At 40.1% G+C, this 131,020-nt stretch overlaps 1 protein-coding gene and 1 long non-coding RNA gene across 3 annotated transcripts; one reads left to right on the top strand and one right to left on the bottom strand.

Annotated features, from left to right (window-relative positions):
• The first annotated feature begins 68,078 nt into the window (after positions 1 to 68,078).
• Positions 68,079 to 116,029, top strand: RMDN2 (regulator of microtubule dynamics 2). 2 transcript variants are annotated; one of them, XM_061365869.1, is made up of 11 exons: positions 68,079 to 68,186; positions 68,714 to 69,180; positions 75,718 to 75,910; positions 76,816 to 76,918; positions 78,987 to 79,047; positions 92,200 to 92,275; positions 93,964 to 94,041; positions 103,052 to 103,150; positions 104,818 to 104,871; positions 104,965 to 105,045; positions 115,329 to 116,029. In XM_061365869.1, exons 2-11 carry the CDS (start codon positions 68,726 to 68,728, stop codon positions 115,380 to 115,382), a joined length of 1,254 nt encoding a protein of 417 aa, XP_061221853.1. In that variant the 5' UTR covers positions 68,079 to 68,186; positions 68,714 to 68,725; the 3' UTR covers positions 115,383 to 116,029. The 2 variants fall into 2 exon arrangements, with proteins under 2 accessions (XP_061221853.1, XP_061221852.1); XM_061365868.1 differs by lacking the exons at positions 68,079 to 68,186; positions 104,818 to 104,871 and having other exon boundaries at positions 68,218 to 69,180.
• LOC133218944 (uncharacterized) lies at positions 110,721 to 112,748 on the bottom strand. Its single transcript, XR_009727308.1, has 2 exons — positions 112,289 to 112,748; positions 110,721 to 111,180 (listed from the first exon to the last, which is right to left on the bottom strand). It is a non-coding gene; the product is annotated as an uncharacterized LOC133218944 (long non-coding RNA).
• Positions 116,030 to 131,020: the final 14,991 nt, after the last annotated feature.

Here is a 131,020-nt window from a genome sequence, read left to right as displayed (position 1 = left end):
CACAAACTGCAAAGTTCCAGTAATTCTTAATTGCTATTGCCGAAGCCAAAGTAAATTTGAGAGCAGCCTAGAGGCTGCTCCCAGTTTATGCAAAAGAACAGAGCAAACAGTTATTATAAAGTTTGTGTAAGCAAAAGAAAAAAAGAATTCTGTAATAAATCCTGGCTTCTTTGGATACATTTCCAGCTTTGCAATTATTCAATTATTTATCCGTCGTGAAAGCACTCCATGCTACCTTTAATCTACCAAGTCTACTTTTGAGACTACTTTCTCATTTAGGGACCTAATTTAAGTGGTTTAAAACCTTTTAAAAGGGACACTCGAGGGATGATGTTGCTCATACTTCTTTTTAGTTCAGAAAAGACATGTGTGTGGGCATGCATGTGTGACTCCATGTGCTGAAGCTGAAGAAAGTCCACACAACTGTTTCTGAGGACAAACCAGAGAGGCACACAGATTCATTTGCTAAAGGAACAGGCTGGAAGCGTTTTACAGCAGCACACTCAAAAGCTTGCCCCAGTCATGTCACATCTCTGCCTCTTCTGAGTACTTTCCCTTGTTCTTTCTCAGAGCTAGGGTTCAAGCCTCTGTGTGCCACCATACTGGGCCACAGTTGGGTTAACTCTCTCGCTTTAAGTTTCTCTCTTATACTCTTTCACATTGTGACCTCCTGTGCCTCTGACCTACAGCACCTGTTTCAGCTTTTCCTCTTCAGTTTTCCCTTGTCTTTGACCCTTCTGAGATTCATGCTTGTTTTCACTGTGGTGAGATGACATGTGTCTCTTTAGCCCTAAAAAGCTATCTGGCTCACAGCCACACAATTTCTCCTGTCCTTTTCTAATTGCTCTTACCTTCTCCAGTCCCATGTTAGTCACCCCAAGGTTATCAAAAGCAGGCCACATTCCCCAGTACAAGGAGCACGTTCTTTAGACTGCACTGCACTCAACTGTAGCATCATAGGCCATAATGATACTGGTTTGTTCTCTTACAAAGAAGCAAAGGGCATATTACTAGGAAAGTGTTGTTTGTATGCATAAATACAGTTAGTGTTTTGAGGCAGTAACAGTTTAGAGTGAGGTTTCAGTTTCTCTGCAGAAAAATGCTGGTCCCTCCCCCAGCTTATCATGCTATGGGAAACCCTGGAAGACAGAAGTGTAAGGGCCAGAGGCAGAGCTGAGTTACCTAGGAGAACCTCAATTCTTAATTTCTTCAGCTTCTTAGAAGCTAAAGTATTAGCATTATTAATAACATGCAGGTTTTGAACTGATCATCAGGAAGGACTGATGGGATCCTCTGCTGTTAGGTCTCTTTCCACCACAGGTTTATTCTGGTCTCTCTGGTCACTTCAAGCCTCTTTCATTAGAAACTAAACCTGGACTTTAAACCGTGGTCTTAAGATTCCTAAATGGCAGACATGCTTGAATACTTATGTCCCTGTGATATCTAGAGAATGTAAGTATCTGTTTAAGTGCTTTGCTGAATCAGGGCAACTTCTATGCGTCATAATAGTGGCTTTATTTATGTATGCACAGCTCAAGCCTGCGGTGCTTTTGCATTTCTTTCAGCTGGAGCTAGATCATGAGTTTAGTGAGGATTGTTAAGCAGTTTGTTATGCTTTGAAAGTGTCTCTTTAAAAGCTGTACTTTTACAAAGGTTTTATGATCCTTTAAGCACATGTGATTAACATAAGCTCTGGAAGCTAAAAAGTTAAACTATTTAATGTAAACACTCTTCATATTACCACCATAACCAAGAAAATGTTACTAAAGCCTATTTCGCAAACTGTCTAATACAGTTTTCCAGTGTTCCTGCAGACTACGTTCTGAAATACTATCACTAAATAATGTTTAGCAAAACTACACAGGAATAGTCTAAATATTATCTTCTTTTTAATAATTCCCGTAGATTACCAATGCACACATATCCAAACATCCAGTGTTTCTGATATGTTACTTTATAGAGTAACAACAGTATAGAGTCAGAAGGGACTTTGGGGCCATCTCCTCCATGTTGTACCCTGATGCAGGATCGAGCATTTCATTTTTAAAGCCTTCCAGGGTCTCTAGAACTTGCCATGTTCTTGCCTAGGGGAATAGCAGCCCCTTAGAGTTCCCTGAACTGTGCTGCTATGCAATGCATACAAAGTCATCTCCTCAGCCACCTTTCACAGTCCATACCAGATCCCTGTGGCTCTGTGGGCAAGTTGGGCTACCACACACGCAGGCCATTCCTACACGTGTTCATTTATTCTCTGTTCTTAAAATCATCCACTGATGAAAATTCCACAACCTCCTGAGGTAGCTCCATAGTCTCATCTTTTCACTATCCATATTTTTTCTGTTTTTCCAACAGGCACACAACTTAACTTACATCTCTCTTTGCTGCAAGTTAGTCTGCTTTCTTCTCTCACTGAGCCAAGGAACCATCTTTTTCACAACAGTCCTATTTGGAGTCTCTTACTTTCCCCAGCCTAGCTGTTTGCTCTTACCAACTCAATGGGTACTTAATAAAGCTTCTTTTAACTGAAATTACTATGCAGCATAGGAAAGAAAGGGTATGATCTGACCGAGGGGAAAAAATCTTCTGCATCTTGGTTGCCACAGATTATTTCTGTAACTGTTACTTTGGGAATTTCTATAAATAAAATCACTATCACTCTTCTGAGAAGTGAGCATTTACTACCATTTTTTAAACAATGAAAAAATAAGATCTGTTTTTCATCTAAATTCTTTATATATTTGAAAGCACTCAGAGAAGAAAGTCCAAAGAAATGTGGTTAGGTTTGATGAAAAGAAGCCTCCCAGTGGGATATTTAACAGAATACCTGGAACACAGTGTTGAAAGACTTATAATATTTGGAATCCACTTTTTTGACTCTTGTTCCATGACCTCGGAGCTCCAGAAGACCTTACTTGGCTTTAACTCATTATCCTCCATGGTGATAACACTTTGGACCCAGGGGAGAAAAGGACTAATTGACCCACAGTTCAAACATGTCTTTTGCTTGACCTTATACATATTAATTATGTATGTTTGACTTGCAACTTTTTTAGTATTCAAACACTGGAAAAGATTTGGCTTTCCTAGTCTGCCTTTCCTCACCTCTTTATGAAACGCCAAGTGGAAGCACACATGTGTGCGGGGGGGCACCAACCTTCCCTTCCCCTTCCCCTTCCCCTTCCGCTTCCCCTTCCCCTTCCTCCCCATGCTGCCCAGTAGTGCATGGGGAAGCACATGGGTGAAGTGGTGATTCAGCTGGTGAAAGAAGATGGTAGTTCACACATTGCCCCCAAAAGCTGCTTCTTCTTTCTGTTGTCATTTGCTCTCTGCATGTGCTAAGCTCAGAGCACTTTTCTCTGCAGAGCTCCCCGGGGAGAAGAGGACAAAAGTTCCACAGTGTCTGGTGGGAGGGGATGCAGAGAAGTCTCTAGTGTCAGGTGAATACCATTATCTATGAGCACCCACAGCTTCAAATACATCACTAATTAGTTTTCAATGACAGGACATTATTGGCTGCTTTAAGCTGAGAAGGGAAATAGCAAACTAAAAGTTACTTGAAAGGATATTGCAGTAACTCATATAAATGTAATAAATGTATATTAGCATAGAATAAATACTACTTTTATCAATAATTGCTCACTTTACAAAGACAAAGGAGAGTGAAAGAACAATGAGAGCTCTGCAAAATTTTGGCTTGCTTAATATGAAAAATTGTGCATCACTATCAGCAGTTGGGGACTAATTCTGAAACCACTGAGTACTCTTGCCTTCTACTAACTACTGTGGCAGCTGATTGCACCTGGCATCTTGAGAAATCAGGCTCTTTGGCGGTTTTAATTTAGGCTGACAATAATGCTGAATAAAAATATTCTTGGGGATAGCCCGCAATTATACAGCATGAGCTCATTTCTTCATTACAAAATATGAACTGAAACCATTCATAACTGCTAGCCAATATTACAACAGGCAATTCCAGTTTTTCATTGCATGGGAAAAGCACTAGCAAGCTTTAATGAGTTTCAAAAATAGCTGCCACATCAGAAAATTGTAATTGTGCTTGTTTTTCTAATGTGAATACCTGTTCAGCAGACATATCTTAAACAATGGCATCCAAATAGACCAGGGCATGTAAAATAGCTGCTTTTATTTGTCAGCTGCACACCCATTGTTTTCAGTTGGAGCCTGCAGAGCAGCTTCAGCTGTACATTCCTGGGAAGTGAATAATATCAGTTGAGATTACACTACAGTACCACATCTATTACAAGCACATTATAAAGATTGAATATAACCTAATTAGGAAATGCTGAAGTCGGCTGGGTGTGGATGTGGGCTGGTAGAGTTGTTTTACACGACTTTCACTTACTGAAAATGGGAGTTCACAGACGATAAGGCAAAGGTAGCAGAGTAGATTTCAATCCCAAACCCTGACATCACATACACATCTCGCATTCTGCATTCCCTTGCTGCCAAACTAAAGAATTGCTCCCTTAGCTTCACTTCCATGAAATGCTTTTGTAAACACTTTGTGAATCCAGCAGGACAAGCCAAATTTGGTCACATTCTTATTTTTGACACAGATGAGAATTGGAGTGCTGTTCTGACTTCCAGTGCTGCAAGGAAGGGGTCGCAGAAGGACACAGGCAGAGTTTCTCCCAGGAAGCAGTTCTTCTGCATGCCCTTACAGAAAGCTGTGTTTCCCCAACACTGCCTACTACAAAACCCCTTCCTTGCACCACAGGAGAAAAGAAAGTCAGCCAAGCCAGCTGCCTCCTTTGGGTCCTTGCATACTCCCTCAGCTGAGAATTAATAAAAGAGCAAAAGAGCACAGTGTCTTACCTGGATGATGGAACAATTCCAGCTACATGTAGCTTCAGTTTTTCTTCATGTTTGGATTTGGAGGGATATATTTATAGGATCAGAAGATCATCTAGTTTGGGGTTTTTTTCACAGATCTGTGAGGGTTCATCTTCATTGGACAAGTGAAAAGGCACGCTCTTCAGCAGCTTCATGGGACCTTCCTCTTCTTGTGGATCTGGCTCTTCTGACAGCCTTTCTGGGCTGCAAAACATGGTTGTTTCATTGCTGTCTGCTTACAGCCTTACCACAGCATCACTGATCAGCATTATGGGATGTCACAGCTACAAAAATCTGTATCAGCTGCCTCTGTGTTTGCATGTTGTTAGCCAGGCATACTGCTGGCTAACAAGAAGTCACTGACAAAATGCCTTCAAATGTGTCTCATGTCTTGCATTTACCTCCTGGTTCCAAAACGAAAGTTGCATTAATGCCAACAGCTGGAAGAGATCAGTGCTCCAAGTTGGATTCATGCCTTACCACTGACTGGAATGAAGGATGCAGGGAGAAAACTTCAGCATGCCAAGCTGAAAGTAGTCTACTGTGCTTATGGGACAAAGTCTCATCTGTACAGGTACTCACAAAGGATAGACCACTTTTCCCACAGCCCACTGCAGAATGGTGCAATTGAGCATGCAGTTAAAACCAGTAAATATGACCTCAGACATCATGGTATGGCCCATAAATTAATACAGTACCAGAATAGATACATTTGAGCATAGTTCTGCTGTTCATGTGCTTAAACCCCAGCTAAAAGTCAACAGTCGCCCATTTTCGTTGCCATGAATATATTTTTTAAGAACCTATTCCCACCAGAAAAAAAAGGAGTGATTCATCTTTTCTTGTGTTGGCCTTCACACATGGTTTAAATACTATGACATTGATTCTCAGCTTGACCTTTCTGTAGTCAAGAATAACTATTAAGATCAATGGCATGATGCTGGTGTGGAATTACATGGCAAGCATCGCATAAAGAAATGCACTTCATAGAGGTGTAACTTTACCCTGTATTTACTACAGCGTGCACTTCTACATCTCCTGATGTTACCATAGTTGTGTGTCCTGGGTTCACCACCTCCTGTCCTGAGATCATGTCTTCCTCTACATCGGCTCTATGAACACCGGAGACTTATTTCTCCTGAGTAATGTGATTAGCTATGTGTATCCTCTGCATCCATATCAACAAAATCTGTATTTAAAATCCAAAATGAAATTGCCTGTTCCACAGGCCAACAAATATTCCCTAGTTCACAACATAGATAAGTCACAAACCAAACTTCAAACTACCGAAACCTCCAAGACTGTAAAGGTCTGACTTCTTTTCTGTTGCTCTGTCTCTCCATAGCAGTTAAGAGGAGTGAGCTGCTATCTTACTTTGAAGCACCAGTTTTGAACCTACTGTCTGTGGGCCTCTTGTGCTCACCTCTGAAGATCTACAGAAAGGTAAACAAGAAATGAATGCTCATTGTCAGTAGGTTTGGATCTGCATAGGGACATTTTTAGGAGACTGCAATTTGAGGAAGATGGAGGTAGCTAATCCAGGACATGAAGGTTCAAATCTTTTGCTTATACACTGTAAAGATTTACTGGTTTGTTTTAGATTGAAAACTATTAGTGGGAACAAAGTATAGGGAAAGCTTAAAAATGGATAGCATGATAAAATCTGAAATAATTTTTGTAAAGATGCCTCCATTTTGTAAGATACCTAGAGCATTTTCAGAAAAATGTCTGGAAACCTAATATATAACTAATATAACTGTCATTTATGTTTGAATTTCCATAATATTCACATCAATTATGCTAATGTTTTTACCAGTGCTCCTGCTATATAATTAGTTGACCTGACATCTGGCTAAACAAACAACATTCTGTATATGATTAAAACACTGGTCAAATTGCATAGGATAATAATATGACAGTGCCTGAAAAATTCATTTGCTTGTGATAAATAGTGTTGTGGGGTTTTTTTTCCCTAGACAAAAATACTCTCATCTGAAGAATATAACTGTCATTAACCCTTTCTCTCCCTTCTTCACCATGTATAAACATGTTGTCATCCTAGAAGATTATTTGGGAAGCAGCAGGACTATCTTTTCAAATGTGGTAGCAGCCTACAGACTGGCGATTAAATACAGGCAAAAAGTGCCCTGCTAGTGTTGTTAAAGCCTAGAATAAGAAAACTCCCACTTAATTCAGTAGGAATTTGGCCTGCATTAGCTGAGTCCAGAACCAGGTGTTTGGGGAGAATTTTGACATATTTTAAATCCTATTCTGTTTGAGCTAAATTATTCTTTTTGAATAACCTCTTAAGCAAACTGGAATGACTGGAATACATATTTTAGAGAAGACAGATGTGTACCGAGCCTTAATCAACAGGCTTTCTGCTGAATGACATAATTTGTTTTTCTTAAGTAACCACAATACTTAACAAGTTTTTATTTGGGTTCTGGTATGTTTAATGTTGGCTTTCTTCTTTTTCTTTTTTTTTGTAATCTTGTTTACTATAGGTGTATTACAGTTACAATTATGCCTATAAAAACTACTGGACTGGAACAAATAGAGTCAGTTACTAACATCTGCCATTTTACTAGAAAGACACAAACTGTTCTTATTACAAGATTTCCATTACTTGCAGCAGCCAGAGCTCTGAAACCTGTAAGAGCAGCTCCTTCTACTTGGTCTAAATTTTCAGGTTTCTACACAGAGACACATGGTAACCCAAACCAGGTCATACATTTGCATTGATATCATCTGATTATGGAATTAAAAAAAACCCAAACAAAACGGGCCAAAAGTTTGTCACAAGCCCTTCTGTAAGTGCAGACAGTATAAAATCTAACAGGCCTTGCCGGCTCTGAGCTAGCACTGCATACAGAGCAGAAAACCACACCACTTTCCAACCATTTGTTTATTCAGCCTGTTTGAATACTTACAAAATCCATTGCATTATTTTTATATTTGACTTATGTTTTCTGTTCAAGGCTGTTAAAAGTAAGCCTGGAAGACACAGAAAAATGTGAAATTGTTTTCAGGTATCTATTGTGCTTCAATTTTGATCTGATTTGTAAGAAGTGGGTGTGGTTTTTTTCCCATTAACTTTCAGTTCCTTGCAAGTATTTCAGGTGGGTTCAGAAATCTTCAGTTTAATATTGGAGCCACATCAGCTTAAAGCTAGTACTCAGCTTTGGATTTCCAGCTATGTGTGGCCGTCTTGAATTTCTGTTCTTGAAGATACAACTTTTCTACTCAGTTAATTACATTTTTAACTGGACCCCTAAGTGATGTGCCAATCTCAGTTGTGTATTTTATGCAGTGCAGGCACATCTTTTGGAGGAAAGACTTTGGCATCATCAAATAATGTCATGTAATGACTCGCTCATGATATGTCCAACTACAAAAAGAACTACTTTAATAATGCATCATTGAAAAATAATGCCAGAACAGATTACAATAAATTCCCCAATGGATTCCATCATGAAAGGAAGGAGCTTTAGTCAGTGTTTACTCATAGCCAACCAGCTCCTGAAGTCCTGAACAAAGATTTACTCAGGCTCTGATTTGGTAGAATGTGCATGTGGAGATGCAGAGGCAATCCTTCCTGAAGGGATGCCACAGCTCTCAGCATTTCCAGTGGTGTAGAGAAGGGAGAAAGGTATCAGCTGGCAGAATATAGAGGAAGGGATCCTATTTCTGCATCTCAGCGTTTTCATATTTACCTTAGTTTGGCCTTCTTGCCATTGTGTAGTGTTTGTTTCAAAAGTGACTCAGAATTAATAGAGCCTTTCAGGAGTATGTCCAGCAGCTTGTGATTCATGACATCCTGCAGAAATTGCATGCTGGTTAATAGTACCCTCTCTGAGCTGTGAAACATATGAAGTGCTGACAAATCCTTCTAACCTAATTCCATCAGACATATTTTGTCATGTGCAGCCTTTCAGACTAGATGTCTACCCCCACAAAAGGCTTCCAGAGTGTTTGGTGGCAGCTCAGAGGCCCCACAGAACCCATCCTTACACAGACACTGATCTGCAAGAAATAAGAGGGTCGTATTTAAGGAGCTTACACACTTCGATGCTATGATATCTGAAAGACTGTTGGATTTTTAAAACACAAACTTCCAAATTAAAGGTTTAGCCTGTAAGGCCAGTCACCATTCCCAGCACTTCCTGCTGTGGGGCAGTCCCAGGAATTTTGCCTGGGAGTGTTATCTTATGGCCCACTTGAGTTCAAAGGAAAGTTTGTTGACTTCAGGTAGCTTTCTGCCTGGCAATGTGCCTAGTAAGATTTACAAGTTTGGAGCATGTTGACAAGCATGTTATTTATACCTAATTTTAAATTACACTGTTACTTAGAGTAAATAAAATGCCACACTATTAACATTATTAACACCTAGGGAAATTGATTTTGAAATATGCAGCCTCTTAGAAGTGAAAAGGAAATTAAAATGCAGGAAGGAAAATGCCATTAAAAGCAAGCTACTGTAGTGGTGCAGCATGTGAACAGGTGGGCTTTATAGTTCATTACGAGTTCCCACGGAATTTGCTGAAACTTTGCTGCTGAGATTTGACAAAATGTGCCCTTAACAGAAAGTCCTGCCTGGACATGAAACTGATTTATAAGAACATAATACCAGTGACATTATTATACATGCCTTACAGTCTGGGGGATTTCTCTTCTGCAAGGTAAGAGTTTTAGTCTCCTGGACAGGAATTACCTGAAAGGAATATATTGACCAGACAGATAAATACTGATCTGAACCGTATTACCTCACAGCTCAGTAATAATTTCTGTGGGCGGGGACATGACATCCGACACTAGAGAAGGATAAAAAAGCATTGAACTTCTACATTCCAGCACTTCCCATGTCAGAATAGTGTTACAGCCATTTGCTGTAAATAGCTGTGGCTTCAGCTGAGCAGTACAGGATATTGTAAACTGAAACACTTCCTAACGAACACAATGCCTGCACAGGTGCAGTGAGCCAGCAGGATGACATAAAGAGTTATTCTGTGACGCTCATCCTCACAAATATATGTGTCTCTTGATCCCTGTGGCCATAAGAAACCTTTTAGTCACCTTTTCTCTTAGCACTGAAAACTCCAACATGTGAAGAATGTTTTTAAACAGGATGACAAGGCTACATCCTGCTCGGATTTGAAAGGAATTGATTGCAAAGAGCAGGCAATAGCCCATAATATCCTTCCTGCTCAGTTGGCCCTCCTATCGCTGCTGATCTCAATATGGGGAAGTCCCAAATAAATAGGAGCTTTAAACTTCCTCTGTTGTGCCGCATTCCTATTTGGCATCTAAACCCCTATTATTTACTATCCAATGGGGAGACAAATGGATCATCGATTAGCTCATGGTAGGTTTGAATCGAGGAATGTGAGTACGTGAAATTGTAGCACCATTAGATCACCCTGGGCTGATAGCTGCTACAAACAAACCTCATCCATTGTTTTTCAAGGATCTTTCCCACTCCCTGTGGAACACAGGTATCCCCAGTCCCTGGTAGATGCAACTGGCACATCCAGGCTAGGCTGTGTCTGAGGGCAGAGACCTGTTGTGGTACCCACTCAGGATCCTGGCCTCCTCATGGCATCTCAAGGTCTTGCGCTGAGCACTTGGCAGCTCTCTGCTCAATTTCCATGTTGCCTCCAGCAGAAACCCAGGGCAGGGAGGAGAAAGCATGTGTCTGAGTTTACCTCCAGCAGGCAGCTGGGAAGTGTCTGGGCTGTCCTCGCCCAGAGGATCGGAAGTGCTTCTGGATCCACCAGTTTAGACAGGCCTCAGGCTGGTTCTACCGTGATAGTTTGGTTTGACCGTGAGAGTCATCCCTCACTAGGTTCAAAACACGAGCCACTCCTCACTCTTGTTTGCATCTCACATCCAAGGTCTTTTCCCGGCATCCATATGATGCTTCTTGACCTTCCAGCAGTAATGACCACATGGTAATCAGCCTTTCTCTCTCTTCAATCATCACCTGTAATTAGGGAGATATTGGTGAGTGGAGAGTGGGTGACAGTGGGAAGGCAGGAATGGGGCATTGCCTAATTGCTGCTTGCAATCAGTGCAAGCAGTCTTTGCACTGATGGTGTGCAGCCTTGGGGTGTTTCACACAGGAACTCCCCCTCAGGTGCTGGCATCCTTCTGGCCATGGGGTAAGGATCTGCCAGGAACAAAGTGAGAGATTTGCTGAGGACATGGGGGGAGGGTCTGGTCAGCCACTGTGAGGCTCTTGCTGTGGGCATCTCAAAGGGAAAGCAGGGGATGGATTAAATCTGTGGCTTACTACACAGATTTATGTGTTTTCTCTTAACTGTTTCTGCAGTTACCCAGTAATTGTGTTAACTTATACAGGTGGTTTGTTCTTCCTCACAGTTCATCCATGTCCTATGTTTCCACAGTGTGTCTTTTTATCCAAGTTTCAAACAGTGAGAAGAGAATTTCATGGTATTTTGTGGGACAACAGACTCCAGTAGTAACTGTGTCTTTTGCTAATATGCTTTTTTGCCAGCAACCAAATGTAACTATTAGTATTCATTTCCATAACGTAGGTCTCATAAAGAAAATGGCATAATCAAATATAATGCAGCATTTTGTATTGCTTAATTAATGGAAGGGAAAGGCTGAGATAATTTACCACTTCATCATCCTCTAAATTAAAAGTCTGGTGCTTGAGGCCTCTACCCAAAGCTTCTATTTGTTACTATTAGAATAAGAAAAAAGGATATGTTGACAGGACAAATTTTTTTAGGGACTGATTCTGCTTTCATTAAGGGAAGTGTAAATTAGAAGGAAACTCCACAGGTACCAGGGGAGCTGTAATGTGAAAACATCAGTGATAATATCTGGATCTTAGATATTTATAAGAGAAGACATAATGTTCATGTCTGTCCTATGTTTGTTGATAGTTCAATTTGAAGAAGAAGGTGCAATCCAAAAGTTTAGCCTGACAATGATTACTTAAGTCCCATTTTCTTTTCCAAATCATTTATGTCTAGATTTTCTGCTATCTTGTATATGGATAATTCCATAAATTCATGAATTAAAGGGGAAATAAAAGAGTCTGCACTAAACACATAACATAGTTCTTTTTCTGTAAAAGCAAGTCCTTAATATAGCAGACTAAGCTAAGGTATGACACGAAAATCAACTTTTAAGTGAAGATGCTTTTATAGCATTCTCTGTAAAACGTCCTGGATCACCAAATGTATCAAAGGAAGTAGTTAATTATTTTTTATCAATTGCCATGTGGTTCTAGATAAAAGGCTTAAAACTGGACTTTGAAGGTATTCTTGTTGTTGTTAATTGGAGGGATGACCTGGATCAGAGCTGATGAGTCACTGCAGGAGCCTGCTGGAATGTTGCTCCAGCTGCGTATCGGGATCCGCAGGTGCACATTTCTTGGCCTGAATATTCAATATTAATAGGGAGGCACTCACCGTTTCGCACATTCTCACTGGATAGAGAATGTTTTCTCTGAATGAGAAGGGTATGGTAGCCTAACTCCTCATGGCAGCATATAGTACAAATTACCGTATGGAAACACAGTGATTTCTGACCTGCTTTGGCTCTCTGCCTTCCCGCCAAACACAATAACGCACCAGTGAGCAGGTCCCAGTACCAGGAGATGTCTGGAATGTTTTCCCACTTCTTTTTTTTCTTTTTTCCCATTTTTGCCTCTAGAGTACACTGAGAGGAGAGTGAACATCATCCTGAGACTGGCAGCCAGCCAAAAGCAGGGGGACTTCTCACCTGCAAGTTTCTTGTGGAGCAAGGGGAAGCATGTGTAAAAGATGTGAAGTATTGTCACCAGTTTATAAGCAGAGGGTCTGCAGCCAGATCTACTGTGCTCTACAAAGGACTGCCTACAAAATCCAGCTTACACTACCGGCAACACATTACATTTCCAGTCAAAAGCGTTGAAAATTCGGTTTCCTTTTAAACACCATGCATTTTTAAAATGTTTTGTGGTTTTTATCACGTATCTTGTAAGGTGTTTGGTTTTCATTATGAGCAAATACTGGGGGAATTTCTCAGCATGTCTTATCCCATTCCTCCTAAGAATTCCTTCCTTTAATCCTAAACAAGAGAAATTGTAGTTGTTTGTCTTTAATAACACTTTTCTGACCTAAGACACAGAAAAATGTGACTGTAATTATGGAAAACTTTGAAGTGAATCTGAACTGAATATGATTCAGCTCTAGTAATTAATACATGATATAATCAGACTTTTGATTACATGATTTGATTAGTCAGTAGGAAGACATGCTCATGCAGAAGAACTTGAAAAGTTCTTATTTTCCTACTTTCTAACAGCAGTAGCATGCATTAACAGCTGTGAATGATACAGCAAAAATGACATTCCTGGCATGACCCCTGGTTTTGTGTTTTCTTTCTGTTTCCCAGCATGTGCCCTCTTCCTGCCTGCAAATCTTGCCTGGGCAAATTTGGATCACTTTCTATATTTGTCTGGGATTTTCAGACTTCCTAGAGACTAGTTATGGGTGAAAGGTCAGATGCTGTTTTGCATATGGCTTGTACTGACACATGAGCTGACAGTTTTGGACCTAGATGGTATACAGAGGTTGAAGAAAACCATAATGTGTGGACACACAGTAAGGATATATATCTCATTCATACAATGCCTGGCGGTTTGGCAATCCTGGAATACACCCCAAATGCATTATGAAGCTGTGCAATTAGTTTGATACTTATAGGAAGAATCAGCTTCAGTTACTGGGCTGGTGCTGCAGAAGTAGTCTGTGGAGGGGCAGTGGGTCTAGGAAATCCCAGAGGCAGATATAGTAGTGTCACACGGAGATAAAGCATCTGTGGTGGAGTTCAGCTGGTGCTATCCTCAATTGCATGAGAACAGCTATTTAATTAAATGTAAGTCTGTACGTTCAGTTAATCAGCTGTGGCTTCCTTGAGTGTTTTCTCAAAGACAAGCTCTCAGTGGAGATTGTCTCGTTCCTCAATTGACTTGGCTCTAGGATTTTTTTCAGGACTACCAGAGATTTTGGGCACTGCCACCTTTTGTGACTTAGTATATTTGTGAATACACTTTAGACATTTAATTCCATTTGGGATTTCAAAGAACTCCCGATGATCCTGTGTGACAAGATCATTCATTCTGTGACCCGCTGAGCATATGAATATATGGCCTTCCGTAGTGTAGCTGAAACACTGAGGTATAGTTTCTTTTTCAAGTCACTCAACTAGAATTTAGAATAATCAAATATTCTATGTTTTAGATTTATGCAATTATATAAGCACCACTAAGACTACGAATAAAGCCTCAGATCATTGTGAAACAGCAATAACAGTCCAAGAAAAACTCCAAGTTACCAGAAGAATGTTCACTTATGGAAGGAAAGATAAATATTTCAAAAACTCACATCATAATTTTAGCCATATCTGAAAGAATATTCTTTTTTTCTCAGCTTATCTTTTACCTTTAGTAATTAGAAGTTATGGTTCTTGCCCTGAGGAACTCCAGTTTCCATTTAGCTTTAATTTCAGTGCATGAATGGAATGCAGCCCTCTATGCAAAACACACATGCCGCCCCATGGCTTTCTCATCACTGAAGATGTGCTTGTCTGACGTTTAAAAAAAAAGCCCTGCATTTAAGATTGTGCAATGTCCTTCGCTTATGGATGTATGGGATAGATTTGTGCATAGATAGGGCTGCTGGTATAATCTCCATGTAGGTAGGCTTGCCAAATACAGGATTACCTTTTAATCATGATTGTGTTTATACTCATTACATGGTTTTGCTTCATTAAGTTTCATTCTGAATTTTCAGTTAAGAAAGGGCTCCCTATCCATTCTTTTCCAGAAATAATATAATATAGGAACAAAGATAGATAAACATTAAAAATGGAGAATCATATTTTGCCAAGATTATAAATCCTAAGGAATTTATTAATTTTGTTTGACTAAAATGTTTTATTTAAAATAATAGCTGCTTTTATAGCACACCAGCTCCCTTCTCACTAAGCTACTTCAGGATCTGTAAAAGCAGTTATCCTAACAGATAGATAGATCATAACAATTAAATTTTTATCATGCAGTTTATTTCATGCAATTGCAGAACTCAGGCATCCAAAAGTTGCAAGATAGTTTTCCCCCAAACCACAAGATTTTAAGTAATAAAAATGTTGATGCTGTTTTTATTCCTTGGTGTTAGATATGCTTCCTTTGACCTTCTACCTATTGTGTGTCAAACCTTGCCCTAAAATCAGCACATAATACTGTGTTTCATTCTCCTTAAAAGCCCACGATATTCCTGGGCATTCAGCAGATCTCTCTGACATATCATCAGTTTCTGTGCAGTTTTACTCAAATCAAAAGTATTTCTAAACAAGAATCATTCCATATGTGCATTAAATTAGTCAGCACATTTTTTCTCATGAATATATTGTCTGCATACACACACACATATTAGCAATCACTACTATGAAGATTTAATGTTGTTTAAATATAAGCTATGTACTGCATTTCTCCATTTAGCCTTGCCAGTCCCAGCATTTTGCAAAAGAGGCATCAAGCCTTGAGGTCAACCTGCAAATCGCAGTATTAAAAAAATCCATAAATATTGTATTCTATCTTTTTTTGGTTTTTTTGCCTTTATTTTGCATTCTTAGAATGTATTTGACAGCAGCATGTGTTCATGCTTTTTGCAGTACAGAATTACAGGAACTTTTTATAATGAAACATGGTAAATATCATAGCACTTGGAGTGAAAGGCTGGGTTGGCAGCTGTGCTGCTATTGTAACCTCATTTAAAGCTTTTCTGCTTTCCTCCCCTGCCAACTATATATAAAGACACTTAAAATGATGTAGGGGGAAACATGTAGCAGGCTGGCTACAAAGGGCTTGAGAAGCTGTCACAAAATGAGTGTCTAGTTTGAAAAAGAAGTTTGTCATTTTAGCTATAGATACCACATTTTGGTATGTACTCAAAAACAGAGTGAGGAAATCTAGATGGAGAATAAATACTGGACTGAAAAAAAGATTAAAAAAAGGAAAACAACATATCTAAAATTTTTGGCTTGTTTTGTCTAAAAACGACATATACACTGCACTTAGCATGGAAAGAGGCAAAGGAGTAAGCTAGAATTTCTAATGCTGCTTGTAGTCCAGACATACAAATGTTTGTAGAGCATTTATGTTATATACAAACATTGGTGAACCACTCCATTTGGAAAAATACAGTAACAGGCCAGGGCAAGATTGCTTCCTCCAGCAATAGCTAATACCAATTTCTGCTGGCTGAAGTTTGCCTGGGACATCGGTGTGTTGCATAAGACATATTCAATAAAACATAAAAGTAAAGAACAGTCACTGAGAAGTTTTACAAGGAGCCATGGAGATTGACTGGTATTAAGTAGGAGAGGACTCTGTGCACGCTCTGGTATGTACACATCACCCCACCATGCCACAGCCATTCATTCGGATCTAAAACTGCAAGGCCACAAAAATAGCTAAAGTACCCCTAAAACTCCATTCCTCAGCTGAATGTCCTGACTGGACTAGATGACCTTTGAAGGTCCCTTCCAACCCAAACTATTCTGTTTCTATGAAGCCTGCTGAATGCCATCGAATCCACACAGAAAAAGAGGCATTGCCCCAAGTGTGGGGGATTCCTCGGCATTTTAGCTTAACTTAACTCTCACGTGGTGTGGGGGGAATCAGATTTTAAAATTGTAACAGAAAATGTGTTTTTTACTTGCTGACGTTTGGTGCCAAAATCAGCCCCGTTCTTGTGGTTAGGCAAACCTGTGCCCGCTAGAGGGCTCTTTCAATTGGGTCCAGTAAAGTCAGATTGAAAATTTGACTAAAATATTAAAAGTACAGTTACATGGACTGCTAGAAATGGAGTCATATCCTAGAGGTTACCTGGAGACAAGCACTGATGATAATGCTTAGCCTTTTCTTTATTCAAAGCACACTTGATTATCAACTAATTACATGCTGATTATCAATAACTAATTTATCCTCTCTGACATAACAGTGGCTTCCATTTTGTGCATGGAGTAATTTGAGTAGATCAGATTTACCTGACACTGGATCCTGATTCAATGATGCAGTAAAGATCAGGCTTTAAATATCTGCGCACATTGTCTTCCCACTGGCAAACTATAATTTGATAATTTTATATAACGGAATAAATGCAAACAAATCTTTTCAGTAGCCAACTTGCACTGTAAAGAATAATTTTTAATTAATCTATTCTGGATTGAATTTTACCTGTCTGACCCTGAAATCCACAGCCTGGATTTTCTCAGAGTTTAAATGGTTTCTTCCACCAAGGGAAGGTGGAGAAAAATTGCTCTCAAGTCAAGAGTGCAGCATTTTACATTCATTGTGCTCTTCCACACAAGAGGAAGTGATTCCACAAGTGATGTGCATCTCTGGACATGAATCCTGATGCTTTAATCTCAAGCTGCAATGTCATGCGCCTTACATGGTAAGACAGATGGAGTACACTGCATTGCTCCAAATGTAAACAAAGCATGGTTGAAGCTGAAGCCAGGACACAAGGTACACATCATCTCTGCAGCACAGAATTACCTCTGCCTTTCGGAAATGTTGGCACTGCATGCCAGAAATGCAATAGCTTTACAAATGACATGGGGACACTTTGGGAACCAATGCCATGGCAGAGCCCTGGAGGCCAAGCCCTTACCTCTTTGTTCACAGAAATCTCCAGTTCAGGTCAATTACACTGAGTAGGAGACACTTATTCACACAAACCATCTCAAAGTCGGTAAATGTTACTTTTCTCCCTTTTTCCTGCTCTCAACATTACCTCCGGATTTCTGCATCCTTTTGATCCTCATTAAACCTTGGAGTCCCTTCTGCAGGATACATCCAGCTTGCTGGTAATTTCTATGGTGGTAGGAGAGCTTGTATACCTCTGCAGGCACAATCTACAGAATTAAGTGTTGCCAAAAGCCTTGTTTCAAGTACATGTATATTTCCCCTCTTGCTGCAGTCACAGCTCTGGGGAACTGTGCTCCAGTTTGCTCACCATTCTCTACAACCCAGTGGCTGCAGCTGGACTGAATGCAGAGAAATACTTCAGTTTAAACCACTAGAACGCAACCCCAGTAAAAGCAATTATTTCAGCACTTCTACTATTTACTTTCCAGGTTTTGGACACCTCTGAGATTAAGTGAGACCAAAGCATTTCTCTGAGGAACTCCAGGCTGGGCCAGAGAAGGTGTTCCCAATTCACAGCCCATTTCGGTGGCTGTCGTAAGCAGGGGAGGATGAGGGAACAGGTTCAGATACAAATTGTGTGTGTGGAGCTGCCCTCCCCTCTCAGCTATGACTGCTCAGTGTTTTTTCACTACATTTGGCTCTTTCAAAGCAGGAACTTCTGACCTAATCATTCAGCAGCTTTATTTGACCACGCTCAGCCTCTCTCTTTAGGAAACATGATTACTAGGTCCTAAATGCTTCCTACAGCCTTTCATCTTTCCTCTATCTAATTAATGCTAATTTCCTTGATGGTACTCCTAAAGTACAGTTGGAGCCTGGATGTAGATTACAGAGCACTCTACAACATCAGCAGTAAATCGAACAGAGATTGTGAAGCACATATAATATGCATTTCCTGAGACTTGTGAAGGGTGGGATTTTATCTTGCAGTGCATTAGTGCCCCTAAGATTGTGTAACACTATAAGTCACTCAGTTATCATGACACTTGGTTGCCTGGAAATCCTCTTCCTCTACGCCGTATGCCTATTTCATTTTTGTAGACAAATCGGTTTGACACATGCTAACCTGGGACTATAACTTCTGTCTTTCAGACAGTTTTCAATGAGTGATTTTCCCCAAAGATCAAAATGTATGGTAAGTATGCTGAGAGAAATGAAGAGGGACTAAAATCATCTTCAGGAGGATTACACTCATATTTTGAATCCAGAAGTGTACCTAAGACCCAACAGAAGAATGCATATTAAAACTACAAAGGTACACTCAACTTGCACTGTAACAGGTATGATACCACTGAATCCATGAAAAGAAAATTATCCTCCATTTTAGAGATACTTGCCTCCAGTAAGAAAAGTATATGGTTTATTTTTCAATGTGATGTTAGACCACTTGGCTATATGACTTAAATCAGATCATGCAGCCAGCATCATTCTATGTATTATTGAGAAGTCTGTCATATGACTGCTTGCACAAGCACATTTCAAGGTATATTTGTTGATGTACATGCAGAAATGCTGGTAGAATTTGGAGGTCAGGTTCTAAAGGCATGTCCTAAATGCTCTAAAAGTCAAACCTATCTATCTGGTTCCAATAGCCACAGCACTTCGTCATCTGGTCACTTACAGTGATCGAAAGCTGATATGAAACAAGATTCTTTTGGCTTGGTAGTGCTTTGTCATCACTTCCTACTGATTACCCAGGGATCTGATCAACCCAGGGAATTCCTACAGATTTCATCTGTGCTATTCTGAACTGTATTTCTTTGCTGGCAATCCATACCCGCCAGTACAGTTTAGAACTTCACTCAGATTACTGTTACAATTCTCAGTTACAGTAGGGGCGCAGTTTCTCTGTATCTCTTGTTACTGCCAAAGATCAGAGAGATCTTAGTCAATCTTCCTAGCTAAAGTACAGTATCTTCTGAAATCCATTCAGGGAAGGAAAACTTAAACAAATATACCTTTACTCCTTAATAATACCAAGCTTGTCCATGTTACTATATAAATGATAAATGAGAACATGATCAGAGCACATGTATATAAATTTATATAAATTAAAAAAATAATTTATATTGAGCTTTCTCCAGAGGCATTTTTCTGAGCCACCATATCTGAAAATCCATTCACTTTTTTCAGTAACAGCTTAGCTTCACCGACTACAGTGACCCAAACACAAATTATTTTCATTGTAAGTTATGTTACCCACATAGTACAAAACCTACGTGTTATTTAGTTTAAAATCCTCCTCCCTTTAAATGCAATACAGTAGCTGGCACTTCTACTGAAAAATCATTACATATTTCCATATTGGCTTCCAGCTTGTCTGGTGTTTTTGCCTGGCAGAATACAGTGCATCTTTGTGTGTTATTAATGGGCTGAGCTCCTGGACAAGGCCGTGCTTTTTGCCACTGCAGAATTTTCTTACAAACTATGCGCTATAAAATGGACAGAAACAGAAACTTTCATACATCCACAGGACTATTTTTGACAGAATGAGTTAAGTCACTTTCGTTAGACAAAAGTTGAAATAGAGATTTCTTCCCTTCAAAGCATAAATGACATATTTTTTAAAAATCCTAGGCATTTTAGCAGTTGTAAAATGGGGAGAAATGTGGGAGGCTGCTAGTCTGCAGATCTGGACTTTGGCCTGTACAAGTCCTCCCTTTCCTTTGACTCTAAGATGAAGGATAACGGTATGAACGCTGCATATGCAGAGCTACACAGAAGGGTTGCCAGACGTGGGTGGTGCAGACAAATCACTGTCAAGCGTTAGAGACACCTTTCCAGGAGGGCTGCAGGCTCTGGGCTGGGAAATGTGCCATTTGCAACAGCACTAGGAGCCTTGTGCAATGCTGATACATCACTCAGACACTCCGGAGATATCCCATGACCTTAAGGTTGAGTGCTGAAATACAGCATTTCAATATTAGGTACCCTCACTGCCCTGACACTCAGGAATCCTCTAGCAGAGCAGTGCAGATGTCTCTGAGGCTCAACTAAGACCTTTCTGTACTTCATAGAAGGCTCAGCACAAGTGGTAGAGGAGAGCAGCTGTGCACAGCCCTGTGCCCAGTGGGCTGGAGCTGGTTGAGCTGGTTCCTCTCATATGGAGGAGTTAAACAAGAGGCTTCCTCGGCTGTGCATCTGTCCTCTTAATCCTTACTCCTACAGCTGAACATGTCTTCTGAAATGAAGGCAGTACAGAAAACTGTCTAGGAAATGTCAGCTCTTTGAGATCTTTATAATACAAAGACAGTTTTGGGGAATCTGCCAGATATTGTCACTCCTGGAGCAGAAATAAACATGTGCCTTGCTCTCAGCTGCGATACGTCATAAACCTGGGTAATGTGTAAAACCACTGGTGAAGAGGGAGGTGTGCTATTGAGCCAGCATGTAAGTTGTTAGGGAGGTAATGACACAATTTCCTTTGTGCTGTCTCCCTGGTAGGGGGCAGCTCTGGCAGACAGACATAGAGGAATTCTCTGAAATTAACTGATCTAAATTTGCCAAATGAGACCATGCCCTAAATGACAACTGGAAGGTCTCAGGGAACTGAATATTTTATTGGCAGCATCTCTGGCTTCCTTCATTTCAGAATGGTTGGGATTGGGATAAAACCAGACACAGACAGACAAACTGGTCCCCTGAATCTCATATTTATGAAGTTTAATACAGTAAAAGACCAGGCAAGAGTCACTCATTTAAACTGCCTCAATCACATTCACTGAATTTGTGTATTTAACCACCAACAATCTGAATTGTTTCAAGTGTGCTCCTTTTCTAACTTCCCATTCACCTCCCTCCAAAACCTATTCTTCTGACTCAAGACTTCTAGGTTTTGAGTGAAGAAGAGTGAAGGTCTCCTTCAACTCAGTACAGGATGAAAAATTACAGTGTCCCTAACCTTGACCAATTCACAGAGCAAAAGTCATATAAAGATGGGAGACTATGTCTTAGGAGTTTTAGTGTTAATTTAGTGGGAAGGGATGGGGACCTGACCAATACGGACTTGTATTTCCTGACCGCTTGGCAAAAGTGAATCTTTCAAAATGATTTTGTGCTCAGTGGCTGCCTCATGCTTAGCAGTCTTATATCCTGGAAGGAGACATAAAGAAATGAAAAAGGAAGCAGCAGTGGTTAAGAACGACAGGATATGAGAATGGGGGTTGGAGGGTTTAATAAAGAATAGTATAGAGAAAGTTCTAACATCAGATCTGCAGTGAAGGGAATAGCATGTCTTTGATACCAAAGTTGTTTTCCCCTTTTGCTGAAAGTTCTTTTCTCAGAATTGCAAGAAAATAGCATGCTTTTTAATCTATGCTAACAAGTTGAAAATCCAGATTGCTGTTTTCTTCAGCTGTGTGTGCTCCAACACCAGAAGCCACATTCTTGGGGCAGCAACCAAAGCTCAGGCCCACGCTGCATGTTCTTCAGCACCATCTACTGGCACTTTCCCTATCTACAACTTGGGCGTTGCATCATCTACAGCCCTTGAGACACCTTCAAGAACAAAGAAAATTAAATCTTCCAAAAGACTGTCCATACATAGTGAACTTAAATACTAGCATGCCTGAATTCGTGCTTAAATAAATTTTATTTTTATTAGAACCATAGTACAAATCCGTCAACTTAGAAGTTGTGCAACTGAGCTAATGGTGGTACATGTCCCCTAACAAAAGAATAATGGAGGCCAGGGACAAAAAGACAACTCATAGCAAAACAAAACCCATGAGGTGATGAAAAAACAAGATGAGCTTACCTGGGCAGAGAAATAATCCACAGGAAATGTAAGAAGATATTAACATGTGAAGGAGCTTTTGGAAACAGGGACTGGGGACAGTATGTATTTCCTGAGATCTGTGCCTTAAGAATGGTATTCCTGAGCAGGCTTGGACTGTTATTCTCAAAGTTTGCAATACTCTTCTTTAAATATAAAGCTGATTAAGAGGGAGGGATGACTGCTTTTAAGAATACTTTAGATAAACAAGCTCTGACACCTCTGACTAGAGCAGCTCTACATATTCCTTCAGTGGGACAGATCTGGCAATGGGTTTATTGGCAGCCTGTACTGTCTTCAGAAGCTGTGACATGAAAACAAAAAGGAAAACAAAATTTAGAGCCCATCTTACGGAGCACAATCAGTGCAACTCACCAACATCAAAAGCACTTACTGATTTGCTGAAGTGGAGGAACCTTTCCGTCTGTTTGATGCCTTTTCTGCCAATGGATTAAACCTAAATTGAAGCAGCCACTGGGTGATCCCTGAAATATGTTCAATAAGTTGACTAGTGTTCAGTGCTATTTTCAGTATTTATTTCACTGACACAAGATGGCATGCCGAAGGTATTCCAGATAGCCATGAGTGAGTTGTTCCTAATGTTCCTGAACATGAAAAAACAACAGAGAAAAATGGCATAACAGAATGTGCTACTGACACATTGGGATACTCATTAAGCCTATCTAAGGGGCTGGGGTTTTTTATCTACAGCTCTATCTTCACAGGTTTATAACAGTTCAGTGAAGCAGCACAGAGAGAAGAGTATATTCTCCTCGGCATGGAAGTTAACCTTAAGGTCATCCAGTCCAACTAAAAAATAAAATAAAATTGCTAAAAGGCTTCTATACACAACCTTCTATTCACAATCTTTTCTTTTAAAAACTTCCTAATTAACATTATATGTAATTGCAATGTGAACAAAATATTGACAAAATTAACATTTCACAGCATCAGTTTGCAGTATCTGTTTTGACAGCAACACCTTCTGAATCATGTTTCAAAGTTGTCAGTTTGGCCTCTTGAGGACAAAATTTAGGCAAGCTCTCATTTAGCGTGCTTGCTTATGCTATTGTTTCAAACATAAATGCCTCCAGTTGCTGAAGACAGGATAACTCAGTATCCTTTTGGGGATATAAAACATCCAACAGGCTCCTCCATTGCAGTACCATTTAATGAAGTTTCCAAATTTAGTCACTGCAGCATCTCTGAGCTCAGAAAGTTGCTACTGTACTCAACTGAAGATCTGAAGTTGGCAACACACTGTTCCAGATGGCTTTTAGACATATCCAGGATGCCCAGCTAGAGTGAAGAGAGTTTGGTGAACATATGCGTGAGTTGCTTGTTGATTTTGCAAGATGTTGATAGCATCACACTTCTGGCAAAACACGAACTACTTGTTCCCATTTAGAAGAAATGAAAGCCTTGAGAAGTGTTTGTTTTGGATGACAGAGGGTAGAATGTGCACCAAAGAATTTCCTAATAGCATCTATAGCTGAGGTAGAACAAATCCTACTACTCTGGGATAGAAACAGAAAACAATGAAACCCCACAGGCAAAGTGCTGGAGCTGGAATTTGGCTGGGGTTTAGGGGTGTAATGATCCTCGTACCTCCTTCTAACGGCTGCAGCTCTGTATCAGGCAGTGTTACAATTTGGTCTTCAAGTGCAATCCAAAGTGCTAATCCAGAGCTACCATGTCTTCCGTCCTCCAGAGACAAGTCAAAATTTGACGTTAAAGGAAGGTGCTATTCCTTGGTGTGAGGGTAATCAAAGATAGCTTCAGAGGACTGTAAGAGTTCATACCTGAGCAGATGACCTGTGGTAATAACAGATTTTAGCTCATGTTTCCTTCCCATTCAGTGTTTTACACATGGCACGCATGTATCTTTTGCTGGTACTGACACAATAGGCTCTGCATGCAAATGTAGGGTAGCAAAGCCCAGAATAAAACTAAGGAAGAGTAAAATGCGCGTTCCACGTGCACACGTGAGGGACAGGTTTTTTCTGTGTGTATCAACGAGCTTATCCAAGAACGACAATGAAAGGAATGTAACTTCCTGTTACTAAGGCCAAAAACTCATGGCAGGGAGACTTTATAAATAATCCAGTGCCAAGACTCCTACATTCAGTTTGTGTGGAGATATCTGTGCACCCAGAGGGTGCATACACGGATGTAAAAGAACTTCTAGCTGGACCTCACTCCATGCTGGGGGCCCAGCCAGCCAGGGTCCCCTCAGCTGCCCTGTAGTAAGACCTGCATAGAGGTGTTTGCCCTCCTGTCCCAGGTGAAACCCCCAAGCAGTTTGCTGCGTTTCACAACAGCTGGGGTGCAGGTCAGACTCCAGTCCAGAGCAAGCTTCATGTGTTCTTTCATAGGAACTCCTGTGCTGTCAGCAGTGAACATACACCAGTTCTAATGAAAGCTACATCCACCTCTGAAGTATTCACTGAAAAGATGGAGGGGGAACTCTAAGAGAAGACTCAGGTGATTGGTAGGGTCCTAAAAGCTCAGTAAACAAATGCATCATTATAGCAGTGAAGTAACCATGGTAGTAGCTGTATCCTGTATCAGTTCAGCTCTGTTTTAAATGTGAAACAGTGGATGACTCTCCAGAGGAAATAAGAAGAACCATGCATCCAGGCACCTGCTTGAAGAAGCACAGCAAAGTCCAAATTTCTGGGTAGTTTAACTATGCTGTCTTGCTGCTGGGTACCTGAACACCATTTGAAGATGCAGGATCATTACAGCTGCGTCCTAGTGCCAGATGCATTTTGTTATTGATAGATAGGATATAGGAGAAACTGGAACAGTTTTCTAGGAAGCAGCATTAATAAGAGAGTGGTTGAGGAGATTCTATTGGGATAGCATGAAAAACACTGCCTTTGGGAAGAAAATGAAGTTGGAAATTTGTATTTTGAGTGATGGGTAAAGGGCTAAGTCTGGACTACTTGCAGAATATTCTATAGTCTTTACTAACTGGAATTCAATAAACTAGTATTCACTGTGTTTTAACTAGCAATTTATCCTTCTGTTCATCTGCAGTCTGCAGAGCTGCCTCTCAGTTTTCAACAGGCCCATATGCCCTCTTGCTCCAAGGCAAAGGAGCCCAAAGGAATGCCATCTGGGGCTCTGCAGGGAAAGAAGAGGAGTCAATAAAAAGTATATGCAATGCCCACTTCAATCAACAGTGTTATCAAGTGTGATTTTATGAAGGTAAAGAATATACAATACCATTTCATATTTATGTTTTAATGAGCAGATCATCTTACCCCAGAGGACTGTTCAGAGTCACAAAGAAAACTGAATTTCTTACAGTCATTGCAACTGTGCTGTAATACATACTTTAGTCACAGTGTACAATGGTGGCAAATCACTCTCCTGCATATGTCATATACAATAGATTTATAAGTTACCTAATGGAAGTTTTGTCTCACCTGCAGTTGTTTCATCTATTTAGGATTATATTTGGGGAACAGAGAAGAACTCATTCAAAAAGAATAATCCATTTGTGGAAATGAAGAGTACTGATTTTTGCATTAAAAGTTACCCGCAGTAATAGCAATAGAGTGGAAAACACCAGTGCTCAGTGCAGTTCTGCTTGTAACTCCTAGAACAGGCATCTGAGCCTGTTTCAGGCTGATGATGCCTGAGAGTTATAGAAGACTTACAGAAATGAGCCTGTAGGCTTAGCTAAAGCATTAAACCTATGCTTAAAAGCCACTAACTCAGCTGAAACTTTTGCTTAGGCATTCAAGCACACCATCCAATATACAGCTAAGGCACACCACCACTAGTGTATCATAGCAACTGGACAAGGTAATTTCAAAGAACTCCAAATTTAGAGAATGTTTTGTTTTGCTTTTATTTCCTAGCTACCTGTAGAGATTGGCTTTTTGCCTTGCTTTTGACTATGCTTCATTAGCTCTGAATAGGAGCTTTATTGCCTGTGCTTCATTAACTATGAATTGGAGCTCTGAGTCTCAAAGGGACAACAATCTAGCATTTATTAAGCACTAAAATAAAATATTATCCTAAAAAAAAGCCAATCAAACTACTATTGCATTGTGTGACAACATTACTGCAAAGTCCAAAAGCACTTATTCAGAAAAGTAGTCTCTATCTCACTTGTCAGAAACAAAATATTTTCTTGTTAATTACATGGTTCTACTGAGCATTTTCAACAGTACAATTTTTCATTTTATTGTATTTCTAGAGAACTGGAAAAATGTTTATAATAGTTGGAGCTGCCCTGCTAGGATGGGTAAGAAAACAAGTTTTGGCAAACTAAGTTGTTTTTTCCTCTTAGAGTAAGGTAATCACAATTCTCGTATAGGGTGAAGAATGGAAGACTTTCAGAGGTATTCAGTAGATTTTAATATCAAAGTAAGAGATGAGAATAAGTTTAAATGATGTTGGATAGATTCAACTTCAAAGAGTGATCATACTGAGGTAATTTAATCAAGAAGTTACAGAATACATGGCTAGGATAGGCTCTTGACTGGTTATTAGCCAAGGCAACACATAGATAGCCAGTCTGCAAACCAGTGACATGAGTCTTCTTGAAGCAAACCAGTAACAAAAATGCTAGTGTTAAAAACTTCAGCCAGAAGGGAGCTGCTTTTTATTGGAAAGAAGATCGTCAGCCAACCCTTGGCTACTTCAGTGCATATCATAGTTTTAGCTGAGAAAGTAACTTCTGATATGGTCCATGTACCCCAAATGCAGATTGGAAAGCTAAAAGCCAGTTTAAAGGCTGCCTTCTCTGAGACAGGAAAACAGACCCAAGCAGTTGCAGTTTGACTAGGAATATAACTGTTGAGGTACTCTGATAGAGATTGGGAGGATTGGACATACACTGCTAACCAGAAGGGTACAGGCAAATTTTCCAGCTGTGATAGATGTATCTCTCACCCTATTAACTGGGCGAAGGAGAGAGACCAGTGTATTTTTTGAAACAAGGTGTCCTCTCTCTATTTTAACTAAAGGTACTCTCCTAACTGCAGCAGTCATACTGCATTCTAAGCAGAGGCTCTGACTTTCTTGATTTTCTCCCAAAAGTTTTGCTTTTAAAAGATGCTTTTGAGCAGAGGCTTTTATGGGCCAAATCACAATGGTGTCTCCAGAGGGCTGTTTTCTGTTGCTTCCCGAGCAGTACAGTGGAGTCGACATCCTGTGAAGCATGCAGTGAGAGCAGGAACAGGCTGAAGGCAATTGGGAAGAGGGGCATGGCACAACTCTGTAAAGACAGGGATTACACAGTGCTGCACACAGCAGTAGCTAGAGAAAATGGATTTCTATGAAGGAAAAGGCCAGGAGAATGAGATCAGTGCTTAGGGCAAGAGAAGTTGTGCAAGAGGAAATGTAGGGGTAGCCCAGAAGGTTGTCCTGTGCAATGTAGCAACTGGTGGTTTCAAGTATACATGTGAGGTAGAAAACTGGAGTGTAATATCACTGCTTAAAACTGAATGCACTCCTGCTGAACAGGCCTGTGCAAATTTTGTGTACCCCACCTCTCACTTGCATGGCAGTTGGGCAAAGAGCACAGTGCTTGGCTGATCCTGAGCCAATGCATCTGGAAGAGTTAAAAGTTGAGTTCCATCAGATAGTGTCTTGGTGTCACACAAGGTCTTGGACGAGGTATAAACCAGGGAACAATAAACCCGAAATACATCTGTGAAATATTCATCAGCAAACATACTGAACCAGATTGTGATTATCCAGAGAAGGGCTGGTACATCAAACAGCAGCTTAGCTTTCTGAGGAGGACAGCTTGTTGAGTGTGGGGTCTTTGGCAGCCTTTCTTGTGGGAGACAACAAAAATCACCCAGAAGAAAATACAGAAGTGCTATTTTCAAACAGCTCAGTGGCTCCACAGAAGCCATTTGTGGCTATGATTTCTCTCATATTATTTTACTGCATTTTTTTGTTTCAACAAAAAGTATATTGTGTGTTTGCATGTGGTGAACTGCAGATGTGCTGGAGAAGAGGAAATTTCATTTCAAACTCGAATGTTGAAAAACTTCACGCAGTGTGAACTTATTTTCTCTTTAAACTAAACATATATTTGTGTACATTTTAAAAGTGCTGATTTTAACTGTTTTTTTTCCTGACTGGGGAACCCAAAGGGCAGTCATCTGAATAAATTTTTGCTCTCTTTGAGCTATTATTACACCTTAAAGACCTGAACGGTTCCAGTGTGTGAATTTGAAGGTAATTTGACAAGACACGTGGAATCTAAGGTAGCAGAAGTGTAGATAGAGGCTCATTTGAAAAAGGTTCAGAGTATAACCTGACCTGAAATGCCAACTCAGCAACAAAGTGCCACAAAAATTTCTTTCCAAACATTGTGGCATCTGTTAATGCCAGAAAACCTCACACAAGTTAAATAATGTGATTGAGATATTCAAAGTAAGATCCTGAATTCTGCTTCAAGCTCTGGTGGTGCCAGTTTCTGGTATGTCTAACCAAGAGAAGCATCATCATTATACAGGTAGGTCTGTTTACCTTGCCAGCAAAACCCAGCGGCATGGGTGATAATAATTAATGAAGACTCAAAAGTCTGACATATTGGCTCATGACAGCAACTACACTAAAAACTCTCCAAGAATTCTGGCCATGTATTTTGCTTTCTAGCATGTCCCAAAGGCTAAGCCATGAACTCTCCTTGACTGTCTTCTTCCCCTGCCTGCTGATGCTAGCCCATGTCTGCCAGCACAGCCTGCAGTCATGCTCCCACATTTTGCTGTGATGCTACTATCACAGAGAACATTTAGATACATAAATTTAGATATTTAAAAGAGGGAAATGCATTTGCATTTCATTTTTATGGTTATCTGAACTGACTATCATACTCTGGTGAATTAATCACAGTGCTTGTTTTGGTCACAGGCAGCTGCACACTCCCACACTCTTTCCCTGTATCTCTCCCTGTCTTAGAATACACTGTCTGTAATCACTGGGTGGCCAGTGATGTTGGTAAATGAAAGGGGTATTTCATACTGAGTACACAGAGATGGGGAGGTGTAATGCAAATGGGTAAATTAGAAATAAAAACTAGGTAGATGTTCCACAGCAATAGTTATGATTTGTCCTCTGTAAAATCCTCTCACCACATTTAAACCAAGGAGTGTTTTGGAACACCTGCACATTGCTGTTGGAAGCTCATTTGAGCTGGAAAATTCTTCCTTCGGAGGCAATTTATTACCCATGTAACGGATGCTATTCTGTTAAATGTGTAGCATACTGAGGTTTGGCTATGAGTTTGACTCTTTCAACACAAAGGGAAAATATGGAACTTGTGGGTTTAGAAGAATTTCTTATTGATATGGAAAACTGAGAATTTAACTTGGAAATTCTTTGATTAACTCCTGATTTTGTTTATGCAGGGGAAAGACTGTTAATGTTGGAAATCAAATGCATTCGATAACAAACTCCCTCCTTCAAAGGCAGCTCAAAATGTCTGTCTTTCAATAGGCTGTTATCATGAGTTTATATGTTTTAAAATTACACAAAGTTACATATTTTACAAATAGGAAATGTGAAAGCCTGAAAGGTTAAAAGGGAACATTTTCTCTGTCCTACTGCTGCGGTTTTAGATTGTTGAGAACAACTAAGAACCCAGCAGCTCTGAAAGAAACCATGCTGAACTGTGCCCTGAATTACATTAAATCACTCGATTTTTCTACAAATGACTTGCAGTATATTTCCACCCTTTTTGAACACTTCTTTTGCATGCGTGCTGACCATTCTGACTGATGTACAAGATTAGAAAAACTCCAAAACTAGAAATCTATTCACTTTTTCCTTCCTCCCTAAATCTTTTTTATCTGGAAAGGTATTGTAGTTTGATTTTGCATTTTAATTTCAGTAAGCACAGGAAGACAGGAATGACTGCTCATTTTGTGTATAGGATTGTTAAGGAATTACCATACTGGACTGCTCACATCCATCTGGTACCTGATATTTCAAAAATTTATACAATAAATTGTGAAATACACTGCTGTGAAACAGTTGTGGAGCTGTCACCTGTCTTTGAATTTCAGATGTTTCAAAGTGTTTAGGATTTGTATTCCTTGTTCTAGTTTGCCTCAAACCCCATTTAATTGTAGCAGTTTTGATGTTGTTCTTAGTTTTGAGCAGGACTAGAGTATGCTTGTGAATCTTTTTCTTTTCTAGTGAAATGTAAAGTTTGTTTTGTTTTAGCTGTGAATTAATAGAAGTTAGTAAACAAAACCATTGCTAAAGGTAAATCACTTTGGTATTTTCCTGGTGTTGATAGCTGTAGCCCAGATAAGTTTTTGTCTGGGGCCAATCCCATATCAATCCTAAAGGAAGGACTAGATGTGTTCAAATGTTCTAGGGAAGCGTCAAATCTGCAAAGACAAAGAACAGGTATTACTATTTCTGCTGTAAAGCTTAAGCTTATATAATGGAGAATCATAGAATCATAGAAGAGTTAGGGTTGGAAAGGACCTTAAGATCATCTAGTTCCAACCCCCCTGCCATGGGCAGGGACACCTCACACTAAACCATGTCACGTAAGGCTTCGTCCCACCTCGCCTTGAACATCACCAGGGATGGAGCATTCACAACTTCCTTGAGCAACCCATTCCAGTGCCTCACCACCCTTACAGTAAAGAACTTCTTCCTTATATCCAATCTAAACTTCCCTGTTTTAGTTTGAATCCATTACCCCTTGTCCTATCACTACAGTCTCTAATGAAGAGTCCCTCCCCAGCATCCTTATAGGCCCCCTTCAGATACTGGAAGGCTGCTATGAGGTCTCCCTGGGATGACAGGCAGTTCGTGCAAGTGCAAAGCGGAAGTGTCTCAGAAGCCTGCACCAGGTCTTGCAACAGATAAACTTAGCCATAAAAGGGTTGCAGAACAATTTACGGGCTCTGGGGGTTAAGGGTTGAACTGGGCATTGACGCATTCATAGTTTGCTGCTACTGGGAGAAAAGGAATAACAATAATACACAGTACTGATCAAATCTATTTCTTGAAGGTGGTCAATAGTGAAAAACTATTAGCCCAAGGGGCAGGAGTGTGGTGACATGGAAGTTGTTTATCAGAATTGTATCATTCTATAAACAAAGTTGTGTAACTCTGGTTTCACAATGACTGCTTCAGATATGGCCTTTCCACTGAAGTTCAAACCTGGTTAGAATGGAAGAGACAAGTTGCACTTCAAGAACTGTTTATCAAACAAATACAAAATGTCAAAGCTATAGCTTTGTTTAGCTTTCTGTCTTTCTTTTCTGACTTCTTTCCCCCTTTTTTTGATGCTGTATTTACAAAGTGGATTTCACGTTGACTGGATGGATACTTTAGCATTCATATTTGGATTATTTGAGGTCCTTTTCCAAGGCTTATTATCAAAGCAACTGATTTTCTCACAGGTAAGGTGACTGCCCCATTCCTGTCACTGAGGGTCTCTAATCACTGCCTTCCAAAAACCTTGGTCAGCAGAAAACAAAAAGAGAATGAGACCGTGATATGAACAGCAGGGTTCCCTCTTCCATACAAGCCTCCATCTGTTTCCTGATTTAGATAGGAGTGGGGAGAGTAGGGTCTGTCTGGATTTTGTTCACCCATCCTCCAGTTCTTATTTTAGTTTCTTTCGTCAGCTGTGCAATTGAAAACACTCTACTTCCAGTCTCTCAGCATGAACAGCAGGAGGTATGAGAATCCTAACACATGATAATGCCAATTAAACCTCTATCCTGTATCGTTACCTTATCCATCTTTAAGTTGCTTCTTCCGTCTTGGCTGTAGGTTCAAAAGACATTGTCTTGTTGCATGGAGCTGGTGGCACAAAGCATCTCCAAGGCCAGTCTGGGACTGGGACCACAGACCTGATCTGGGTGCAGTGACTGGAGTCACCTCCTTATGCCTGATCTGGACAGTGAATGACTTCATTTTTCTCCACTTAGCATTGTTTTCTGTACTCCCATTCAACTGCTCTCCTGCTCCGCGGATTAGGGCTGCTCTTGCAGTCCTAATCCATTTGCACACTGTTTTGGGTTGGAGGTGGCCACTAGCCTTGACATGTACAGAGCACTCATCCAGACACCAGTAATTCTGCCAGGTTTGGACACACAGTAATTACTGTATGTTTGTGATTAGTATACTAAATGACCATGTGATTTATCCCAAGTAACCAAAGATGCTGATGGTAGACCCCCAATTCCAACATCCCAGGTTGCTTCCATAATCTACTTGGTGATTTCTCCCTCTTCTGTGTTCACATTACTGCTGGGAAGGAAGCGGTGCTGGGGCTGCTCTTCTGCCTTACTCATGTGATGGGAGCTCCTTCCCTACAACTCCACTATTGCCTCATGTACACCCCCATACAGGGCAGAGCTTTACCTCAAATAAACTTCTTGACATTTAGTAAGTAAATCTCTGATCATCTTACAGCACTCTTGTGCAATGACATAAAAGTTGTACACATTTTTTCTCTTATGAGCTTACCTCCAGGAAGATGAGAAACCACAAGGAATCTGAGTGCTTTGAACATAGGCTTTGCGTGGAATTCCTACCCTCTCACCCGATAAATCCTTGGAAACAAAGTTATTTTCATATATCCCCAAAGAATCTTTTCATCAAATTGCTAAGATCATGAATAGCGTTATTGATGAGAAATGTTGTCAATTGCCTGATCAGCAGTGAGGAAAAATGATAGCACTATTTTTTGGCCAGATCTTTTAGACATTATTTTCCTCACCATGAAACCTTCAGGGCTTGTCTCTGGCACACGTGAATGAATTAACTGTGCATCCCTTTGCCACTGCCAAGATCCTTCTTATCGTGCTTTGTAGATGAAAGGATGAGGAATCCTTGGATCTGCTTTGCATCTCTCACTGCAGGCAAATGTCCCCTTTATCACCAAGAAACACAGAAAGACTCGGTTAAGATTTAAGGCACATTCTTGCTGTGCTCAAACCCAGGTCAGAGCTCAGCAGGCAGTTGGCAGCTGGAGCTAAACCTCATGACCACTTGAGTCAGGCAGGCAGTATTTAGTCATACTGAACATACTAAGTTACTGTGACACTGGCATGTTTGTCTCTTTTTGGTGTCAGTGCTTCCCAGATAGTAAATACAATCGCAAGTCTAAGTCTTGAGCTGGATTCTAAATTCCACAGCTAAACAAAAGCTGTGTCTTTGGTATTGAAGAAGTCTCCTTATCTTGGCTGGAAGGTTAGTGTTTTCAAGAGGCTCTGTAAATCAGGTCGTTCAGAGACATCTGTACTTACTATGTACCTTTCAAAATTTGGGCCACAGTCCTATTTTGAGAAAGTAATGTTTGATGCACTGTAAAGTTAGTGGCACGCATAACATCTAATACAGACAAGGGGCTCGGCTGAAGACTTCTTAATATTTCAACTACTTAATTTATACTCAGCAGAGACAAAGTGAGGCCTCATCTCTACCCCTGCTCCTATGTCTGTTGGCTATTTACTTCCAATAGGATTGCTTTGGTCTATTCTAATTCCATGAAGATTTGTCTCTATTCAAAATACATATGGATAATAGTACCTAATCCACTAATAACAATGTATTAACAATGCTTCAGACTTAAGAATATGAACTATTTCAAAAGTAAGTAAGTCAGTTGTGATTACTACCCATGTAGCGCCAGTATTTTTGATCTTTTACGTTACGTATCAGGGCCCACCATGGTGGGCTTCCTGAAGCTCGTATCTAATGTGCCTTATGATGAGAAAAGTGCTTTTAAAAAATTTTGGAATCTTTTCTACACTTTTCTACGTATTCTCTTTAAAATTACTATTCTATTGCAACCTCACTGCTGACACCAGCTTTCCTCTTTCCTTTCCTCTTAATGCAAAGGGTAAGTCAGAAGGAAAGATGCTAGCTGCTTTTAAAATACACAGCATTTGAAACTAGAAATAAACAACATACATGGCAGCTTTGGCATTCCCACACCTCACAAAGAGGTGACCCAAAGTAGCATTCAGTTTTGAAAGCAGCTGAATTTTGGAGGGAAGAGCTGAATCCTTATTTAAGTGGCTGTTTCCGGGTGACAGGCATTGTGCTGTTTCCTGTCTGTCAGCTTCCCCTTGATTCTTTACCTATCTCACATATTTAGAAGATTATCTACAGGCAAAATTTGATGCAAAAAGTGGCATGGACTTTTATTTTTGTTTTATTTTATGTTAAAGCAGCTTCTGAGTGGTCTTACTGAAACTGGAATAAACCTGGCTGACATTTAAGTAAGTGTCCAGACGGTTTAGTTTCGCTATAATAGTTTTAAAAGAAATCTGTAAACTAACTTGATTGTAAGTGCAGGCATTTGGCTGTTCTGCTGTAAGGATTGTTCTTTGCTACGTAATCTCTGCTAAATGCAGCAGAGATGGTTCTTCAATTACTGAACTGGTGGGTTTCAAGAGCCCCAAACTTGCTTATGTTGAGAAGAAATGTTTCAGCAGAAGTGATTTTTACGTACTGTTTTAAAAACATGTCTCAGAGCAGCAGGAAAAGAGGTGTGTTGCTCTGCAAGTCACAAAACATTATTTAATTCATATTTTTCTGTACTACTTTTAACCTCTGACTTTATGTGCAGCTTCAGTGGGTACAGACTCCAGCCTTAATAGCCAGGATCCACTTCCTTACTGCTGAAGAATATGGCCCTACCAGCACTCCATTACATTGAGCAGGAATGAAAATATCCTAAAAGGTGCCCCAGCATAAGGGAATGGGAGCGTAAGTGTAAATAAAGCAGAGGCCGGGCAGACCAACAAGAAATGTTTAACATTCCACGCTCTCCACAAAGGGCAGGTCAAGGAAAGGGAATGAGTGGTTGGGATGAAGCACATGCCACAGATATTTTTCAAGTACTGCTTAGCAGAGTATATCTGGTCACGTAAACATCCACAACAAACAGAAGTGTCTTGTTCTTGAACATGGCAAACCTCCCGAGATTCTTCTATGTATGCAGGAGATGGCTCTTACTATCCAGAGAAGCTGCAGCTGCCGAATTCACAGCTGTATGTTTGAATTCGTAGCACAAATAATATTGAAATCAGTAACCAAAGTGCAAGATGTTCTCAGATGTGACCAGCTGAACTCTTTCTTGCTCATGTCCTAGTCAAACCAACATATTGTCAAGCTACATGTGCACCGAATGACTCTGGGCAGGTAGGAGGTAGAATTGAACTTGTCAAGTCATAACTCAGGGTTTGCAGGAAAGCTAAACCAAACATTTATGATGAATGAAAGGGCCAGACTTCTTATTCTTTCTTATTCTCAGATGCAATCCAAATTAATTGCATGAAAATCAGAGTTATTAACCTTGTCTTTTAATCTATATAGACTTAAAGCAACAGTTTTAATTCCATTTACAGTTTAAGTCATTCAGGGCTTTGAATCTGTGAGGCTGTAATGATGTAAAAGTGGTATGAGTCCAAAACAATGTTTATTTTTTATTTATATGAAACTTCACCCATACAGTGTCTAATAGCAGTTGAGTATGTAGATATGGGTCTTCAGAAAGCTGCAAAACATTCAACAGAAATAAAATGCTTCTACAAACCAACCTTCCTCCCTCATGAATCAGTGACTACTCCATCCTGAGAGCTACCATGCATAGATATAGAAGCAAAAGCATGTCACTAAAATAGCTACACTCAATAGGGAAAACATGAGCTGGATTCTGCAAACAGTGGTGTAGAAAAGAGTACTGTTAATGACAAGGATGCCATGAGGAAGACATATGCCCAGTTCCTTATCTGGAGACTGTTCTGTTAACTTTATTTGCGCTGCAGGATAGGACCACCAACAGCTCTTGAAGGGGCAGAAGCCCCCCCCAAGTGTACTATGAGTTCACACCATGCCCCAGCTACTGCAGATATTCAGCAGTGGCCAGCAAGGCTACCTTGGTTGACAAAACCTTTTATTCATGGGGACAAAGGGAGAGGTAACTGCACCAGGATTACAAATCTTAACTCTTACGATTGCAAAGGAACAGAAGAAATGGAAGATCTTTCTTAATCCCACTTCACAAGTCTTAGACGTGTCCCAGTTTAGCATTAATAGTTCTCTATAACACTGTAAGATTTCTGGATGCCATGCTTATAACGAGTGCGTTAGTGCAGGGGAATGATGTAGCTCTACTACCTAGGACAGTCACAGCACCTATTTTCCTTTTTTTCCTCTTCTTTTTCTATTGGTTAAGAGTTCATATTAGTAGCTATTTTGCCTCATATGCAGCTTCAGAACCCTTACTGGGTAGCTTGTATGGTGATCCAGAGAGAGGTAAGATTCCTGGAGCTTGAGTGTTTTGCAGAGATGTGATTGTGATTTTTTTGTTGGTGGTTTTTGCTATTTTTTAAGATGGCAGGGTTCAGAAATGTCTCTGGAGTTCATGAACCTGTTCTTCCTGTAACTGAAACCCGTGTTTTTGTCAGGGTTGATTCAATTTTTAAAATAAACATTTTCCTATTTACAGTGAAAGCCAGTGCCATGTATAAGGAGTAAAATAGCACCCTTCAAAATCCATGTGTCCTGGGTGGGTGGCCTATACACAGGATATGCATGCACACAAAATGTAGCTTAGAGTAAGAGATTTTTTCCTCTCTCCCCATCTGTTCTCCCCCGCCTACTCCCCTGCCGTCATTTCTGTCATCTTTTCTCTCAGCTATCTGCATATCTTCAATTGCAGTATTCTTTACAAATACGTTTGTGGCCATTATTTTCAGTTTCTTTAAATGGAAATTGAGCTCAGTACCGTTAGATTTCACCAATACAGTTTTTGTCCAGTTTGGGCATAAGTAGAGTTTACTTTTCCTTAATGAATTTGGGTGTCTGAACTGGGATTAGTGGCACAAACAGGGTGAGAAGAGGTTCTTACTGCTTAGGTATGTCATCTATCCAGCCTGAGTTACCACCAGCATCCACAGACTTGAAGCACCTGGACTACCAGGTTTCTCTGCAGAGACCCAAATGTGGAGAGCAGGGACATGCCACGCTAATGTCTGCAATTTAACTCTTACAGGAAGCAAAAGAGAGAAGCCTTTGTGTTACAAGTGCTCTCCAATCTTTGTGCCTGAGCCCTGCAGTTCTTTTGTGCAGTGGAGTATCACTGTGTCCCATCACTGTCCGAGAAAAGCTCCTCAAGGACAGCAGGATTTTTTTATTTCCTGGACTGTGGTCATTCACACTGTATGAAACTCCCATTCACACTGGGGAAAATTCCATGACAGGATTAAGGGCAGCACAATCTTAGGTATGCAGTCATCTGCCAAGAACAGACACATTGATTTCTTTCATAAAACCATGGAATTACCCTTTGCAAAAGGGAGATAAATCATTAAAAGCATGTTAGGACATCAGACAGGAAAATGTAAATTACCATACATAACAGCATCTGTTCCTGATCAGGTTTCATTCTTTGATCTTTAGAAAGATGGCTATTAATTAACAAGGTCAACACTAGGTTTTTTCTTGGTAACAATGCTCCTCTGACCCACCCACATAATAGATGGCTGCTTGTAGTTTGGCTATGCTAAGCTTTTCTGGGAAGGATTCTTCAGATAAATGGGATAACGAAATTACATTAATATAAACAGTTTTGAAGTTAGGTCATGTCTGTAGTAGGTAAAGGATCCATTTAATTGACAACCGTGAGGCTGAAATACTAAATAAAGTGAGTTCCAACCATACTGAGATCGCTGGTATTGCAATTGAGGTCACAATCACTGCTTGCAACATGGTTATCTATCTGCTGTGCCATGTTCCATGAAAAAAAACAACATAAAAGCCACCACATTGCAGGCTCCAAGTCATGCTGAAATACCCCTGTTAAGATGTATTTCTGTCTTGCACTATTGGCTGGATTGAAAATCATTCACTGAATGCACTGGATAAACTATAGAATCCTACTGATTCTTGTGTGCCTGGACCCCATGATGGATATCAGTATCACATCGCAAGGCTGGTCTCAAATCCGCAACAGGCAAATCCTAAAGCTTAGTGCCAAGCGATACGTCAAGAGTAAAACCTTGGATACATAGTATATGCTAGAGCAAGGTCTCAGTAGTCTCCAGTGTGCCATTCCTATTTCCACTTTTTTGGAATTCAGCAGCAAACTGGAACAAGTTACACCTGTAGTTTAATTGTGGGTCATAAAATGTACAGGCAGCATCTTTCTTGCTGACATAGTCATATAGTCATGCACTGCTTTCTTTCAGTGAAAGTCCTAGCAACCTCTATGGAGGGAGTCTACTGAAGGAATGGAAAATTACCTTGATTTCTCCTAGGTTTCACACAGCAATAGAAGTCTGGGGTCTGTGATTATGTCTCTGCCTACCACAAGACATGCAGAAGACTAGTCTATGTGAATTTGCATCTATGTTTGACACAGACCTAGTATAGCCCAAAGTAATTAGGATTATAACTGCTGTTTCACACTTTTCAGGGCTGAATGTTCAGAAAATTAGGGACATGCCACCTTATCTAACTGCTGATGTGACTTGACAACAGAATAGCTCATCCTCTCAAGAAGGGTGTATAGTCAAACACAGGGACATTTCCTCCTAGCTCAATCCAACAGATGATTGTTATAATATAAGCCAATGTTAATCTGTTCATGAAAATGTGAGTAACAAATTGGGCTATTTGTTACTGCCTCTGTGGCTGCTTTGACAGAAATAGAGTGGGAAAAACTTGGCATCACATACAAAGCTTGCAGCCAACAACAAAATGGCTGACTAAATGGTGGGAGAGGAGTCAAAGCAATATACGCACGAGCTGCAAACATTGGGAAAATATGGACATCTGTGGTCTAGGCTTATCGTACAGCAACTGCAAAGAATCGGGTCACTGTGTGCATGTGTCATCACTTGCACAACTGTAGTACTGTATGTAAGAGTGAAGTAAAGAGTATGTAAAGCAAAATCATTGTTTGTTCAATCCTTATGCATAATGCTGCAATGAAACTATGGCTATGTCTGACTGGAAGAGTAGGAAAAATGTAAACCCAGCTGTCACTGGTGCATTGCTAAGGTCATAGTGTAACATGGTTGAAAACTGTTACATTGGATGTCGCCAAGGGAAAGATGAGGTAGGTACTTTTAAGAATGATTCTCCCTGTTCCTTAGGACATATTGCAGAATCATAAAACGTGTCCCATTTTAAGTATGCAAACTATGGCTTTCAGCTGGCTTTTCACCAATCCATACATCTCGTTTATTCTCCAGGACCTGTCAGCATCAAGGCTGAGATGCTAATGTCTCTGTGGCCACCTGCAGCAGCAAGGTACCCTGGCAAAGTGCAGTGCCTGGCTCCATGCTCCCCACTCCACTACTGCATCATCCCCCCCACATCCACACTTACACACACATTACTTCTGGGTATGATTCGCTGCCCACCTCTTTCAGGAAGGATGTCCTATTGAACTGGGATGCACGGGAGTGTGCAAAGTTTGCATATCCATAGTGAAACACTTGCCTAATGTGCTTGACTTGGCAAAAGAAGTATGCTAATGCCTCAGCAACCTGAGCTGTACTTGTTCAAAGAACCTAGCTGGAAATTAGTGAACAGTGGTGGGAGCTGTTTAATCTGATTTTTGCAATTCATAACTAGAGCGAACAGGCTTGAGCTTTAGGTGATAGTAAGATGCAATGTCAAAGCTGTATCTTACTTTTGAGTCCTTTGTGGATTACATCAAATTATTGGCCTTGAAAAGGGTTGAGATGTGTAAAAAGGGCTGAGGTGTGTCCTTTTCCGAAGATGTTACTTTTCTCCTTATCTTTCTCCATGTCTTTTCTGCTGTCCCATAAACTACTCTTAAAAGAGTTCAGAAATTAAGTAGCAAGGCTCGGAGTGCTCCTGGTGCCCTGCCTGCAGGGATGCTCAGGTGCATTGTAAGTGGTAATGGAGAGGAAACTTCTAAGAAATAAGCCCAAATTTTTCCAGGAATTGTGTTCCCTCTGTGCTGGGGTGAAGGTGATAGATTCCTTTCTTCTTCTGTGGACCTAAGCCCTGAGTTTATAATAACAACCGTGCAGGGATACAACATACATACAAATATCGTGTCTTCTTATACTTTCTCTGTTCTCCCCCACATCCACAGCATATAGACAGAGCGCTTCTTGGCCATCTACTGGGACTCTTAATTCTCTGCCTCTAAAAGGCTTAATCTTTTCCTAGGGAAAAGGAGGCAAATAGGTAAAAAAATGCGGGTTTGTGTTCGGAAGGGTGATCCCTGTAGGTCTTTCTGCTGGCTACAATTCTGCGTGCTACTACAGACTAGTCCATAGCAACAACTAACAACAGGGACTTCTCTGTATCCCCTTCTGTCTGAACACTAAGTACTAAAAACAGATGCTAATTGTATGGTTCCAGAGAAAAAGAAAAAGAGCATGCTGGGGTGACTCAGGACATATTCCCGCTGTTGTGCAAGGAAAAATGGTATTTAGATATGTGGAGATTTGTCTGTGGTTAACTGTGGCTTGTTGGGGGCAGGAAAAGGTTATGCATGTATACGCAAAAACTCACAAGCACCACCCTGAGCTATTTTAAGTCTTGGAGATGAAACTGGTGATTATCTACTAAGTTGTTAGCAAATGATTATTCAATGCCATGGTAGGACAAGCTGAACTCAGTGACAAATGAAGAATGGGACAATAAAAAGAATTTTATGTGTTTCTTTTGAAGCATAAAACTTGCTGCAAATTACATATCGTTAAGGAAAGGCATAAAAACTTATTGGAAAACAGAGGGTGGCAATGCTTAGACAAAAATGTAAATGTGACTCTGGTGCCTATATTTTTACCTGAGGGAAATCAATGCCTGTGAAAACACTCAAGACAAGAATGCCTATGAAAATGAAAACACTCAAGGCAAGAATTTATTACCCTATAATTATATTTTTTATTGTATTCTTGAACATCCAGTCAAGTGATAGGAATGCTGTGCTCTGGATCAGAGTCACGCTTCTTTCAGTGCTTGACTATAAGTACTGACAAGGAACTTAGGACAGCAATTTACAACTTAGACACTTCCGTTTATAATTAGGCACCTAAATAGTCAGCATCATTATCTTAGCTAATAAGCACAGGAATGGGAAACTTCTTTAGAAGAGTTAGCTGAAGTTGCTTATTTAGGTGACTTGCAAGTACCAAAGCTTGACAATGCTGTCTATAACCTTCTCGTGCCTTCAGTTACTTCAATCGGTGGGACTGTAAAACTTCACTTGTTACAGGACATTTCACACTACAGCTGTTTTTTGTCACTGTAAAGCTCCACATGCTGGAGTCAGGTTAACTGGCAGGTTTTTGTCACTCTGCTGTGACTTATGTCGATAATAGACCTGCAGCAAACATTGGCTCCAAGCAGTTAGTTTCTCCAAACTCTTTTTTATTTTCTTGAATGCTTGAATAGCAAAAGTCACCATGGAAGGGTAAGCCTCTTTTCCTTGGTATGGTCCTTCCTTGTCTCACCTGACATAAAAATTCAGTCTTTAGGGCATCTTCACCTTTTGGACAGGCAAAATTCTTTTTCAGTAATGCCCTAAGCTGCTAATGAGATTGTTTATACGGACTGTAAGTGGTTAGCAAGAAGATGACCTATTTTTACAACCACCAAAAAATGAAAATTATAGCTCATGACACCACTTTGCAACCTAAGCCTTCTGGTTGTGAGGTCTCATTTGATGCAATGAACTGTCAGGTTCAATGCTGAATGCTACCTTATTCTTCAGTTCCAACCTCCAGGCTGCAAAATCCTAAAGTAATCCCCCAGAGCAGACAGAGCTCTGCTGTCAGGATGAAGTCTGGAGTGAAGTAGGAGCAGCAGTGGTACACTGGAGACAGCTCTCCAGGACTCTACAGCAGTGGGAAGCACCATATGGAGCCCAGGACCAGAAGAGCAGTAGCAAGCACGTACTTGCAAGTGGTCATCACAGAGCTCCTGATGACAGAAGGCCACAGTTTGCTGGTCTGTGGCTCTGCACCCCACAGTGTAACTGTCTGTGGTTGGAAGGAATAACCATGTTGGGTGTGAAGAGATGCATTTGTTTTCCTGTAATGCACTGTCCTGTTGGGGCTCAGTATGAAGGTGTAACCTGTACATTTACATTAATTCTTAAGGCACCTTTACCCTGAATATTTGTATGCAATGTCTCTGTCAGGCTTGAAGAAGATCTCCAGTTTCTTTGCCTGTGCACATTTTGGGGACACTGGTGTGTCTGGCAAATGGAGAACCTGATGTATGAAGAAACCAGGATAAATTGCTTCCAAACTTCAGCTAATTCATGGCAATTTCAGGCACAGAGTCAACAGTGGCATCCCACTGAGCTAAAGGCAGACAGGACCCTACCCATAATAGCTGGTAGAGTCCTCTGGTATTTGGGTGGTACCTGTATTGTCCTGCCTTTTTAAAGCTCCAGGTGCTGTTCTCAAGATGATATTTGTAAATGTGAGCTTTTGTTAAAAAGAAAGATAGTAACTGAAACGCAATAGTCTTCAATATGACAACGAGAAGCTTGAAAATGTAAACTCTAAATGTCCTCAAACCATGAGGAAGCAGAGGCAATTTTTTTTGGTATTTAGAATTTTTAATCCAGCTTTTGGTGGATGCCCCACAACTGGCTCAGGTTCCCTCAGTTGTTTGGCTTTTCCTGAACATGTCCTGTCACTGGAGAGCAGTTTCCAACTTTGTTTCTCTTACCAGTGATGCTGGAGTGGGAGGATTTGCCACCGTGAAACTTACGTTTACACTGGCTGTACCCTGGCTTCTTTCTGTGGTTCTTTCCCTCCTTCTTGCCAAATACTTCAGTTTCTACTGCCAGGAATAAGAAGAAGGGGTGAATGAAAGGTTTTGGTGTGAGTGAAAAGCAAAGGTATGCCATGACAAAGGGAGCAGAGCTGGGAAGTGTGTGGGGGAAATGGAGAGGAGGAGGAAGCTGAGACATCAGGAAGTAGTGTAAGTCTCAAATACTTTGTGTCATTGAACCTCCAGAACTACCAAGACAGAGGTCTCTCTAATTTCTAAACAACGTTATTTTTGCCTGGTTACTATAAACCAATAAACAGGAAATGTGTTATAGTAATAAACAAAGGACAGGAAAAAGGAAACACCACTGATCAAACAGGAACACAGCCTGGGAACACAAAAAGGAACAAACAAGAGTTACGTTTTGCTCCATTCTTGCTCAGGGCTGCAAACGATAATGAGTATGACCAAGCACAGGACAAAAAAAGAGACAGTTGTGGTAGAACAGAAATGAAGATCAACATTGTCAGGGACATTCTGAGGCCTTGTTTATTGCTAGGAGAGAGGATGGGAGCTCTTGACCCTACGCAAATTCTAGTTGCTGTTCTGTCCCTCACACAGGGGAGTTTTACAAGCTTGTCTGTATATGAAGCTCTAACTACCCAACCTTAGATCAGCCTCTTGTCTTTTGCACACATACTTGCATCAATAAAATGAAGCTGTATTAGCATGAAAACATGTACAATACTCAGCAGTTTCCAAAGTTAGACTATGCTTGTGTTGGATGGAAAGTAAAAATATCACTTCTTTCGTTTATATATACATACATTATATAGGTATGTATGTATGTATGTATTTCTTTGTGCAGGAACATCCTATTTGCAGCATTTCTAGGCTTCACTTCAAGGCTAGGGAGTATCCTTTAATGCATCCTTTGCTCTTTTTTAGTATGTTCTGTGTTTCAGCCACAAAACCCTCTTTAGAAAACAGAATGTTTCTGTAGAGAAACTTTAGTCAAAAATAAACCATAGTGTTCTTCTAAATATTGTTCCATGTGGCTCATCCTGAAAACAAAACTACTTTATTGGAAATAGTCTGCTACAAGTTTTATTGGATTATGATTCACTTAAAAATCCCATGGCTTTATGTTACACCTAAAATATAAAAGTGAATAATGGAGAATCATTTGGATTTACATTTTACAAACAGGATATTTGTAAACAAAATGCTTAAATGAGAAAATGAGCTTCCAATAGATAAAAACTCTCAGCATTTGAAATACCTGATTGCTCTTCATTAATGATCTAGATAATGAGGCAGACTACCATCAGCAAGTTTGCAGATGGTACGATACCAGGAGGAGTGGTTGGTACACCAAATGGTTTTGGTACCGCCCTGGGGAACCTGGACAGGATGGAGAAATGAGCCAGCAGGAAACTCTGAAGTTCAAAAAAAGGAAATGCAAGGCCCTCTCCATGGGAACAAATAACCCCATGCACCAGTACCTGCTGGGCACTGACAAGCTGGAAAGCAGGCCCTAGGGATCATGGTGGACTTAAGCCAGGAATGTGGTGGTACCCACTGAAAGGACAGCAGGCACACACTGAAATGCAAGAAATCCCATCTAAATATAAGAAAAAAAAAATACTATAAGGGTGATCAAACACTCTCACAGGTTTCCCAGAGAGCTGTGGTGTCTCCACACTTGGTGATATCCAAAAGCTGGTACTGAACAATGTCCTGATACGCCTACTTTAACTGACCCTTCTCTGAGCAAGGGAGGGTTGGACTTGATTATAAGAGGCCCGTTCAAAAGTCAGCTATTTTGTGATTGTGTAAAATTCATAGTTAAGGAGGAGGGGAATATGCTGCAGCACACCTCTGATTATCTCATTTCTGAAGGTACCCAAAAAACCAGGAGATGTTGCTGAGCACTGTTCTGGAGGTGACTGGAGAGCTGACGCTAACAGAGTCCAAACAGTTGAAGAAGTTTCCTTCACCAAACACCCCAGATGGTTGAACCAGGAGGAAGCTGGTGAGGAAAATTATGGATTCTCAAATCAGAGCAAAGAAGGGCAGGTGGAGTCTCAGCAGGCTGTTTGGAGAGGGGTTACATGCTGGCATAGTAGCTGGTAGGGACGTGGCTGGCTCCCACTGTGTGCCTGATTCCTCTTAGTGCTCCTGAATGAGTACACAGTTGTGTCTAGCCCAGATGGATGCTCAGCTTCATGTTGAAAACAGGCATGGGTCTGGCAGGACTGGTTTCTCATTCAGCTCTGGCTGAATTGGCTTTAGTCGATCCTCTTATTCCTACCAACCATGACAAAATGACTTAGATACTTCTCCAGCAGTACAGCAAGGATAGCTTTGGAAAGTACTACTCAGCATAAGGATGGCAGAAGGATGGGCTGAAGCAAACCCACCCCCCTTGTCTGTTTGGGTCCTTGTGCCAGAAAATAGTGCCACAGAGATCTGGAGGAAAGAGACAGGGTTAAGACTCCCCACCTGCATGACCTTCCTGCATGGTAGCATAAAGAAAGGAGCAAGACACTGCTCCACCAGTGACCAGGGTATCTACGGTTTCTGGCCTAATTAGTAGTGGACCGTCTGTAGCTACGACCTATATTCCTCCATCAGGGAAGCACATGTGTGCTTACTTTGCCATGCTCAGGATAGAGGAATTGCTTTGCTTCTCTGCCAGGAGCCTAACTCTGATGGGCTGCGAGCACACTTTCTAGATCTGCATCTTCCCTGCAAATGCCCCAGCTTCAGTCAACAGACATGCCTGTAGCTGGCGTTAGAAGTCTACTCCAGGTGTTGACCAGCTTCAGCACAATTAAGATTTTTCCCCTCACCGCTGCATGTTCTGTTTGCCATACTGTTTTGTGTGTCCTATACAAATAAAAGCTATTGGAAGAGCGGCAGGTGTGAAGAAATAAGAGGTGCAGAGCAGACAGCCCTTCCTACATGACAGATCATTTCCTCAGACAAAGGGCCCAGTCAAACTGAGCAAATACAGTGTAATTAAGATGATCTAGCTTAATTTGTGTTTTAAAGAAAAGGACCTATAATTGTATAATGGCCCATCCTTGCTAAAATGGCAGCAACAGGCCAAATCTCAAGTTTTGCCTGTATGAAAGCATGCTGAGGTCATGAGCAGAAATGCAAAGTGTGGTGGGCAGGACAGATCTCTGATGCCAGTCACACAAAGTACCACACACGGTCCATCATAAGGGTATCAGCACATATCGCCAAATCTGGCTGTGGTTTAAAATGCTGGTAATTCTGATTCTAAGACAAATGAGCTAGTTCTACAGTTTTAAGGAAGGGGCACATTTTCCTTCAGGCCACAGTTTGAATCCCTGCCTTATCTGCTAAACCTTCTGGTACTTTAGTATTTTGCACACACCAAGTGCTGAACACAAGTCTGAAGAATTTTGGTAATAACTGTTGAGCATTCACACTGGCCAAGCACACAGCAAGCAAATCCTTTATGCAGCCCATTTTCCCTCGGTGTCATTAGTAAAACTATTTAAAGTTTAATCAGCCTTTTCAGTTCTTGGCTAGGCTCTCATTCTGATGTCTCTAATGAAAAATTCCCTAAAGAAGTTTTGTGCCACTAAGCTGATACAGGTGCAATGCACCAGGTCGCTAAAGCAAATTATTCTGTCTTTGAAAACCTGAGATATTTATTCTTAAGTCCAAAAATTAAAACCTTTACAAACCAAATGTTAGGAGTAGAAACCTGGGAGTAAAGCAAACCAAAGCCTGCATCAGTTAGTCTTGGCAAAATTAGTAGAGAACAGAACAAACCAAAATACTACCAAGGGAAGGGGAAAGGCACAAACATAAAGGCACTCACAGTGTAATTTTTTCAGAGTGGATTTTCACCAAAATCTCTACATAAACTGAAAACTTCGTTAGAACAGAAAGCTTGAGAGGCTTTAGTGGACACAGCTCTTGTTTATTATGTGAGACTGTGATGTCAGTCCAGGTGGACGCTGTAATGGAAATACATTATTTCAGTCCGGTTTCTTTGAAGGTTCTTTGAAGATTAACCCAACGTCACAAACTATTCATGTCATATAAAACCCATTGGCAACGCCAGGGTTGCTTCCATCTAGAAAGCCCTAAGGCTGTATGGAAAGTACATAAACTGGCCTACAAACTATTTGTGGGATAGTGGCTCAGTAAAGGTAGGTTAAAATCTTTTGATGCTTATTGTCAACAGTTTGGAAAAGATAAAAGGCCAAGTTTTCCAGAAACATGAATGTGTCTGTCTTGAGCATGAAAAATAGTCTCCAGGCGTGAATGGGATCAGTATTTGCACAAACAAATACCTGAGGGCACAGGACCTGCACGTTAGTCGTGAGCTTGGTGCACATGTCATAGATGATGCAGACCATTTAAAAAGCAAAGCAAACAGCACCTTTTTAGGAAATATACCATAACCCCAAAGTGGAGAAAAGGAAAGAGGGGAATTCATCTGAGATCGGAAACTCTCCCACATACCTCTCAGCTTGACTAGATTTTTATGAGAAGCTAAAGAGAAGCTACTCTCAGGAGGTCCCACAACAGGTGTAAACCAGCCTCCAGGATCCAAAGGTCTCAAGAACTTGTTCACATAAGCCTGTTACCGAAGAAGATAAAGGAGAAGGAAAGTCTTGATGTTGACTTGAAAAAAGGAGCATTTTGTTTCACGACAGAAGAGTTGTGATATGGTAACTCTGTCTATTGCTGCCTGGGAAAACCAGCGTAAGGAAATTCTCTATTAACGCTGGCTGTTGTAACTTCACCTGGGTTGAAGGAATTGCAATGGACCTTTATTGAGGCTCAATCACTATGCACTTAGAGAACTCTCTCACACATGTACACACAAGAGGCTGTATTTACTCATGATGTATGCACTACAGCCACAACATACTTGCAGTAAGTGCAACCTTTTGCTAAGGAGGTCTTTATTGCAACAGTGCAGGAAGGAAAGTTTTCTCTTGCAAAGCATGCTTTGCACATTTCTGACTCAGGCTGGGAGGAGTTCTCTGTGCTCCCCCAGCTCTCCCTGCCCATGTTTCCTCTCGTGTCCTGTACTAACAGCTAACAGCATGGAGTGGATCCACTGCTCCCAACTGGTACATGAGTACCTTGTCAGACACTTTGTAAGGAGTCCTGGCAGCCTCCTGGAAGTTGAAAAGCTGATTTTGAAACTAGTGGAAGCTGCTGAGGGCCAGAGCAAGGTTCTGGGGCAGGTGGGGACCTAACTCCATGTTGGATGGACTCATTTACATCTCAATATTCATCACCATGTGCCTTTTCCTCAGCACAGGTACCAAAAGCAAGCCAGCTCCTTTTCATGAGAACAGGGTACTGTCTTTCTTTTTCCCCTTATGAGAAGAGTGCTGGTTATTCTATATATCTGAAGGTCCCTTTTTTTTGTCTGGGTGGGGGGTGGTAGGGGAAGACTCTCTTCCAGAGGTTGCACTGGTTAGGTGAATCAGGAAGAAGCCCCTTTGCCGAAAACACTGTGTGTCAGACCCTATGACAGCAGGGACAGAAAATGCTTGGAGAAGCAGACCTGCAGGTTATGTAGATCTGCTAATAGCTTGTTTAAGAAGGGCTTAGACATGTAACGGTGTGGACATATCCACACCTCAGTAGTTACAACACACTGAGAGGCAGTTACTTAGGCAGGCAGACAACTCTAATGCCTCCCCAGGCAGGTGCACTGGAAAAGCCGCTTGGGGATTTGAGGGCTGAATTCAGGTAGCTGAAGTGGCAGGTGGAGGCCTCAGCCCCTTGGCACTGATCCTCTCATGGTTGCTAAAAGTGTGGTAAGGAACTGAAATTTTTCTGCATGAGTGAAAAAGAAAAGGTGCTGTCAGTGGAAAAAAAGCCGTTACAAGTCCATGGCTTCTGCAAGGCAGGCATTGTCACAAGCCCAGGCAGCAGTACCCAGCACAGCATTTAGGGGCAGCTTTATTCAGCTCTGCCACTGCACTCTGGTGTGCATGAGCTCTCTGAGGACTTATGCGGCAGCGTGGAGTACATTCAGACTTTAGCTAGCCCTCAGAATACCCAACTCTACAGGTAGTTTCCTGATCCAGTGTTTCTCATCACTGAGGGAGTCTTTGGTTCTGGTTCGTAAAAGCTAGCACCAGAAGAAACCATGCATTAGCTTTTTTGTTCTGAATTCGTTGGATTTCTTTCTTTCTGCCGACAGCAGCCCCTTGCAGAGTGTCAGGTTTGTTAAATGCTTGTCTAAACCTGCTTCCACCTAAGAAAGTTACCTGAATTTTGCTGACTGAGCATTTTTCCTTATCTATGAGGAGCCCAGATTTGCCAGGTGGCTTGAACTGACCAAGACAGCCTGGGTTTCCAAGTGAGTGCTGTCTGCCTGGGCCATGGGCCACTCCAGAGTAGTAAGTAAGTCATTCTTAGGCTGAAGTAGACAGGAGATGACACAACAATGTCACAAAGCAATGCTTTGTTTTGGGTTCAAACAGATTTATGAAGTCCAGGGACACATGGTACAAGTGCTACTAAAAGCACAAATCCTGAGGTCTTTGATAATTCAACAGTAAGTCTAATGACTGTTGATAGGCTGTAGACATACCTCAAACTCTATTTATAATTAGAAATATTCAGAGTTATAGAAGACATAGGTTGGTTAGGAGCTTCAAAGACCACATGTGAAAGGATTCACATTTGAAAGCCAAATGCCATAAGCCATATGCTCACTGTGCATATCACTCTCACTGTGCATATCACTCTAAAATCATCTACTCTGGAGATAAGTAGCAAACATACCTGCAGTTCAAAGCCAAAGGTGAAATTGCTGTATTTTTCAATTAATTTTTTGATGATTTATTAACAAGGAATAGTGGCAGAATGTCCCTTGTGTCATGGCCAGCATAGGGTGTGAGTTGAGGGGAGAGAATCCTAGGCACATCATATCTCTACTCAGAAGCTCTTTGAGTCTCAAGAGAGCCTGAGAGCTCTCCTTCCCCAAAAATGTTAATTCATTTGTTGCTACTGACATAAATTGATTTTTCTCAGCATCTCATAGTAGCAGGTATGCATTTGCTATTACATCTTTGTTAGACATTTAATAGCTGATGTCCTTATTTTTTTCTCAAGATACTTCTTTTACAGAAAGCAAATAGAGTTTTTAAAATGTTGTCTATGTTTCTAACCTCATTTTTGTGTTTCCTTTCTTTGAACTAATTGCTCATTCAGTCCTGATGAGTTCTGTTTCCCAGTATCCCATCTGAACATCATTACACTGTGGATGTATTTAATCACCTTCTGATCACCTCAGAAGGAGGGGCCAGTAACATACTACTTTCCTTAGCTTACACTTACTCAAAGAAAAATAATATATTACCTCAGGGACCAATTTATTTTATGCTGGTTATTGATGCTATCATCTGATATCCATCAACGAAGCTTTTTATTCTGTTTATCTCCATGCATAATACAATTGTCTGGAGAATCTATGTGAACTTTTAAAAAGAATTAAAACAATATACAACCTCCTTTATATGTGATAGCAAGTGAAAGCCTTGTATGATGAAAGCATCAGTATTGGTTTGGTTTAGTTCCCAGATGTGCATATTCCACTTCTCCTGTAACTCTCTAAAGTCCTCAGGTTGGCTCAGTATATCAAGTCTATTAAAAGCTCCCCAGTGACATCCATGTTACAGCAGAACTGCTTGGATGCCAGAAGCATTCTGGAGTTTGAATGCTTTCCTGTTTGCGTACTAAAAAATGCTGGATGCTAGGCTGTGACATCACCTTGTTCCAAATCCTATCTTTATGGTTTCAACTGCTCTACTTTCCCATGCTTTTAAGGAGCAGTTTAAGCTCCTCTAGCAGCTTGTTGGTTCAGTGGAGAGATTTTTGACTCTTTCATCCGAAGTCTAACAAGCAAACACTGGTGATGTAGCAGGAGTGGAGGGCTTTATTTGCTGAAGCCTGCCTCTCAGGGGAAGTTTATTGGCATATTTGAAGAGCTGAGGATGTTTTTGTAGTGTAGAAGCCAAGCTGACTGTGATAAGATCCTGTGGGGTGCAACACCAGGGTATTTTCTGTGTTTAGTTAAACTCTTATATCTGGGAGTAATTTAAAACGATGATTAGATTTTATTGAAGGCTTGTGATTCCATTTTCTCAAGAGGCCTATAAACATGAGGGTCTTCTTAGTCTATGAACAACCCGTACTCCAATGCCAGTCTTCAAAACAAACAAACAAAAATCCGCAAGACCTCTCCTAAGATCATTGTTGAGATTCCAAGGCCTTATAAATTAATTAGCTGTCCAAAAGAAAGAGAGGGTGAAGTCTAGGAGAGTCACTGACCTCCCATAATAGTGCACTGAGCAAGCCAGAGTCTGATCCAAGGCTTGCTAAACACAGTGAAAGGACTTCTTGCACTCCAACAGGAGTCCAAGGACTCTGCTACATCAAATGGCACCATGAACTATTGGGAATTGTGACTCAAAATTTATGACATACTTGGAAGGAATATCAGCTTTATGGACAAGAACAACAGAGAGCTGGAATTTTATATATGTAAAACTATCTTGCTATAAAGTTGTGGAATACTAGAAGTTAGCAGTGGCAATCATCAGTTGAATAGTAATAGGATTCTTGCTTTGTTTGTCCAGTCAAGACAAATGGAAAGAGCCCACAAATATACAGGGAAACATTACTTCCAAATTCCTGTCTTTCCTTGCTGAGCTAGTGTTTATACAGAATGTACAATAGGCACAGCAGCATGTTGTGCAGACCAACCGCAGTGCTGTCACTGCCACCCTGTTAAAACTTGTTGTTCAATATATAGCTATCATCCATCTAAGAAATACTCACCCTGAACATTATTTCTGTTGGAAACCACCTTCAAAGTCTGTGTCACTTGCATGACTAACCCAGACTGTTTTCTTGTGACAGAGCAGTCAGAGAAAACTCTCTACTTTCTGTAGTAGTGATTGTAATCTTCTACATATGTTAACTATGAAAACACAAATCAGATAACCTCCATAGTACTTCACTAGCTGTATGTTGGATTGTTTCCTGTGCTAAGTTCCTCTGTTTCCATAAGACCACAGTTTTACACTAGTTGTGTGTAATCTTCTTTAAACAGCCACATAAATGGAGACACACTGGGGAGAAGAAGGAGGTCTCTATTTTGAAACTGCTGCAATTGATGGGATTTTTATTTATGGTATCAGTGTAAAAAACCTTTTCTAATTAAGACTGTTTCAAAAGGCAACCTACTCAACGTCTTGATTTTGCAATACCTTAAAACAAAAGTTGAAAACCTAAATGCCTAAAGATGGGCTTCTGATTTTCACATATTTGCAGTTCTTGAATATTAACTGAACAGGAAAATAAAATTGTTTCTCAGGTTTGCTTTGCTATAGTATTCCGGGGTATTTTTGCCACATATGGTACCCAGAGGATTGTGAGAAATGGAACTTCAAGCACTAGGTTTGGTATTTTTTTTCTATTCTAGAGCTGAGGGATCAAGCAGCAAGCCAAGAAACACCACAGAGGAATGTGTTGAAGGAATAGCAGTTCAGGTAGATGTATTAGCATGTTTCCTTCTATTGCACCATTAAATTCTGGAGCCCGGCCTTGCCAGGACTCAGTGAAGCCTTCAGCATAAGTTACAACCCAGTGGGGCTCCCAGGTTCACTAGATTCACACACCAGAAACCTGCCAGCAATACTGCAGAAAATGTAACTCTTTCTTTGAAAACCAGATGCAGCCGACAGTGGTAGAGATGCTAGCGTTCATACATTCACAGTGGGTCCACGAAATCCCACCCCGTCAGCTTCTTGCTGTCAGCAGTTTTGGAAACCTTTCTGGAGTCTCCTATATATTATTATTTTTCTAGAAAAATATGCTTTCCATGGAGTTGCATAGATTTTGGCACAAAAACACAGACCTTTGGAAGTTTTAATTTTCCTTTAAAATGCCATAATGCTTTAAAATCCTTTAATTTTCCTTTAATTTTTCCTTAAAATGAAGTGGTTTTTTGGGGTTGGTTTTTTTTTTTTGCAGGCTTTTGATCACTTTCTGGATTTATTCCTGTTGAATCTTGTGAAATGCTTTCATAAAGGAAATAATTCATTAATGGTTGTAGCTCTTAGTACAGGCCTAAATGAGGAAGGGAAGTCTGAGTTCCCTGTTGCTGGTGATGGCGGTACATAGGAAATCCTTGCCCAATCCTCCCACCTAGTACTTGGCACGGGACATAGCTGGAGAGCAAAAGGTTGGAGGCTGGGGAAGTGTTATATCTAAGGTGATTACAATTTATTAGGGCTATATACAAACAAACCCTCTGCACTAATTAGGGAGACTGGCAGAGAAGGGAGTAAATTGCAGCAGAAAAGGAAGACAGGAAGGTGAGCTGATAACAAGAGTCACCCTGACAGAAGCGTGAGGCACTGCTGTCAGCGCTGCCCATTTTCAGTCCCTTGGTGAAATGCAGTCCAAGTTAAAAACTGTGTTGCCCATTGGGAGCCATGGTCTCAACAGGACTCTGATTTCAGCTGTCATCTCTGGAGACTTTATTCAAGAGGAAGGAACTCGAGCAAGGGAGGTTCCTTAGAACTGTTAAAAAGGTTGTCCAGGGAAGTAAATACAGACTGTGTGGCTTTGAAGTACTTGTTGGTTGTCTCTGTCATGCACTGCTACAAGGAAGAACCAAGACTTTCAAGAGCGCAAAACGGATCCTTCCTCAGACTCTTTCTTTTCCATTTAAGTATTACTTTTTCTTATGTCTGGAGTGACAGAATGAGGGTTTTCCTACTTCTGCTGAGCCTCAACACTCTTAGCGATGGAAAATTGTCTTGGTCAATCTTTTCACAGTGGCTTAGTTGGTCTTTGGTTTTCCTGGTTCAATCCTGATTCTATAGTGTCTGTCTACACCCAGTGTAGAGTGTCTTAAATTTTGTCTGCTGTTCCTGTTATTAGGAGCATGATTGCAGTGATGAATGTTTATGAAACAGCTTGAGGAATTTCATCCTCCCCTGGTAAACTGTGTAGGAGATTGCCTTAATGGACAAAGAAAAACTTCTGCTGGACTGTAGCCAGAAGCTTGGACTTGCTTACAAAGACACAAACACACGTTCAACCTTCTGGTATTGTGTACAGAAGTCACATTAAAAAAAAATAAAATAAAAAAAATTCATCTCTCTTCCCACAGCCTAAAATGGAACCCGTGAAAGATTAATGGTTTTCACCATTTTACAGCAAATTATTTAGTTGTGACAAGTTTAATTCTGCCTCTTGACCAGATGTCTTACAAAGCTGTCCTGCTCTACTTTCTTCTACATATATCTCTAGCTGGGAAAATAAATCACAGGTGACTGTAAAAAAGTGAAGAGAACTAAACGATATGAAAAGAGAAAGTCATAAAAAAAGCTTTATTTACATGTGTAAGGATTCTGTCTTGAAACAACAGGTTAAAAGCTGCAGCCCAGTTTTAACTTCCCCGAATAGTTTGCTTGAGCAAGACTTGGGACTTTGGTTCAGCAAGCCATGATGTTAGATTTATGCTTGTGCAGTTTGTTTAACCAGGGCCTGGATAAAGACTTCAGGGTTTGAGCTGTTCTGAAGTCTACATGGCACAGGGCACTCTGGTCTTAAGTTAAATTTGCTGTTGACTGGTTTCTAACCTACACTGAAGAGAAGCAGAATCACCATGTGTTGTCTAGATAACCTATAATGTTGCATTTGTTGTAAAGGAAATAGACAGAGCTATACCAAAGAATGGCTACTGACAGGTAAAGAGCCTAAAAACATTCATGCCAGTTGTTGAACGTTTCACTGCTTCCTTAAAAAATAGATGCTTAGCAGTTAGAGAGTATCAAACAGAACCTCAGCATTACTGAGCTAGCAGCCAGGGTGCACTAGTGTCTTTCTCATACTAAGAACAGTAATTGGGAACTATGAATGGCCTTCTGTGTTTCCTCCCCTCACTGGTCTAGGTTAAATGTCCATTAACTGTATCCCCATGGAAAATGTCATGTGCCAGGAATGGAAAAGCAGCAACAGTCCCATGTAGCTGATGAAGCGATTAAAAGTTGACAGGTCCCTTCTGCCACTATATCTCAACAAGGAAAGATGGGATGCCTCTTTTTCCTTAGAGCACCTTATCCCTGCTGCTGTGTAGGGGCTGGAGAAGGATGGATGCTCTTTCTGCTGTTGGCATTACTTGAGGTGCTCTGGAATAGGAAACTGACTACTCTTCCCTTCACTGGAGCCCTGAAGAACCAGAATTTTTGTTCCACACTTCTGAAAAAGACTATCTATCCAAAGTGGGATTACACTGGAAATATGGCCTTGATCCTGGCTCCACCTCTCAGGTCCACAGGCTCCCGGATGCACGATAGCTTCCCTAGTGAGCTGTCAAGAAGCCCAAAAAGCATGCAAACTGCTGACAGAGAAAGCCAAGTAAGCCTGCAGGGGAAGCAGGCAGCCTGGGATCCTGCCTGGCTTCTATCACAGCCAACATGCTGCTCAGCAGCCTGTCAATTACAGTTTGGGTTTGGGGCTTTTTTTTCCCAATGAAGAATTTTGTCAGAAATTTCCAGCCAGCTCTGTTCTGTGTTGCTACTGATGCTTCAAATGAGAAAGCCAAAAATTGCCCAAGTAGCCTCACACTGCCCAGGAAAGGTGCAGGGCCTTGGGATACCTGGCATTACGGCAGGTCTGCAGTTCTGGCTGCCACAACCCAACCGTGAACACACTTCAGAAATGTCAGATATCCCCTCCAGAATTATGTATGCATATTCACTCTAGTGTGACTTCCAAACAGTGCACATGCCTTTCCAGGGACTTTAAAGGGGTTTATGCAACACTGTAGTCCTCTGATCAAAAGTTCTGCTGCTTATAATGAGTCCTCATCCTGGTCAATATTCTTTGAATTTAAGAAGAGGGAAAGTGACTTCTCCTGCTATTTTTTTTCCCCACAAAGAAATATAGGCTTTTTTATTAAAAACCTACCTGTTTAATAACATGCACTTGTCACCTTAGCTGACTGAAATGCATTTATAGCCAAGCTGGACAATAGCACCTATCTGAAGTAAACAGAACAACCAAAATTACTGGGTCCAAAACTACTGCCACTGAAGCTGGACTTTTAAAATGAATTGGGACATTGCTCCTGATGAGTAATACTGTTGAAGTGTTACTGTGACTTTACTGGCTCAGCTTAAGCAACAAATCTATAGTTGTTATTTCTTTACATTGCAACTCTTCATATACTGCTCTTTCCCATATAAGAAAGTGAAACATAACGAAAATATGAAGCTTGTGCTTAGTGCGGTTTCTTTACCTTCCCATGATATTTAGAAGTTCATATAACAATGAAAATGGACTAGAATCTAAGCAGTAACTTGACTTTTTAAACTGAAGTGCCTATAATGATGCTGTTTGAGATAATTTTTATTATGCTTTACTGTTTGAGATAATTTTTATTATGCTTTACTGTTAAAAACTGATTATGGTCTTGGAGCCAGCACAAAAAATGAGCCATTGCCTCAAACGAATGAGTACAAAAAAAAACCAAAAAGAAGATGCAGATAAGAAAAAATGCACTGAGAAGCCCATGTTTGTTTAGAAATACAGGTCAAGCTTCTTTGCTGCACTAGGCTGCTGTTCAGTACAACTATTCAGGAGAAGGCAGCCAAGATAAGCAGGGCAGCTCTTACAGCTTCGTGATTTTCTGCTCATCCTCCAGTTTCAGTTCAAAATAGATTGCAGGGCATCTTGCCAAAGGCCAAAACTAAAGTCACCCTTTTTAAGACAAAAGAGATAATGATGATCACATGGGCTGGCCTCCCATATAATACAATTCAGTATCTGTCACCCATAATTTCCATGTCAAACATGTCTTGCAACAGGCAGAGGTCGGTATACTAACATACGCATGTAAGAGCAAAGCTCAGCATTCTACAGCCTTCAGCAGATGGATTACTACTGTTATGCAACCTATAGAATCATAGAATAGCTAGGGGTGGAAGGAACCTTAAGATCATCTAGTTTCAACATCCTGCCATGGGCAGGGACACCTCACACTAAACCATGTCACCCAAGGTTCTGCCCAACCTGGCCTTGAACACTGCCAGGGATGGAGCAGTCACAACGTCCTTGGGCAATCCATTCCAGTGCCTCACCACCCTCACAGTAAAGAATTTCTTCCTTATATCCAATCTAAACCTCCCCTGTTTAAGTTTGAACCCATTACCCCTTGTCCTATCACTACAGTCTCTAATGAAGAGTCCCTCCCCAGCATCCCTATAGGCCCCCTTCAGATACTGCAAGGCTGCTATGAGGTCTCCACACAGCCTTCTCTTCTCCAGGCTGAAAAGCCCCAACTTTCTCAGCTGATCTTCATATGGGAGGTGCTCCAGCCCCCTGATCATCCTCGTGGCCTCCTCTGGGCTTGTTCCAACAGATCCATGTCCTTTTTATGTTGAAGACACCAGAACTGCACACAATACTCCAGGTGAGGTCTAACAAGAGCAGAGTAAAAGGGCAGGATCACCTCCTTCGACCTGCTGGTCATGCTCCTTTTGATGCAGCCCAGGATACGGTTGGCTTTCTGGGCTGCGAGTGCACACTGAAACTGGCTCATGTTCATTTTCTCATCGACCAGCACCCCCAAGTCCTTCTCCACAGGGCTGCTCTGAATCTCTTCTCTGCCCAACCTGTAGCTGTGTCTAGGATTGCTCTGATCCAGGTGTAGGACCTTGCACTTGGCATGGTTAAACTTCATGCGGTTGGCATCAGCCCACCTCACAAGCGTGTCGAGGTCCCTCTGGATGGCATTCCTTCCCTCCAGCCTATCAACCGAACCACACAGCTTGGTGTCATCGGCAAACTTGCTGAGGGCGCACTCAATCCCACTGTCCATGTCAGTGACGAAGATGTTGAACAAGACCTGTCCCAACACCAGTCCCTGAGGGACACCACTCGTTACTGGTCTCCAGGTGGACACTGAGCCATTGACCACAACTCTTTGTGTGCGGCCATCCAGCCAGTTCTTTATCCACCGAGTGGTCCATCTATCAAACTGATGTGTCTCCAATTTAGAGACAAGGATGTCGTGTGGGAGATCTGTTCCCCTTTGAAGGAGCCTTTCTGTCCACAGAAGTGACAGGAAGCCTACACCTATGTACCCTGGCTGCACTGTTAAATTCAGGGGGAAGGAATCCAGATCACGGTCACCTTTGTTGCAGAAACAATCTCTTCTTGGCATTTAAATTTTTATAGACTTTCTCCACCTTCCTTTATTTCTTCTTTGCTTTTACCTCCAGTTTTTACTTGTGATTATTCCGCCTTTCTTCTGAGCATCATTTCTACTGCTTCCATTTCTCTTTGATTTTTTTTCCTAAGATTCAAAGAACACAACCCTGAGAGCTGAATCTTTTTCATTAAGGGTTAGCTTACACAGAGCCACACCAGGAGAATTACTTTCATTCTGCTCTAATCTAAAAACAGGAACAAACACCACAAAGATCTCTGCTACTCTCTTAACTAGTCCTGAGAGATTTGTTATTCTCCCTCAGACAGAGGTACAGCCCATAAGCAGTTACATGTGTTCTTTTCTTTCTTCATTTGTATCGCCTACCCTTTCTACTACAACAGTCCCAGTTAGTGGTGAGCCCTCAAGGTACACTTCCATGAGATGAGTCAAATCCATCACCTTTTTAATTCAGCTCTTGGCCATATGCTCCTGCCTTTTTTTCCTCACACTGGGTTTTACCTGGAGCAGATTCAATCCACTGATGTGGCAGAAAACTCACTCAACAAATAAGTGTTTTTCAGCCGTGTGAGTGAGTTGAGTAACTTAGCGAGCACTGGATTTGGTGCAAGGGAGGGTGTAAAAGCACACACTCCGGATGGCAGCAGGCTGTTTTCTGAGCAGCTTCATTTCCTAATGATGCTCTTTCCTTGTTGCCTCCTTTTTTTCCAGACTTCGGACTGTCTATTTTCTTTCTCTTACCTCTGCTTAGACAAAACTAGTGAAAACCAGAGACTAACATGTTTGTTCATATCTCAGTCTCTTAAGGCCAACTCATTTTTTTAAGCCAGGCTCCTAGATTCACCCAAGGTACTCCCAAAGTGATCAGTGGCTCCTGACCCCATCCCTCCCTGCTCTTCACAGCTGGACCTTCAGCGGGACACAAGACAGCGACAGCTGGGTATCCCAGCCCAGTCCCGTCGGGTGTAATTAGGGGTCTCACACGAGGATACTCTGGGGTGAGAACTTGTGATCACCCCTGAAGTGCAGGAACTCCAGGCACGTTGCGCTGCTGTTCGTCCCCGAAACGCACCGCAAAGCTCCCGCTCAAGAGAGGACCACCAGCGAAGGGGGGGACGGGGGTGGACTTTTCCTCCAGTACAAACAGGCTCGTTCCCAGGGTCATCACGGGCCGCCCTCGCCCTCAGCAGAACGGACACCCCCGCGCCCCGCCGCAGCCATGAAGACGGCGGTGCACAGCGGGGCTGCTCTCACCGGCCTCAGCCGGCTCCGTCGGGCGCCGCCGGCAAAGCGCCCAGGCCGCAGAGCTGCCCCTGGTCTGCGGGCTCCCCCTGCCGGCCCGCGGCCTCGCTGAGGGAGAGCGCCCGCTCCCGCCGCTCCGCCCCTCCCCCGGCCAGACCGCAGCTGCGCGGCGGCACTCGCGCGCCACCAAGTGGGGCCTCTGAGGCGCGCCGGCGTCCTTAGGGCCCGCGAAGGGAGGCGGGAGGGGATTTACCTCAGGTGACAATTGACCGCGTCGGTTCCAGGCGGCCTGGGCAGTGCGTGGGGGGCTTGCTCGGGCACTGAGCGTTTCCGAGAGCCTCTGGTGTGTGTGGCGCAGGCGACTCAGGCACCTGGGGAAGGATGGAGGGCTCCGTACTCCTCCTGCGCTGGAAGCACAACAGTATGTATGGTACAATCATAGAATCGGCTAGGTTGGAAAAGACCTTTAAGACAAGTCCAACCATTACCCCAGGACTGCCAGGTCCACCACTAAATCGTGTCACTGAGGGCATCTACACGGTTTTTGAATACTTGGAAATTCCATTCACACCCTTATTTGTGAGAACACTGCAGTAAATTAGAAAATAAGCTATTTTTTTAGCATTATTTCTGTATTTTTGGAACATGATCTAATGCAAAATAGTGAAATCGCTGTCTGATCTACGTCACTGCTGCCTCACACACTGTTGTCACTTTAACTCTGATGTGTATCAGACTTGTTCAGTGTAGTGCTAGATTTAATTCTTACTCCAGAATTCTCACTCAGTAGGGATTTCTGTTGTATGAGGAATGCAGATCTGCAGACTCCTTTAAAGCATTCTAATTTTATTTTTTAATTTTTTTTTAATGGAAGTATCAAAAAGGATTGGTTTGCATGTGGAAGACAGACCATTTTTTGCTATTATCATACTTCTGTAAATTGTTTTCTTGCCTTTGAAATAAATGTGAGACCAAACCAACCTTTACACCTCCATTTGATTTTAGAAGTGACAGACACAATCCCACTGAAATGAAAACAGTTTAATAAAATTGCTTTGACATTGTTTTCATTTTGCTGGTTCTGGGGCAAGCTTTTCCATTTCTGGTTTTGACTTTCACAGCTGTTTCACTTGCTTAAATCCCACTTTCCCAATCAAAGGCTATTAGGTAAAACACAAAGTACTTCCTTTATGAACATGGATGATCTTGGAAAACTGTTTAGTAACTTCTGAAAGTGGATTATCTCCATATGCAGTGGTAATTTACATGCTTGTTGACACAGAAACCTGTATTTCCATGTTCATTTGAGAACTGGAAAACAAAACAAGAAAACAGAAAATGATGTTTCAGTTCTTAGTACAATTTCCTCTTAAGGCTGGAATTTTAACTGTGTTCTCAGAAACAACTGGTATTTCAGTCTGAATATAAAAGCACATGCCAATGAAAATGTTCCTAAAATAACTACTTTGACCAGAAGTCTGTTTAAGAGAACATTGTAATGTTGCCTGAGCTGCTTTTCTAGCTGTTCATCAGATTTGGATTTTTGAAACTAAGTATTGGGTCAACAGTAAGTGGCAATAGAAGAAACATATTCACTGCTTTCACAACCACTACCGCTTATACTCTAGAATGTACTGGGAGGGATTTTGTTACTTCTGCTAAAATACAAAGTTCTAGGCAGTCAGAAAGCCCAAGTCTCAATCTGGACCACACTGAATAGTGATTCCCCATATAACCTACTGGTTTAATCTCACTAACACAGGCTGGGTGAAATATTTCTAAATCAGAAAACCAGTAAGTCAACACAACAAAAACATGCAAACATTTAAAAGGCCATCATTACTATTCTTGACAACTGATGTTAATACCCTCTTTTACAAGAGGGCTAACTTTGTATTGAAATTGCTGCAGCCTTCTTTTCCCACAAGGTAGCAGCATTAGAATTATGAATGAGCAAGAGGCTTGTGAGCCCACCTCACCAAAATTGATAAAGGCTGCCTGGTGTATTTACTTTTTAGTCTTCAGGATCTCTGAAGTCTGCATCTCAAAATTGGAGGAAAAGCTTCTAAAACACTAGGAGTGGGTGAGAACAGCAATTAATAACATCTACATTTACATTTTACTTTAACAGACCTGTCACCTGCTGAAAAAGCACATCAGGGGACGTGAAACAATCTGCAAAGCTAAAATGCTATGTGTATAAATATACTTGTGGGGGTGTGTATGAGTGTGTGCCCCCCGAATACCCCTGTAGCAATATTTTGCTGTATAAAATAACAAGGCAATAGAAATCATTCCTTTTATACAGCAAAAATCCTGTAACTGATCAGAAGTTTCTTTTTGCTTCCCCTTGACTCTCCTATTTTCACCACCTTTCCTCATGCTTTTTGCTGCATTTATCAATTATCATTGTCCAAAAATAACCCTACAGTGAAGGAGGAATCCCTTTGCCAATGCACAGTAACTGCCAGGTGGAGGTGACTTCCTGCCCTGTCTTATCTGAATAGTTGTGTAATCTACACCAAAACCTCCTGGTGTAAATATGTGTGTACAGAGTAATGGTTGGGCATTTCAGAGGCAAATCTTCCAATCATCCCAGCTTGGCAAGCTTTGCTTCACCCCATGGGCCAGGCTTAGGGCACATGATCTGCACTTTGGGAAGATCCATTGCAGAGGTACACTCAAAGCACTGCAGCCACACAAGGGCACGCGGATCAGTCAAACAACACAGGGCACAGCATGGATGTCGTGGCTGCAGCACCAGTGGTTTTGCCTACAGATGCATGCCTCTTGGTACCCACTGCTTGCTAACATACACATAGCTTTAGTAGTCTAGATGGAAAATTCAAATCAGAAGGGAAATTTTCTATACGCTCACAAGTGCTAGTAAAGAACAGGGGCAGAAATGATTGAAGAACACACCATGTCACCCAGACAAAAGTGTTTTTTAATGTGAAATTGCAGACATCCTAGGGCCATGTATTAGGCGGCACTGGAGGGACCAATCTGTGGAGCTCAGAAAGGGGCACTCTGCCATTTGCAGATGGAAATGGTGAAACTCTTTAATATGCTCTGAAATAGCATATTGATAGGGAAACTGAAAAAAAATATAATTGCTATTATATAATTATATAATAAATCATTAAATAGAAGAAAATACATTGGGTGATGTGGAATGCGTGTGTGCACACGCATATTTATAAAAAGTTTGACTTTTTAAGTTTAGACTCCCAAGGAATATACACATATATATGTAAAATATATAACAGCTACATTTATTAACACACTTTTATGATTTTTTTCTAACTATCAATATTTTTTCCCCTTTGGAGTATACCCAGGCACTCCCAGGACCAATTCTGTTTGTGAAGGTATCAGACAGCTGTGGGATTGCGTCTAACGTAGCCTAACATACACAAACTCTTTTAAGCTGCCAACTGTCATCTCTTACATCAAGGAAATTGACTCATATACCAAGGCCTAAAAAATTAACATAGCTTGCATAAATACATCTTGATAATGTCCTTGAGCTTCCTGGTGAGAAGAAGACAAACCCAAAGAAGTAGGAACAGCATGTACATGATTTTTTTATTTTGATTTTTAAATGCCATGTCAGCAGTGACCATTTGTACTTAGCTGAAATTGCAGCACAGGCTCCTATAAATCAATGCAATAAATAAATAAACAGATGACTGTGTATGCAGTTGAACTAATGAAGCCAGCTTTCCTATCAGTTTGTATCTTGTAGTTCAAGTCCCTCTCATCCAATAAAATGCAAGCTCTGTTTTAGCTTTCCCTGTCCTGGCAAAATGCTTTTCTCCTGTGTGGATTCTCAGCTGTGAAACAAGGGGTGAGCAATATTCCTCGTAGCGGAGGCACTAATTCAGGGCTTTCTCCTTTAAAAGATCAACTAATTCAAAGAAACTTGACAGAAGTTAGTTTCTCTGTTGAGTTTGACTGAGGTTGGCCAAATGTTGAAAAATATTGGAGAGGATGCAGAATCATAAAATCATAGAATCATAGAATACTTAGGGTTGGAAAGGACCTTAAGATCATCAGGTTCCAACCTCCCTGCCATGGGCAGGGACACCTTGCTCTAAACCATATTACCCAAGGCCTCGTCCAACCTGGCCTTGAACACTGCCAGGGATGGAGCATTTACAACCTCCCTGGGCAACCTATTCCAGTGCCTCACCACCCTAACAGGAAAGAATTTCCTCCTTATATCCAAGTACAGTTACACTTGCACACAAAGACATAAAGACAGTGGGAGTTCCAGTAACATCTCCTCTGGGAACTATGCTAAGAGGTTTATATAAGAAAACAGAAAAGATCAGTACGGCATTACCCATCTCCCTTTAACTCCAATTTATTATTTTTTTCATTAAGGGCACTGGATGATTGTTCAGGGCAAGAGCAGTAGAAAATATTGGTAAGTCTGACAGTGAATGCTTCCTGTCCCTTTCAGGTAAAATATAATTTTGTTTAATTTTATAGCAAATGATTCAGGATAATTCAATACAACTTTACACAAAAGTAGGCTTTCTGTCAGGTGGTTGTAAGTCTGGTCAAAGGTATTTAAGCTTTCACAATATCTGGTGGTTTATTAACAAGATTTGATTTTACACTCACAACTGCTGAAGTAATAAGCGTAAAGTGTTCCTAACACATTAAATGTTTCTGTATTAATTCCAAGCAGTAGATTAAACTCTAGGGGTGGAAGGGGAGGAGGGGGAAGGGGGAATTTAGAAAGAGCAGCATATTAGAAAAGAAAACTTACAGCTAAAGAATTTTGTGTCAGTTGTGAAATAAGAATGCCTTCCATACAGAAACGAAAACACCAGTAAATTAAGCTACTTCTTGGCTGGAAAAAGTACGCATCAGTTACTTACAGTGTAAAGGTTCTCTCATCCATTAAACACAACTGCTAATAATCTAACTTTTCTAATATGACACAAAAATACTGTCCAAGTTCAAAATTTCCCAACAGACCAGTTAAATGACGTGGCCTGGTTTCACACAAACAGTGCTGTAAGAAGCCTGGTGCCTTCAGGTGTGCCAGTGTTGCAGCTCTGCTGTGCTGAGCTCACCCCCAAACATCTGACTGGGGCCAGGCATGGAGGGAGGCAGGGTGTTCACAGGGTCTTACCACCCTGGAGCTCCTGACCTTCACAAAACTCATCAGAACTTTGGTACCTTGACATTTTTCTTGTGTTAAAATTGAATAAAATTAAGCTACAGGTTCAGGAACTACTGGGTGGAGAAAGTGTCGTGGTATTGCCTGACAGAAGGACAGCACATGGTCAGACTGGGGATGTAAGCTTTGTCTTCTTGGGAAATAAGGCTAAAAATACACTAAGAATACTAATAATACACAGGGCTAACCATTTTTTAACAGGTAGTGGTCTGGACTTACATGTACATGTTGTTTAGGACTTCAGGTACGCAAAGTCTCTTTTGAACTAAGAAAACATCCACATGCAGAAAATCAGCACTTTTCTAAAAACAGTTCCCTGCAATTTTTTAGAACATATGTCAAACATAGGCCAACTTAATTGTGTCAAATCTAGGTAAATTCATGTTTAATTCCGCAGCTTGGAAAGCTGCTGTGTTCTAGCCAATTTCTACATGCATTGAACAACTTCTGTACTTCCGCACTGCGCTCCATAAACTGGCCACAGGTGAAAAGCAAGTAAGGTGTTTGGGATGAGACAGGTGACTTGATTTCCACAGCTGCTATGCATCCAGGCAGCTGTGATGCAGTTCTCTTGGGCCATTATTCTTGAAAGCAGGCCTACTTGTCTAAGGCCTGGAGCCTGAGACAGCCACTTTGGAATATCTTGGAAAAAACTCACTTACGTTTTTATATCCATCATCTTTTGTTTCAGCTTTGTGCTGTGTCTGCCCTCTGATTAATTTTTTTTTTTTAAATCCTTTCCTGTTGTAATTGGCTTATAGAAAGATTTTAGCAAACAGATAAAAAAAGAAAGGTGCTCTAACAAATTTTTATTCTTGTTCCTGAAAATCTGAAATACCATCAGTATGGATATCCACGTAGTCTTGTTCCATTTTAAACCACTGATGGATTAAGTAACTTAAAACAATTACTTATGTCCTGTGTTCAGCAGTAGCAGTCAGTTTTTCTCCTTCTTAGTAGCTGGTGCAGTGCTGTGGTTTTGACTTTTGGCCTGGGAACAGCGCTGATAACACCAATGTTTTTAACTGCTTCTTAATGTTTAGGCTGACCAAGGACTTTGTGAGTCTCACGCTCTGCCAGGAAGGAGGGGAAGCCGAGAGGAAGCCAAGACAGGACACCTGACCCAAACTAGCCAAAGGGGTATTCCATACCACAGCATGTCATGCCCAGGATGTAGAACTGGGGGCAGTTACCTGGAAGGGCTAGATCACTGCTCGGTCAGGCTGGGTATCAGTCGGCGGGTAGTGAGTGGTTGTATTCTCTTCCCTCGTTATTTCCCTTATCATTATTATTATTGGTGGTAGCAGTAGTGGTTTGTGTAATACCTTAGTTACTGGACTGTTCTTATCTCAAACTGTGGGAGTTACAGTCTGTAGATTCTCCTCCCCATCCATCCGGGAGCAGGGGGAGAAAGGGGAGGGGAGTGAGCTAATAGCTGTGTGGTACTGAGTTACTGGCTGAGCTTAAACCATGACAACTTATAATAAAATTTGTTCTCTAAAATAATTTTATTTTAGTAAAGTTCCCATAAATTTGAAGATATTTCCATTTTCAGTTTAAAAATCTCAAATTACAAACATATGAACATGTACTTTTATATTTGTAACTAGGAAAACTGTAGAATACTGAAACAGTATTAATTTTTCCATCTTAACAAATCCCTGTCTTTCTGTCAGGGTGTAGTTTGGGCTCATGTAAGGCTAGTTTCATCCTTAGGTTCTTAATGGAGAATTAGCTAGCAGATTTAGTTATTTTAAGTCTTTGTTTGAAGATAAATAAACATTAGATTGATTTACATTTGCTAATCTGCAGTAAGATTGAAAATTATCGAGTTCTTGGTACCTGTTTAAAGTTTTTTTTGGTTTTTTTTTAACAGCACTTTGTGCCCATTGTTAAGGTAATCAGTAGAGTTTTCTAAGAACTACATTGTATTCCTTTGCTTCCAAGTGATACCGCTGAGGAAAATTACAACCATTGAAGAACAGTTTCTTTCATTGCACAGATACAGTGGTTTCTGTGATGGTTTCCTTGAGCTCTCACGCATAAGAACATGAGACTTAATGCTTCAAATTCTGGCAAGATGTTGTGCATCCTGGTACCCTTTCAGAAGACTTCAGGAAGATGTGCAGTTCTGGTGTCCTCAACATAAAAAGGACATGGAACTGTTGGAACAAGTCCAGAGGAGGGCCACGAGGATGATCAGGGACTGGAGCACCTCCCATATGAAGACAGGCTGAGAAAGTTGGGGCTTTTCAGCCTAGAGACTAGAAGGCTATGTGGAGACCTCCTAGCAGCCTTCCAGTAACTGAAGGGGGCCTATAGGGATGCTGGGGAGGGACTCTTCATTAAGGACTGTAGTGATAGGACAAGGGGTAATGGGTTCAAACTTAAACAGGGGAGGTTTAGGTTGGATAGAAGGAGGAAATTCTTTCCTGTTACAGTGGTGAGGCACTGGAATAGGTTGCCCAGGGAGGTTGTGAGTGCACCATCGCTGGCAGTGTTCAAGGCCAGGCTGGACGAGGCCTTGGATGACATGGTTTAGTGCGAAGTGTCCCTGCCCATGGCAGGGGGTTTGGAACTTGATGTTCTTAATGTCCTTTCCAACTCTAACTATTCTATGATTCTATGAATGGACACAGGGGGCTGTCTGTGATGATCCTTCTTCCACTCAGTGCTAGAAACGGGAGGCACTAGAGGCAGCTCCAGAAAGGAATACCGTCCTAAAAGAGAAAGAAGGTCTTGTGAGCATCCCTGATACGAGTGATGTTCCTGATGAGATGCAGGAGCAATAACTCCCTGCACCCTGTTTAACCCAAGTTCTTCCATGGCTTTGGGCAATCTATAATGCACTTTGGTGACATCAGCTTTGGACCCTTAGATGGCTAAAGCTGCAATGAACCTTTTGAGACTGCTGCTCTTCCTGGCAACGGGCAGAGATTCTCCGTAATTTTGCAGCTTCAGTTCTCCTCTAGTGCTGTGGAAATACTGTTTCTCTAGAGCCTAGAAGTAGCAAATCTTGAATTAGTGAAACAAGTGCCGACAGACTGAAGAGAGACACACGAGCAGGAACACCTATACCTGAGCAGAGTATCCAAGCCATGTCCGAAGCACCGCCTGGCGGGATTGCCAGAGCTGCGACCCGCCCCGGCTCATAGCCCGCAGACCCGCCCATTCTGGGGCTAGGAGGGCCCGCCCGGCTCAGTGCCTCCTCAGCCCGCTCGCCCGGCTGCTGCTGCGGCCGCGGCCCGTCCCCCTCGATCCGGGTATCACCGCCCCGGGGCGGCCCCGCCGCCACCGCCCCCTGTGCCACGGCGGGAGAGCTGTGGGGCGAGCGGCGCCGCGCTTCGGCTGGACTTGCTCCCGCACCTGCCCGCTGGTACGTAACGGGGCGGCGCTGGGCCCGGAGCCGGCGCTGCCGCCGACCGCGACCCGCGTAGGGGCGGGCTGTGGGGCGGGCGGTCCCCTCGGGGAGGTGACCCTTCGGCGCTGTGGGGCTGGGGCGGCGGCGGGACACCCCTCGGAAGGGCGGTGAGGGCCCTGGCAGCCCTACGGCCTGGCAGCTGGGCTTCCGCCGCTGTGCAGCTGCGGGAAATCCGGTCCTAAGAGTTTCTGATGTTAAAACGACAAAACCCCGAGATGCGGGAAGGTTCAAAGTGAAGGCTGCGGTCCTCCGCACGTGCCGGTGCAGGAGAGTCTGCCCCTCGCTCCCCCGAACTCCCTAAACCCGTAACCGAGCCCGGTTTGCTGTGGCAGCACATTGCACCTTCTACTGCGGAATCTGCTGGAGTTGTAGTGTAACTTTGTGTCTGCAGTGCGCGCCAGTTGCGCCGGCCTTACACTCTGGGGATGGGTAGAGTAGGAAAAACATCTTTAACTCCGACTGTTGTTGTCTCACAATTTTAGGAGAGTGCAGAAATGTCTCGCTTCGAAAATAAAGGACTAATACTGGGCATAATGGCAGGGACTGCTGGCATAAGCCTGATGGTGATTTGGTACCGTAAGATCCGAAAACCCGCTGCAACTGTGCGTATACCTGCGCTCCTAAATGCAAGTAACAGGCTTAGTTCTGTGGGCTTGCAAAATGAAGCTCTGAATGAGCAAGGAGCAGTAATGGTTTTATATGGAAGGCAACTGCAGATACTAGAAAAATTGAATGACTTGCTAGTGAGTGTGGACGAACTGAAGAGAGAGGTAAAATTTCTGAAAGAAGCTATTCCAAAGCTTGAAGAGCTTGTTCGTAAGGAGCTTCAAGGGAAGGGAGATGTTCAGAGAGTAAGCCCATCACACAGAGCGACAAAGCGGAGAAAAGCTGAGACAGCTTCTGGTGCAGCAGAAACTACCAGCTCTGAGGAGGCGGAAAGTGAAGGAGGGTGAGTCAATAATATTTTGTACATACTACAGTACACATGCAGCGCAAATTGCATCATTATCTATGTGAAACTTTGCACTGTAAATAGGAGTCCTTTGAAAGTTTTACATATATCTTATGACATTTTTTGTTTTGGTTCTGTTTTTTTTTTTCCCTGAATAGAGAAATAGAAGGTCAGATTAGTAATTTTTAGATTAAAAAAATAAATGTGGGTGACCACATCTGAATCTGCACTGTGGTTGAGGCTGGCTTAATGCCAGGCCTCATACAGATTTTTAAGGGTGCAGTATTGCAGTCTTGCTACATAGGTCTGCAATGAGGGTGAAGTTCAGAATAATGGTGTAATTTTAAAAGTGATTCTAGTAATAAAATACTCCAGTCTCTGATGCTATGTGTTCACATTGTACAAACACTGGTGTGCTTTTTGCAGTAATTGTCTTCTGTGGGCCTTACAGATGAGTTATGACAGCGTTCTGCCTGAAATTATTACATGCTGTGAAAGCTATGTCCAAACGCAATGTGTATAAACGGCAGAATGTTTATGTGTTTGCTGTTGAATTACACTTTCTGGTTGCTTAAAAAGAATTCATGAGGTATTTAAGGTACTGATAGAGTGAAGTGGGAAATTCCTAGTTTTTATTGCATCTTGTGATCTGATGTGAGTTGGGGAACATGCTGAAGGATCAGATGTACTTGGGGTCCAGGAGGGGGACTATATTTCTTTCTTTTCATTTGTTACCTAATATACTGACCACTAGTAATGTAAAAATGATGATGACATTACTCTCCTGTAATTGCAACTTTGTTTTGGTATAATCAGAGTAGATACTTACATGCAATTTAATAAGGGTATGTTTATAGCAGCTTAGTTTTTAGAGCCATCTCCTCAGTGTATTAACATGCCTGTGTAGGCAGCATTATGTCTGTAAATTGCCTATCTTAAGCCACTTTTTTCTTTAAAGATACATTAATTAACTGTAATATTCTGAAGTTAATAACATGCAGCATATAATTAATGGAATTTTATTTTTTAAGAGCTTCTCTAAATTTATTTTCAGTTCCTGTGGGCAGAACTTCTTGTGCTACATCCCAGCCCACATGCTTCACAAGTTATATTTTGATAGTATGTTTTGAGATCTGTCAGTTCTATTACAAGCTAGTTCTGTATTTTAAGCATAGAGTATTGGCAGGAGAATTAAAAGGCATTCCTCCTTCATATGGTGTAGAAACACTTCCGTTCTATTTTCTCAGATTGTTTTATCCATTGGTTGGTTTGCAGAGGCCTTTATGTTATACATAAGAGATTTGGGGATGTAGATAAGGACCAGTTTATGAATAATCAGGCTCACTGACTCAATAGAGGGCCTATTCCACACCTAGCAGGTGAGCAGATCCTGTTTTCTCATCAGGAGAGATGCTTTTCTGTTTGGGAACAAGCCAAGGGAACTTGTCTGTTCATGTTTTTCTGTGTGACGAAGAAGCTGATCCAATACAAGTGATTATAGTGTGCAAGTGTGTCCTTAAGCGAGACCTCCACTGACAAGTATTTGTGTACAGTCAGAGGAAAGGAAGATAATTCAAGGTTATAGATAGTGTTAGTCATTTGAGTATGTGCTTCTTCCAATGCTGTTTTTTAATCCGTTTCCAAAAGAGGTGTTTTCCCTACTAACACCTGGTACTTGATATGCTTATTTTGCATATCTTCTTTAAATATAATTTCATTTCATTTAAGTAATTTTGTGGCTTTTTTGTTTTTGGAGGGGTTGGTTTTGTCTTAGTTTTTTCCTTGCAAATGGAAATAGGTTGCTTATCCCAGTGTGTGTACAGTTGCAATATGTACAGCTTTTTCTGAGGTCTTCTGTAACTTTAATGACAGTGATACAAGTTCTGTGAGAGGCAATAACAACACGTTTTTTTCCAGTTAATGTGCACCACCACTTCATGTGCTTTAGGCATTACGTCATGTGCATTGTTTTGTAATGTTCTGTGGTGAGTTCCACACACAATAACACACTCCGTTGTCTGTGCACAACACAAATAATTTTTTGCTTATGTTAAGCACTTTTGGTTTTAACTGACAAGTGGGTACATGCTGAGAATTGACAGATAAAGTGAGCTTTAGAGTTGTGTGGGCTTGTGCTGCATGATTACATTGGTTTTGAATTTGTAAATTCTTCCAGAAAAGCTTTTAATGCTACATGTTGTTCCCCCCATCCCCCCAAGTCTGGTTTGACAGACTTTTTGTCGAAGGCTACTTACCATTGCTGAGGGATACACACTCTTCTGGGTCATACAGTACAAATTTGGTCCAGATCAGTCCAATACGTATAATCATCTTTCTACTGCATTAGCAGGAGTGGATGAGACAGTGTTTGTGTAAACTTTTGTAAAGTTGTCAGGGAAACAACAGATGGTATTTGATCTATCTGAAAGCTGAAGTGTTGTGAACAGATGATACCTGGCTACGCCCAGTGTCTGCCAATTTACAGGCAATGTAGCACGGAGCAAATCTATATGATGTAGCTCAAGGGTTTTTTAGTTGAGTACTAGGTGTCTGGATTTACCTAACCCCTTAACCACAGAGTGGAAAGTCTCTAGCACAGTTTCCATGTGTTCTTTGAACTTTGACCGGTCCTTTGTGATACAACAGTGTTGATGGTTGGTCATTACTCCTCACATTCTCACCACTGTTTTTCTCTTTTAAAGAAAATCTGTTGTTAATAAAGGTGAAAACAAGTTGGCACTGACTATACATTTTTTAGGTTCTTCCATTTTCTCAAGTATTGGTCAATGTGTGTATCACATCCAAATACTTATTTTTCTATTTATCATCTGATAAAACCTCTTGCAGAAAAATACCAGGTAAGATTGCAGATGTCAGTGTTATATGAAGTATTTGTAAACCAAACAGTAGTGACTCTTCTTGTTTTCTGTGAATTTCTCTTTTGGATTACTGTCATCAGCCCTTAGACTCCTGGAGTTTTTAAACTTCATTAAAAAGAATCCCCACTTCTGTTTTGTGTTAGCCCTGGTTTTGTTTATTTATTTATTTTTAATATAGAATTGTTTTTCTTAAGATGCTTTTCTAGAATGAGAAGTATAAGCTGGCTAGCTGTTTTGTTGAAGTCAATTATCAAGCTCTTCTTATCGTAGTTTTATATTAAAATATCTATTATACTCTTATTGCACTCTTATTTTGCCCTGAACTAGTTGGAGGGACTTTCTGTCTTCTAATAAACCTGACTTCAGTTCAAGTTGGTAAAGTGCAGCTTACCCAAGTTGTTAGGACAAATCCTAGCTGTTTATTTTTTAAAAGTCTGTATTGCATTCTTAGCATGTTGTTTTCATGCTTAAAACACTTCAGCTATGATAAGGATCAAACAGCGAGCTAGTAAGAAAACAAATGTCATCAGAAACAAAACAGACATACATTATTTATGCCTAATTTGCCAAAATAGTTGAAATGATATCTAATATTTTATACTTAATTAACTGACCTTAATGTCACTTTACTTCCATGACCCCTGAGCAATGTAGGAGTTTGCCTGGGGTGTGTGATGCATAACTAGTGAGGTAGGAGCTCATCACAAGTCAGTCCTGAAGCTCTTGGCTGACATCTTGGTGCTTTTCCTGTGGGAAACGCTGGAAGGCAGCAATGTCATCTCTGGAGCCAAAGAGACAAGGAAGAGAGGACCCCCTGAAGGCACTATAAAGTGATTTTTCTGAGGAGAGAAAAGTCTAAAGGAATGGTGATGCATCCCAGGGGTAACTAGCATGCCATATCTTGAGCACTAGCAATTGTTTGTGCTCCCTTGGATGTTTTGGTATCTGCATATTCACTGCAAACCAGAGAAGGTTTTAATAATTTTCTTCCCTTTTTTATGAGAACAGTATTCTTTCTTGGTTGTGTAGAAAGTTCTGCCCCTTAGTGTACCTCATCCGTGTCAGCAGGCACAAGGGTTGTATGGTTTGTGTGAGACCCCAGGAATAACTGGCATTGCCTTAAAATGAAAAAAAATATTCACTGTTGTGTATTCACTGTTGTGTAATTCACACTGTTGTGTAATTCACCCACAGGTTGTTTTATAGCTATTGTTTTGCCTTCTTTAAGGCACACACTCAGTAAGTAAATTGAAAATTATTGCATTCCCATTAAGGCTTAAGATGATGTGCTCCACATTAAAATTCTTTGAGGTTTCATAAAGCAAATAGAGACGAGGCAGGACAGAATTTTCCAGGATGGCGGAGGTGAGAGGAAGTGGGAAAGAAACGACCCGTCCTCTCTGCTGTTTCTCATCACAGACCTGGCTTGAAGATCATGTTTCTGTAGGAGAGGTGAAATAAGGAAAGGTTTAAAGCAGTAAGTCCTGGTCTTAAAAGATTATTCTTCCATGGTATTTTATCATTAGCTTCTCTTAAATTCTGCCATCAGGTAGTGGCCTACTTCATACTTTCTCCGTTTGAGTGTCTCAGTGAATATTCTTGTATGGCTTATGTGATGTCACGAATTAAAGTGTTTGGCCATGACACTTTGCTGATGAAACTCTTTACTGGGCTTGTTTGGAGTGAAAGAACTTGGCTGTCAGCCCAGTATATATATTGGCCTTTATATTTTTGCTGGGAGGGTAACGTTTCCTAAAAACCAGTTTTGTCTGCTTTCTAACATTGGAACAGTAGTGATCATAGAAATTTTTAGCAGATGATTGTGCAACAAAGATAAAGATAACAATATCCACACTGACTTCCACGCAGTGATTCCTTACTTTCATATATACCTGTGCAGGCAGCGTTTGTTGATGCAGTGCCCAAAGTCCTGTAACTAAAGGAGTGTTACAGTTGCAGTGGGGAATTTGAAATTGCCTTTGCTGCTTAGTTATTGCTATTTTATATTTTGTAATGTCCTTATTTTAGGTCAGTAATTGCAGAGGTTGAGGGGGTGGAGCATCCAAACCACGTGAGGAAAGGTGCTTTCAAAACGTATTTCACATCATAGGATTATGTATTGGGGCTAAAAGACTGCTACCTCCCACCAAATCCCTTTTGGTGACCCTAACTTTTGGTCAAGTTAGTGCTCTGTGAAATGCAGCCTATCTATGATGTTGCTCTGCACCCACTTCAAAATAACTATGGAAGAACAAGGTGCTGTGTTTCTAAAGATGCTTCAGAAAACCAAAATAAATGTTTGGTGATTTACAAATAAAGAATCTGCAGGAGAGAATGTGTTATCAACTTCAGCATCATCAAGATTATATAAGATCTGTGTGAATCTCTGAAGTTTCCCATCTCTCCTCTGCTCCACGTTGTTTTTCAGTTTGAACACGTACATATAGTTTATGTATGTATTGTTTTATCCAAATGTATTTTTGTCTCCTTTCCCATACTACTGGGTTAATTTTGCAGCAAATCTGTCATGCCACCTTCAGTATTTCTGTGGCTTGATGAGCTCTTCATTTACAGGCTGTAAGTGTATCTGCTTGTGTTTTAGTTCTGGTCACTTTCAAATGCAGTGTATTAAACCCAGAATATTTAAAAGCCATATGAGTATTAACCTCCATTTATATTGCAAACATTCTGGTTATTTTTCTGGGAAAGAGAAAGAAAGAGATTTTATATATTTTGACTGTCATGGCTTGCTTCAGTTACTCAATTGCTTCATGTGACTAGTTCATGTTTTTTCTGCTCAATCTTAAAAATCTCTGAACTTGATAGCTAATAATTTTACATTATTATTTCCCATCAGAATAGTATTTTCAGAAGAGGAAATAGATAAGATTAGACTTTTCTGTTCATTTTTAGTGCACAAGCAAAAAGCTACTTTTAAAAAATAATGCCATTCAGCTGCTTCTGTATGAAATTAGAGGACCCTAATGTATGCTCAGCACTTTGGACAGTAAGGCCACCTGCTTATCTCTGTGTGGTATTTATGACTTTTGTAAATATTTCTTTGACCTTGACTGCCTTCTGCTGAGTAATTGTGCACTAAGCATTATGAATTAATATAAGCTCTTTCCCAGTTTCAGATACCTTCTGAATGTTCAAAAGAAATAAAGGAAGAGAGAACAGTGATTAGATGTTAAAAGTGTGTAACAAAACATTGTGTGATTCTTATAGCACTTACGGTTTCATTTGGAGTAAGCCCGTTCCTATTTCAAAAAATAGGGAAATTGAGGTCGAGTTCAAGAGGACTAATCAGGGTTACAGATCACGTCTTAATACATATTAATGATTTCAAGCATTCTGTGTTTGAAACACAAGGATACATGTGTTTCTATTATGTATCTGCATTTTTTAAAATTCATTATTAGGCAACAGGACAGTATTAAACATAACTTGCCTATTCAGTTTGGAATATGATTGTGCTGTCCCTTTGAAGGTAAAGGTTTAGTAATAATACTAATAAGCTTGATACCATTAATAAGAATAGAACACCTTTAAGGTTGGCCAACTGAAAGAAATTGTGCTCTGAAATTTCTGTATTTGAATTGAAAAATGCTTTACAGATATTTTTAGAAAAGCTGGTTATTTTCTGTGATTTTAGTTATCTTACAGCTCATACTGATACTGAAGGAGACTCTGAGGAAGAAAAGGGATGTAAGAAATCACCTGATGCCACTGCGAAATCAGAAGACGAAGAGTTGTTTAATTTTTTACAGCAGGTGGACAATTTGCACAAGGGTTCAGAGAATGAGAAAAAGGAGGGCTTCAGACTGCTGCTTGAAAAAGATGACAAGGTATTAACGGGTAAACTTAATATTACATTGCTGTTAACTTATGCTTTGTACTGCCTTTGAGAACTTCCTTAATACAAGCATTAAAATGAACACAGTAATGGAAGATGAAATTTCATGATTATTTTTAAAATGCAGTAAAAAAGTAATATTTCAAGGTGGTGTAAATATTCACGTTGGGTGGGCAGAGAATTTTTGTTGTTTTATATACCATCCAGGCTCAATAATTTTGAGGCTTTTTTTTATGTATGTGTTCTTGGATGTGACAAAGTAATGATATTTATTTCAGCTGGTTTTAAAAGGGTCTGTGTGAGAAAGTCCTGCGGAATTAAGTGCTAACCTGACCTAATGTTCTCAAGAAGTCAGACTACGAGCCTGTAGTCTGCTTATACCTTAAAATTTATTTCATGCATACTTTTCCCTTGACTGTACTGTGCTCATAGGTAACTCCAGATAAAATTTCAAAGTGGCTTGATATTCTGTGCTTAATTCAGTGTATCAGTTTCTTCTGATTTGGCAAGCATTAGTTCTGACTGCATTTTCATTTACACGTTGAAATACCCAGGAAGGTAGAAGAAATACTAATTATGACTGAGTGTGGTGTTTATGGCACCCCTAAAGAAAATACACATCACATCATTCAGGAATATGTTGTGCTTTACTGGATTACCTTTTTATTTTTTATATTAAAAGAACTTCGATTTGTGAAGTAAACCGCTTTAGACAGTCCAGGGTATTTCCAAAAGGTGTGTTTTGGGCGTGAATAATTGGTCGAGTGGTTCTTGCGTAAAATAAAAATAATATAGAAGGATACAAAATAACCAAATATTCTGATAACCTGCTTTAAACATTATTAAAGGAAACTTAATTCTAATCAATTTAGTTACCCAGGTGTCCTCTATTTTCAGTATGAAAACTGTGTGGACTTTCTTTGGAGACTTGCACGTGCTTATGGAGATCTGTTTGAGATGACTACTGATGCTAATGAGAAGAGGAAATATGTTGCTGATGGTGAGCAGAGGAAAACTATATATCTAGAATGTCATCTGAATGTAGTGAAAGATGTTTGAGCTTCAGTTACGTTTTCCAATCCAAGACATTTCCAGTCTAGTAAATGGGAGCATTTGTACCATAGTAATGATGTTTTGGGTAATCAACTGCCACAGTATACAACTTCAGTCCATTGGAGAGATCCAAAATCAGTGAAGGAAGAGTATTGTGGGTCTTAACCACATGCTGTTGGCTCTGGATGATGCCTTAAAATCCTATATTGTGTTGAAAATTGGATGGATACAGAATGTGGAAAAAAAAAAAAGACAGGTGCTGTCAGCGTAATTTCTTAATTGCATCTTTGGGAGAGCAAGAGGAATAAATAAATTCCACGGGAAACTCAGGGTTTGTTTCCTGTGGTAAAAGAGCACTCCTGCGTATCAGCAACCTTTTCTTGTGGTGATGATGGTGATAATACTTTGTGAATCTGGAAAAACTGTTGACCAGAAACAGAAGTCGTGTGTGGCGGTTGGTGTTGCTTCCAGGCATCTCTCCCTGTGTGTCCTGCTTGACAGCTTAACCTCAACAAGGTCATGATTTTCTTCTTTGCAGCCCTTTGCTGCTTCTAAAAGCATTGCTCTTTCTCTCACTATCTGGATGCATATTTGCTAGAGGAATAGTTTACGTTTCCCTTTTTGTTTTGGGCCTTCTCTTTATTGCGGTAAAACCTATTTCTTTTCTACGTGTGTCACTTTCCTCCAGCCAAGACACTGTTCTTAAAATAATCCCTTTTGCCTGTATCTGGGAATACTTCTCTGTCTCCTTTGTTTTGCCATTGCCTCTCCTTTTTTTTTTGTTGCACCATATTCAGGTTTTCCAAGTGTATTTCAAATTTTAGTTCTTATTTTGTGACTCTTTTCCTGTTTTCTACTTTTTATTCTATTAGCAGTGACAACATCACTGACAAAGCACTTTTGGCTGCTCTTTGTAAACCTCAAAGGCAGTGTCATGCCTTTGTGCTGTGATTACATATTCCGTTGCCAACCTCATCTTGTCCAAGGTCCTTGTCCCTATAATTCTGTCATCTGAATACTCATGAAGACTTGCACTGTCTTAGCTGTTTAATTGACACTGGCTTTGCTTTAGTAGCAATTTGGCTTATTTGCATGGAAATCATGAAGTGCAGTGGGGATTATGACACGAACTAAATTACAACAGTAAACTCTGTTGTTGGATCCTTTGCTTTTACCAGTGACTGCATGTAGCTTCAGCTGATGAAAGATAATGGCATGGCAAAAGACAGGGAGAGGTAGAGAATGGTGGAATGAAATTGGGTCTTAGGTATTGAGTAATCAGCCTAGTTTGGCTCTTTCTCATGAAGTGGTGGGTGGCAGCAGCCTTTTTCATCTCAGCTTTTGGAAGTGGTGTAGAGGGATTGAGACTGCGGGGGAGCTGGCAGTAGTTTTGTGAGTCTTCTCATTCCAGGGAGTTGGGGGCCTGTGTACGCTGTTCTTTGTTTTGATGAAGTTAACTTGCAATACAGAAATGTCAGTGTGGTGTAATTGGTTGCAGCTGAGACTGCAAACAGCAAAGCATCTCATCTGAACTTACTACTGGGAGCGTGGGTTTGATCAAATCACCGACTGTCATCTTTATTCAGTTAAAAGTGGAGCTAAATGGAAGCCTTTGTGCTAGAAAGGAACTGCAAGTAGTTCATTCCTGTACCCAAGATAGGAAACAGCTTTGCTTGCTCTTCTGACAGGTACTTCTTTAACCTGCTTTTAAGGGGTCTTCAGTCTTATGCACAGCATGGCCTCCTTTGGCAGTCTAGTTCAATCTTTCCTCATTCAGCTGCATCTAAATTGGATTTTAAGAGAAAAAACTAAAATCACACCCATATATATGTATATATACATATATATGCACACATATTTACATACGGCTATAAGTGATCATCCAGTTAAATGTTTACAAGAATGGGAAGCAATTTCTTTGCAGCTAGAGTACATGAGGTTGCTTCATTATTGGGAGTTGCATAAACCACAGAAAAGTGCAATCAATCCTTTAATCTATTGTATTCCATTTACAGGAAAGATTAAAGCTGAAAAGGCTGTTCAGCTGGATGACAGGAGTGCTGAGAGTCACCAGTGGTAAGTTTGAGAAAGTGTGCCTTTTGCCAACTTGTATGTATGTATCAGATCCAACAAAAAATCCCAGCTGTCTTTGGCTCTAAACAGTGCTTGCAGCAAGTTACATTTATCATACTGCAGTTTGACATAAATTTCATAAATGATTCACTAATAGTTTTCTTAGTTTTATGGAACTCAATTATCAGTTTGCAGCTAAAAATTTCATTGAAGTATTTTGTGAAGCATTTACTATGGCATATGAAAACTCAATCACCATACTTCAGTATGTACCATGGAAAGTAGAAGGGAGTATTTGCTTAAACCTGTATATTATTGCTCAGAGAAGCCACAGTTTTTCATTTACCTTCTCTTTCAACACTTTGCAAAATAATGACATTTGACCTCATATTTTGTCCCTTTTTTATAATAAGCTAAATTCTTATTTAGATTTTAGATTTAAAATAGGCAATGAGAGGGGTATGGAAGTTTGAATTCTCAATTTTTGTTTTACCAAATCCTTTTTCTTCAAGCTTGGCAGTTGGATTAATTTTGTAGACCTCGCCAGGAATAACAGACTCTTTGCAAATGTAAATATTTTTTAATTGTATCAACATTATCAGGTAAAAGATAATTCTGCTGAGTTCTAGTAGATCATTTATTTTACTTTATTAATCAATTTTATTGAGCTCCTGATTTCTAATATTGCTAGTTTTCCCATTTTGATTTCCATATTCTTCATCAGTTTTGTCATTACACATGTAGGGTAGGATTTCACTTAACTTTTACATATCTAAACCAAATCCTTTTATCCAAACCTTGCTTCACAATCTAAAAAGAAGTAGCCTTTTGTGGAGTGCAGTCCACCTGAGTCCCTTTTGGCCATCTGCATTAGGATGAGATGAGTATCTCCTGAGGTTCAGCTGACAGCATCTCCATTGCCAATAAAGGGAGCACATGTCAGCTATCTCAGATTCAGATCGTTTATTAGACACAGATGTTTTCATTTCATTAGGTGACTCTCTGACTTGGTCTCTTTCCTAAACTTCAAGAATGGCTATGTTATTGTTCCTCACTGTGTTTCTGTGAGCGTTGCCATATTTCCGATTCTTTTTTATCCTTCTGTTTATAACAACTAGTGATCTAAACACCTGCTTTGTAACAGTGACATGCTAGAAGTGGAGTGCTGTGGGAATCTTGGCTAAGCTTCACTGCCACAGACATATTTCCATTTGCTCTTTCCCATGTCTTGGCAGTAATGATGATGCCTGCCTGGGGGTGAAGCTTAGGCCCCATGTGACTATAATCTGGCAGTTTAAGATAGGAGAATTTTCTTTTGGCCTTCCCCAGCTGTTAATTCCTGTCTGCTGGAGGTTGCCCTCTGCCAGCAGAACCAAAGAAGAGGAGCACCTGAGTGTCACTACTGAGTGTAAGGTGATTTGAACCCCATAGCTTGAGCACTTACTGAAAGCAGTTTACAGCCATGTCTGCTGTTTGACTGACCACAGCCAAGCTCACTTCTTCATGGTAATGCTGGTGTACCCCTTTCAGCTAAAGCTATGTATAAACAACCGCAAAAGCATATGCAAGCACAGGTCCTGTCCCTCCTTTCCAGCCCATGAGACTGACAAAATCTCCTAGCGTAAATATTTCACTGGCAGAAACTACAGTGATAAAACATTACATGTTGTTTAGGGAGATGTAGGTGGTCTGCTGGACTTCAGATGCAAGATCCTGTACTGGCAGGCACATCTAGCAAAGGAAGAATTATGAGTGTAAGGAGATGTGTTCCAGAGGTTAGCTCAGGAAAGCCTGTTTGAGAGGTTAAAGAGGAAAATCTTATGTTTTGTAAGCTACTGCTTTTTATAACAGGCAATGGATTTCTGCGTGGTTTACAGTCATTTTTCTGGGATGAAAACTCTGCCTGGGTCTGCAAGTGAACGTGATGGTTTTATCACCACTAACTGGTGGCTTTTTAACTGTAGATGGACTCCACAGATTTGAATAGCTTGGTATAATTTTTTTTTTCTGAATATTTTATCTGCGTGTCTGTTTTTTTCTGAAGTCTTTCTTACTTGATGCATGATTTCTCAAGTGTAATGCCCCATACTGTTTATGCTGCTCTGAGGCTTTGAATACTGGGCACAATGGACTTCCACGATCCAGACATTTGTATGTTTTTTGTCTAGCCCACCAACTGTTGCTCAGTTTATGGTCCCAGTGGATCCTTTTCTGCTGTGCTGCTGGTTAACCAGACTGACTTGCTTTATAACTGCATTTCTGTTTTCTTCCTTGGTGTAGAGTACTTCATACACATTTCATTGGTTTCATGTTGAGTGCAGACTATTTCTAACATTTACTGAGGTCATCTAGGTTTGTAAATGCTTGCATCATCTCCAAGATGGCAGTTTTATTTTAGAAGTGTTTTGTTGTTAGGTAGGATTTTGAAATCATTTACTTCATTAAAGTAATTACTAGAAGCTAACAGACCCAGCACAAGACTTTGTGGAACACATATAATGATGCTCAGATTCACAGGAGCCTGGTTCTGCAACCATGTCTACAGGTGATTTAATCTAAACAGTGTTTCCATGGTTACATTTTGAAGCACATTGGGTAGAGCAGAGTTAGAGACCACATAAATGTCAAGCTATACCCCATTTGTTGCATTCCTCTAATATTCCAGGCTTGTTCATGTTGTCAGAGAAGAAAAATATTTTTGTTTGGTGCTGTTTGTTTCCACAGACTTATGTTAACTCTTTTGTATGCTTCTGCACTTAACAGAATAATTTACCCTGGAATGGTTAGGCTGGCTTGTCTGTAACCCCTGTCCTTTCCTTTCCTTTTTTTGTAGATAGCAGTCATGTTTGCCTTTTTCGTTTCTGCTGAGGCTTTCTGCATTATCCATTTTCTACATCTTGGTAGTCAGCTGTATGTCAGATCTGGATTGTTTGAGCCTGGCTAATGCAAATTTATCCTCCTGAACTCTATTTTATATGTTGATCCCCATGAACAGCAAAGAAGATTTCAGTGAATGTTCCCTGTAGAACCTGTACTAAGTTGTGCACAAACAGCCAAACCTCATAAGTAGGTATTGCACAACATTTCTGTTTGTGAACAGCAAACAGTGCAATACAATTAAGGCATGAAGAAATAATACGTGAAAATAATATGAAATACATAGTGTGCAAGGACAGTGAGAGAGAAAACAAAACTTAAAAGAAAAACATTATAAATATTTATAATAAAATACTAGGATCACAAGCAGGCAGTCACTTACAGAAGAATGAAATACCAGTTTTACCCAAGATCAGAGTTGAAGGGCAGTACCCAGTTGCAGACTGACACCTAAATGTAGTGTCTCCATTGTATGTGTGAGCGAGGGACTTGTCCTCCGCTTTCAGGGAATGGAGAGTAGATAGGCAATATGTACCATTTGAAGTGCCAGGATGTTTGTTTCGCATGGCAGATATCACACAGGACCTTTGGGCGTTTGTACCCTTCCAGGCCAGCAACTGGAAGTCGTGGAAAGCCCTGGCCTATCTCCAATGCCAGTAGGCATCAGTAGGCAGGGATACTGTGAATTGAATAGTGTCTCCACTGACTGTAATAGGAGGTCAGATGCATAGATGAGAAGCTCAGATTGAATGGAAGCTCAGTATGAAAGCAATCCTGCCTCAGACCAACATCCCTCCTCTTCATCTCACTGCTAACATAACACGTTAATAGGCTGTATAAGGTAAATAATCTTAGCCTAAGATAAACCCATCTGTTTTTTTTAGACAGTTTTCTCATTTTTCGCACAAGGTTATCTCATTGGCTTTCAGTTACTGGTGAGGAAACTGGCTTTCTGACCTTGACTAAGGAAAGCTTTGGTTGGTTTCTTTCTAACCGTCACTTTCTTATTTCTGAGGGGTTTTGGTATTTCCTAACAGCACAACTGAGGTTTTAACTCATGTTTGGTATAGCTGCTCTCTATATTGTCCCCTAATACATTACTTCTAATGTTCTCTTAAGCTGTTAAATATATTATAGCTTGCTGAATGAGTGAGGATTAAATGATATGCCTGTTCTTTTCCTGGTCCTGTTCCTTGCTCTCTACTTACGCTTAACCCTTGGGGGGGTAGAGACAATATAAACAAAGAAGAAATTGAATTCAGCCTTGTTGGTTTCAGCTTTTGTCATGATTTGCTCACTGCTAATTGCTCTGTACTTTCATTTATGTTTCTTTTCCTTCTGCTTTATTTATACAGCCTCTTCTTATTGCTTCATATGTCTCTTGAAAGTTGCAATTTCATTTGTATTTAGCATTTTTGATATATATATCTTTAAATATGCCATCCAGTTCTGAGATAGATATCTGTAGATATATGGATACATCTTTAATACCCATCCAATATCCACAGCTTAGCCATATGCTCTTATTTTCACTTTTAGGCTCAATTACTTATGAATTTTTATGTTAGTAGGGAACACCTCACTGGAGCTGAATTGGTCTTTAAAATTAATTCCTGCCTTTCCTCTGCATCAAAAAGGGTCATTTGCTGGCTGCTATGTTTTTTAATATTGTCTCTTAATTCTTCTATAGAATATTTTAGAACATGGCCCTTTTTAATGGATTTGTTTTCTTCATTATAAGTGCACGCCATGCGTGTCAAACAAGGATTTAAGGCTATAGACCTCTGAAAGTTTCTTTTGGAAGCTTATCCCTGCTGCTTGAAAGTTCTGTTTATCATACACCCTGACTGACATAACTGTTCCAGTAAAGCCTTAGTGTGGATGAGTTATATTGGCAAAAACATCCCTTTTCCAGAGCAGCGTTCTTCCTGCTTTATGAAACTGCTGTAAGCTGCCTGGGAAATAGGATGCAACTTCTGTCTTCACCAGGAGAATTTCATGGAATGCTCTCATGAGCAAACCCTTGCTAATGTATGCCCAGCATTCAGCTCTCTCACTTTACTTTTCATATATACTTTAGTTAAGAACAAAAAAATTGCCATGTATCTTCTTAGTAGATTGATGATGTTTTTTTTGTAAACCTGTATTATAAAATATATCAACAATAAAGCCGGCCAGCTTACCAGTCTGAATACTGACAAGTAACCAATATTCATCCTCAAATTTGTCAAAATATATGCAGAAAGAACAGAGCAAAATATCTTGAAGTAGTCAGTCTGTTTTGGTAATAAACTTGTGCAGCTGTGAATAGTTTTCTTGTCTGAATCCAGGTTTATGAAGATGTACTCATACTTAATATGTAGTTGCCAATCAGATCAAAAAACCTTCAGCTTTTTTGAATGGTGACCTCTCAAAAACTGGAGAAAATGGAAACACTAGAAAGGAAAAACATAGCTGTAACCTTTTATTATTTCTATGACCACCCTAAAGAGAGGCAGAATAGATAACCAAAGTGAGTTGTTCCTTTGTTCAGCTGGTGTCAATTTTTCAAGTTGTAAAGGAACTCGCATGCAAAACTTAGTGCCAGACAGTTGCAGGTTTTCTTGTTTTTCCCAAGCCTCAGACAGAATCGTTCTGTGGGTCAGTGATTCCCAAATGACAGCTGTGAATCCACACATCTTTGTCATCCAAATTTTAATTGGAAGTGCTATGCGAAGAATTTGGTGCTATAGTTGCTTTGGACGGCACCACTTTACAATTACAGAAAGTACAAAATGTAGAGCTGTGTTAATAGTACTTTTATTTAAAACTAAACAATCACATTTAAATTATTTTTACAGATTTGCAAAGAATAGAAAGGTTACTAGATGTGGCCAGTGTTCATGACATTTACTTAGAAAGATCATTCTTTACACTGAGCTTTGGTTTGTTTGCCAAAAGCAAATTTAGTGCTGCCATTAAGTTTGGGTTACTCTATAGAATCTATCTGCTGATATGATTCGTATAGGATTATAGAATGGTTTGGGTTGGAAGGGACCTTAGAGATCATCCAGTTCCAAACCCTCTGCCACAGGCAGGGACACCTTCCACTAGATCAGGTTGCTGAAAGTCCCATCCAACCTGGCCTTGAACAACAACAGCATGTGTCTTATTTAGATTGAAGTTATCAAGTGAAAACCTATTAATTTTAAGTGATGACCCCCCTGAACCACAGCTGCTCCAAGAGTCTTCTCTGCTGTGTGTATGTGGGTTACACAGAAGTGCAGAAATAAGTTTCACATGCTGAGGGTTGTCCATTTAAGTGAGTTACAGAGCTGACAAGTCTCTTACAGAGAGGGAACAGTTTAGAATGAATTGGCTTCATTGAATAATTACCACTTACTTGGGTGTTTTGACTGACCTGTATTAGTAAGCCAAAACATGGAGAATGATAAAATGATAGAAATCATATTAGCTGTTGTTGTAGAGATTTGTTCCAGGACTGATTCAAAATGTTGACCCTTACGTTCACATACAATTTTGTGCTGAGCTTGTGCCTGGGCTAGAACTGATGCTTAGGGAATCTTTGACTTGCTAATATGACTTAAACTTCTGAGTGGACCTGCTGTAATCTGTGTACAAAAAAATGAAAGGAGTGATAGTCCCAGGTAGAATATATTTCAGTGAGAAAGTCTAGAGCTTGCAAAGATACTGGGAAGCTTGCCTGTATCAGTGGAGTACCTAGCCAGAAGGTGTTTTATATTACTTGAGAGATACGAAGTATACAGAAGTGTAGAAATTGTGTTTCTGCACAAAGAAAGTATTCAGAAATGTAGAAACTTTTAAATTGTGTGTCTTGTGAACAAAAGATTGTAAACTCATTCAGAATAGAATAAAGAATTGCTTAGAAGATGGTTGCGAAGAAAGTCTACTACTGTTTTGTCCCAACTGGGATTAAGATTCTCCTAGAATTCAAGCAACGGATTAACTTTAAGAGATTACTACCCTGCATGATAAAGTTCTTAAATCTGTATAAATTGGTTATTTTGCAGAAACAGAAAAAACATAGTTCTTAACTTTCCTATTAGGTGGCATGTACATGCAAAGGGATTTTACAAGCTTCCCACAAAAAGCGAACATCACGTAATCTCAGTGACAGAGTTAGAATACATGATTTGTCAGATTTGTAGGGCACAATGGCATAAGAGTAAGTCTCTAGTGAAAGAAAACTCTTTAAAATTGTAGATTATGTTGTAGGATATTATCATACTACTGACAATTTTTAAATTCGGTTTTCTAACTAAATACTTGTAACCTTCTGCTCTTATGATCCCTTAATTAGATTTAGAAAAGAGAGAAAACTTACAAGCCACAAGCATCTGTTTCTATCATGCAGTCTTATTTTTCAGGAGTTGATACCTTGTGCAAAAATACTTTCAGTCAAAACTTGATATAACAAAGTTTCAGGTTAGTAGTTATTTGCCCTGTATTTGATTCATGGGGGGACCAAAAAAGTTTACAGCAATGTGTTGTTAATTATGCTTGATCTTAATAAGCTTTAAATTACTTACAAGAATAATTCAAAATTTTTAATACAGAAGGGCAAATTCAGAAGCCATTTCTGAAAAGCTGTAACTTGTTCTCTAGTAAGTGGATCAGAGGGATGCATTGCTTCTGTGTATTTCTGGTTAGGCCGTTTAAATGACAGAATGGTGGAAGGTCATGCATTAGGGCTGTGCAGTTGCTGGGATTAATGATTATATGTGTTAAAAGTCGCTTAATCACAATCTAGTAGGGGTTTGGATAGTTTTGTTTTGTTTTTGTGGTGTTTTTCCATGGAGGAGCTCAGTGGAATACTTCAGTTCAGAAATGTTGTTGCAATGCCTCAGGGTACTTGAGGTCCCTTCTCCAAGTTTTCCATCTGCTGATCTTTCTTCTTGGTGTGTCCCCCTCCCAACCAAAGGGAGATAGCAGACATTGGCACTTGCATGGAAGTAGCCCTTCACCAGGGACTGGGCTCAGATCTGTAGTCCAGCCTGTGAGGAGGAGTATGATGCATCCTCTAGAAAAAGGTTCTTGAAGTAGCAGTACATCGGTGAAATGCTGCAGCATTCAAAAGGAGATAGGTTTGATATGTGGAAAGATCTTTCTGCTGCAAGCTTTTTGCCAGAATGGTCACAGAGGAAACAATGCTGGCAACTTAGAGACCCCTATTGCTTTTTCATCAACAGCAACTGTTGTGTTACTTTCCCTGAAAGCTGTTGTTTCACTCTGTTTCCGCATTTGTGAAGACTGTGTTCTGCTAATTTCTTCAGGATTGTATTTGCACTAAAGATGTCTTATAAAAATAAAAGTTAAATTTCTGGAACTCAGAAATTTAACACAGTTGCAGGTTCCACAGAAATGCAGAATGTGGCATCCACATGTTCTGCTGGTGAACTTCTGTGGATGTGCATGAACAGCAGCATTTTTCCTTCGCATGGTATATTGTATATGTTGCAATAAGTTATTGAGACAATTCTGAGATGTCTTTTTTTTTAAACTAGTGCATGGAATTGTTCCCATATTTTTGCAAGCATCACCTGTACCAGTGTGTGCTACATCTGATGTTTGCCTGGAGGTCAGCTTCAGTGCTCTGGTGAATTTTTAATATAAAAACCGTATTTCTGCCAGTTTCTACAGTGTAGACTCAGTTGTATTCCAAGAAGAAAAAAGAAAGAAAATAAAATCCAAGCAAAAAATTTCCAAAAATCATGAACAAAACCCCACCTAAAGACTTCACTTTGCACCTATGCACATTTTACTTTATATGTTGGCAGTCTTTCACATTCTTAGCCACTGCTTCCATACCCTCACCAGCACGAAGAAAATTCTAGCAAACTAATGCCTTATTTTTTCCATGGAAATTTAGTATCAGATGCATTTTTATAGATTAAAGACCATGGTAGAAAAATGATACAATTTGAAAACTGTGATCTCTCGAAGGGTAATGCAACAGGGATCATAAATTTTCACAGAAGTTGCAAAATCTGCTTATGTGGCAATTGGTATCACGTGAAGTCAGGTTAAAAAGAAAGCCTAAAGGTCTGGCTCCATTACAGACTGCCAAAATTCGTGTGTTAAACTGGTAAGGGAGAGAGTCATTGGCTAAGAAATAAGGTGGGATGCGCAGGACTCTGAGCTGTGCAGAGATGGGGAGATGAAGGAACACATTTAGAACTGGAATGGGAATGAACTTTTTTTCACTGAACCTCTTGTGTGCTACCCACACATTAGCCTTTACTCAGACTGCCTTGTATGTCAGATGTGTCTTGGGTGAAGAGGAGAGAGTGAAAGAGGTATGAAAAATATTAATTATTTAGTTTTAGTAAATATCACAAACTTCCCATTCACAAAAGCTGTAGCAATTACAATTAAGAAAAACTTTCTCGTCCATAATGGGCTGCTAGAAGAGAAAGAGACCTAGAATTCCAAGTGTAAGCCCTGTACCTACACATTTCCAAAGTCTACATGAAATAAGAGGGGTTTCTGGAGTTGGGATACATGGAAGGGGATGTAGAAGAGGGAGGAACAAGCCTGAGAAGATGCATGTTATTTCTGATTTTGGGCCTATGAACTTTATTAGGGAAAAGGTAAAACTTGTTGTATTTGAGTTTCCTAATGTGGCTCAATCTTTATTTGAAACTTTTAAATCTTTCCTCTCGTATGGAATAAACTCTGGTTGCCAGACTCTAAGTGCTGGTAGCATCTCCTGCATTTTTTGTACTAAAATTCAGGTTGCCTGCAAACATGCTTAATAAAACTCACTGGATCAACCTACTGTTCTGCCTTTTGCATCAGGCAAGGTATGTCCCTTGCAGTTTTACCTTGTCTGAATATGTATAGCAGTTCTGGAACACTAGAAGAGAAATTGTTAATTCATCTTGATTTGGATCCCTCTGTGTGAGGGCTACATAGGCACTCTGCATCCACCTCTGTCAACTACAGTTTCTTGTGAGTCTGAGTTTCAGTGATACTGTTAGCAGCAAAGGGATGTGGTACTGACTTTATTAGAGTTAGTTTGGTTGTGTTTGTGCTTAGAAAAGGAATATTAATTGTGGATGATTAATCTATATGCTTCTACACTGTTTTCAGTAACTTTCCTTACACCCTAAATACCTTTTTTAATGTTAACAGAAATACTGTGCCTGTCTAATGAGGTTATGATCGTTATGTTTATTTAGATGAACATGTCTGCAGCTGGTTTTTCACATTACCCAGGAGTACCACTGGCTCACCAGCTATGCCACTTCCTTGCAGCACTTAGTTGGTATATTTTTTTCTTTATTTTCTCTGTGTGGGTACTGTAAGTGGTATTTTAATCTTGCTGTTCGAAGGGCGTAAGGCAAGCAGTGGTGGTGAGAAAAAACAGAATCCATTGCTCTAACAAGGGATATGCACAGTATATCAGTTTCACGGGGAATTTGAACGTTATTGTGTGATTATCTTTTAATTCACAGCCCCCAATTTTTACAGTAGGGCACAAGGTGAGGATGTAGCCGAGCTGCGAGAGGGCCGTGTGCTGTGGCTGCCTGCCGTGTTCCTGTGTCACCACGAGGTGGGGCAGGTGACAACGGAGCGGGAAGCATGAGGATGCCCGGCGCAGCACAGCGGCGGCGCTCGCGGAGACCTGAGCCGGGAGCCTCGGAACGGGTGTCGGGGTTGAACCAGACAACAGCTAGTATTTGCAGTTAGCGCCGGCCTCGTTTTCTCTGAGCGTTTGCTTCTCTGTGAGGGTGCTGAGGCGCTGGCAAGGTTGCCCAAAGCAGCTGTGGTTGTCCCATCCCTGGCAGTGTTCAAGGCCAGGTTGGAAGGGGCTTGGCACAACCTGATCTAGTGGAAGGTGTCCTGCCTGTGGCAGAGGGGTTGCAACTGGGTGAGCTTTAAGGTCCCTTCCAATCCAAACCATTCTAAGATTAATGTTACCCTTTGCATCAGTGAAAATAAAGTTTGCTTTGTTTTTAAGGTCTTTGAAAATTATTTAAAGTGCCTGATAAGTCTTTTTTTGGGGGGGGGGTTGGGGTTGGGGGGAATAAAACAAAGGAAAAAAACCCAACAACAAAACACAAAACAACGTGCCAGAAAAAACAACCCCAAACCAAAACACAAGCTAACCCACCCTTTTTAAAAAAATTGAATGAATCTCTGAAGTGCCATAGAACTCCAAAAATTAATAGTTGATTTATGCTGTGTGCCTGCCTAGCCCAGTTCAAAAGTATGAAGTAAAAAAAAAACAACAAACCAAACACACACAAAAAAATCCAACAACCTGCCCCCCCCCCAACAACAAAAAAATGCTAAGACATGAAAGACATTCTTACTTTTTCCTTGAAAAAAAATAATGAAACTGGTAGGTTAGCTTAGTTTTCATGCGTTGGAAGTTTTATTGGGATTTCCCTCCCCGGAGATTTTAGCTGTAAGTAGAAGTTTCTCTTTGAACTAGTTTAAACTAAGGACTTCTTTCTTGTCACGCACAGACAGGGAAATACTGCAAGATGCTGGATTAGCTTGTTCGCTTTTCATTGTTTTCTTTTGTAGCAGCAATCCGTTTAGCTATGGTATGCTGAGTTTATCTGATTAGCACTTAATGAGTGAAGGGAATAAGGGAAATGTTGCATGAGTTACTTAAGCCTAATAAAGTTTTCAGTACCTTCCCCCTCTTTCTAAATACCTGAACTTTCCTGACCCCCACCTCTTGCTTTTCCCCTCAGCTGCAGCTCATTCCCACACAAAAGGTGCTCCCCCCGCAGCTTTAACTGTCAGGAGTAGTGGTGCCATTAGCCAGATTTTGTTCAGTGCACATTGGTCACAACATGCATCCTGCTCTACAGCGTTTAACAGTCTGTCTGGAGTTTTTACAGATTCAGCTGCTGTTGTTATGCTGACTTGCATGTATTACCTGGGAACACTTACTGACTTAAAACACAACCTGGAGCACGAGTATTTCTATCTTAAAACCATCAGCTGTAACTGTAAGCAGTAAAATGGTTTCTTTAGTTCTATTAGCAGTGACATTTTAATGAGGATTCACTGGAGCCTGAATAATTACATTACATAAAGAAATTGAAGAAACATGGGGTTTAGTAATGCTTGAAAACCATGTGTGCTATACAGATTGAGTTTCTGTTACCATAACTATCTTGATAAGTTTCTTGTACAATTCATGTTTTCCTCTGGACTTCAACTTACTTTCCCTCTTTTAGGATTGATTTTTCAATTCAATTGATATTGCATTATAAATTTTTTAATACAAAAGCAAAATTCTGAAAAATTTATAGAAATAACCTGTATTAATTTATGCTGCTTAAATAGCTATTTGGTGATTCTGTTAGTTTTGTACAAAAATGCAGTTCTCTTAATACCAATGAAAATACGTCAAACAATAGCACAACTGATGTCTGCAGGAGATTCCTTATACATGGTAGGTACTATAGTGGTTGAAGTAATTAGGAAAAAGCTAAGGAAAAAAACAGATAGTAAGACAATTCGTTTGCTTAGAAATCTGAATCTTTATAGTTAGGCACCTCTGAAAGTATTTTCAATTATATTTGTTTAAAAATACAAGTTTTTAATAGAAATGATCTCATTTCTTTTATCACTGTCAGTGTCCCATCACTGTCCCAAATTTATAGCAATAGTAATTACGTTAATAATTTTAGCAATGGGAGGCTAATAATAGCAGTAGCAATCCTGTTAGAGCAGAATGTGAGTGTATGATTTTAAATAATTTTAAGGTTATTAAAAGAACGCTAAAGGTGCAGAAATGCACCAATGTGCTTGAGAAGGGTAGAAGATGACTATGAATGATTTTTGAGGTCTGCACAGCTTACTGCTAAGCATGTCCCAAGGATTTGTCTCTCTGGGTGAGGTACCACACTGATGGTGTTCACGTTCCTAGTGCATAGCACTGCAGAGCACAGCCTGTGCAGTTAAATTGCTGTCAGTGCGGAGCCAGGCTGCAAGTGTTGTACTCTGAACTAAATGGTAGAGATTTTGGAGGAGTAATCCCTGTTTTATCAGTTTGCTAACAGCCCAAATAGTGTCATTTAAATTTCTTCTTGTTTCCATTATTGTTTTGTTTTGTTTTGTTTTTTGTCTGCTCCTGACTGTGTACCACTCATGCCAAACTTCTGTCTAGCCGTCAAGATGGAAAAAAGGTGTTAATCTGTGAATTAGGTATTGAAATATTTTGTAATTTGATTCAAAGCTTTATTTAAATCATGAAAAGTATGTGTGTATGTTTTTCTTTTCCCCTCTCAGGTTTGCAATTATGTGTGGCTATATGTCTCAGTTTGAAAGTGTACAAAACAAAATCAGGAATGGTTATCTCTTTAAGGTATGTTTTTGTAGGGTTTTCTGTTTTTTTTTTTTTTAAAGCTATTCCTTTAAATTATTTCCTTATATAGTCAAAGACAGATTTTTCCAAGACAGTAATTCAGCCTCACAGGTCTATTTTGGTGTCAATGTTAAAATAAAAAAGATATCTTTATGTATGCAAATATATGGTTACAAAATATAAGAATTCAGGTAGGATTCTGGGAACAGCATTAAGATTTTTTGTTTAATTTTGTAGTCAAAAGGGGGGCGGAGGGAAAGGGAGTAACAATTGTGGTTAGAAAATAAAACCATGAAGTATTAAGTGATGAGCTAACACAGTTCTGCAATCATCCTTCGTGCTACCCTTAAAAAGTAGTGTTTGTTTTAACACTCTCTTTTCAAAGGTAATTGTCTTTTTTAGGGTTATCAGTTTGTGTTATATGTGCTACTCCCTCCACTCCTTGTCCTTGCTGTTGCTTAGGCACTTTCCATCCCTTGCCCTCCCAGCCAGCATCCCCCCCTTTCTGGATGTCAGTGAAAGGCAGCAGATGTGTTCCACTTCCCAAGGAATGCCAGGGATGTATCGCTATCACATCATGTCTGTGTTAGGGCTTGGAGTGTCACGGAGCTTTCCTACAAGAGAGCATTAATTATACATGAGCTGTGCCAAGAGAGCTAAGCCCTGAGCTGGGACAAGCTGGGAATAACGAAGGGAAAATGACAAATAACACAAGTGCTGCAGTTGTTTAAGGAAGGAATTTTAAAACAGCCTGCAGTGTTAGCAGTAGCCTTTTCAGGGAGGTTTTCCTTTTCACAAGGAAGTACTGAAATCCATATGAATAATTTTGAAATGTTCAGGATTTGGGGCATGAAAACATAGCTCCTATCTGGGTATTTTGTGAACAAAATGATAAAACAATAGGCTCTTAGATCTGTATTACTCAGATATTTTAGTGACTGGCTTAATTAGGAAAACAGATACTGGGGGGTGGGGAATGAAACTTTAGAAGTAAAATTCATTTTGTGAGGCAGATACTAGTTAGGGCTGAAGTAACTCATTTTTTTCTTCTAACTTGAGCAATAAGAGCTTTCTTTAGTAAATTAGCGAGAGAAAGGAAGATACTCATAATATCTAATGAAAATGGCTTTGGAAGAAGCACCTCATTAGATACTTTCTATGTGTTATGGTTTCAGTGTAAACAGAACTATTTTATTTTCTGAATTTCACATTATAGTAACAATTTTCTGTGTCATGTACCATTTAACTGGGGCAGTCATATTCCAAGGTGGAAGAGACTGTTTCAGTGATGGGTGCTGGCATGTAAGATCTGTCAAAGAGAGTGATTGCTTTCTCACTGATCTGGTGTGTGACAGTTTATTAATACTAACTGTAAATAAAGTGAATTTAATGGAAGTTGTTGCCTTTTAAAGACAAAAGTTCTTGAGTACTTTGATTGACCTTTAGAGCTGTGTAGTCATGTTGTAAATACAGCATGCCTTTTTGCATTGTGTGCAAAGTTGCTAAATCATGTTGTTTGTGGTTTCCCTCCACAAGGAAGGGGTTTGCCGGTTGAAATATTTTTTATGTTGTTAGAATGGAATCGCAGCAAAGAGGATTTTTTTATTTGTATATAATTTGCAGCAAACTTCCTAGAATGTAAACACACTCATAAACATCGAAAGTGACTCTGATTTTCTTTCTAATAGGAACATCTAGACAAAGCAATTGAACTTAAGCCTCAAGATCCTTTTTTATATTACCTAAATGGAAGATGGTGCTATTCAGTAAGTTGGATTTTATCTAACATATTTGAAATGAAATAGTGGGACTTAAGACAATGTAGGTATTTATTGAAGTAGATATTTTGAGCTAAAGGAAGCAGTACATTAACATTTCCTGAATTAACTTCCACATGTCTGATGTTAACTGCTGACCATTCCTTACATCAAGTAAGCTGTGCTTGTGTGTCCCTCATTGTTGTATTCAATTCTTATCTGAATGAATGAATGAAAAGTAATTGACATTTGGAATGGAGGAAGGGTGACTTCTTCATTTCAGTTCTTTTTCTGCCACAAACTTTCTGCTAACATAGCCTTTTAGTAACTTTATTCCCCATCCATAACTGAAGTTAAAGGCACTTGCATGCCATGGGATTATGTCTGTGGCAGCAAGGATACTCTATTGGCTTGGTAAATTCCAGGAGAATGTCACAACAAAGATGCATGCATAAAAATCCCTCTAATTTGTCCAAACATTTTTCAAGAGATACAGTTTTTACTATGCGAATGCAGCAGGTGTTTTAAAAATTGTATTAATGATATAGTGATAAGTGTTTATATATGAAAAAATAAAGTAATTGGTTTACAAATTTAGCTGTGGACTAATTTTATTATTATTTTTAGAAAAATGGTGCTTGTAATATGAGTTGGATTATTCTTAAGCTCACACCTTTGATGGTTCAGGTGGCTGTCCTTATTGGTCCATCTCTAGTCCTGTGAGGAATCTTTCATCAGAATAAAATGTTCTTGCATAGCCTAAGCTGTAAAAGATCATTGGGAGGTTTCTCAGAACAACTGCTAATGTGTAGTGGTTTCCAACCCTGCCTTTTTCCTATAGCTGCTTTCAGTGCCAGTCACTTCAAAGTGCCTGCAGACTGGGAAGGATTTGCTGTGATAAATTGTAGACATTGTCTTTATCTGCAACAAGACTTAATGCAAAGTAATCTTTCAGCAGTTTTTTCAGATCATACATTTAACGTTCAAAGAACTTTCAACAGCTACATTTTTTCTCAGTTGATTTGAATAAGGAATGACACCAACTTTTTCAAAGAGCTTTTAATTTTGCTTTTCATTGCATTGCATTCTTGACTATCAGCATTACCTATGCAAAAGTGAGTTGCTGAAGATTGTCCTAGAGTATGCTAGCTACGCCTCTGAAGAGCAATTCTTTTGCTAGTGATTCCTTAATCAGTTTTATACTGTGTTGTGTCCAACAGCTGAATGCAGCTTCCATATTTGTCAAATACTCCCAGATGTTTTTCATGGCTTATTTCTCACTTGAGCTATAACTTTTGGAAACTTAACATGTAGTCGCAGTATACCGTGCTTTGTTCTTGTTGCACTGGCTTTTAACTTGTGTTTCATTTCAGTGATGATCACCACTTCCTGACTGAGTAATGCATGTAGTTTGTTGCCCTCTATCATTACAAACTCATGTTTCACACTTGTAACGTCTGTGCAGGGCTTCCTTACTAAACATTAAAGTCATAGGTTAGCATTTGCTGTAGGGTATGACCTGACCTGCATTTTATTAAGTGAAACAATCCACCTAAACAGATGTAGCCACTGAAATACTTAAGTATTCGTTTCTGATTTTCTTTTTTTTTTTAATTCTTGCCTTCTATGACTGCCATGACAAAATGTAACTTGAAGCACTTAAAACAAGTTTGCATAGTACAAATAAATGAAAGTATGGGACTGGATACATTTTGTTATAACTTCTGTGTTTTGCACACTTTCAGCAGCAGGATGAGTCCATCACTTGGCAATGTTTGTTTTGAGGCTCTACTAGGGAAGTTAGATCTTAATCCTAGCCCAGTGAAGTTAGTGAGCATAGAATCATATCCTCATTCATTTTATCAGACTGCATGAGTAGGTTTCTTTGCTGATCCTCTAACACAGGTTTTGGCTGTGCATGTGATATAGGTACATGTAGGAACTTGTGGAGATGTGGCAGATTCCTTGGTCCTGTTCTGTAGACTGCGGTGTTTCATACTGTGGTAACTACCCCAAAAGTAGACTCTCAGCTGTGGCATTGGTTCCAAATACATTATATGGGGTTATGATAGGGTGCTTGAAAACTTCCTTTATCACTCCTTCTCTGTACTGGTACCTGTAGATGGAGTGATGATGCTCCAATTAGACCCTCTGTTTTTTCTGTTTAGTCTGGCTGCAGTTGAGTCTGGGAAGGCTGTGTTGTCCAGTGTGAGGAAATTAAAGAAGAAAAAGGGATGACTGAGGAAAGAAGGTTAGTTTTTACATTTAGTCTAGCTGACTTTGGGGTCAAGTTAGAATTGGCCACAATATTTGTTCTTTCATAAGTATTGCTTCCAGGGGTGTTATTGTATAATTTTAGTCACATATTCTTTTACTGAAACAGATTAATTAAAAAAAGATACCTAGTATTTGATATTTTACAGGCTTTGATAACACCTTGGGGAAAGCTGATGTACTTAAGTCTTCCTAGTAGAGTCAGATATTTCCTATTCATTCCCCATTTAATGTTGGGGGATCTTATTACTAGCTTCTAGCGCTGCTTTTTTGGGCTCACAAACTGAAAGAAAAAAATAGGTAAAGCATAAAATAGTGTAAAAGGGGATGCTTCAAGTGTTGTAACTCAAGGTTCCAGTTCATTTTCACAAATGAAGTTGAACAGACTCTTAGGTTAAAAGTTAAAAGTATACTGGGGACAAATGGAGAAGATTTATTGAAGGCTGAAACCTATATCAGGAGACTGTGTGCTGTACTAGTAAAAACTTTTGATTTGTGGAGTTTTGCCAGAAATTTTGCCAGAGGCTGCCATTTCTCACCTTCCCTTAGTGTAATACGGTCCTTTGCAAAGAGCAATGGTATGGTAATGCCAGGTTTCTTTCTTAGCAGTTTTTCTTGCTGGGCCAGATCTGAAGCTTATGCCAAGTGTCCTAGCACCTTCCAGGAGGAAGGATGAGCTGCATTTTCACTGCCTTGCATCAGTGGGGCTTTGCCTTTAATGCACATCCAGAATTATCTCTCACCTTGTCCAAAACACAATTTTTGCTGTTTCTTATTTCTGTTACCATTATAAAGCCAGGTGATACACAAATGAGGAAGATTCTGTTCTGGTGTGTGTATCACCTCAGCTTTGTTAAAAAGTACTTCTGCAATCACAATCAAGTAGGCAAGATTTTCACTAATCATTTCATAGATGTCACAATGGGCACAATTTTGCCTGTGAGACTTCCTGTGTATGCAAGAAGCCACATACAATTCTAATGTTTTCTGGTTTGTTTTGCAAAGGTAACAAGGGAGAAAAAACCCTTCATTTATTTATGCACTGAGCAAACATAACTGAACACCACTTTTAATGGATAACTCTTAACAAGTGTTGTTTTAATATTCCTTTTTTCCAGAGCTGATATGAGCTTCTGCTGAGTGGTGATTTTTTCCAGGGTAGCTTTAGTGAGAATTTTAGGAAAAGAATACTACCATATAAGTACAATGAAGATACTTTATCTAGTAAGTAAAGTAAACCAGTGTTGAGTGTGTAAAAGAAATGCTACTATTCCAAAGAAAAGCAATGGCAGCAAAATAATTTCCATTTAAAATGTCTTTGGTAGTGGACGAAATTTTGTCTGCTTGGCCTTGTGTGACAAAACCAGGCTTGTTAATTCCATAGCTTTTAGGGAAGGCATAGTATTTTAAATATGTGCTTGGGTTCGTTCATGCAATTTAAAATAAGTGCAGTATTTAGAGCCTTTCCTGTTTCAGCTTTGTTGAGGGAAAGTAAAAATTACTTCGTTCTTCAGAGCAGCAAGAAATATTTATTGGAAGTCAGTTGATGTGGGGTGTATGGTCTGTAGGAATAAGTTTTCTTTCCTTAGAGTTTTGGGTGCAGTTATCTAATAATCCTTTACAATTATGTGTTTGTGGGCTTTTTTAGTGTTTTAATGCTTAGAACACTTAAAAAATGGAGTATGTATCTAGTTAAGGCTTATGACTACTTGCTGCTACAGGACTGGCACAGAACAGTTAGCGTGTACTTCTGGATCTGGATCAGAGCCACTGGTAAAGGCTAGTGGGATGTTAAAAATTAGATTTCTTGGGATTTTCTTTTTGATGGTTACATGCCATGTGTTGGATGCATCACTGGTTTATCCAATCCTTGTACATCAGGGAACAAATGGACTCAGTTCCTTTGTCTGTGTGCTCTGTAAGTCTGCTCCCCTTACTGGAAAGTGAAAAGGCCTGGGAATTCAAGTTGTCTAAATGCCTAAATGCCTGTGCAGACTGTCCTGGTTCCTTAGCTGGCAAGAAAGAGAATATTTGTGTTGGAAGCCAGTGTTTGAAAACTGCTGTCCAGTTACTTAATCTGTTCCAGAAGTCAAAACATTGCATAATTATTTAATATAATTTTACATTAATATATTGTAATGAAAAAGAAATAGAAACTCTCTGGGGATATTTAAGTAGATGCCGTTAATATTTTACTGAAGCTGGATCAATGGGATGATTTTCCTTTATGAAAGACAACCGTGTGTTCTGTCTTCAGTGAGCTATTAACAAGGAAACATGGGAGGAGGAAATCCTTTGGGATCGTAAGTCAGTGAATTGCCTGAATTTTCAATCCAAGTAGAATCTGGGATTTTAAAAGGACTATCAATGAGCAGGGTTTACATCTCATCAAAAGATGAGGAGATGGGAAAATAAATTCCAACTAGTGTTTTGGTTCATATGTGATTTTTTGCTGATCCTAGGCTAAGGAAGTGAAAGGGATTTTAGGAAATCCCTTTTCCCAGTACTTAGGGGAGAACAATATTTTCTGTCTTGGTCTTCAGAGGATCAGAGGCCTGATCGGAGCTTGCTGGGTATGAACTTTATGGTCAGCTGCAGGCTAACTCTGTGGGTGGCTTTCTTCCATCTTTGGTACTAGTAGAGATTTGAGTAGAATAAATGGGTGAGAGCTTGCTGTTTGACAAACGTATATGAGAAACTTTGAGACAAGTGTCTGCTTTATTGGGATACTGAAGAGTGGCCTCCTTTCCTTGGCAGAGGCCAGGCTGTCATGGTCACTCCCTCCCCTCCAGCCCTAGGGAAAGTTCAGGACTTGGTTGAAGGTCCCTCACACCGTGGTTTCCTGCTCTTGAGAGAGTGGGACCAGCTCTCCCCATGGCAGCTGGGGAGCAATGTTCCTCCTGTGACCCAATAAGTATAACCTGATATTCTATGGAAATACAATGTTCCTTGCAGTGCTTTTGTGAATTTTCTGGCTGCTGGGAGGACTGACGTCAGGACGTGGGAGACCTAAAAAAACAAAACTCACTTTAGGTTTGGAAATCATCTCTAGGGCATGGACAGTATTCATTCTTTAATTTTGTTGTTGTTATAGCTATTACTTGCTGGAGAAGCTGCTTTTATTATTTTCTGCTGTCCTATACCATTCTTGAAACTTGCATGAAGTGAAATTATGATTCTGGTGAAGCTGATGAGAGTTACAGTCTCCTGGTTCTTGATTTTGTATGGGGCTACATATACGCTTTGCACTATTTGGAATAACCTTAGAATCCTAGAATCATAGACTAGTTAGGGTTGGAAAGGACTTTAAGATCATCTAGTTCCAACGCCCCTGCCATGGGCAGGGACTCCTCCCACTAAATCATGTCACCCAAGACTCCATCCAACCAGGCCTTGAACACCACCAGGGATGGAGTATTCACAACTTCCTTGGGCAACCCCTTCCAGTGCCTCACCACCCTTAACAGTAAAAAACTTCCTCCTTATATCCAATCTGAAATTCCCCTGTTTAAGTTTGAACCTGTTGCCCCTTGTCCTGTCAGTACAGCACCTAATAGAGTCCCTCCCGAACATCCTTACAGCCCCCCTTCAGATACTGGAAGGCTGCTATGAGGTCTCCATGCAGCCTTCTCTTCTCCAGGCTAACTTCAACCTTGACTGCAGAAGTCAAATTTACAGTACACTAGAGCATGTTACACCAAGGTTTCTGTTGCCTGTGCTTGCTTCCACCCAGAAGCAAGTTAATAAAGTTAATAAAGTTAGTTGGTACAGTAGAAATGATGTGTCCGTTTCAGTGGATGTGGCGTAAGATACTCTAATAAAGTTATTACAAATTACAGACTGTGCTTGTGTGTGTTTAGGCAAAGGGTGTAATTTCCTATTCATCATTGTTGCTCCAGGACACAATTTTGTGTCTTGCATAAAACAGGCCTTTTCCATTTGTCCCACCTCAGTCATAGGAGGTGGCAGACTGACTCAGGTGGGGTGTGGTTCAGCTGTTGTGATGGGATTCACCTCGTCTGTCTTTAGCTATCCACAAGGTATAATTGTCTATGCTCCTTTTGTAGTTGAAGGGAAGAAGAGAAAGAGACGAGTGTTCATCCCAGACTAATGTAGGTGAAGGGAGATTGCCTTTCACTGTATTGACCATGCAAGGAACCTGGACAACTCATATAAGCAAGGCACTTCATTTATGGATGGCTAGAGTTAGCTGCAATGAATTCAAGCCAGTGGTATGTAAGGCTGACTGCCGAAAACATTCAGGAGCTCAGACTATCTGTGTAACAGTCACAAAGTATAATGCTGTAGACAGCGCAGCTTACAGAAAACTCAGTATTGTGCATAGTTGCATTTCATTTTTAAACATTAAAGTTTAAACGTTTTAGATTGGTGGGATTTGTAATATAAAAATGGCCAAGTGCATATATGTTTGCACTTTTAAGTTTGACTAATGCAAAGCAGCACCTAAGCCAGACAAAATAATGACTAAAACCTCAGTAAATCAGTTCTGATTAAATCTTGTAAGAAAAGAAAACAACTGCCAGGAAGAACTTTTGTTTTCAATAGGTAATTGTAACTCCACATGGAAAAACTGCAATTTTGTTTCCTCACTATTGCATAACAGCAGACACATGTGTGGTAATTGTATCTGTGCAGTGTATGTGCATATACATTCCCTTTATTTCTTCCCCTCTTCATCTGTAAGCTGCCTCTATCTTGAAGTGATGAACCTAGAAATACAGAAATCCCCTTCCTTTTCCAAAAGAATCCTGCAGCAGTAGATTGGCATGAAGAAAACAATACTTTTGCAACAATCCTTTTTATATTTGTTGTGGAATATGCCTCAGAAACTGTAGAACAGCTGGGGAAATTAAGTGTGTGAGGGAATTAAATACATACCTACAATTTGAAGTTTTAACCAGCATGCTTTCTGTGCAGCATTCTGTGCTGCAGTTTTTAACACGGTATGAAAGCACTGCAGTGCAGAGAGGGGAAACATCTTGTTGCTTCAATGAATAAGAATTGTGGGATTGTTGGAGAGCATTTGTAAACCACATTTTATTCACTTAGAAGGGAATTCAACAGTGGGACGTGTGTGTGAGAGAGAGAAGCATCCTTAATATTGTTTCTCTCTGGCATATAATTTTTAGTGGTTTTGTGGGAAAGATTTACTCTTGGCATTTAACAAATAAGGCGTTGGACTCTGCTGAACAACCAGCAAGACTTGACCAGGATCCCTTCTGTCTCCAAGCAATATTGGTCTTATGTAGCTAGAGTCATTTGGGGCAGATGGAAAAAACAGTCCTACGCCTTTTCCTGTTGCATGCTGGCCTGTATTTGTACTCATTGCAGTGGTATTTTTGGGGCAGTTTGCAACAAGAAATGCATAGAGCTTAATGTCTCTTTAAAAGAGAAGTATTCTGGTTGATGGCTGTGCATAGTTATGTGTGGATGGATTCTTGTATTTTACCGTAATTAACTGACATCTGCTGGATTGCTGCATTTAGCTGGAGAAGGTGGGGAGAGCAGCAACAGCCCTGACAAGATTGGGAAGCCAGGGAATGAAGCGGAAATAAACTAAAGCTATCCAAAGCCACGTTAATTTTTACAGCAGTAGGACAGATTTGAGTTCAAGGCTCAACTCTGTTATTTGAATTGCGGTTTCCTCTGAAAAAGAGCTGTCTCTGTGACTCATATTTCACTTCCAGCTCTCTGATGAGAGGCTCTCTTTCTTTGCATGTGTGTATCCCTTCTGTGTGTTGCCTCTGCATAGACCAGGCCATAAATTGCTATGGACCCTTGGTTTTTATCATTTTTAAAGTCAGCTCTACTCTGTGACAGGAGCCATCAGTGCTGTGGTTTAAATACTGATGTGAAGGAATAAAGTCCTAACTTTCCTTTACAGATGTAGTAAAGTGTATGAAGCGGGTGGCTTCACTTCCCCATTTAAACAGCAGCTCCATCCTTCATTAGGGATGTGAGGTGTGTTTCACCAGGTTTGGTGAGGGAGCCAAATTCCTTATGGCAGTAACCAGAGCAGTTTCTGTTGTCAGTACATGTAAGGGAAGAAGTCATATATATTGTGTGGCAGTATCACAGTTTCCTACACTTCTTTTACAGCAGCCCATGTTTCTGAAATGAGGTCTTTGGCAAGTGTTGTTTGTCAGATTTGAAGAGGAAAATATGAAGCTTAATAGTGGTTGTCACTAGCTTCTGTGTAATAAATGAACTTGTTAATACAAGAGCCAAAAGCACTTACATTTTGACTGTAGCAATAGCATTTCATAATGTTGAAAAGTAGTTAAGTACGTGGACTGTCATACTAAACTGAATGTCTCATGAAAACCTTAGCAGGTTTAAAGCACTATTTCTGGCCTTAGGTTTTAAAAAATTTCAAGGTCTTATGAAACCTAAACTGTACTTTAAGCTTTATGCATTGGAATAATCTCATATTAATGAATGATGCTGATGTTTTGTCATGTATTTCTTAATATGTACATTTTCCTGTTAACAGAATCTAAAGATCTAAAAGACTGTGCTTTGGCAAATGGCCAATACCAAACATTCCTTTGCAGGTTCTTTTGCAAAATAGGTCGTATAAGTAGTACAGTGGCACAGGACAATATTTATTCCAAAACTGAGAAGCAAATCTAAAGACTTTTGAGATATACATCTCAAAAGATGTATATTTTGATATATACATCTCAAACGAATATAAATATATATATACATATTATTCTTATAGGTAGCTCAGTTGTCTTGGATTGAAAAGAAAGTAGCTGCTGCTCTCTTTGGGACTCCACCAACATCAACAGTAGAAGAAGCATTGCAGAATTTCCTTAAGGTAAGTCCTAGCCAAAGGTTTTCCTGTGTGACTGTTTACCAGCTGCTGTATGTGACTGTTGTCAAGATGTCTGCTTCAACAGATTATGTTCAGTAGTTATAAATCCTGGGCTCTCCTAAATACCACAGAGCTCTGTACTAGTAAAGTATTTTTTTCTTTTCTGTTTTAAAATTAGTTTGCAGATGAGTGGCTAGCACCTTTCTTCTCTTTCTTTAATTTTAAGGAATTCTTCAATGACTTGCCACAATTAATATTTATTGGACTTAATGTGAGATGAATGTAGCTGAGTTACATATGCTGTTGAAACAAAGTAACCATAGCAATAACCAATGATAATCAAGAAAAACTTTGACATTGTGACACTTCTCTTTTTCTGAACTGAAGCTCTTTCCATTGAATTCCAGTAGAAGCCTTTCTTATTTGGAGAGGTGACATTACCTTTATAGTGAAATAGAAAACTCTTGTCATATAGGTCTGTGTTCCTGGCCATTCTACTTCAATGCACAGTTATGAGAAAACACCACATGAATAAAATAAATCTTTCAGTGTTTTTTATATGAATAATTTCTAAATCTGGAGCTGAAAAATACAGTTTTTTTACTTGGCTGAATTCAAAGCATAAACTTCCACTGTTGCAATTGCTTTCAGGCAGTTTCTCAAAGGAATTGAACAAGCATACTTTACTCACTATCAAAAGTACTTACTCTTTGTGGTTTTAGTATATTTAAAGACGGAATGATCTCCTGAATTTTTATGTTACCATCTTCCCAGTTTAAGAGATTTTTATCTCTAAGGTCAAACTCCAGAGGTGGTAGACATAATTGGAAGTGTTCCCTTTAGCTTCAGGCCATTTTGTGGTGGCCTGCAGAATAACTGTGGTTTTAAGTCATCTTCTGCAACAAAAGATGAATTCATGTCTAAGACAGCTGTTTGAGTTTCTTTTTTAGTTGTCTGATAATACGCAGTTGTGGTGAAAGCAGCATTGGTCAAAGGATTACAGCTACTATAAGTTTCGCTGATACAATTTTTCCTCTCTCAGAAGCTGTTTGTTGATTAAAGATGCTTCTTGGTTACTAGATAATTAAGATTCTCATCATTCAAGCTTCTACATCCTTGATGTGTTTTAAAAGGAAGACAATCTTGAAGTTTTTTAACAATCTGAACTTTTCAGAAGATGGTAATGTAAAAAGAAAGATGAACCTAGAGCTAGAAGATACGGATCTTTGAGAGAAAAATAACTATACAGTTGATGAATGCAGTTCATAACCCATTCCACAAATCATGAATAGTTGTTGCTTGTTTATTTCTATAGTTGATTGCTATATTTATATAAGGAAATAAATATCTAGAGAGAGCAGTGTCTTACAACCCACTGTGTAAGTGAATTAATCCAATAGATATTCTACGGAATGATCTGAGATTTTACAAAGCACATAGGGAGAGTGGAGAGCAAGGAGAACAGAATTTGTTTGTGTTCAATATCAGCACCTCGTGCCTAGTTTAGGGTTTGAGTTTGGAGTTCTCTTGTTTTCCTGGGATTTTTTTAAGTGCTAAACAGCAGTGCACACAGTAGGGATGATTCAGTCTGATGTCTGTGGTACGCAGACCACATAAATCTCATCACACTAGTTTTATGTCTATTTTCTTTCCTGTTTTTTATTATTTAGGCGGAAGAAATGCATCCGGGATATTCCAAATGCAATTATGTGTATTTGGCAAAGGTAAGCACGTTCTTTTAAAAATTATGATTTGTAGACTCTGGTATTTGTACAGTGGTCTGATTGGAAACAAAATGTGGTGTGTTTTATTCTCAGTGCTATAAAGATCTTGGCCAGAAAAACACTGCACTGAAGTACTGTGATTCTGCACTGTCAATTCTTTCAGTTACTAATGAGGTGAGTTCTGAGAGTGATAACTTGTTCTCTTGTGACCGCTGTCTTGTCTCTGGCACCCATTATTGCACTGTCAGTAATAACATTTCAATTTTTCTTCTAAACACAGAACCTTCCTTTTTCCTCCACTCTCTGTTGGCTCTTTTACAGTTGTCTGTATCAACAGCTTTAAAAAAAATCTTGGGGAACTGTCAAGGACTTGTCTGTGTCAGCAATTGAATTGCAGTCTTTGTAATTCAACCCATTTCATTAGACTATCTTAAGCATAAGCGGTTGAGTGTGTCACTCTAGCTGTACTGAAATTTTGCCCTAGACCTACTTTTTCTTAGTTGAAAGCATTCCAGATTTTGTCGCACAATCTCTGTCTCTGCTCCTAAAGCCTCTGGTGTGTGATTCTTGTCAAGGCCTCCAGGGCAGTGTGTTAGCTGCAGCAGAGATAGTTAAGATTGCCTTTATCTTCACCCACAGTGAAGCTAAGGAGGCACAGTTCTTCCAGTTACATTTGCTGGAACCTAGTTTATTCTAAGAGATTATTAGATTCCTTTTTAGGCCCTTTAGAGTATTTTTAGTATGTGGACACAAAATTTCTGCAAATACTTGAGAAATTTTAAGTGATTTAATTTCTCAAATATAAACCAAGTCATGGCAAGAAGGTTCACTCTGATCTCATGTAGAAGCAAGTTCCATAATTACTGACCTATGACTGGAAATGTCTTACCGTCCTACAGCGTGACAAGTTCAAACCTGAGCTTTGTCAGCCTAAGGGACCCCCTTTGAGCACAGCAGATGTGGTAGGGAGAGTGAAAGGTGATTCCAGAGACGAATTGGCCCTATCCAATTTGATTCTTTGAAGTTCAGGGAAAAGACCATTAAATAGCTCTGTAACTTGATTGACAATAAATGCTGTGTAGAGCACTAGCATGTTTATGTCAAGTGTTCCTGCTGGGAATAAAGACCACTGCGTGCCTCACCAGCAGCTGCTCCTGGGTGGCCTTTATTTTTGGCCCAAGTTATAGTATGTACCAATCATAAATTAAGCAATCACTGCTTAAGTTCAGTGTTTCTTTGAATATGTATTGATACAGATATAAATAATCTCTTAACTCTAATTTATTCTTTACTTACTGTTGAAATGTACCTTCAGCTTGCCTATTACAGAACACAGAAAAGTCTGCTATACATTATCCTTCATTTAGTACCTTACATCTTTGCATAAAAGGTAGGAGCAGTGGTGTCAGGGAAAGAGCATACAACTGAAGTTGCCTGTGCTCAGCCTGTTTTGTATATGTCTGCACTGACTGTGCTGGTGCATTTTTTGTTTTTCCTGTATTCAACTTACTACAGGCCTGGTAATCTTGCAATGAGCTCTTAAGCTACCTGGTAAAATTGTAAACAAACATGTATCACAGAAACTTCTGATGGGCAAAAGACTGCCTGTGTTTAGTAAACTGCAAGTCATTCAAACATATTCATAGAGACTCCTTGAAAAAGCGTAGACATAGCTTAGATTTGGTCTCTCATCTTTGCTGACAGTAGCTGAGCAAAATTTTGGTGACCAAAGGTAGTTGCTGAGGCTTCCTCTAGTCGGTGGAGAGAGATGGGTCAGGTTCCCCATCCTGCCCCCTTTTCTCCCCTGATGGCAGAGAGAGATTAGATGTAGAGACAGGTGTAAGATGTGTACCTGAGACACCTGGCTCCTAGACTGTGCAGCTAATGAGATGTGAATCCTGCCCCTAAATTCCAGTGTCATCAGTCTAAACATAAGCTGGAGTTCAGTGTGTCCTCAGCCACCTGGGAGGACTTAGTCTATGGTAAAAGGAATCACATTCTTGAAGTACCATCAGACCTGAGAAAGAAGGAGGACTCTGAGATGAGAACAGGAATTTGGGAGCAGTGTGAAGGGGGAGTGTATGCACCTATTCAAGCAGGGTGATGATGAGAATACTGGTTTGTGAACAGAAGAGTGTCAAACAGGCCCCAGAAGTCTTTTGTCTGCTTGAAGAGGGCAAGATGATTTGTCCTCTTCTGTTTGGGCTAATTCTATAAATATAGATTTGTCAGCTTTGTTTTATTTACTTGTGATGTGTTTTGAGGTACGTGTAGGGGAAAAAAAAAAAAAACAGTCCAGGGCAATAGTGTGTAATTCAATTAAAACAAACAAAAAAAAGCAGTCAGCACAAGGTAAAACCAAGTGCACGTGGGAAGGAATTATTGTAAAATGGGGATCTGGAATACAAACTGCTGATATGAAATGTTACCTCAAGTCCCATCTGAATTAGAATATTTTGTTTTGTTTTGGTTATTGTATTAGAGAAAGACTATCACTGATCGGGGGGGGGGGGAACATGTTGGAACTGAAGTCGTTTAGGTCTTGAACTGTATGTAGGAATAACATCTAGTCCAGTCAGTTTAAGGGAGGGAAGAGACTGTAATAAAACTAAAGATACGGTGGGGAGATAGTAATAAACAGATGCTGATAAAGTGCCTGAATTGATTACAGCCCTGTGAAAGATGGTCTGAAAAAAAACACCACAGGTCAGCAGCATTATGAGGATTTCTTTGTTAGCCACAGCACAGGATTGCAAGGTTGTCAGCACCACGGTGTGTTGTCACAGTCATGCAGAAACGATCATTCCCATGCGTAATCACAGTTTCTCATGTCAGTTTTCTATCTTTCTTCAGGCAGGGGAATTTCTGTATTGTTTTTAAATGTTGGCTTCTACTGGGAAACATGTATATGTATAAAGGCATAAAATCAGGAGCAGACTGAGAAACAAAAGCTGCTGGAAAGGTGCCACGTTGAGGAAATGTATAGTATTTCATGATACAAATCATCCCACAGTATAAGTATGAAAAATAATAGTAGACAATGGTTTACTTTTTATTGCTTCTGAGCATCCGCAGTTTCCAGTGACTTCAGTGGGAACCAGAAGTGCTCGGCATCTGTAAAATAGCCCATAGCTCATCTTAAACCTCTGGTCAAATTCTCAGCTGGTCTAACTCAGGGCACTTTGACACTTTGTCTAGGATTCATTTCATGTAACATTTCAAGTTAAGTGATATGATTTTTGTCTTGAATGTTGTATTGCATCCAATATCCCTTCTGTGCATCTGTTCTACCACTTAGAGAGCATGTTTTTAATTCAAGGGGTGGAGGAGCTTCCAAACAGAGGTAGTTCTGGTGAAAGAGAAAAAAAAGTCAGATGGACAATTTCAACCCTATTACGAACCTGAAAAAAGATACCAAAGAAACTACAAGAGACAAGTTCTGATTGAATGAGTCCTCTAAGTCCTAACACCCGGTTTAAAAAATAGTTCAGCACATTTTTAACTAATCAGTCTCTGCATTTTTTAATTTTAACTAATGTTGCAGTACAATGCACTTTTAATCCTCTCTAAACAAAAAACTCCAATGAATTATATGGTCTTTCCTTGGCCATAAATACTGTCATACTGTGGTGTGGTACTTCACTGTCGGAGATGTACAGGGGATTAAGTTATTCTGCTTTTCTCTGGTTGCTGTCCAGGTGAATAACCTCAGGGTCTTGGGAAACATTCACCCCTTCAGTAAAAGAGATCCCAATGTTCAGGGCTGCTGTGAGCTATTGTAAAGTGCCTAACAGCTGCTCTGTTTATCTAGTAGATGTTGCATTACCCTTACTGAGACTCATTACTTTGTAGTGCGCTCAAAGCCTTGCTGAGTGTGACTACATAAAGAGCTGTCAAAACCAGATGTGGTGGACTACTGAGATGGAAAAAAATGGCTTTTTAAAATTTGAAAACATGAGCATTTGTCTTTCATATAGAAAGACAAAATGTGGGGGGTGTGCTTGATTAAACACATAGAGCTTTGCATGAAAGGAGAATAAGACACTAATTTCTTTTGTTGTGTATTTTCAAGGCTTGAACTTGTAGAAAATGAAAATCTGAATGTAGGATTATAAAGTATAATAGCAAAGAAGTTGTTTTGTATTTGCTAATCTGGAGATGAGCATTGGCATGGGAGTGAACTCTGTGCTTGTAGGACCAGTAAGTGCACCGTAAAGGGATTTAACAGGCTAACAGAGAAAGTGATTAGAATGTCAAGGTTCTGGTCTCTATGACATTATTTGAAGATTAATCTAAAAAGCAGCAGTTACATTACAAAAACTGTAGTCTTGGAAGAACCGAAGACAGCGAAGCAGGAAGAATGCAAAGCAAATCTATTTGCACTGAGAGCTGCTGAAAGTCTAACTTAAATTACAGATAAAAATTTCCTCAAGCTGAGTATGTATTTTACAAAATTATCGGTGATTAAAAAAACCCAATAATGGTTTCAAAACCAATCCCTCCTTCCCTGCAATTACAAATTAAGGGAATTCAGAGTTGAAATTAACAAGTGGGAGAGATTTAGATAGAACAGAAATTGACCACTATGGTATTCACTTCTTACAGGTGATAGAATGGCAGGAAGCAGAGACTTGTTAAAGACTCTGCCTTCAGCCTCAGTGACATTTGAAACTCTAGGAAGGCCCACATGGATGAGGAGGTAAATATAATAATGGGCAGGAACAGTGGCTGAATGTTTGTACAAAAACGCAGCTGTAAGATTTTCTTACTTTTTTTTTTTTTCCCATCACCACCATTGATCTCCTCGGTCATTAATTTCCATTTCTCATCTTGTCCATAAGGAAATGAGTGGGGATACAGAGGGATGGAAGAGAAGGCAGAGTATAAACTTCAACACCCATCTGTTGTTTCTGTTACAACAGACCATTTGTATACCTGTGTATTTTCCACAGCTGATTTATCAAGAAATCCCTGCTCCAGCTACCATAGAGTAGTTGTATGTAGCAGACCTTGCTGTGATATTTCCAGCAGATCTCATTTGAAACTGCTGTGGTAATCTGTCCTTCTAAATAAGATTTGAAGGAGAATAATGTACTTTTGCTTTTGAAGTGAAGGGTACAAATTATGACCGTTTGTGAAAAAAAAATACGCATTGAAACTATGTGAATAATTTGAGTTAACCTCAAAAATGGTTTTGTTTTCTCATCAAAAGGACCGTTTTACTTTCTCAGTATCATCAGCTCACTGTGTTTTCAGAGGATATTTATTCCTTTAGATTTCATGCACATTTGTTCTCCAAATGCTAAGGAAAAGCTGGTGGTGCTTCAATTACAAAATAATGAAGTATTCAGATTTGTGTTCATTTTGAATTCCAGGCTGTTGTTTTCCTGCTAATAATGTTTGTGGAGTTGAACAAGAATTTCCTAATAGCTACCGCCAACCTAAAATGAAAGTATCTCTTGAATATATTTTTTAAAACTATTCTTTAATCACTGATTGTTTTTACACTGAATCTGCATGCTTCTAACTCAGGCAATGGGTCTTTTAAAAACTCATTATAAAGAGATCAGATTTCAAACTTTAAAATTCTGGTAAAAATAAGACATTTGTAAAAGAGCTGCTGAAAGAATTTGAGACCTCCTGTATTTTACATTATTTTGCACTTCAGAGAATACAGTCTGTTTTTCTGTTGGTGATCAGACTGATTTTCCATCTACATGTTTTTGAAGTTCTTGCCAAAAGGTTTGTTTGTGTTGTCTGCTTATTCTTGCTCCTGCTCCAAAAATAATTCCAAAAAAATGATGATTTTTTTTGTAGTGTAATAGTTTCATAGATAAGGATAAAGTCTATCCTAATAAATACTGAGTTTATTATATTTATGATTTAATCCACTAGTATCACAAAGTACTCATTTCAACATCCTAGCAAAGGTAACACAGTTTTAGCATACACATCTTAGTACAGCAAGACTGATAACAGGCGGTTGATTCCTCAAAGCATGGAGTGTATCTTCTATGCTGGTGTGCTGGCAATGCAGACACAGAGTGAGAAAAGTATTCACAGAGGTGGGGGTGTACTGCAGGATGAGGAGGTTCAGAACTGGTTTCCTATTTATGTAGAGTGGCCAGAGGAAGTCAGGCTTCCAGGAGTTTGAAATACGTTGTCTCAGAGTCAATATACAGGGTGAAAGAAAGCCTCAACAGGCATCTTTCTGAAGGGGCTGTCACTGGGCTGATCGTGTTCAAGCTGTTTGTTTCAGTGATGACTGCACAGAAAGTGCTGTAGGTCCCAGCGTGGCGGGGTCAGCAGCTGGACAGAAAGAGAGAAATGTCTTAAACACCAAAAGCTCCACACTGTGTACAACAGGAAAAGGAAACCAGAAACTTAGCCTTTTAAGTTGAAAAGAACTAGGTGGATAAAATTTTTACCTGACTATTAATTATTCTAAATTAAAGTCTGCCATTCTGTAATTTTTCAACAGTCCTCAAAATTTATTCACAGTCTTCTGGTGTAAATTAGTGTTTTTCCCTCTACTTGAAGGATAATCAAAAAATATGAAATTACTGTCAGCTATACATTTTAAAGCTGTGCTTGCCCTGATCCTAAAATCTTTGAGAAGTCAGAGTTCATCCTCAGAGGAAGATACTAAAAACAATGAAAGAACATGAAGTGCCCTAACTTGTGACATACAGCTGTCATATAGGAGGTTGCATTGGTTTATTGAAATATCTAAAGGGAAAAATAATATTCTGCAATTATATGCAATTTAATGCCTGCTACAGTCACACCATCTGTGAGAGTCAGTCATGAAGCTGTGAAGGGAGAGCGTATAACTGTGTATGATTCAAATTGTCCACAAGAGCTATTGCTCTTTAATTAACAATCACTGTACATGGTTTGGAGTCTCTTCCGTTGCAGTCCAGGATTTCGCTCGGATCTGCAGCAGAATGATACAGCTGTACCCGAAAGCAGGAGTGGCTCTCAGCACCTCATTGCTGTTACCACATATCAGAGTACAGCTTTGGACAACCCTGGCAACCCAGCTCATTTAACACACCATGCAGCCCCGCTGACTTCAGTGAAACCCTACGGGCTGCATGTCAGCTTGGGATCTGGCAGCAGTTGCACACAATTATGTTTTCGTTGGCCAGTGTAACCATTTTGGTTGTGGTCATGAGGGTGTATCATTCTGTGTTGACAGTTGGGACTTTGTCAATGAGTGCACATATGTTCAGTGCCTGGGTTGAGTGTGTTTAGTGCATAAGGAAATAATTAGCAGAGACGGAAGGTAAAATCATCTTTCTGTCTCTGCTTTAATTGCCATTTAATTTTTACATGCACATTTATATGTGTATCTCTGTGTATACATTTATCAGTAAATTTTTCAGCAGAAATTAACTGTCAAAATGTGGAATACCTCCAGTTAAAGCCAACATTCCCTGTTCCCACCAGCTCTCTCTTCCCTCTTGCTCTTGTTCGCAACTCCCTCTCTTCCCTTCTTCAGTCCCTGGCCTCCCAGGTCTTTTTTTCCTGTGCATATTCGCTGTGGATGATGGAATATAAAAGAAAAACAACTAAATAGAAAGAAGGGAAAATATAGTCACTGACCCTGTAATCTGAATACCTTTTTTGTAGCAGTTTGCAGAACATTTTGAACTCCTATTCAACTCTGAAAATGATATGAGAAGTGTTTAATAAATGTAAGCCTTGACAGTAGAAAGTCAAGTTTGGAAAATGACTGTATTCAGCCAGTGCTGAGCTAAGCCTGAGGGTGAACAAATGGGTCTGACACAAACATATTTCATTCCTCCTGTGACTTGCACCTCTTCCTCTCCTTGCCATGCTCTAAAGGGAGAGCAAAGCCTGCCCATCTTAAAAAAAAAACCAACACAAAAACCAAACACACCCCCCCCCCCCCAAAACAGAATACCCTCCTCCCCCAGAAAACCACAGGTCCAAAAATCAGTGGAGAGCTGGCAAAGTACAGGATTTATGGCTTTGTCTTCCCATTAACAGTCAAATTTCAGGCATTAATGAAGTTTTCATTCTTAAAACTAGAGACCGGTACACTGAACAGAGTTGTGGCTTCTCTCTCCTTTTAGCATGGCATACCTCTTGGTCTGGAAGGACTCTATCCAAAGGTGACATAATAGTTCACTGACCATTCTCAGTTTTGTTTTTAACGCCATTACTGTTTTATTTTTTTTCAGTGCTTTTGACATCTGAGTTCTTACTGACTGGAAGCTGCTGGCTCAATTAATGCAGCCCGTCAAGTAGTTTGCAGCAATAATTCTTTTTGCTTATACTGATACAGTCTTGTTTGGAACTAGCAACTCTGGCATCCAGAGGTTGGACACTTTGCACGTTTGCAGTTTCTTCTCCAACTAGATCTTAGAACAATCATGGGTTTGTTCATTCTTTTTCCTGAGCCCAGTGGAAGATTGAGGGAAGATTGCCCAATGTTTTTGAGACCTTTGCAACTCATTAAAGCTCATTGCCCAATATCATCTTTTGCTTCTAAGGAGAGAGACAATTATACAATATCGTTTGGAGACATATTTTTTAAATGCTGTATCTTTCAAAGTGTGTAAAGAATCCTATCAACCCATGAAATGCTAAACACCCTTGAGAGATGCGAAAATATTTTTTGGCTTAGAAAAGTGTGAAGAGTAGGATCAGATACACTGAAACCTTGGTTCAGTATATTTTCTTAATAGCAAGGGACAAATAGCTGTCTTTTTACTGTTCTGCTTAATGGAGTTTGAATAGTTTTAACAAGTTGACCACAGTCAGCACAGAAGAGAATGTATTTTTCCTGAATTAATCAGTATATTGATACAAATTTTGAATTTTCCAGTTCTTGTTGAAAGCTACAACCTGGCGCTTCAGGCAGCCTGTGGTGATGTGGAGCTTAAGGGGTGCTGAATTCAGTGTGACTTTTCCTTCTGTTAGAGTATTTTGGCAAGAGCTTACTGGCTTTGCAGTGTGTGCCTTTTAAGGCCTCTGATAAATGATTAGGCAGATAGTTTAGCCTGTTGTTGCCAGTGGGAGTAAGGCAGCAACTCCAAGAGAAGTGTCCAGCTAATGTATTAACGCCTTAATCCAGACCAATAATATAATATAGTTTGACATGTCTGGCATATGGTTTCTATCATTTCAATATTCTTCTCTATTCCTCCGTGACATTATAGACAACTAACCAAAATAAAGAGAAGCAGGAATTTCTTCACCCATAAAATGTATTTTAAAATGTCCTGTATTTTGTTCCAGCTCTTTGGTTGATTGGATGATGAAGTGATCCTGAAATTCAGTGATTAGTTCACTGTCTATAGTATTTTCTTTCAGAATTGCCTCTGGTGTTATCTGGGAAATAAATACTCATCTCTGTCATTAGAAATACTTGCACAAAATTTTTGACATGCAAGTGCTTTTCACTGGCACTGCTGAGTACACATGGGTGCATGTTACTGGGTGTTTGGACCCTTACCAGCCTGCAGGTACAAGGTATTGACTTTTTAGAAATGTGGTTTTAAACCAATGTGCATTTTGCAAATAGAGGGTTTGCAGTGGTAAGTAAAGCAAGCGGATTATATCCAGGAAGCATTTTAAAAAATCAGTAGAATAATGGAGGTTTTGTACTGTGGTTACATGTTCATATGCATGTACCTCTTTTTGAGTGGATTATACATGGAATAGCTAAAACATATGTCACTGGTTACCTGTGACTAAGAGTCTGTGAGCTGGATTTGGTTTACAGAAAGCGCTGTGCAAACATGTGCACTTAAGCATCAACCTGAAAGGAGCCTTTCCCTTCTGTCCTAGGAGGTTGGCTCTGAGCACAGCAGATTACTTGCCTCTTGCTCCACCACTGGGTTCTCGCTACTATGAGCCCAGTAGCATAGGCAGAGCTCACTAACACCGGTATGGAAGGTACTGAGGGTGTAGTCCATCCATGCTGGTTATTACAGGTAGGTATGGCTGTATGCACCTACAATCTGACTGATGTCATTAATTACATTTCCCAATAGTTTCTTGTCAATTGCATAATAAATCATTAGCAAACATCATAGAAATATCTTTAGTAAACCTGCACATAGTCGGATTGCAAGATTGCGTGAAGTATAAGGCAAGGCAGTACTTCCTGCAAAGTACACCAGTAAAAGTTACAGCCTAAGCTAAAAGGCTTGCTGGTCTGCTAAGAAGGCTATTTGTGGCTAACATTATAAGTGCTTTAACAGAGCTGTAAAGAGAGGGTTGCCATCTGGCTCTTGTTTTCACTTCAAACTTTACTTTTGCATTCACTTAGAAATTAACTTACTATGCAGTCTTTACATTCTGTGGCAGTTGCAGTTGTGTGTTACTTCTGTTGTTAGTAAAGAAATGTGGATAGGTGCATATTATACAAATGAAGGGATTTATCCCGTATAAGTTCATGCATGATTGTCTGTTTCTTTCAGGATAAAGAGGCCCAGAAAGACTTAGAGGCTTTACTTCTCACACTGAGGCTGTGACACTACGTGCTTTTTAACTCTTCATGCTGTAATAAAATTGCAAAACTGAGAATCTACAGTGACTGGGAGCTGTGGGTGAATTCCAGCTAAGTGAATGGGAAAACTGTCATTGATTTTGGTTGGCTTGGATCATGGCATTTAAGAATCTGGTGATTATGATATGAAAATGATGGATTAATTTTTTATTATTTATAATCTCATACTGAAGTTTAATTTTAGATTGCTGACACTGTGAGTCTGATTCTCTGAACATGAAGTCCACTGCTGGCAATGGACATACTGGGGGTTAGAAAGCAAAATGCATAGATCTCACTCTTTGTAAGATTAATTGACTAGTATGTGATGCCAGCATAGAACTCTCTGTAGCAAAAACAAACAAATGTTTCTATAGTAAATTATATTTGTATCAACTAATTTACGTAGATGTGTACAGAAGAAAATCACGAATGCCTATGTTTATACATTTTCCTCTACTATTATAAAATTAGAATCTTGTTGAAGTTAAAGCTGTTGCCTCTACAAAGCTCTTTTTGCTTTAAACCTACTGTTGGTTTTAAATGAAAATGTGAAAACTTTACAAATTAAATACTAGAATTTTATTTTATTTGTAATATGAAGTACAATATTAAAAATAAGACCAACTGAAATGAAGTGTTTTAGATTAATCTGTTGCAGCTGTGGTGTTTAATGGATTTGTTACTGGACCTCCATCAAGTTTGTGAATCCTGGCTTTTTCTCTTTGAACAGTTGGCTAGCATGGTGGCATCAGTGTGTCTCTGGAGAATCTAGTCGACCATGTGACCATCACTGACCATTATATCCTCTCTATATATAGCTTAACTTGTGCTAGACTCATCAAACGCTTACTACTTCCATCTGAGCATGTAGGACAGCAGTGTTTTCAATAAAATCTAACAGCTAGAGAACTAATGTAGTTCACCAACAGACTGACAAAGAATTCACTGAACTCTGTAGAAGAATAAAGGCCTTTACTAAATAAAGAATAAAGGCTTTTATTTCAGGATCTTAATCTAGATGCAGGGAGTGTATCTGAAAGAACTAAGCATTTCTGGTAAAGGAAATACGATTGGATAAGGATAACTGCACATTGCTTTGACATATTTGATGTGTAGATAACATGGACCAGTTTATGCCTAAGACAAGGAGGACTCATATGGCACCAATATATTGAACTAGCAGTTGGGCTTTAATTTTGAACAGATGTGGAACAGTGAAATTAGCAAGTAGGAACTACAGTCACCTCAACAGAGATCTAAAAATTGGGCCAGTGTGGAGGAGTATGAATACCTATGACTGAAGCATGTCATGAGTGATTTTAACTACTAACAACAAAAGGCAATACATACAGTAAACTGGAAGAGGACAAATACATAGAGTAACATTTGGATTTAGCATGACTCCATGACTCCTCATAAAATATGGAGATTTCATAAACCATGGCTGTCCATTTCTTTCAAACATGCAAGTGTTACTTTCAGATACCTCTGAACAAAATCTGAAAGTGCAGAACTAGTTCTGAATTCTCACTGTTATCTTCATGGTTTTCATTATCCTGACAATCTTCACAAGTTGAAATATGCATTGTAGTCATTTTTAGTATTAATTCTGAGGGAAAATAGTTCCTATACCTATTTTTCAATTCCAGAGTTCTCCTCTTTTTTTTAATTTTATTTATATATAGATCATTTCAGAGAAAAGGAAAAATACCATATGAGATAAATCATACCAAATAATTCATCTGTGACAGCATAACTGACTTGTGAACAGAGAAGCTGCAGAGGTGACACGTCTTGATTTGGGTAAGAGGTTTTTGGTAAAAACTGCTTGTGACATTTTCATTGATAAAGCAGGAAGCATGGTTAAATGGATCTACAAGAGTGCTTTGTATTTAGGGTTGTTAGCAATTCATTGTCGCCTAGGACAGTATTAGAAGGAGGCCTAATCAATATACTTTATAAAATAGATTGGATTTTGCAATAGATATTTCATTTACAATCATGTGTGGCCAATAAAGGCTAAAAGTTTATCAGAGGAATAGATTAGAACAAGAAGTTATTTAAATTAATTGTTGAAATTAGGTGACAAGTAAGATTTGCTTCATTTAGGGCAAATAGAAAGTATTGAACTGAACTAAGTAACAGGTAAAGGATGTAAGAAACCTGGTTAGTTGTGGTTGTTCTATGAAAAAGGAGATGCAGGTTCTGCTGAGTGGCAAACTAATTGTGGGTCAACAATGTAATGTTTTTGTGAAAAAATATTTTCTACTAAGCTAAATAAATAAGCATTCCTCATTAAATTCACACGAAATAACTTTTTACTCTAATTACACCTAATGAGGTCAGAGCTGGAATACTTTATCCAGTTTCAGGCACCGCACTTCGAGGAGCTTGGGGGCTAATTGGAAAGAGTCCAGTGGAGAGAGACAAGAAAGATGAGAGTGCTAGGCAATATCATTTTGTATGTAAAACTGGAAGAATTTGGTTTGTTTAGTCTGCAGGAGCAACGACTAAAGGAATATTCACATTTGTAAAAAGCTGTTACAGTGAAGAAAGTAAAAAATACAGAACCGAAAGCTTGTTCCCCAAATCCCTTGTTCATAGGGCAAGAAGTAATTGCCTACCTTTAGATTAGGCATTTGGAGAAATAATCCTGATGGTAGCTTTGTGCCCTGCAGTACATTTCCTGAGAACATTATAAAACCATTTACACATATTTTTAAACAAAGACAACTTTAAACATTGGCAGTGTTTAAGGCACAGTTCATCCTCTGGCAGAGGTTGGACTAGATGACTTCTCAAGATCCCCCCTAGCCTTCTGTCCCTGGAGAGTGTACAGCTCCAGCCCCCTACGAGCCACAGGCACTCCTGCTGAGTTTCTGCAGTCAGTGGGATTGTGTCTGCACGCACTGGCTCTGCATTTGGGTCCAAACTACCTAATGAATTTGTACTGTGAAACATCTACCATCATGTTTCAAGACTTGAATTTAAAGATAGGCATCATACTGGCCTCAACTATTTATTTATCGCACTTGTGGTTTTAATCCACATGTTTAAATTTTTAAAGTAAATTTTTATTTTAATAAATGTAATCACCAATTTTTCTTTTCAGCCTTTTGAATTAAGTCCATTCTCCTGTTAAAGTTTTTGCTCATTATTAGTTACGTGTAGAATCACAAAATAACATCTGGGAGAGAAAAGGCTGGTTTTAATTTTAATTCTAAATTGTCTTTCATAGTTTGTTGAAATGTTCCTCACACAGGTAAGAAACTGCTGGTTTTCACAGCCAGGATATTTTGTGGGTTTTAAATTTTTTACTAGTTAGTGTACATAAGCATTCTCAACTTTTCTGTGGTTTTACTTTGCTAATCTGAGAACCTTTATATTTGGAGCGTGTTCCCTAAATTGTTCTCTAATTGCTCCTTGGAATAAAGCTTTTGCATTTAGTTCTAGGCCTAGGCTATCTGTTCTCTGTGTCATATCTGCTGGAGAAACAGCAAGCGTAGTTCCAGAGGGACATATGTTTTCTTTTTTGTTGAAAATATCCACAAGCAGACATTCACTTCCGTAGTTTTGTCTCCGTGGAGGAGCTAGAAGTTAGCTGTATTAACCCCTGCAGGCCTTGAAGCTGTATGGAGCAGATGGGGCTGCAGGCTGCCTGAAGCCACAGTGCCTTGGCCATGTTGCACAATTATTTCCTTTAGCTGTCTCCCTGTGGCATCTCTTGCTTGGTCTTTGCTCCAGTACATACGCTGTATATTCTCCTAGGGAATTTGTCTCTTTATACATTTGTAAAAGGTGGGTTCAGGGCGTCTTTATCTGGTACTTGTGTTTCATTACAGTTAAAATTACTAGTTCTGCCTTCCTTGGATAACTGAGATACTTTTGATTTCTTGTGGTGAAGCTAAGGGCTCTGTCATTTGATCCTGGTCCCTGTGGGATTGTCCCCCTGCAACAGCAGGCAATCACAAACTTAAGTTATATTGTGGAAATGTTTAAAATGATACACTCTCACATTGTCTAAATTACTGTCTTTCCTTTTGCAGAATTTTAGGGCGATTTACTCATTTTTATGTAGTAATATCAATATACTAACTTGTGGAATAAATTAGGAAGCTGCCCAACAGTGGAGAGTAGCTGACAAATCGGAAAGGAAAGTGAGAATTCCTCTGTCCAAGTAATTTTAAAAAACCCCAACCCTAATTCCACACCTGAAACCCTGTTAATTATAGTAGTAAAAGCCTGAACTAAAACAAAACCAACCAACCATAAAGAAAGAAAAATAAAGTGGCTCCCAGAGATCTACCCAAACATATTCGCTTATCTGAATCTACTTATCTTCAGCCATCACCACCTGAACACCTTCCACCTCAAGTACCTAGAACTGGAGGCAGGTACTGTGGATTCCAGCAAGGTCTGTGTGTTTTCTGGATTTATTTCTGCACACCCTGGGGGGTAGCCCTGTGGTGTTCTCTTTCAGTGGACACAATGGTCCTGATGGATACGTTACCCCTATGCCAAATCAGAAAATCCTGCAGTAATGTGACAGTTAAAATTGTATTGCAGCAATCATGCATGTGAACTCAAGGAGTAACTTTGCCTGAAAGGCAAACATTATTGTTACCTTTTTTTTTTTCCTTCTGACATAAGGTTATATTCTTACTTTCCACCACTTTCCCTTCTTAAAGACTCCCAAGTTCCTTGGAGAAGAAACAAATCAAAGTGCCTTGACAATACAAAAAGAAATAAGCTTTTCTGGCCCCATCTATGTTTGTGTAACCCATGTGTGACACTGGTAAATGAAGCACTCGAACTAAAAATGTTAAACATTAATAATTTTTTTTTTCTGAGGAAATATTTTACTTATTTCATTAAGATAAACAAGCAGTCATTCTAGAAGTATCTGTGGGAGCAGTGTCCAGCATGAACTTGAATACGAACAATCTGAGCTCTGTGCTTGGTAGTGCTGCTGACCTGTAATGTGACTAAGGGGTAAGCTACTTAGCTGTGTACCCAAGTTACATGATGCAAACACTGTCTATCTGCTCTTTATGTCATCTTTATTAAGGTTAATTATAGGCTGGTTTGAATTCACTATCTATATGAGTTAAAAAGATAGCCACACAATCCTGACTGGGAATATTGTAACCTAAACATGTCTTAAGGATATGAGGCATGAATGTGGATGTACTTTTCAACCTACAAAACTGAGTTCAGGTTTCTAATTCATGGATAAAGGTAATCAACATGGCTGATGGAATGTCATCCTCCAGGTGAGAAAGTGTTCTTGTTAGTCATTCAGAAAAATGTGGCAAGTCAGCAAAATGGATTCAGCAATTTACTTGTGTTTTCCTAATCTTAGAAGATAATCATAGAATCAACTAGGTTGGAAAAGACCTCTAAGATCATTGAGCCCAACTGTTACCCTAGGGCTGTCAAGCCCACCACTAAACCATGTCACTAAGGGCAAACTGATCTCCCCTCATGGCTGCCCCTCATTGTTTCCAGGCACAGACACCCCTCATTTGCCTTCTTGTAGTGGCCCACACTATATAACTGCTGCCCCTATCTCTCATGGCCACCCCTCATGGCTACCCCTGCTCTCACCTCACAATCTCCCCTCACAACTGCCCCTCACAACCACCCCACCACCTGCTTCATGATTTTCCCTCATGGCCACCTCTCCTGTACCCTCACAATTTCCCCTCACTCCTCATGGCCACCCCTCCTGTCCCCTCATGATCTTCCCTCATGATTTTCCCTCATGATCTCCCCTCATGGACGCTCCTGCTCTCCCCTCATGATCTTCCCTCACCCCTCATGGCCACCCCTGCGCTTCCCTCAAAAAGTTATTTACAAAGCTTCTAACTGTGGCTCTGGGTTAAGGACCACTGGTGTTCAGATGCTAGGCCAACTTACAGAGTGCCCAATAAAATCAAATCTTAAAGCAATACTTTTAATTAGCTGCCCACCAGACATGATTTCTGTAAAGGACATTAGTTTATTCTCTAGAGGGGGATGCTTATGTTCAGTCTAGCCTACTGAACACTCAAGGTTTGACCAAGCATTAACTGATTGGAGAACACAGACCAGTAAGCAGTAAAATAGGCTTCACATTTTAGGCCTCTTTTTCTGTCAGCACCTGAAAAGCTGTCAGGGAAGATGAAGCCTTGGGAAGCATTCCTGCTGCGTTTCCAGGCTGGTTTGGAAGGCACAGAAGGCCGTTGCAGACCCATTGACAGACACGCAGCTGTAACTCAGAAGCCTATCTGCCAACATGGCTGTGAGCAGCTGCCCTGCCTGTGAGTGGCAGCAGCCCAGCCTCAGAGGTGTGGGCCAGCAGCCTGGTGAGGCTGGGGGGAGGCCAGCACACTGGAGTGGGCAGTGGGGACAGTAGCCCAGGGAGCCTGGATCTAGGGCTTAGGTGGGCCTTGGCAGCAGAGAAGCGGGACTTTGTCATTTATGATCGGACTAAAGAGAGCCTCAGAGCTTGTGGAAGGTGGCTTTGGGTGTGTGTGCTGGTCATTCTGGAGCAGTGTTACTGCAGGAGTTTGCTGAAAGACAGGCTGAGCCCGCAGCTGCTGCTGGTCTGGAGGCAAAGGAAGCATGAGTACATGTTCTGTGGGGTATCTAGCTTTACACTGCTGTTATCTGTGTGACACATGCAATGGGTACTGTAATGGTGGGTGTTCCACAGGCCTGTGTGTCTGCTTGTGGCACCTGCCAGCGTTCACTTAGAAGAGAAAATCTGGAACCTGTCCCTGGGAAAGCTGACCAAAGGTACCCAGGATCTGTTACCTCCTGAGGAGAAAGCCTGTTAAGCCTTTGGCCTGCAACTACCTACATGCAAGAGTTCCCTTGTGCAGAGCTTTGGTTCCCCTCAGGGCTTGCACCAAGACATGGGGGGACGCCCCAGAGCTGCCTTCTGTCAGCACCACGTCTCTGGGACACTAGAGCCTGTGGCAGGGGGTAGTGAAATGAAAATGTGGTTTTATTTTTTTCCTTCAGAAAATTTTCAATAACTTAAATGTATATGGAATAAATAACAAGGTATAAAACATTTCAAGTGCAGTGCCTGTGGACTGCCATTTTCCTGTGGCAGGATCTGGTTACTGTTAAGCAAATGAGTACTAAACTCAAGCTAGAAGATGAGTGTGAAAGCATTGCTGTAGCTCGATTTTTATGAGATATATTTTAACTGGCAATATTTCACTCAGTTTTCTTGATAACTGCTTACAGGACTTAGTTAAAATCCTCCCTGACAGACCTGCATAGAGGTTGTGTGGCGGGTGTGAGGCAGCTGCTGCAAATAAGCACGGCTCCATCAGCAGCATTTTGTTAGGGGAATTACCAAAGATTCCCCGCAGCTGAGATCTGCTTCATTAATTGGCAGCATTAAAGGCAAGCTGAGGGGTGTTGTGTTTTCCTTGAATTGTTAGGAGGTTGTTTAATCCTTAAATTTAGGTGAGAGAAGGAACTTGAATGAAGGAGGTTTTCTTAAATTGAGCAGCAGAACAGAAGCAGATGTTTAGTATATCTACAATGGTATGAGGTAAAAGCACACAGGTTGATTAAGTCCACCTGCACTGCAACATCCTGATTTCTGTGTTGCACTGGGAGTAGGAATGCAAGGGATCCTGTCTTATTTTAGATGTCATATTGTAATTACATTTGCTGAAATTGTATGGGGACTACAGTTTCTGTGTTTGTGTGTCTGTATGAATACAAAAATATTTGTGTGTGTATATACACATACATAAGTTTAAGAGAGGAATTAAAATGGATATGACTTGCTGTGTTTTGTAGCTACAATAAGCAACCTGATTACTTTGTGAATCTTTTGAAATTTCTATCAATGTGTGGATACTTGAGAAAGATTCTTCCTGCATGTCCTTCTATAGCGTAACTTCCAAGCACAGCGTTAAAACTGCTTCACAAAAGTTCAGCGCATAATTTGACCTCCCTGTGAGAGGGTAGACAGGAAAAACATCTGTTGAATACAAGGTATTGCTAGGTAAAGGTGAAAGATGCTGTAAATTCATCTATCAGGTATCTTTGCCTTGGCTTCTCAAACTGGAAGCTTTTGACCTCTAAAGGGTTTATGGATGCAGTAGGAATCAACTCATAGTCCATTATCCTCATCTCAAAGAGAAATAGCTGTAATTGGTATCCCCAAACCATCACGTTTGCTTCTAGGAAGCCTGTGGCTGAAGGGAATGGATGGCAGGGGGAGAGCTTTATGTGTCTGGAGGTAGGGCTTTGTTTTGATAGTGCTTTTTTGTAAGCAAGCATTATGGTTTGCAGAGAAATGCTCAGGGAGGTTTGCTAAATACCCATCTGTATTATGTTTAACTTTCTCTGGTTTCCTGAACTCAGTACTCGTTCACTGAAAGTTAAAGTAACTCCTGTGGGAGTGGGAAAGGGAGAATTTCAGGCAAGATTGAAACAGTTTTAGGTACTAAATCTGAGGAGACTGAAGCCCATCTCTGAACAGCTCCTGCTGAGATTCTAATAGCTGGTCTACTCACCTCTGTTTACACTGAATCTTCTAGTTTTCTTGCCAAAACAAGTGGGGTTTTCAGTTGTACTCCAAGTAAGGAGAAGTTAAAATGTAACCGTAAACCAGTGAGCTTTAGAAGCAGTATTACAAGGGCTGTGAAGTGCTTTTCCTGGCAAGCAGTCAGGCAGGGCATTCAGCAGGAACCACAGGCCTGGCAGCAACTTTCACCTGAGACAATTGGGGCCCCATGGCCAGAAGAGCAAGTGTCAATAAAAATTAAGTCCTCAGCAGGGCTGTGTACATCTCCAGGGCTTCAATTTCCAGGGGTTTTGGCAAACTCTGCTTTTCCAGTGTTGATCTTGTGTGATTCCTTCTCTCTAGAGTTTGCTTTGATTTTTATTCTGAGCTTTCTGACACATGGCAGTCAGAAATGAACAGATCTGGAACCTTGGTTCAGCATTTGCTTTCTGCCTTGGTATCTTCGTTACTATGTACAGTCTCCGATATATTTAATACTTGAGGCATACAGTATGTACAACTGAGGGGAGGTAACTGAGGTACTCAGTCACTATCTTACTGAACTACTTCTAATTACTTACCTATTTGATCAGTCAGGATCCCTTCCCATTTCTTTGCATAAGCTTTTGCAGTTGAGTGGAGCATCTCTCTTTTTTTTTTTTTTTTTTTTTTTTTTTTGTCCAGTCTCCTAAAGGCTACAAAAAATATTTCTCACTGGATACCTGTGAAACTTTGCAGTCAGGTAGTATTTCACTCAATATCATTCTGATATAATACAGCTGATGTGGGAACTTGGGTAGGAAAGCATTTGCTTTTCTCCACTGATATAATAGATTTCCCAATTGTTCATGACAGATTTCAAAAGGATATCTCATATTCAGGGACAGGTTAAGTCTGACCTTCTGCCCCTTTCTGACCATGGGGCCCCAATTTTTGATAACGCAGGCATCAGAGCAGCTGATGCATTGGAGAGATGCATGGTCTTTCAGCACAGATGAAATTCCCTGTTACATTTTGCAGAATAGTTTAGAAACCTTTTGATGTGAAAGGATCCCCTTCTGAGGATTGCTTCATGCAAAGCACTTTACACGAGTGTTTTTGTGCTGTGAACCTTTGAAGTGATCTTTTTAGAAGCAGTACTCATCTGATTCTTCTATTTTGAGAAATACTGTATCAGTCTTTTAAGACATTCCTCCTGTAGTTGACACTTGCTACTTGCAAATTGCTCCGCTTTCCTTACCCTTCGTATTATTCTTGATTTAAAGCCAAACTACAAAGCCCTCAGCTCAGGCTCTAACTATCCCAGAGAGGGATCCAGGTGCCCTGGAATTCAGTAGGGATTTTCTGCTGATTTTAAGTGGCGCATTCTCACATGTGATACTGAGTAGGGTGCCATGAAATTAACTGTAATTATTCTGGGTTTCTGTCACTGCTTGAAGGGATGGAAATTGACAACAGATTAATGCCCTGTGAAATAAAGCCAGACAGTGAAAATGTTCAGAGAACACTATTTGCACATCACAAAAGTGGCAGTTTCTAAAGTGACTGTAAACTTAAGGGATGAGAGAAGCCAACGGGGTTTGTGGTGTAGGAAAGAAAACAGTATGCATCTACCACAATGTTATCAGATCGACAGCTCAGTAAAAAACTTACAAAAATCGTATTAAAACCAGATTGAACATGTTAACTTTGAACTGTATTTTTCTTACGAGTTAACCCTTTTTCTTTTTTTCCTTTTTTCTTTTTTTTTTCTTCCTTTTCTCCTCAAGAACATAGCTTTAACATTTCACTGATAATGATTTGCAAAGGGGCATGTCCAGCAACTGAACTTTCAAAAAAATATATAAATGCATCATCAGTAGCCTTCCCTTAAAGAGAGACCACATGGCAGCCTGTAGTTCTATCCTAATAAGCAGACAACCCTATGAGGACACATGTGGAAGAAGCAGTGATGCTGGGCTACCACTGAGTTGCCACCAGTGTGGTTCTCTCTCTGACAACATGCTGCTTTGTGGAAGCCACATCCATTGTTTCAGTCATTGGACTTCTCATTAGTCATACTGGAGAAAGCAGTACAAACATTAAAAAAGAAAGCAATGAGAAAGACTGCCATGGGCCAGGACTCCTGCTTTGACTCCCAGCGGTTCCCAGCTGCCGTTCCGCTGGGACAGAGGGGTGCTGAGGAGTCTCTGTGGTGCCGTGCAGCAGTTTCTGAGGTGCCTGGGGCACAGCATTTGTTCCAGGAACACCATGTTTTGTTGATTCCGCAATTAAATGCTATGGGATTTTAATTTGCTATTTACTCATTTTTCATTTCCTTCATTTTTGGCGTGCAGACCTAATTTTGATGAAAAGATTGCCCTGGGACATGAACACTTTCCTGGAGATGAGAGTTGGATTATCAAAGCACTTTCCTAGGATCTCCTCCTTAACACCCATCTCTTTCCCTAGGGAAAGGGTGGGCTTTCTGTAAGGCTATGGCTCAAAATGTGCATATAGGTTTCATGGTTACAGAAATCCCCAGCAAGAGATTTGGCAAGGGGCTTGACTGTATTGATGCACTGCTGCTACATTTAGCTCTTCTGTTTCTAGGCTGGGAGTGAAAACTGTGAGCTTGCTTGGGATTCCGGCCCCTGCAACGAGCAGGGAGAGGTGTCTCACAGAATAGCAGTGAGGTGTGGTTTTCCTTGGGGGCTGCACCCTTCCTTGTTAAAACACCTAACAGCATGTATGTCTGCATCCTGTGAGACTGTGTTTTCTCAGTTGATGCTCCAACCCTGGCAATGGCCCCATTTACTGGAGAAACTGAAGGGTCTACCATGAGGCAATGAAGAGACTTGTCTGCCCTTAAATCCCATTCTTGCCCTTGGCTTAGGTGTATAGGCCCTACCCTGAGTTGTTTCCCATGTTTGCACTTTGTTGGATGTTACAACTAGTAGTGTGCAATTTAAGGGATTATATTTAACTGTTGATAACTATGAGTTGGTCTGAAACAAGGTGATCTACTAAAATCACCTTGTGTTTGGATATTTGCCATAGCATTATTTACTATTTCATGAAATGCAAGGGAGGAACAATCCAAATATCTGTGGGGAAGATGCTTGGCAATATAATGTTTTTCTGGGATAACTCCTTATTGTTGAATAATTATTGTCAGGGCTATGTCCAAATTAATTCCTCTTCCTCCTGCAAAAATATGAAACTCACCTACAGTACTTGTAGGTGAAATATCTTGTGTCACCACCAGAACAAGCTCTGTCAGAAAAGGTGGACTTCCCAGCTATGAAGTATGACATGCAAGAATATTCTTTTTTTTTCTCCTTGCCAACTTATATGGACAAACTCTACTACTCATTGGAATGCTGTTATTAATAACTAAAGCTGTTTGGTTTTGAATATGCAAGTTTCTCAGCAGATTTGCAGCCATAGATGTAGATAACCACGTTCATGTTCCCAGATTTTCCAGACTTTTACTCTTTAGACACAAATGCTGAAAGAGCCTAGAGTCTGGTATCACTACAGTCAAGTTGCCCATCTGTTCTTGTGTGGTTTCTCTGCCAGCGCAGGATAGTTCTACAGATAGCCCAAGAAATTCATCATAGGTGTTAACAGCAATATAGGGACTTTTGGATTAAATTCTAAGTACCATGCTGCCTATGAAACTACATTTTATATTCTGTTGTGAGCAAGGCTGCAGTTGGAGAGTGAAGAGGAAAGGAATTTGGTAACTAGGATGCAAACTGAAGCTTTTTAGGGGCTTAAACAGTTTACATGATACACCATTTTAATTGATGTAAACCCTTCCAGCAAGGAGGTAGAAGGGGATTTACCAGGATTGGAAATAATTAAAATCATGCTGAAACTTTCCTAACAGGTACTAAATGTGACATAGTGTGTGGTCTCACTGAACAGGGTTGGCTTCCCCTACAAATGGGAAAGTGCAACATCAGATGTTTGAATGCATGCACATGGATAAACAATGCCTTTATGGCATACTGCGAACAGTTTGATTTATGGCTCTTTTAGATGCATCTTAAAACCTTGTTCTATGATGTCTTTAGCAGGGCTGTCCAATTTCCAAGATGTGCTTCTGAAGCAGGATGAGGATTGTACCTGGTTTTTATTAACTGTATTACAAGCTAAAAATAAAACAAGTTGCAGACAGCTGACAGCAATGTGGACCCTTAATGTGTTTCATTAAAAATAATAATAATTCTCAGGGGCATGGAGGCAGAGATCAAGCTCTTTTTTTGTCTCCTGGAAGCCCTTTTGCTTGTCTGGGAGTGGAAAGTAACCTGACAGTCTTTGAAATTTACTGATATTCATAGAGAACACTGGAGTTTGTTAATAATGAACTTTAACCCCATGTTTTAATTTGTCCCTGGACAAAATAAGTGGCTTTGTTGTGCTTTGCAGGCTACTGCCAGAGAAGTATTCTGGTAGTGTGTATGAAAGGATCCTGGGGTTGTATGTCAAAAGTTGACAACTGCAAGCTCAGGATTACAATGAGGGTGGTCTAGTGTTTTAGACCAGCAGAGGGATATGGTGATTCTTTATAATTTGTTATTTAATCATGTCTGAATGCCTTTGTGAAGAATGGACTCAATTGGACTTTGGAGTTAAAGTTTCAGTAGAGAAGTTCATTGGACCTCTGCAGGAGTGCAAGCTGGTTACTGAGCACAGGGTGAGAGCCAGTCCCTTGAAAGGAGCATTATGGAAACTCTAGCCTGGCCAGAGCTAGACAAATGAAAAGAAATATTCTGAAAGAACACCATTGCTTTTTTTTTTAATATTTACTATGTAAGCCTATGCTACTACTGAAATCCTTTTCCCCAAAAGTCTTATTTCACTGAAGCCTTTTCGGATAGCACTGCTATTTAGCAGTCAAAACTAAAAAGGCAATAAACCACATGCATTTAAGCTGAAAACATGTTGTACCTCCTAATAAATTTGGAGATAATTTCTGTGGCACAGTTTTATTAAACATCTGTAAACAAATGGGTTTGTGTACAGGGCAGAAAAAAGCCCCTAAAAATCTGAAGTACAATTTTGACACCTCTTTTGCTGACTCAACAGAATGTTTCTAGAGACTGGGAAAGCAAACCTTCTGCAAATGATTTTGATCAATATCTGAGCAAGGATGAGAGAGCAAAGAAAGAAGAAAAACAAGCGATACAAACGAAACATGGGAAAGAAAAAGGTAGAGTTCCAATTTATTTTTTAATTCCATGGCCTGAAATCCCTTGTCCAGATTTCTGCTGACATAAATTATAATTTGTTTCCTATCTTTAAAATTTAGTTTTCTGTATTGGATAAATTAAAAAAAAAAACAACAGTAAAATGTAGTGGATAGATGAGGGACTTAAGGTGATTGCAAATGTGTGGCTCCATAGGTTTTCCTTTTTTAAATCCTAAGTTCAGAGTATGACTGAAGACATGCCATACACATATCATTGTTGTCTTAATATTTGGAAACATATGAGAATAGCTGACAGTACTTTGCAAGGAATTTGGGTTTAAAATACTGTGGGGAAAGCTTAGATTCCTGGATTCATCATCATCACAATAAACACCGATTTCTGTGCTGAAACTCATTGAGCAAAATGAGTTTATTACCCATATCTTAAATTGCATGGCTGCTTCACTTACTGCTATAGGTAAGATTGCTGCAGATAGTGCTTAACTATTACTTCAAGTAGGAAAGACACTGTGGTGCTAGTTAGAACTTTAAAAGGATTAAAACTTTTTAGAGCAATGGGGGGTTTTCACCAATGGGTCATACCTGTCATACTGGTGGTTCAGGAGTGGTTCTTTGTTAGAGCCTTCACTTGTGAAGCATCCTGGCTCAACTCAGCTGCTGCAGGCAAGCAAGCACCTGGCCCCTGAAGTGGAGAATTCCCTCCCTCCCTGTTTGTGCTGGCCCAGGTCCTCGGGGAGAGACAGCAGCACATGCAGTTCCTGTTAATTCAGAAAAAAGAAACATCTGGGAAGACGTGAATGACTTACTGGCTCAGCTCAGCAGCAGGAAAGCCTGTCACAGATTGTTCTGGGCAGATAGATCCCCTCCATTATGTGCTGAAGCAGAGAGCTTCACATAAAATCACATAAAATCCTGATCAGAACACCAAGAGATGGAGAGTAATGGCTGTCTTGCATGGCCTTTCCCTGTTCCTGCCTCTCTGGATGCTTCCTAAAGGAAGGTGAATAGAAGGCTTTTCTCATCCAGTGGGAGTGGGATGTGCTGCTGAGGAAAAGCACTTCCTAGGGCAACACGGTTTCCCAGGGTGATGCCCATATTAGGTTTAACATCAAGAGGAAAGCAAAGTGAACTTGTGCTGAGCATATTATTTGCTATGTATCCACTGTGAAATATCTGAAGAAAAAAGCTTATAGTCTGCTGGGTAGTTATTATTTTGAACATAAAATGACTAGCTGGGCTCCAAGAGGCCCTGCTTAATCAGGGGCTGGACCAGATGACATCAGAGATCCCTTCCCATCTCAACAAGTCTGTGATTCTATGGCATTAGGTAGTTGGGTTAGACTCTGCAACATGGCCTGGTTATATCAGAGTGGCTTATTTCTTCAGTCCCTAAGGAAGTATGTCCCAACAGTATAACCCTTTGTTTTTTTCTAATCTATCTGCACTACTGAAGGTGTTATGTAGCTTAACATGTCTGTTTCTAAGCAGAACAGATCTAAATATCTGTCCCTAGCATATGGTGACTAGTAAGGGAGGGACATAGTGCATCAATAGCCTGAACGGTAGGTGTTCAGTATAAGCAGATGTCTATGCTCTCTGGTCAGTGGAGATGAAGAGTTGACGGAATGAATTGCTCTCTGAAGGAGCATATGTGTATCCTTATCAAGTATAACCTGTGGTCCCTGGGGTACCCCAGCAAGATATTGTAGCTGGGGATGGGCAAATGAGCATTAGCAGCTGCTCACATTCTTTTTCCTGATTTTCATTCTCCTCCATGTGGTGAAAACTTTATTTTCTCTGGTCTGGTATGTTAATGTGTTTCCTTCTCTGCTTCATTCACCTTATCACTTCTCAACTGCCCAATTTTTCCCATACTTACTCCTCCATAGATAGAGAATCTTCT

The sequence above is a fragment of the Neopsephotus bourkii genome, unplaced genomic scaffold, assembly GCF_033783945.1.
Source record: "Neopsephotus bourkii isolate Nb327-2 ecotype Australia unplaced genomic scaffold, CSIRO-AGI_Nbou_v1 NB_1292, whole genome shotgun sequence".
NCBI classification, from domain to species: domain Eukaryota; kingdom Metazoa; phylum Chordata; class Aves; order Psittaciformes; family Psittacidae; genus Neopsephotus; species Neopsephotus bourkii.
Note: the sequence above shows the minus strand (reverse complement) of the source record. Positions and strands in the feature narration are given on the sequence as shown.

Excerpts from the sequence above, each read along its gene's own strand:
- RMDN2 (XM_061365869.1), top strand. The coding sequence starts at position 68,726 with ATGTCTCGCTTCGAAAATAAAGGACTAATACTGGGCATAATGGCAGGG. Across the intron at positions 92,276-93,963 it reads GGAATGGTTATCTCTTTAAG|GAACATCTAGACAAAGCAAT; the intron begins GTATGTTTTTGT and ends TCTTTCTAATAG. Across the intron at positions 94,042-103,051 it reads ATGGAAGATGGTGCTATTCA|GTAGCTCAGTTGTCTTGGAT; the intron begins GTAAGTTGGATT and ends TTATTCTTATAG.